The sequence below is a fragment of the Urocampus carinirostris genome, chromosome 18, assembly GCF_059441175.1.
Source record: "Urocampus carinirostris isolate Australia breed hairy pipefish chromosome 18, RoL_Ucar_1.0, whole genome shotgun sequence".
NCBI lineage: Eukaryota > Metazoa > Chordata > Actinopteri > Syngnathiformes > Syngnathidae > Urocampus > Urocampus carinirostris.
In genome coordinates this window covers 30,379,491-30,523,669 of record NC_142366.1, presented here as the reverse complement: position 1 = coordinate 30,523,669, position 144,179 = coordinate 30,379,491, and the positions used below count along the sequence as shown (strand labels likewise).

The 144,179-nt window shown below is 41.8% G+C and overlaps 2 protein-coding genes across 4 annotated transcripts; one reads left to right on the top strand and one right to left on the bottom strand.

Annotated features, from left to right (window-relative positions):
* Positions 1-48,286: 48,286 nt before the first annotated feature.
* On the bottom strand, positions 48,287-59,487 carry klf6a (Kruppel like factor 6a). Its single transcript, XM_088322224.1, has 4 exons — positions 59,163-59,487; positions 55,300-55,882; positions 53,253-53,376; positions 48,287-50,601 (listed from the first exon to the last, which is right to left on the bottom strand). The coding sequence occupies exons 1-4, from the start codon at positions 59,262-59,264 to the stop codon at positions 50,550-50,552; spliced, it is 861 nt and encodes a 286-aa protein (XP_088178350.1). The 5' UTR covers positions 59,265-59,487; the 3' UTR covers positions 48,287-50,549.
* Positions 59,488-59,763: 276 nt separating this feature from the next.
* On the top strand, positions 59,764-143,073 carry LOC148348805 (uncharacterized). Of its 3 annotated transcripts, XR_015847578.1 has the most exons (4): positions 59,764-59,901; positions 97,091-97,257; positions 107,245-107,388; positions 142,154-143,073. XR_015847578.1 is itself a non-coding variant. In XM_088322225.1 (3 exons), the coding sequence occupies exons 1-3, from the start codon at positions 59,824-59,826 to the stop codon at positions 142,329-142,331; spliced, it is 423 nt and encodes a 140-aa protein (XP_088178351.1). In that variant the 5' UTR covers positions 59,764-59,823; the 3' UTR covers positions 142,332-143,073. The 3 variants fall into 3 exon arrangements, 2 of the variants coding, with proteins under 2 accessions (XP_088178351.1, XP_088178352.1); XM_088322225.1 differs by lacking the exon at positions 107,245-107,388; XM_088322226.1 differs by lacking the exons at positions 107,245-107,388; positions 142,154-143,073 and adding an exon at positions 98,318-98,402.
* The last annotated feature ends 1,106 nt before the right edge of the window (positions 143,074-144,179 follow it).

Genomic DNA, 144,179 nt, shown 5'->3' with positions numbered 1-144,179 from the left:
AGCGCCCGCGATCCGGTGCTCGCTGGACACGGGAAGCAAGTCGCTCTCGCAATCGGATCGTGATCCGAATACGGAAGTGGCGCTTCCGTAGCGGGAGATGGCGGTGTCATGGACGGAAAAACAGGTCGGTAGCCGGGACAGGAGAGCAAAAACGTGGCTTAGGGAAGGGCCTTCAAAAGAGAATGACATTTCTTATCAGAGGTTCAGGATTTTCTTCTCCTTGCAAGTTCAGAATCTATTAATGTCTTCTCTCCTTATGTCAAGTGTGTACTATGCTAACCTTTGTTTTACTGTAACCTTTAGCACAGTATAAAACTATTTTTACTGGTATTATTGTCACGACCAGAACGGAATCAGGACCCAAATGCGTAGCGTTAACCACAAGTTTATTGATGGAAAGAGGAAGGGCAGCGCCCGCGATCCGGTGCTCGCTGGACACAGGAAGCAAGCCGCTCACAGAATCGGATCGTGATCCAAATGGGGAAGTGGATCTTCCGGGGCGGGTGATCGTGGTGTTGAAGACGGGAAAAAAGGTCAAGACAGGAGAGTAAAACGTTGTCAGGATCAAAAAATCAGGTCGTAAGCCGGGACGGGAGAGCAAAAAAAAAAGCATTGCACTAATATATGCCCAAAGTGTCACGACCCGCACAAAGGGTAGACCCAATCGCGTAACATTTCTCACAAGTTTATTGAGATATAGAGGAAGGGCAGCGCCAGTGGATCTTCTGGATCAGATTATCATGGTGTCGAAGACGGGAAAAACAGGTCGATTGCCGGGACAAGAGAGTAAAAATGTGGTCAGGATCAAAAACGGGTCGCAAACCGGGACGGGAGAGCAAAACGTGGTGGGGGTCAAAAAACAGGTCGTAGCTGGAGACACTCGGGGAAATAAAAAACGAACGGGTGGAAAACGGGTGCAAAAAGCTGGACAGGCGGGAGTCAGGGTCAAAATGCTTGCCTTGTAAAAACAGAGGTTCGCTGACGGACTGACAACCGGAGAGTGACAGGACTGAGCTTAAACAAGGACAGGGAACCAATCAGGTAGCCCGCCATGGCCGGCGCCAAATAAGCGGGCACAGGTCATACTAATCGGTAATCACGACAGTTTCAATAAAATCATAATTTTACTTAAATATACTTGTAAGAGCAATAACAAGGATGTATGTATCTCAATAGTTTGATAAACAAAAAAAATAGTTTGGTCTGAAAGGGGAAATAAAGCAATCCCGGAAAACCAAGTGTGTTCTTTATTTACGTTTAATTGTTACCACACTCACACTGAGAGTCTCCGCAAATGAATTGACCAGATAATGCTAGGCTGGAGTACGTTTCTGTCAGACTAAATGCTACTTCGGTTGTGTACACTAATTAGCATTAGCTAAAGGTTTTAGCATCAGAGTAGTTTCACATATTAAGAAGGTTCATCAAATGAACAAAGAAAGACTGTCGTGATTACTGATGTGACTCAGCTGTGCTGCGGGTTCTGATTGGCTCCCTGTCACTATTTGAACCCTGTCCGGTTAATCCCCTGTTGTCAGTCCGTCTGCGAACCTCAGTGAATACTAGGCAAGCCTTTTTTTCGACCCTGACTCCCACCTGTCCCGTTTTTGCTCCCGTCTGTCTCCGGCTTCGACCCGTTTTGATCCCGACCGCGTCTGCTCTCCCGTCCCGGCTTACGACCCGTTTCTCACCCTGATCACGTGTTTGCTGTCCTGTCCTGGCTATCGACCTGTTTTTCCGTCCTTTGCGGATCACAATCCATGTATGAGAGCGACTTACTTCCCGCACCCAGCGAACACCGGATCGTGGACGCAGCCCTTCTTCTTTCCTTTGATGAAACTTGTGAGATACGTAATGCAATTGGGTCCTGTTTCCGTTTTGGACCCGACAAAACACAATTCTGATGCTTTCCAATTTAACTGATCCCCAACGTATACATCGTCTTACACGATAGAAGAAAATCTTGATAAAAGTATTCCTATTTTGCAATTTTTTTCACAATTACTAGTAAAGACTCTTAGCTACTTTGCCCTTCGGTGTTCGCAGATTTTGAATTGAAATGTCTTTATTGTAATTGATATCAATGTCGTGTGCATTGCGTTTAGAGCAGACAGCCACAGCAAATGCTATCACAGGGACAGGTTAGGAGGGGTTTGTGTGTTGGATGAGTGTGACTGTGATTGGCTGGTGTATGCTGTCAGTCGAAAAGCTGGGCGGGCGCACAAGTCAACATGTCCACCACCTGAATCAGACTGCGAGGCATGCCGAAAGCTAGTTTTTAGCGGCTCGTTACAAAGAAAATGAATTCATCAATTAAATTGGAGTAAGGTAAGAAGAGCGCAAAGAAATGGTGCTGCGAGGATTTTTTTCGGGGTATGGGAAGCAATTGAGGCGGCGTCGGGAGCGAAGGCAATAGCGTGGTCAGCTACAATGGCTAGGCTAACATCTCTTTTAAGCCACCGCTGCCGAACGTTGTATCTCTCCAATGCCAGATCCATTACCCATGCACCGGATGACCTGGAGCTACAACTTGTGGTAAATGTCACAAACCAGGAACGGAGACGGGACCCAATTGCGTTCGTTTTACTCAGTTTTTATTAAGAAGGAGAACAAAACTTGCATCCACGATCCGATGATCGTCGGTCACGGGTGGCAGATAGCAGGAACGCGGAAGTGGCACTTCCGTGTCGTGCGAAGGTTGTCGTTGACAGCGAGAACAAAAAGGTCGATGGCAAAAACATAAACGGGTCCAGAAAAGAGGTCGGCAACAGGTATCAGGCAGGAAACGGGGAAGGATAGAGTCAAGAGTCATAAAAGTTTGCCTAGCGTGTAGCGTAGGTTCACAGACGATCCGACAAATGATGACAGGAAAGAGGAAGCAGCCAATCAGCATCCACGGCTGTTGGCGCCAACGAAGCAGACTCAGGTGCCCCGCATCAGTAATCATGACAGGAAACTGCTACCTTTGGAACGTTTGTATCATCGCGGACACCTAGCTCAACCTGAGGATACCAGCCATTTTTTAAATAGCTTTCTTGCGCTGAAAGGAGAATCCCTCTGATTTTGTTGTACTTTTGTATCATTACAATAAAGAGCATTCAATCCACTACAATTTGTGAGGACCAGAACGGAAACAGGACCCACTTGCGTGCGTTTCTCTTAGTTTTATTGGGAAGAGGGGAAAGGGTAGTACACACGATCCGGAGATCGCTGGTCGCAATGGCGATGGCGGTGTCAAGAGCAGAAAAAACAGGTCAGTAGCCAGGACAGGGGAGCAAAAATCGTGGTCGAGATCACAAAATGGGTCGAAGCCGGGAAACAGATGGGAGCCAGAACAGGAGAGAGCCAGGGTCAAAAAGCTTGCCTAGCGTAATCTGAGGTTTGCAGACGGACTGACAAACGGTGACAGAAAGACGGGGGTTTACATAGTGACGGGGAGCCAATCAGAGGCCGAGGCAGTTGGCGCCAAAGGAGCGGGCACAGGTGCCTCGCATCAGTAATCATGACACAATTCTATGTTATTCATTTGTAGATCTAGAGTTATTTTGTCACACTCTTATACTCTCAGTTGGTGAGGACATCAATATTATGAGCTTTTATGAAGGTGTGCTGCAAGTTCCCGGATTTAACCGCGATTAACCAAGGGGTTACTGTAGGCTTTTGCGAACGTTTGTATTTTCACACAACTAAGCGTCATAAAAACACACAGACTTGTTTTTGTGTTTGAGACGACTGCTATAATACATAACAAAGTACTAATCAACCCATATAGAAAACATTGTGCTAAACAAATAAACAGATAGAGGAAGTAGGTAACAGTACTGCCTCCCTCCCAAATCATGAGAAAAGCATTGGCTAATTTCAATGTATGTACAATAAAAGGATTCCTTTTGTCTATGGAGGGCTTTTTGTCTTTTTGCCCATTAGCGCTTAGCTGACAGAGTTCCCGACTAAGCTGAAGAAGAATGTGAGTACTGTCCCAACCATGGCACGGTCCCAAAAAAGAAGGGGGGTGCAAATGGGGTACACAAGAGGGCACACATTCAACGCTTCAAACTCCCCCTTCCATCGGGTTTTCTCAGCAATCCTAAAAAGTGCACCAAAGCGAATTTTGTACCGTATATTCTGGACTGTAATGCGCAATGCGGGTTATATGGTTTCCCCCTCAAAACAGTTTTTGTTGTCTATCATCTACCTGATTGGTTCCCTGTCCTTTTTAACCCATGTCCTTTCACTCACCTGTTGTCAGTCCGTCAGCGAACCTGTTTCTACAAGGCAAGCACTTTGACTCTGACTCCCGTCGGTCCCGCTTTTTGCACCCGTTTTCCACCCGTCCGTTCTTGATTTCCCTGTTTGTCTCCGGCTACGACCTATTTTTTGACCCTGACCACGTTCTGCTCTCCCGTCCCTGCTTATGACCCGTTTTTGATCCCGACCACGTCTGCTCTCCCGTCCCAGCTTGCGACTCGTTTCCGACCCCTACCACGACTTGCTCTCCTGTCCTGGCTACCGACCTGTTTTTCCGTCCTTGACAACCCCATCGCTTCGCACGGAAGATCCACTTGCGTGTTCCGGTGACAATCCGAGTACGAGAGCGACTTGCTTCCCGCGCCTAGCGAACACCGGAACGTGGGCGCAGCCCGTCCTCTTTCCTTTAAAAAAACTTGTGAGAAACGTAACGCAATTGGGTCCTTATTCTGGTCCTGACAAACAGTAAACAAAACATAAGGATTCCGTCTACCTTATAGTCCGGAAAAAACGGTAATCTTTTCAACGAGGAAACCGTTTCGCCGCTCTCCCCCTCCGCTCGACCCATTGATAAATCATCGTTTCATTCCCCCGACAGCTTGTTCACTTACTTTGTGTTTGACGTTCATTTGTAACAACTTCAAAACACACTGGCACGGAATACACAGATGTCGGTCATGAAATATTTATCCGCCGGATCGTAAGCCGAATCCGTCGGCTTGTCTCGCTCGCTTAGCCGAGCCGTGTATTATTGATGACGGATGACGATATATTTTCTTTTTGTCAGCGTTGATTCGTAAAATGGCCGTACGAGTGCTTTTTATTTTTCGTCTCGGCGTCGATGACAAACGATCAGAAACAGCAAGCTCAGGTCTCCTTTGGCTAGCGCTTCATCTGAAATCCATCTTTATCTGCTCTCCGATGCTGATGACCGACCGTTTAAAGATACTATGGCTGTCTGCTGAGACACAGCCAGAAGCGTTTGAGACCGGACCCGGATCCTTATTCTCTTTGACACCTAAATAAAAGAGAGTAATCATGCTCGGTGGCTGCCTGAGCGGCATGCTAATTTGCTTTAAAGTGCCCTTTAACAGACGTTACGGATAAAAGGGACAAACATTTGGCACCTAGCAATTTGTTGCCGTCCGTAACTTGGGTCGTCTGGTTTGATTTTGTTTTAAGGAACAGAAAACCGATAATGACTGAGGTTGACGCGTAAAACCTGCTAGCAGGCTTTGTTGTGATTTGTTTTCAACCAGATTTTGTTCTTTCCTATCAATTAAACTCATTCAATGCCAGACGTTACCCTGAAATGAGAAGTGCCGGTGCTAACCGAGTTTTGCCATTTTACAGTATATAGGGATTGGATCAGCTGTCGCAAGCCAGAAACAGAGGAAGGACCCGATAGTGTTTGTTTTACTCAGTTTTATTGAGAAAGAGAGCAGTGCTTGCTTCCACGATCCGATGATCGTCGGTCACAGGTAGCTGATGGCACTTTCGTGTCGAGCGAGGGTAGTCGTAGGCAGCGGGAAAACAGGTCGATGGCCAGGACGGAGGAGCAAGGGCATCCACGAGTCCAGAAAAGAGGTCGGCAACAGGTATCAGGCAGGAAACAGGGCAAAACCGGTCGATGGCCAGGACAGAGGAGCAAGGCAGAAACGGGTCCAGAAACGGGTCCAGAAACGGGTCCAGAAACGGGTGCAGAAACAGGTCGGCAACAGGTATCAGGCAGGAGAAAACAGGGCAGAAGAATGTCAGATAGTACAGAGCTTGCCTAGCTGAAAGCATAGGTTCGCGGACGGTCTGACAACTTCCTCCTTTGGCCAGGACAGAGGAGCAAGGCAGAAAAGGGTCCAGAAACAGGTCCAGAAACGGGTCCAGAAACAGGTCCAGAAACAGCTGAAAGTATAAGTTCGCAGACGGTCTGACAGCTTCCTCTTGGAAAACGAGGGTTTAAAAAGAGTCCGCTTGTTAGCAGGCTTTGTTAGAGCTTGATAACAATCCAGGTGATTGGAATCACCTGTATTGGAGCAGAGAAACCTCCAAAACATGGAAGACACGCGGCTCTCCAGGACCGGTTTAGCCACCCATGTGTTGTATGTTCAAAGGCCAGCTCCCTTGCCAAGTTCTGAAACTCTGCTCTGGCAAAATGTGTTTTTTATCGCTAACGTCCTGGTCCATGACCTCAAATCTAGCACAGTTTTCAGTTTCTGAATTAAGTGTTGGTGTTTAAAGACAGGAGCAGTATTTTCAGGAATCTGGAGTAGTAGTCGGATATAATCAGATAGTTGTGGTGGTCCAATGAGATTCTTTGCCAAGGTTGATTAGGTAGTAGTGTGGAGATAAGAGATTCCTTTTAGAATAGAATAGAATAGAATAGAATAGAATATACCTTTATTGTCATTGTTACAACATGGTATATATTGTGACAACGAAATTGGACGTGGCACTCCAGGCCCACATTTTACAGTGAGGATATAAGGAAAACAAAGAGATAAAGGAACAAAGACGATGTTTGTACCGTCCTTGTTGTATAGGCTTTGTTTTCCTCCGGAGGGGGGGGTGTATGAGGGGGTGAGGGACAGACAGAGATGGGCGGATCCAACTAGATGTTTGATCTTACTGTACACATGGTCCAGTGTTTTTTTCCCTAATTGCTCAGTCCACGTATTGAATGGATCTGGGAAGTACAGTCCTTAAACATGCCCGATAAAAGCTCCGTCGGGGTGTGCAAGCTGCTGTTTATTGCTAGCAGCGGGCAGGAGATTTAGCGCTATGCTAATATTAGCATCCGGTGGAACGTAAACAGCAAGCACAATGACCACAGTTAGCTCTCTCGGTAGATAGAAGGGTCTACACGATACTTGTTGTGTTCTGCTCATTTCCAGACGAACTTGGGATGATATCACTGTGTTCTTCAACTGCTTGGACAGCTCTGGCCACCACACTGATGTTTTGGCTCTCTCACTACGTTTGATCTGGACTTGGTGCCCGTGGTGTGGTTTCTCCAGTGTTTAGGCTCTCAAAGAACGTGACACCACAATCTTGCACCCTCTAAAGACTAGGCCGCCTTCAACTGAAAGCTCGGACTCCCTGTAGTCGGAAAAACAGATCGATAGCCGGGACAAGAGAGCAAAACGTGGTCGGGGTACTCCATGGCATCCTGGTTTATTTTGTTTTCAGAAACACAGAACCGATAACGACCGAGGTCGACGCGAGAAACCGGCTAGCATGCTTTGTTGTGATTTGTTTTAAATCAGATTTTATTTCATTTCCTATTAAGCAGGGGGGAGAACAGCAGTGGTGAGGAATTCTGAAGGCGAGATTAATTGGCATGCAAGCGAAGTAACAGAGCACAGTCTGCCGATCACAGGGCTAGCCAAGCATGACAAGCATAGCCTATCTTCTACTTTTCATTAGGCCGAGGATGGGGCCAGCCACAAGCTTTATGCTAAACAGGCTTGATATGGCTGTCTCGCTCTCCCAGAGACCTTTACACCCTCAAAACAATACGACAGGATATAGACGGACAAAACCAAACAATGTCCCCCCAAAAAAACCAATGGCTCTTATTCAAAGCGGACAAAAACAGTCTGGTCCGTCCTCGGAAACAAGGAGGAAGTGCGGATTCGGAAGTCCAGACATTGATGTGGAGAGGATCAATGAATAACTGTCTGCGAATGATTAACTAGGCTTTATTCTGGAAGCTACTTGCTCTATGTTTGAAATGTACATTTCATTTATTGGGATCTATTAACTGGTGGGAGCAGTGAGTTATGCACTGATCTCCCCAGGCATTGAAAAATGAAGTCCTTTGTTTGAGCTAGACACTAACATAGATTTGAAAAAAATGAATTAATCATCTGATAAGTGTAGTATTTTAGAGTTAAAAGGAAACAATATGCAGTGTTCATTTTACCTGTGAAAAGTGATGGGTCCCGGGGACTCGCATGCTCAAAAATCTATGGGTCCCAACAGAGATCTATGGGTCCCCAAAATTTAGTGTTATCGAGGTTGAAATTGTAAATCGGCGTCAAATATATAAAGAAATATATAAATTTATATATTCATTCAGTTTTAAGCATCACACTTTATTGATAATACAAAGCAGTTATCACTTCAGAGTTTTCAGTTCATATATTCTTGGTGGTTTGCTGTCCCGACACAGTTGTAATGCCTTCTCAAGGTCCAATTGCAGCAACGGAATTTCCATAGCTAATTTGTGGTTTTCATTGTCGTTGTGCCGATCCAATGTGCTTTTTTGAAAGTTCGTATTGCGAAATGATTTATGCAAACCAGTTTTTTTGTCACGCTGGGTGCACGCATCACAGAATATGTAGCCTCCATTATCATCCTCCTCATAGCGTAACCAGGAATATATTTGAGTCCATTTTGGCAGAAAAGTCCTTTTCTTGCTAGGAGTATTCTTTTGTTTATTATCTTCCGTCGAATCGCTCGCTTCAACACACGTGTTTTCCTTGCCTTTGCGGTCTTCCGAAGAATTTCCCCGCCGTTTTTTCGTGCTGGAACTATTGCCGTTGTTACCACTTTCTGTATTATGTTTTGAATTATTACTGACACTGAAGAAATTACCAATTTTTTGTTGATTTGCACCTAGTACCAACTGTTTTTTCGGAGGCATAATTCTCTTTCACTCGACAACCACGAAAACAATGACGTCATCTCGAAGCAACGAGATCTCGTTTGCCGAGTTCGGCGCGAGACCAAAACAACAATGGCGGATCTGCCTGACGAAAAGTTTGGAGTGCGGTAAATCTTTGTTAAAAAAAAGGAATCGGGTAATAATGACAATCTGGTGTCAAAAAAGTTGCGTCCCGGGGACGCAATGCGTCCCCAGCAAAAATGATGCGTCTAGGACGCACGATTGCGGGCAAACCAGAACACTGAATATGTGATACGTTTAATCTGTTAAGAAAATCGGACACTGCAAAGGAGATGGCAGAGAATGCCAGTTTGTTTTCTCATTTGTTTTGACTATTATGCACTTTTTACATGATAGTTACTATCAGCCAATCGTGTTGCTGTTATTTGAGTCTCACCATATTTAGTGCAGATCCGCTTTTGTAACTTTAGAATAATGGACTAAGGGAAGGGCCTTGAAAACATAATTACATTTCTTATCAGAGGTTAAGGATTTTCTTCTCCTTGCAAGTTCAGAATCTATTGATGTCTTCTCTCCTTATGTCAAGTGTCTACTATGCTAACCGAAAACCTATTTTGTTTTTACTGAATATAACAGTAGGTAAAACAGTGCATGATTGTCATTATGCTAACCTTAAGCACAGTATAAAACTATTTTTACTGGTATTATTGTCACGACCAATGACGATTATTTTTGGTTTGAATTGAATCGACTTCGGATAGGATACACCTAAACTTGAAATTGTCATGATTACTGATGCGAGGCACCTGAGTCTGCTCCTTTGGCGCCAACTGCCTCGGACGCTGATTGGCTGCCTGTCTCTTTTTAAACTACCATCTTCCTGTTACCGTTTGTCAGTCCCTCTGCAAACCTCAGCTCCCGCTAGGCAAGCCCTTTCGACCCTGACATTCTCCTGTCCTGATTCCTGTTTGATTCCCGGCTCCGACCCTTTTTCTGAACTTGACTACGTTTTTGCTCGCCAGTCCCGACCATCGATCTGTTTTTCCCCGCTCTCGACACTGCCTTCGCTCGCCACGGAAATACCACTTCCGCGTCTGAGTAACCTATTCCCCATGATCAACGATTTACAGATCCTGTGTACTACCCTTTCCTTTCTTCCTAATAAAACTAAAAGAAACGCATACAAGTAGGTCCTGTCTTTGTCCCGGTCCTGACAGAAATCTAGTATAAAATGGACCAGACCTGATTTAGGCCAAAATTCAATGTTCAAAAGATGTATAGTGCTTCCATTTTCTTCCATGTACTATACAGTAAAGAAAATTCAGCTTTTCACTTTTCTTTAACACTTGATAAGGATTGTGCATCATTTGTATCAGATAAAAAACACATTAGATCATAATTAGCAAACATGATACCCCTTGTCTTTTAATTTCAACACAGGAGAGAAAACTAACCTCGAGGTTGCCACTGCCATTATGTTTATTTAATTTCATAATTACTTAAAGCTAAGTAAAGATAATTGAGCTTTATATTATCATCATGCTAAACTAATTCGAGAAATATGCTGTTGTATATATAATTAAATCAACAGAAGAGCTTGTAACTTGAGGAGTATAGTATTTCATTACTGTCAAAAAACAGCACTTGTTCTTTATATGCTAACCTGATATTTGTGCAGTAGTCTTTACTTACAGAACATTAAGAAAGTAAATACTTCTTCTAGTTAATAGAATTCCATACCAGTCAACCTCCACGGCTCCATGTCTTTACAAACTGTCGTATTTTCCCTTACAAAATACAAAATAAACTTTTTTTTCTGTTTATTTCTGTAGTTGAACATGTTATATTTAACATGTGTTTTTTTATATCATATATATTGTTAATTAACATTTTCTAGTTATATACTGAGTTGCTCGACATGAATGAAGTTTATTATAAAAAAAAAGTTCAAAAATGAAGTAGCTTGGACCTTCACTGTAGAAGGAAAAAATACATGTAAACATAATTAAGTAGAATAATACATGAATTCATTTTCTGCATTCAAACATTGTTGGTAATATACTGATTAAAGGGATAACCACAAACCTGTCTTATTTCGTTTTCTCCTTTTATACTTCCTTTTTTTCTTAACTTCTTTATACGACATAAGGATTTTTAATATAATGCATCAAAGCAAGTGAGCCATTTGAGAGCCGGCTCTTTAATGAGTTGAGCCGAAATAACCGGTTCTCTAAAAAGAGACGGACTTCCTTTCACTACACAACTCGAACTCGTTTGCAACGAAAAAAAAAACGATAGCGAGATAGAGGCTACCGCGGAAAACTCGTTTGACTCGATTGATTTGCCGTTTCGTCGTAGTCATTGTTTACCGAATGGTACCAATATTTGACAACATTGCGTTTTTCCGTACAGATGTTCTTGTACGTCGTACACGTCTTAAAATGCATAGTAAACGTACTTTGTATGGCAAAAACGTACAGGTTGACAGGTAGGGAATTCTGTCGAGTCTATAAAGATATAAACCCATGGCTGACCAAAGATCAGAGGCAAGGATTGAGGTTTAAAAAGACTACTGCAGTAGAGCAACGTGGCCCGTTCGGCTTCCGGTTCAGTAGCGCGTATTGGGTAGGGTAGGGTTACATTAACTGGATTACTTCCAATTACTTTTGGATTACTCCAATACCAAACATGCTAATAAAAGACAAAAGAAAGTAAATATGAATAAAATGATGCCTCACAACACGGGGTAAGCTTTCTCTCCTGGCTTTGATCTCTTTGATCTCCGGCAAAACGAACATAAAATGCGACAGAAACAAAATGAAAATAAATCCAAACAGCTTGCCAACAGGGCAGCACGGCGGCGCAGTGGTTAGCGCATGTGCGGCACAGTTCATGTCATGGGAACCTCCTGCGTGGGTTCAAATCCAGCTCCAGACTTCCTGTGCGGAGTTTGTATGTTCTCCCCGTGCTTGTGTGGGTTTCCTCCGGGCACTCCGGGCACTCCTCCCACATTCCAAAAACATGCATTTCAGGTGAATTGGCCGGTCCAAATTGTCCCTAGGTGTGAATGAGCGAGTGAGTTGTCTGTCCCCGTGTGCCCTGCGATTGGCTGGCAACCAGTTCAGGGTGTCCCCTGCCCACTGCCCGATGATTGCTGGGATGGGCTCCAGCACCCCCGCGACCCTACTGAGGATAAGCGGTGCAGCTAATAAGATGAGATGAGCTTGCCAACATCATTTTTGCCGTTCCATGTATTCCGTTACTCCCCAAGCCTGCACAAAATTGAGTAATTGTATTAATATTTAGTTTCTTTTGTTTTTTTCTTAGCATATTTGGTATTGGAGTGATCCAAAAGTAATTGAAAGTAATCCAGTTAAAGTAACCCTACCCAACCCTGATTACATACAATAGAAAAAGACTAAAAAACGTGGATCTTTCAATGTGACTATGTGTGTGTGTGTGTGTGAATGATTACTTGTGTATTAAATATAGTTAAACAAGTTAATTTCATAGCAAATTAATTTCTAACATAGGAGTCTGAGAAATAGACAGAAACCAAAAGTAGCTTACTTTACAAATTCATGATTTGAAAACTATCATTTCACCATTCCGAGATTGAAAAACCGCATTACACTGCACGGTTATAGTTCCCTAGTTCAGAAGACTGATGCGCAGATATTACGAGCACTCAATGACACATGCTCTTCATTTCACAGCAGGCAGTTCTGGAATATGCATTCCAGACATCTCGAGGCTGTGTAAATATATGTGACACCGTTGGCAGGCAGAAGACCGCATACTTAGGCTTAAACAGGAGACGGCAGCAGTCCCAAGTATGTAGTGTCTGTTTGCTCAGACCATCTCCGAATGCGATCGGCAAGATGGAATCTCCACTCGTCCTGATGGAGTTTACGCCTTTGCGTCTTAATATATGTTTGGCTAAGAGCTTTTTGGCTTGAAGCGATATCTTCTTTCCCCTCTTACTTCTGGGCCCACAAAAGACCTATGATATTAAAATAATCTCCAAGAGTCTACTTATGTTCTTGTTTTTTCTGTTACTGCACAGTGGGTAGTTTGAATTACCGAAGGACAGTATTCCACCTGTTATAAGTCAATGTACGCAAAATAGGAACCAGAAACTCTGGCACGTTTATAAATACATGAACCTACTGGCTTCCTGATTGGTTCCCCGTCCTACTTAAGCTCAGTCCTTTCACCCGCCTGTTGTCAGTCCGTCAGCGAACCTCTGTTTCTACAAGACAAGCATTTTGACTCTGACTCCTGTCACTCCCGCTTTTTTTCACTCGTTTTCCACCCTGATTTCTCCGCTTGTTTCCGGCAACGACCGGTTTTTGGACCCCGACCACGTTCTGATCTCCCGACCAGGCTTACGACTCGTTTTTTGACCCTGACCACGTCCTGCTTTCCCGTCCCGGCTAACGACCTGTTTTTCAGTCTACTACACTACGATCACACTACTTCCGCATTCGGAACACGTTCTGATTCTGTAAGCGGAAAATTTAGAAAAAATGGAAAATAAAATCCAGAAATGGTGAATCAAATGAAAAAAAACACAACACTGAATAAATACTGCGTAAAGATTTGATGTATTTTAATTTCCATTATAACACGTGAAGCACATGTGCTAACCTGGCTGAACGTCACTATAACCAGGATATATTTCATGTGTAGTGACACACAAGGGAAATTAATACTTGTGCACATCACTACAAAATACTACATTCCATGAATAGTAGGTGCAACAGTTGTATCCATCCATGTGTAATGTAAATCTCAGCTTTTTAGCTAGCTTTGAACAGACACATCTTTTTTGTGTATGTCTACGTGTGTTATTTGTCATGATTGTTCCAATGCTAGGAAGCTGAAACTGTCATCATTACTGATGTGATTCACCTGTGCCCGCTTATTTGGCGCCAACCGCCTCAGGTTCTGATTGGCTCCCTATCAGTATTTGAACCCAGTCCTGTCTGTCGCCTGTTGTCAGTCTATCTGCAAACCTCAGTGTATACTAGGCAAGCCTTTTTTCGACCCTGACTCCCACCTGTCAGGTTTTTGCTCCCGTCTGTGTCCGGCTACGACCTGTTTTGCTCCTGACCACGTCTGTCCTCCCTTCCAGGCTTACGACCTATTTTTGTCCCCGACTACGTCAACTCTCCCGTCCTGGTTTACGACTCATTCTGATTCCGACCACGTTTCTGCTCTCCTGTCCCAGCTATCGACCTGTTTTTCCGTCCCTGACACCGCAAATCTGATTGCGAGAGCGACTTGCTTCCCGCGTCTAACGAGCAGGGTTGGGTAAGGTTACTTTAACTGGATTACTCTCTATTACTTTTGGATTACTCCAATACCAAATATGCTAATAAAAGACAAAAGAAACTAAATATGAATAAAATTACTAAATTTTGTGCAGGCTTGGGGAGTAACGGAATACATGGAACGGCAAAAATGATGTTGACAAGCTGTTTGGATTTATTTTCATTTTGTTTCTGTCGCATTTTATGTTAGTTTTGCCGGAGATCAAAGAGATCAAAGCCAGGAGAGAAAGCTTACCACGTGTTGTGAGTCATAATTTTATTCATATTTATTTTATTTTGTCTTTTATTAGCATATTTGGAATTGGAGTAATCCAAAAGTAATTGAAAGTAATCCAGTTAAAGTAACCCTACCCAACCCTGCTAACGAGCACCGGATCGTGGGCGCTGCCCTTCCTCTCTATCTCAACAAACTTGAGAGAAACGCGATGGGGGTCCTGTTTCCGTTCTGGTTCCCGACAGAAACCATTACTCAATTTTTTTTGCGTGCACCAGCGCTCTTAAAGTGACGCCAATTTACGCAATGTATGCAAAATCCAGCAGAAATCATTATTAACAATCCGCGATGCACCGTGTACACGGAAGCCAGACCACAAATTGACGAGGAAAGACCGTATGACCAACACATCTCTTTAGTATTTATTACAGAGTAAAACTGCTTCCATAAGTACTATTCAATAAACGCAAAAACACCAGTTCTTTAACGCTGCAATGAAATTGATAGCCCCTTTTTTTTTCACGCTGGTAGAAGGTAAGTAGCTGAGAAAATGTGCAAAAAGAGTCGTCTCTTCTCCTAGTGGCTACGAATGATCTCAGCTCTACAGCTATCAGCATAGGGACTTGCTTTATGGATATGGTCTCTCCACTGAGAAGACACCTCCAGTTCATCATAGGATGCTTTTTCATTGGCTCTTAATGGCCAAGAGGCACATAAAGAGAGAAGAGGGAAGACAGGGATCTTGTCTCCCCCTCTATTCTCTTCTCCCCAAGTGTCTCTTCAAAATGACTAAAGATTGCTGAGGGTTTGAATTTAAAGTCCGTGCGGTGTGTGATTTCTAAAGTCAAGATTAAAACCGTCATTACGCTGCCAATGGCTGAGCTGGTTTAGCCTTAAAAGACCAAAAAAACACAATCCGCACATCAGTCCCGAAAGGCTATTTGCGAGAACGATATATAAATGGATGAATGAAAACTTTATTTTGAACATTAAAATAAAAACAGTACAAAAACAACAACTCAACAACAAAATAATGTTACATAATATGTTCGAAAAGGGGTAATAAAAAGCAAATTCTCATATTACCTACCCCTTCATCTTCCTTATCAAATACACCAATGATAATAACAACAATAGTCATAATATTAATAACAGTTATGTTATAACAACAGCAACAATAACAACAACGTTAACCATCGTTCTAGACACAATCTTCCCAATATCTCGTATCACTCATAACCCATTTTCTTCATCTCTGTATTCCGCTAGTATTGCTTTTTTGTATTTAAATTTGAACAAGTGAATAGTGGGACATTATTTGATCTTGTCTTGTAATTTGTTCCAAAGTTTGACTCCACACACAGACACACACATACTTTTCCTGGTGGTTCTCACCTTTGGGATTATGTGTGTTTTCCATCTTAATTTATTGTCTATTATGACCCCTTAAATCCTAATTTCTGATAGTCTATTGCAGCACCATCCATTTTTACTTCTAAATCTTGATTTACATTGAGACTACCAAAGAATATTTTATTTTAATTTAAAGAGAATGTATTTATAACCATCCATACTTTTAAATTTGAACAAGTGAATAGTTGGACATTGTTTGATCTCGTCTTGTAAATTGTTCCAAAAGTTTGACTCCACACACAGACACACTTTTCCTGGTGGTTCTCACTTTTTTGATTAGGAATTTACTAAAGCCCCTTAAATTATAATTTCCCTCTTTCCGAATGTAAAGTTGGCCCTTTTGGATATGTGCATTTCTCAGAATTCAATGCAATGAAAATAACTTGTTTTTATATTCCTAAATATAAAAACAATCTTTCTCACACACACATAAAGTCACGTTTCAAACATCAGTCTAATTATATCTTTTATACGTTTATCAATCTTATATTCTTTTATTGTGAAGTCGCGCTCATGTGTGTTCCTTTTCCTGTTTGTGTCAATAAAACCACACCTGACCGGAAGTCCCCAGTTCTGTCGGAGACACGTTTTAGGCAACATGCCATCCCGACAGGGCTGGGTCATCCTCGAGGGAGATTTTAAAACATAATACTTGCTTTTTACTTGGGTAATACTGCCACCAAAGAGTTTAAAGTCAAGTCAAGTCAAGTCATTTTTATTTGTATAGCCCTAAATCACGAAGAGTCTCAAAGGGCTTCACAGATTATTACACTAAAGATAAGAGGGAGCAAGTCCATGTATGATTTTGTGTAATACTAAGAGAACCTTGAAATCACATCTAAGGCTAACTGGGAGCCAATGCAGGTTAGCCAAAATGGGTGTGATGTGATCGTACTTTTTTTGTCCTAGTTAAAAGCCTCGCTGCGGCATTTTGTACCAGCTGAAGAGACTTGATTCGAGACTTCGGGAGACCAGAGAGTAGTGCATTACAGTAATCGAGACGGGAGGTAACAAACGCATGAATTATAATTTCCGCATCAGACTGAGACAGTATTGAACGGATTTTAGCAATGTTACGAAGATGGAAGAAAGCGGTTCTAGTAATTTTCTTTACATGCGTTTCAAAGGATAGATCAGGGTCCAATATGACACCTACATTTTTAACTGAGTCACTCTGTGCGATGTGACATTTGTCAATGTTCACAGCAGTTTTTGAGATTAAGTCGCGGCATTTAGATGGACCAATGACTAACATTTCGGTCTTTTCAGAGTTAAGACGCAAGAAATTGAGTGACATCCACACTTTTATCTCAATGAGGCAGGCCTCCAAATTTCCACAGTTTAGTGTGGGAGATTCCTCCAACGGAAGATAGAGTTGACTTTAACACCGAATGAATAATTTATGGATGTTGTCTGTTTTTGTTGACATTAAACAGCAGTTCTACAGTGAAAAATTTTACAAAATCATCCAATTTTAATCATTTGGACCGCAGGAATAATATATAAGTATGATCTCGATATACCGACGAAGGACCGAGCGCTCGATTCCTGCCAGATTGTGTTTTTCAGTCAAGCATGCCGGCTATGTATTCACAGTCAGTGAGTGTTAATAATGTGCCAAACAATTATGTCACAGTCTTTGGTCTCCCATGTGAGAAAGTTAGCCCTCGATCCCCCGCTGCGTTACAGTATGCTAATAGGAAACGTCTGAACCGAGAACTCGGGGAGACAACTGTTTTTTGCAGAGACTAGATGGCATCTGGAGGCGTCGGGAGCAAATGCGCGGGGGTAAAAATAGATGGAAATTAGTGCGCTATTCCCTGGGAAATGGATTGTGAATAAAGGGGGCGGGATTTTTGTTCAAGGGTGAAAACAACGAGAGGGGGGGGTAGAAAATCCCTTTCAGTTTGGACTCAACTGATGATCAAAATTCAGCAAAAAATGGATATATCGTATTTTCCGCACTATAAGGCGCACCTAAAAGTCTTAAGTTTTTCAAAAGCTCACCATGCGCCTTATAATACAGTGCGCCTTATATAATGCTCAATATTAAGTCGCAAGGTCTCGCAATTTACGCAACAGCCGCCGACTCGATTTCCCCCCGAACGTGGAGTAGTCCGCGGTGTATGCTGGGATTTATATACCAGGGTTTCATTGGCTAACCAATGTGTCAATCATCATTTAAATCGATTGCTATTGGCTGAAGTTATTCGGAGCCTCGGATAGGCTGGAGGGCCAGAACAAACCCTGCAATTGGCCGAAAAAGATGTGTCAATCATCAGTTAAATCGATCACTATTGGCCGAAGTTATTCGGAGCCTCGGATAGGCTAGAGGGCCAAAACAAACCCTGCAATTGGCCGAAAAAGATGTGTCAATCATCAGTTACATCGATCGCTATTGGCTGAAGTTATTCGGAGCCTCGGATAGGCTAGAGGGCCAAAACAAACCCTGCAATTGGCCGAAAAAGATGACTGAATAGCAAGCTCGCTAAACGACGCCATAAAGAAACATGTTTCATTAGTCTGTATTTGTAAATAGTTTACTCTCCTGGATTTACTTCACTCACGGTTGTAAGAAGACCATGGTTGCGTATCATTATTGAACGTGAGAACTTAGGTGAGCTATGCGGCTTTCTATTTTCCCGGTATCTTGTTTTAGAACGATATTGATGTTGCTGTGATGAATTGAGTGAATTCAACTCAATTCCAAGTGTTTCTTGTCATATGCACAGTAAAGTTGCGAGCGAAAAAGAAAATAGAAACTAAGGAATGGTTGGCATTTCTTGAATCCCAAGACTTTAACCTTCCGAATGATATTTGAAACGATGCATTTGAGTGACATCGTACGGACACTGTTTCCGTATATGTCTGAGACACGTATTTGTTTCTTTGCAATGTTAAGGGGGTAATAAATTTGACTGAATCATCTGACTGTTTTGTCGACGTTCCCATTGTAGCGCCTTATAATCCGGTGCGCCTTATGTATGGAAAATATAGGACCAAAAACTATTTTTTGGGGGTGCGCCCTATAACCCGGTGCGCCCTATAGTGCGGAAAATACGGTACTTGATTTATCAGTTTTACTGAAAATGTTTGTTGTTTTTTTCATTCCTGACGTCTTCTTACGATTGCATGCCAACCGCATCGATAAATTTTGACCTCACAAAAAGGTTCTTCTACATGAATAGCCAAAAATCTCCCCAGACGCACTGAAAACCGAAAGTCTTTCCAGTAGAGTGCTAGATGTAATGGCTCACACCTCAATGAGCTTTCCATTTTCACCTTGTTTTTATCTCCCGATACTTGTGTAGATACTGGTTTTAAGAGCAACTCGTGAGATGTGTTCTGCTCGGTATATAGGTTACCTATTTTGTTAAGCTGATTTTGCAAATTATAGAGATCTTGGAATTACTCTTAGCACTATGCTATCCCTCTTTTATTCTTCTTCTTCGTCTATTATATTATTTTTTTACAGCAAAAATGCCATGATTGACATGTTTTTGCACTCAGTTCCTGTGTTTCTCTCTCTTTCTCTCCTCTCTATCTTTTTTACCTTTGCCTTATTCGTTCAGTTCTGACTTCAAGTTTCTTACATACAGTTGGGGTCGTTTGTCCTGATTTCCCTCCTATCACAACTCTCCCTCGTCACTATTTAATCATCCTTTCCCTTTGGCTCTGTGCTAGTATCTTGCCTTACTTGTCACGTCCCAAGTACTCTTGTTTCAGCCTTTTTGTTATCCCAGTGTACCAAACCCTTGCCTACCCTACAGATTGCAACTACCGCCTCATGAACTCTTGGACTGTTGCCTTTGCTAATTGAGTTTACTGGACTCTTTGGACTATGAATTTTGCCTCACTAGTATTAGGGCTTAGGGTTGCTATCATATTCAGCTTATTTCAAATTGGACTTTAGAGCTACTGTTTTCCTGAAGTCTTGGAAAAATATAAGAATGACACTGGTCATATTTTTGTTCTAAAATTGTTTTTACAAGAATCTCATTCATTAGAATTGTACTTCATAAGAAAACAGTGGACATTGTTTACAATTAAATTTGATGTGATACTCCCGGATAAATATGTATGAAAGACTGAAAGGACTAATGGGGTCATCCATTTCCATAGTCTTATAATATTATCAATTGTCGGAACCCAAACAGGCCACGGAAATACTACTTCCGCGTCTGAGCTACCTGCTCCCTGCAACCAGAAATCTACGAATCGTGTGTACTATCCTTTCCCTTCTTCCCAATAAAACCAAGAAAAATGCACGCAAGTGGGTCCTGTTTCTGCTCTGGTCCTGACATATTGTCACATTTATCACCAGGGTTGGGTAGGGTTACTTTAACTTGATTACTTTCAATTACTTTTGGATTACTCCAATACCAAATATGCTAATAAAAGACAAAAGAAACTAAATAGGAATAAAATGACTACATTTTGTGCAGGCTTGGGGAGTAACGGAGATCAAAGCCAGGAGAGAAAGCTTACCACGTGTTGTGAGTCATCATTTTATTCATATTTAGTTTCTTTTGTCTTTTATTAGCATATTTGGTATTGGAGTAATCCAAAAGTAGTTGAAAGTTAAAGTAACCCTACCCAACCCTGTTAATATCTCATGCATCCATTTAATTGCTGCAATTGGTGGAAAGTGTAAAGAAGAGGCGAGCCGTTTTTTTTAAATGAAAGTGGAATAAGAAAGCTTGATGCGGTTGAGAAAATCGTCGGATCGCTTTTTTCCGGGCACTCTATAACACGGAGGAGGACCTCTCGAGGCCCATCTTCTAAAAGTAGGTTAAACTTCAGTTATTTATCTTTATGGAGCATATTATTTTATGAAATGTTTATTTTTTTAGGACAAAACAATACAGGTTACTTATATAAGCCTTAAACATACAAAATATAGCACTGAAGCAACTTATGAACAAATTCAACTTACGATCGTCCGGAACCTATCCTGTCCTTAAGTAGGGCAGCGTCTGTACTGGCTATTTGGCCCAATCCGCCTACCCTTACTCCAAATTTCCCGCTTCTAAACGCAGGCAAATTGTATTCATATTTAGTTTCTTTTGTCTTTTATTAGCATATTTGGTATTGGAGTAATTCAAAAGTAATTGAAAGTAATCAAGTCAAAGTAACCCTACCCAACCCTGGTCCTCACATTTTTAAATTTGTTCTCTAACACCGCAGCACGTAGCAGCCCGGCACCTTGTACACCAATTATGCCAGCCAGCCGGCACAGTAATTCACCACTACACTCAGTAACTAGATCCCGCTCGGCAGCAGATGGTATTGTCACATTTATCATCAAATATCTTGTCAACACAGGACTGTTTGTGATCTTAGTGAAAGTTGTTTTTGGGAAGAAAAACAGACGGTGGACCGAGACGTGTAACGTTTTCACACAAGCTTTATTTTACGGAAACGGGGCAGTCATGCGCAGGAACACAAACGCCAGCGATTCGGCGATCGCTGGGCAGAAGACGTCAGGTGCGGGAAAACAGGAAGCCAGGGGCAGAAGAGATCAAAATCGGACTGACGGGATTGATACCGGATACAGGATGCACAAGCAAGATACCGGACAGGACGGGACAGACGGGATCGATACTGGATAATGAATACAACAGCAAAATACCGGACAGGACGGGACAGACTGGATCGATACCTGATACAGGATGCACGAGCAAGATACCGGACAGGACGGAATCGATATTGGATACTGGAGCAAGATACCGGATATCTGGCGATATCTAGCGCTTAGCAGCCCGGCAACGTGGATGACAATTTTGACATCCGTCCGGCACAGTGATATTCCAAATCACTCAGACCCCGTTTATCAGATTTTTAAATTTGTTCTCTAACACCGTAGCACGTAGCAGCCTGGCACCTCGTACACCAATTATGCCAGCCAGCCGGCACAGCAATCCACCATCACACTCAGTAACTATATACCGTCTGGTATTGTCACGTTTATCGTCAAATCTCTTGTCAACGCAGGACTGCTTGCGATCTTAATGAAAGTTGTTTTTAGGAAGAAAAACAGTACGCGATCTTGTCTCGTAAAAGCCCAGGTTGCCATGACAACAATCCATACTCGGCACACCTTCGGCACCGCTGACTCTATCGCATTCCGAAAAGCCGGTTGGAGGTATTCGGAGGGTTTTGTTGACGCCGGTAAAGTTCTTTAAAAGGACAGAACGTAATTCATGTCAGCCGGGTATATTTTCACCCGGTGTATTTTGTCGCCGACATTTGTGGAAAACGCGGCGGCGGTGAGAAACGAGAGCGCAGTCAATCCTGCCGGGCGACAGAAGCTGATCATAAACGTCGACGGGGATTAAACTTGTTCTCTTTGTTTCCACTCTTCCTTTTTTCCACTTTTAAAAAGCCATAAGCCGGCGTGATGAAGAAAACAGCTCGGAGCGGCGAGAGATTTACGAGAAACAGACAGTTCATAAAATTGCCTAAACATGTATTATTGATTGTTTTTTCTACCCTCTCTCTCTTTAGTCGCGGTGAATAACCGTCTGTCATAAATTACCGGCTTCATTTACATTGCACCAAGATTCGCTGGTGTGAGATTGTAAAAATTGTGATGGGGTCAAAGCGACCTCCGTGCTCTATAAATTATGCGTCCGCTGCGTGTTTAATCACATGCTGGTGAACAAACCCAGGCTTGACCTTCTCATAATTAAAATGCAAAGTAACCTGTTGGCTGTCTGTGGCTGCCATTGGACGCGATATGGCAAAAACTCGGGGTGGGTGGATCCACCCGAGTATTGGTATTATCGATACTGGCTGTGTAATTGGATAATTGGATAAGATCCATTCTATTGTTTTAAGATCCTAACTATCACTTTAATTTTATATATCTCCTCATCTCATCTCATTAGCTGTACCGCTTATCCTTATCAGGGTCGCGGCGGGGGCTGGAGCCCATCCCAGCCATCTCCGGGCAGTGGGCAGGGGACACCCTGAAGTGGTTGCCAGCCAATCGCAGGGCACACGGGGACAGACAACTCACTCGCTCATTCACACCTAGGGACAATTTGGACCGCCCAATTCACCTGAAATGCATGTTTTTGGAACGTGGGAGGAAACCGGAGTGCCCGGAGGAAACCCACGCAAGCACGGGGAGAACATACAAACTCCACACAGGAAGTCCGGTAGCTGGATTTGAACCCACACAGGCATGTGCGGCACAGTTCAAGTCATGGGAACCTCCTGCGTGCGTTCAAATCCAGCTCCAGACATCCTGTGCGGAGTTTGTATGTTCTCCCCGTGCTTGCGTGGGTTTCCTCCGGGCAGTCCGGTTTCCTCCCACATTCCAAAAACATGCATTTCAGGTGAATTGGCCGGTCAAAATTGTCCCTAGGTGTGAATGAGAGAGTGAGTTGTCTGTCCCCGTGTGCCCTGCGATTGGCTGGTAACCAATTCAGGGTGTCCCCTGCCCACTGCCCGATGATTGCTGGGATGGGCTCCAGCACCCCCGCGACCCTAATGAGGATAAGCGGTGCAGCTAATGAGATGAGATGAGATATATATATATATATATATACAGTGGAACCTCGGTTTTTGAACGCCTCTCAGTTCGGACGAATCGGTGTTCGACCAAAAATTTCGAGAAATTCTTCGCTGTTCGGTCCAAAAATCGGAGTTCGAACGCCGGTACGCTAGGGTGCGATGCTGAGCGGCGTACGGGTGTTTTAGCTCCTAATTATGCCTCCGAAGAAGGTCGGTGCAAGCAGGACAGGTGAAAAAAGACAAGTTGTTTGTACAACTATTGCCTTTAAGAAAGACATAATAGCTAAATATGAAAGAGGTTTACGGATTTCTTATCTTGCTAGTGAATACAGCATGGCTAAATCTACACAATTTAGTCATTGTATTCCTATTTAGTTTATTTTGTCTTTTATTAGCATATTTGGTATTGTAGTAATCCAAAAAAACTTGAAAGTAATCCAGTTAGAGTAACAGTCGTAAGAATGTGCAAGGAGTCGACCCCTTCAGGCATAAGGCGAAGAAAGAGAAGATGAAATTTCAAAGCAAAATGTATCAGATTGGTATCAATCGATGCTACTCTGTACTTACTTGGATCTGATTGATACCAAAAATCCCCGTATCCCCACCCCCAGGCAATAACAGTTCGGCTTCCGCCAAACCTCATTGCTTGTGTATTTCAGGTCTATTCAGGCAAATCGTTCATCTTGATTCAGAACAAAAAGGAATCCAAAAGTTAGCCTGACCTTTCTGTTGGATTAAAGGCCAAACACGTTTCATCATTTGAATGTAATTTTCACCTAGGCGATTGATTTTAGGTAAAATTTGACACTGGGAGGGTTTTTTTCACCATTTTTTCACCATTTCGTTCTGAAGATTGCTGTTTTAAAAGGCGACATGCTTCCGTTTGGTCGATTCAGGGTCATGAATCCTTTAAGCATTCTGAAGTTTTGTGACATTCGCTTTTGTGTATTTTACTATAGTTTCTTTTGACCTGCGGGCTTAGTTAGCCGGAAATATCGAACTTAAGATACCCTAGGTCAGGAGTAACAGAATTCGCGTAACGGCATTTCGTAATTGGGATATAAAACAATGGAATTGTACACGTCCACAATACTTTGGAGCAGGGGTCAGCAAACTTTTTGGTGTGCCACTTTTAAATTTCCTTGTAAATCAGTGTTCCAGTGTGTTTTTTCAGTGTGTTTTGTCTCCAACAGAGCTGTAATTTTACACCAGTCCAAATATACAACATGGATATAGAGTGGAACCCATAACTTTTTGCGGGTTCAGAGCTTCGCGGGTCTAAAAAATTTACCTTCTCAATAAAAGCATTTATTAACTTGAGGAAGCGCGAGCTTATGTCAACTGAGGACACGGTGTGGACACTCTTATTGTGAAGGGGAGGGGGAGGCCCAGACACAATGCTTAGTCATGGTGAGTTACCGCTTCACTCCCCCCACCCCTTCCTTCAACTCCTCCCACCTCACCCCCTTCTTATGTGGCGCTGTTTATCATGGAGGAACTCGGCGACGCGACGTCAGTATATTCTCTTCCGTCACATTTCATCTCAAGTTTGACTTTATTATATCAAAAGCGAGGGGTTGTTTGTACTACCTAAACACGGCAAATTGTGTGTGGTTTCGTGTATTTGTTGTAAAAGCCGTTCGATGCCGCTCGCTAAAGTATGTTGTTATTGTCAGAAGGTAGCTCTTTCACTTTCATTAAAATGAACACAGACCATTTTTTGAACTGTTGTTTCCCAAAACGCTTCACAAACACTCATCAAATATCACATTTTCACTGTTTTTATTTTCAATATGTAACCGGTACTGTTAACAAGCGAAATAAGCTGCGATGGCTGCATGTGGTTGAGAGCGGTTAATACAATCATACTGAATGGTTCGTAGTGGTTTCGCCGCAGTCCTATTCCGTGTAAATTGATTATGTAAGACATAGCTACACTTGTGGGTCATTAACCGCGATAACCGAGGGATTACTGTACATTGTAATCGTATAACTCACAATTTATCTTCCACCATTCTTGTTCATCAATCATCTAAAAAATAAATGTGAAAAACAAGTGGAAAGGCCTGTAGCTATCCATGACTTCAACCCATTACCAGAAAAATTAATCAGAATCAACCATTCTTCATTACCAATGAACTACTATCAAAAAAACAAATTCCATGGACAGCTACCATATCATTCATCAATGATATCTTGTTGCAGAAAATATTAAAACTACCGTAAAGCCTCTAAATAACACAGTGCGCAAAATGTCTAAATTTTCGGTAAAAATCCGATTAGTACTTGTACCCACTCCTGTCCGTCCCCTTTTGTCAGTCCGTCAGCAAACCTCAGTTAACACTAGGCAAGCCTTTTTCGACACTGACTCCCACCTGTCCCGTTTTTTGCCCCCGTCTGTCCCCCGTCTCCGACCTGTTTTTGATCCTGACCACGTCTACTCTCCCGTCCCGGCTTTCAACCTCTTTTTGTGCCCGACCACATCTACTCTCCTTTCCTGGCTTACGACTCGCTTACGACCCCGATTTTGCTCTCCTGTCTACTGACCCGTTTTTCCATTCCCGACACCGCCATCGCTCGCCACGGAAGATCCACTTCCGCGTTCAGAGCGACCTGCTTTCCGCGTCCAGCAATCTCCGGATTTTGGGCGCAACCCTCGTCCAATAAAACTTGCAACGCAAGTGGGTCCTGTCTCCGTTCTGGTCCTGACATTTTAGTGTTTTTTTGATTGTTTTTTAGTGCTTTAAACCATTGCCGGGCAATATGGCCAGAAGACAGATTTGTTTGAATGATGGTTATGATTATTGTTATTACATATGTCTATTAATAAGCATTATATTCAGTCAACACTTATTCATCTCATCTCATCTCATCAGCCGTACCGCTTATCCTCATTAGGGTCGCGGGGGGGCTGGAGCCCATCCCAGCCATCTCCGGGCAGTGGGCAGGGGACACCCTGAACTGGTTGCCAGCCAATCGCAGGGCACACAGGGACAGACAACTCATTCGCTCATTCACACCTAGGGACAATTTGGACCGGCCAATTCACCTGAAATGCATGTTTTTGGAATGTGGGAGGAAACCGGAGTGCCCGGAGGAAACCCACGCAAGCACGGGGAGAACATACAAACTCCGCACAGGAAGTCTGGAGCTGGATTTGAACCCACGACAGGTTCCCATGACATGAACTGTGCCGCACAAGCGCTAACCACTGCGCCGCCGTGCTGCCACTTATTCATTTTAATGCAAATTTAACTTTGATAGTGTAGCATGCAAAAATTATTCGCGAAAATCCCAATTCTACTCTAAAATGATTACGCTTGAATTCCCGATGTAACTCTTTCTGTCATGATTACTGAATAGCCCTGGTCGCTGATTGGCTCCCTGCCACTTTTTAAACCCCCCGGCTCCCTGTTACCAGCGTCAGACCGTCTGCGAACCTATGCTTTCAGCTAGGCAAGCTCTGCACTATCCAACATGCTCCTGCCCTGTTTTCTCCTATCTGATACCTGTTGCCGACCTGTTTTGGACCAGTTTCTGCCTTGCTCTTCCGTCCCGGCCATCGACCTGTTTTGCCCTGTTTCCTGCCTGATACCTGTTACCGACCTCTTTTCTGGACTCGTTACTGCCCTTGCTCCTCCCTCCCTGCCATCGACCTGTTTTCCTGCTGCCTACAACTAAGCTCGCTCGACACGGAAGTGCCAATCCCCTGTTCCTGCCACCAGCTACCCGTGTCCGACGATCATTGGATCGTGGAAGCAAGCACTGACCTCTTTTTTTAAAACGACCGCTATTGGGTCCTGTCTCTGTTTCTGGCTTGTGACACTTTCAATTTCTTTACTTTTCAAAAGACAAATTGAATGGATAATTAAAAGTATTGCCCAGCTCTGCTTTAGACAACATTAATCCTAGATTTGATGTCAGATTTGTTTCCTTACATTACATTGAACTCGAATACTGTCCCACTATGCAGTACGCGGATCAATTCCTCAACACCAGCTGCAACTGTGCCTTTATCTTCCATATGTTCTTCCCTTTTTCATTTGATAAATAATTAGTGTGACCAAAAATTAATTAGGGTCTTGTCCAAAGAATTCTGTAGTGCATTGCTAAATTAATTTCCGGGGATGGAGGTAGAGTGAGAGAATGACGAAGAATTGATATAGACTGAGTGTTAAAGTTCCTTTGTTGCCTCGGGCTTTTAATGGGAGATGATGGAGTCAAATGTAAATATTAAACCAGGAATTGCAACGATTAACCTAACGTGGTTACGTTTATGGTCCTGTAAAGCAAAAATACAGAGTGTTGGGAAGTAATTATCATTTTGTACCGTTTACCAAATTGTTCGAATGAGTTATCTGACTCCATTAACCAAACACAACCAATAGTCACCCAACAGTTTATGCGCGCTCGTTTCTTAAGGGAAAAATGTACAGGAAAGCCGATATTTTCACACAGGGACAGATTTATTTTCCCTAACAATTTAACAAAGTGTACTCCTTCGAAAACAGACAAATTAGTGACGTTGGAGTCTCTGGGAAGCCCTCTTCTGAAGTCCTTTAGCTTTTTCCTATTGGCCATCTTCTCCCCGCATAATGGTGTGCCGGCTCCTCCCATGGGCGTGCCAAGGAAGCCCCCTGGGCTTCACCATCTCGTACACGAGCGTCCCGATGTCTGGGGTACTCAAAACAACGCCTGCGTCAACAACGTCTGGATGTGCTGATTATCTTATCAGCAGTATGTTCTTGCTTCCCCGTTCCGAGGATTGTCAGGCACGAGTAGCTGATGGCAGGAATGCGGAAGTGGCACTTCCGTGTCAAGCGAGGATAGTTTTAGGCAGCGAGACAACTGGTCGATAGCCGGGAAGGGGGAGCAAGGGCGGTAACGGGTCCAGAAAAGAGGTCGGCAACAGGTATCAGGCAGGAAACAGGGCAAAACAGGTCAATGCCCTGAACGGAAGAGCAAGACAGAAACGGGTCCAAAAACAGGTCGGCAACAGGTATCAGGCTGGAGAAAACAGGGCATGAGAATATCGGAAGGTACAGAGCTTGCCTAGCTGGAAGCATCGGTTCGCAGACGGTCTGACAGCTCTTGGAAGCCGGGGGTTTAAAAGGAGTCAAGGAACCAATCAGCGCTCAGGGCTGTAATCATGACACTTGCTCTTCTGAGTTTATGGAGAAAGTACAGGCATTGATGGACTTTTTGGGCCAGGGACGTGATGTTATGTCCCCAGCACAGGTGGACAAATTGACAATTACTGTATGTCCCTAAACACCCCGCAGATGATATTTTAAATCACGGAAATGACTCAGCCCCTTTCATCCCCAGTCCAACTTGATTTTTCTTATAAAACGGTATCTCATCCCAGCCTCGGACCATTTCAAGCGTTTATTACTCGATTACTCGTCGGAAAAGGAAATAATTCACCGGGAAGTGTACGTGGCAGCGATAATTGTGACGCGTTGTAAAGCAATCGGGAGTTCATAACTTATCGAGGCTGAGAATGACAATTAGATGCGGCGCTGTCCGCGGATTGTGACTGTGATTAAATTGGATGTAAATCAGGATGGAAATGAATCACCTCCCCAAAACCTTGTTACATACTGCAGACAACAACTAGCATCATTGTAAAGGTCAAGTCTCGCCATTCGCTTTTAAATGCGCTACACCTAGCCGCGATGAATTCTTCATGAGCAATTCATCCGGCAGGACGGCGTGTGAATTTAGATGCGTAATGGGTTTGTTGTATAGGGTTCTTGCCTTAAAAGACAATTTTCGATAGCGCTGCCGGCCGTAAATCTGGCTAGGCTATGCTAACAGTCGCGGTTCGTTTGTTATTACTTTAGAAGTGAAATTCTATAAATCACAGTTCAAACTCAAGTCGTTACGTTGCTTTCAAGGAAAGTAAGAAGTGGGAGTTTTGAGTTTTCATGCAAAAAAAGAACACAGGAGGAAAAGAAAACACACGTAGCAGATTAACCCATTTTGTAACAATGACAATAAAGGTATATTCTATTTAGATTTGAATTTGATTTATTAGTACCTTAAGGAATTTTTTTCAGGACCAGAGACAGGTCCACTCCCCAAAAACACACACATCACCCACGATCCGGTAGTTTCTGGACGCGGAAAGCAGGTCGCTCTGAACGCGGAAGTGGATCTTCCGTGACGAGCGATGGCAGAGTCTGGAACCGAAAAACGGGTGGGTAGCCGGGACAGGAGAGCAAAAACGTGGTCAGGGTCGTAAGCGAGTCGTAAGCTAGGAAAGGCGAGTAGACGTGGTCAGGGACAAATAGAGGTAAAAAGCCAGGACGGGAGAGTAGATGTGGTGGGGATCAAAAACGGGTTGAAGCCGAAGGACGGACGGGAGCAGAAAACAGGTGGGAGTCAGGGTCGAAAAAGGCTTGCCTAGTGTAAACTGAGGTTCGCAGACGGACTGGCAACAGGAGATTTACAGGACCGGGATAAAATAGTGACAGGGAGCCAATCAGAGTCTGAGGCAGTAATCATGACATATTTATCTCCAAAAATGTTTATTGTATTCATATTTACATATGTTCTATATGATTACTAAAATTGCATACAATGGAAATTGATTTTCTAATTCTATTTGGTGCTTAGGTGTGGGGCAAATCAAAATCCTTGGTCTCACTAACTGTGTCACAGGCCAGAAACGGAGACAGGACCCAGTAGCGTTTGTTTACTCAGTTTTATTGATAAAGAGGTAGAGCACTGCTTGCTTCCACAATCTGATGATCGACAGACACGGGTAGCAGATGGCTGGAACGCGGAAGTGGCACTTCCGTGTCGAGCGAGGATAGTCGTTGGCAGCGGGAAAACTGGTCACTAGCCGGGATGGGAGAGTAAGGGCGGTCTCGAGTTCAGAAAAGAGGTCGGCAACAGGTATCAGGCAGAAAACGGGGCAAAACAGGTCGGAGGTCGGGATGGCAGATCAGGGCAGAAAGGGGTCCAGAAACGGGTCGGCAACAGGTATCAGGTAGGAAACGGGGCAAAACAGGTCGGAGGTCGAGATGGCAGATCAGGGCAGAAACGGGTCCAGAAACGGGTCAGCAACAGGTATCAGGCAGGAGATAACAGGGCAGGAAAATGTCGGAAGGTGCGGAGCTTGCCTAGCTGGGAGCATAAGTTCGCAAACGGTCTGACGGCTCCCTCTTGAAAGCCGGGGGTTTAACAGGAGTCTCTTAACCAATCAGCTCTCAGGGCTGTCACAGGTGCCCTGAATCAGCAATCATGACAATCCGTGACACCTGAATTTTCTCATCTCATCTCATTAGCTGCACAGCTTATCCTCAGTAGGGTCACGGGGGGGCTGGAGCCCATCCCAGAAATCATCGGGCAGTGGGCAGGGGACACCCTGAACTGGTTGCCAGCCAATCGCAGGGCACACAGGGACAGACAACTCGCTCGCTCATTCACACCTAGGGACAATTTGGACCGGCCAATCCACCTGAAATGCATGTCTTTGGAATGTGGGGGTAAACCGGAGTGCCCGGAGGAAACCCACGCAAGCACGGGGAGAACATACAAACTCCCCACAGTAAGTCCAGTAGCTGGATTTGAACCCACACAGGAGGTTCCCAAGACCTTAGAAACCTGAATTTTCTATAAAGCGGAATTAGAAATGTTAAAAATAACTAAAAGGTCCGATCTCAAATTTCACAGATGTTTTCCATTTTTCTTCTTTTCATTTTCTAACGAAATCAAACCGCATCAAAGCCCGATGTCATCTCACATATGATAAACGGCCGCATACTAAAACTCTATTTTCCATTTCCACCGCGAACAGATCAATCGCTGAAGAAGAACTCATAATCCGGCGATCTCGCCTATTCTCACTGTAATTGTGATCCCGGCGTAGCCGAACGCATCGTATTACAGGTGAAAATGATCAGATTGCGCGAAAATGAAACGAGCCGGCTCGGTGGAGCTCTCCTCCATCCGTCCGCTGTTTTTCCGCTTTTTTATTCTGGGCGCGAGGTTTTCACGGTGATTAATGCAAACGCCGGCGACGTGCGGCAAAGGAAAGGCAGCTTTTCAGACCTTCGCTTCAACAAGTACAGTACGTGTCTCCGCCTGCTACCTCCGGTGTATAATGGCAGCAGAAATTGAAAATCATAGCAGCTTTAACACAGTTTGACATCCCGCACGAGTCTTGTAAATGAAATCCCTTCACTACCGATTGTGGAGGGGGGGTGTGGATTTGAGGAGAAATAATAGCTCGGTCCAAAGTATGGTTTTTGAGAGACAAGGAAAGGGCGGAGAAGGCGATTCCTGAAAAGGCAAGGATGTGAGCATGCAGAAATCCTGTCACTGGGGCCAAAAGGCCCAGGATTGAAATGTATTTTATACCGGTTCATAAATCACATGATTGCATTGTCACTAACCAGGAACAGAGACAGGACCCAATAGCGTTCGTTTTACTCTGTTTTTATTAAGAAAGAGAGCAGTACTTGCATCCATGATCAATGATCATCGGCCACGGGTAGCAGATAGCAGGAACGCGGAAGTGGCACTTCCGTGTCGAGCAATGGTAGTCGTGGGCAGCGAGAAAAACAGGTCGATGGCCGGGGTGGAAGAGCAAAGACAGAAACAGGTCCAGAAAAGAGGTCGGCAACAGGTATCAGGCAGGAAACAGGGCAAAAATAGGTCGATGGCCCGGGACGGAGGAGCAAAAATAGAAACAGGTCCAGAAAAGACGTCGGCAACAGGTATCAGGCAGGAAACAGGGCAAAAACAGGTCGATGGCCGGGACGGAGGAGCAAAAATAGAAACAGGTCCAGAAAAGAGGTCGGCAACAGGTATCAGGCGGAAACAGGGCAAAAACAGGTCGATGGCCGGGACGGAGGAGCAAAAACAGAAACAGGTCCAGAAAAGAGGTCGGCAACAGGTATCAGGCAGGAAAAAGGTCAAAAACAGGTCGATGGCCGGGGACGGAGGAGCAAAAACAGAAACAGGTCCAGAAAAGAGGTCGGCAACAGGTATCAGGCAGGAAAAAGGTCAAAAGCAGGTCGATGGCCGGGACGGAGGAGCAAAAACAGAAACAGGTCCAGAAAAGAGGTCGGCAACAGGTATCAGGCAGGAAAAAGGTCAAAAACAGGTCGATGGCCGGGACGGAGGAGCAAAAACAGAAACTGGTCCAGAAAAGAGGTCGGCAACAGGTATCAGGCAGGAAAAAGGTCAAAAACAGGTCGATGGCCGGGGACGGAGGAGCAAAAGCAGAAACAGGTCCAGAAAAGAGGTCGGCAACAGGTATCAGGCAGGAAAAAGGTCAAAAACAGGTCGATGGCCGGGACGGAGGAGCAAAAACAGAAACTGGTCCAGAAAAGAGGTCGGCAACAGGTATCAGGCAGGAAACAGGGCAAAAAAGGGTCGATGGCCGGGGACGGAGGAGCAAAGCAGAAACAGGTCCAGAAAAGAGGTCGGTAACAGGTATCAGGCAGGAAACAGGGCAGGATAGTGTCGGAGAGTACAAAAGCTTGCCTAGCTGAGAGCATAAGTTCGCAGACTGTCTGACGGGTTCCTTTCGGAAGACGGGAGTTTAAAAAGAGTCCAACAGCCAATCAGGTGCCCCGAATCGGCAATCATGACAAATACGGCGGAAACCTATAAGTTGACAATCTGATTTAACACTTTAAAAAGTGAAAATAGCAATCGGTTAGAGCAATTGATTGGTCTCTATAAACCTTCAATGTCCAAACTCACCCTGCTCAAATAATTAACGCCGTCTCCAAAAAATGTGACGAAAAGTCAAACAGTCCGATATTTTTGAGTCTCTTTTGGACAGGGAAATCTGTATGCCACGTTATTGCTTTCCCGTCAAACCGTCTCTCCGTTTCGGGATCAATAATTGGACTGAAAAACCCCGAATCAGCCTGCAGTCTCTCCACCCCCAGTGCATGCAAATGCGCGTTTATACAAAAAGTGACGGCGCATTTATTTTACGGAGTAACGTAACAACAACTCATTCGGCTGCGGGGGGGAAAAAAACGATAATAAGACAGCTTTGTGACCTAGCACGTCTTCTAATGAGCGAAAGAAAGGGCAGAGCGGGAAGCAGGGTGCCACCTGGGACTATTACCAAAAAAAACCTGAAGGAACCCGTCCTCACGTCTTCTCCAGCTTTTGACCCCCGGCCGTGTTTGCCTGCGTCTTCCTGAGCTGCTGTCATTGTCCCTTCGAGTGACACAAGCCAGAAACGTAGACAGCCGTGAATCTAATTAGGGCCGCCATTACCATCGAATGGACTCGTTTACCCCGGTGGATGAGCCCAACATGTACAGCGGAACCTCGGTTTTCGAACGCCTCTCAGTCCGACCAAAAATTTCGAGAAATTCTTGCTTCGCTGTTCGGTCAAAAAATCGGAGTTTGAACGCCGGTAATGCGTGAGTGCGTATGCTAAGGTGCGATGCTACAGGTGAAAAAAGAAAAGTAGAGCGTACAACTATTGCATTTAAGAAAGAAATAATTGCCAAATTTGAATGAGGTGTGCGAGCGCCTTCTGCTGACCACCACAAAGGTAAGAAATCCTACTCATAAGATTACGAGAACGCGAACTTCAGCCTGGGTTAGCTTTAAGTTTACGTTAAACATTCAGGGTGTTGGAATGGAGCCTAACATTGAGGGTGTTGGAACGGAGCCCCCTTTCCGATGAACCGCTCACCACTTGTTGTGGAAACCCGGGTTCTAAATAACTTGTAAACGACCGGATTTTTTTATTTTTACACGTTCATGTTACGGGAATCTTTCGTACGGAAGATTACGATAACGCTAGCCTGGGTTTATGTTTACGTTAAACATTCAAGGTAAACATTCAGGGTGTTGGAACGGATTAAACCGATTTACATTATTTTTAATGGAAAAAATGATTTCGGTAAACGAACAAATCGGTTTTCGAACAGGGTTCTGGAATGGATTATGGTCGAGAACCGAGGTTCCACTGTACCTCTGTCCCTGTGTATGCAGTGGAAACCTTGCGTTTCACACCTAGGCCTTCAGTACTGCTACATGTGAATCCAAGCAACCCTCAATGACTATGTTGTGGCTATGAACCTTTAATGCAACTCCAGCAGAGACAGATTTAAGTCAACTCATGCTTACATAATCATGTCTCAAAGGGCTGCACAGAGTAAGGACTACCATGACACGAACAGGGTTGGGTAGGGTTACTTTAACTTGATTACTTTCAATTACTTTTGGATTACTCCAATACCAAATATGCTAATAAAAGAAAAAAGAAACTAAATATGAATAAAATTATTAAATTTTACAAAGGCGTTTCAGGATACAAAGTCCAAGGTACCCTGTCCGGTATTTTACTCGTGTATCCTGTATCCAGTATCGATCCCTTCTGTCCCGTCCAGTCCGGTAGCTTGCTCCAGTATCCGGTATCGATCGCGTCTGTCCCGTCCTATCCTTATCTTGCTCGTGTGACCAGTATCCGGTATCGATCCCGTCTGTCCCGCCCTATCCGGTATCTGCTCGTGTATCCTTTATCTGGTATCGATCTCGTCTGTGCCGTCCTATCCGGTATCTGCTCGTGTATCCTTTATCTGGTATCGATCTCGTCTGTGCTGTCCGGTTTCGCTCTCTTCTGCCCAGCGATCGCCAAATCGCTGGCCTTTGTGTTCCCGCGCATGACTGCCGCAAAATATTGTGTGAAAATTTTACGCGTCTGGGTCCACTGTCTGTTCGGGTTCTGACACAGAGGAGACTATAACGAACGCCCTGGATCTATAAAGTAGCAGAGTAACGTAGTAACACACCATTTATAATCAGGGTTGGGCAGGGTTACTTTAACTTGATTACTTTTAATTACTTTTGGATTACTCCAATACCAAATATGCTAATAAAAGACAAAAGAAACTAAATACGAATAAAATTATTACATTTTGTGCTGGCTTGGGGAGTAACGGAACACATGGAACGGCAAAAATGATGTTGGCAAGCTGTTTGGATTTATTTTCATTTTGTTTCTGTCACATTTTATGTTAGTTTTGCCGGAGATCAAAGAGATCAAAGCCAGGAGAGAAAGCTTACCACGTGTTGTGAGGCCGGATTCAATCCCTTAGCGGGCTGCCTGTTTGACACCTGTGGCATAAGCCGTACATCATAATGTAACGGAACTTTTACAATATTTTTTCCCTATTTAGTCGTATATCTTCAGAAAAATTGACCTGCCCGAGGAAGCAAAACCTCGGCCGGAGATTTGTCATTGACATAGTGCACGGGCTCACCGAGGGGGCGTCTGCAGAGAACCCCTGACAGCTGTTTTTGCTAGCGTGACCTTGTTAAACTGTAAAAATGACGGCGGCCCCCGCAGAGGACGGCGCACCTTCACTCCTCCTCGAAACGGCTGGAAAGGATTACCATTGAACGAAATCACGTGGGAAAGATAACACCAGATGTGGCAGATTTGTCTGACATGATGACAATTTCACACAAAATGTCCGACGTGTGTGTTTACTAGGAGTGGGCGGATCGATTCAAATGTGAGTATCATCTATAATGTTCCCTGTGATTTTTCACGTGTCTGAGCGTTCACACAAAGTCGGTGAGCAGCGCTTGAAACAACGGTGAGCAACAGCAACAGCAGAAACAGTGTCTGTACGAAGTCACCAATCACTCAAATGCATCGTTCCAAATATCATTCGGAAGGTTAAAGTCTTGGGATTCAAGAAATGCCAAACATTTCTTTGTTTCCATTTTACTTTTTGCTAGCAACTGTGTGGACAGCAAAGTAAGAATTTTATTGTGCAGGGAAACGGGGTTCTTTATTGTGCATATAACAAAAAACATTTTGCATTGAATTTTGTTTAAAAATAGACTCATCACAGAAACATCAAGATCGTTCTAAAACAAGATACCGGGAAAATATGAAGCCGCATAGCTGACCTAAGTTCTCTTGCAGCCATCACGATCAATAATGATACGTAACCATGGTCTTCTTACAAACCTGAGTGCAGTAAATCCAGGAGAGTAAAATATTTACAAATACAGAATAGTAAAACATGTTTTCTCTATGCCGTAGTGCAACCCAACCTGTGATTCACATTCATCTTTTTCGGCCAATTGCGGGCTTTGTTTCGCCCCTTTAGCCTATGCGAGCCTGTAAATGATCAAAAGGATCCGCCCCCTTTACCTCTGAATAACAATAGTGATTGATTCAAATGATGATTGACACATTGGTTAGGAAATGAAACGCCGGTATAGAAATCCCAGCATACACCGCGGACTACTCCGCCTTCGGGGAAAATCTAGTCGGCGGCTGCTTGCCTTAGTTGCGAGACTTTGCGACTTAACATTGATCCATATATAAGGCGCACTGTATTATAAGGCGCATGGTCAGCTTTTGAAAAAAATAAAGGCTTTTAGGTGCGCCTTATAGTGCGGAAAATACGGTATTTACATTTACGAGGTTTGAATTATTCAATGATCATGACATTTCCAAGCAAAAATTGTCGGTATCAGATCAGTACCAATAGAGACTACCACCTGTTCGCTTGGATCTGAAAGATACCAAAATCCTGGTATCGCCCTAGTGTTTATCCCAGGCCCTAATTTTTGAAATGTGATGACCGTAATACGCGCAGGAAAAGAAGAAATATCAGCTCCGATGAAACAGTGGGGGAGCGACAGCAGTTCCCTATTCAGCCTCGTGTAGTTATTTGGTTCCGCTGGGATTCAATTACACAAATAAAATTAGTGGAAGCCGTTAACTAATAAGCGCAATGTATCATATTATTCTCCGAAAGACAATTTGTGTGAATGGAGCTCGGCTGTGTTCTCTAACATCTGGACGAGCTACGCCAGCTAAATGTGAGCAGAAATAATCAGAAGCAACACGTTTTATTGTGGAAATCAGTAGATAATCGACAGGGTTGGGTACGGTTACTTCAACTTGATTACTTTCAATTACTTTTGGATTACTCCAACGCCAAATATGCTAATAAAAGACAAAAGAAACTAAATATGAATAAAATGATGACTCACAACACGTGGTAAGCTTTCTCTCCTGGCTTTGATCTCTTTGATCTCCGGCAAAACGAACATAAAATGCGACAGAAGCAGAATGAAAATAAATCCAAACAGCTCGCCAACATTATTTTTGCTGTTCCATGTGTTCCGTTACTCCCCAAGCCTCCACAAAATTTAGTAATTTTATTCGTATTTAGTTCTTTTTGTCTTTTATTAGCATATTTGGTATTGGAGTAATCCAAAAGTAATTGAAAGTAATCCAGTTAAAGTACCCCTACCCAACCCTGATTATAAATGGTGTGTTACTACGTTACTCCGCTACTTTATAGATCTAGGGCGTTCATTACCGTCTCCTCTGTGTCAGAACCCGAACAGACAGTGGACCCAGACGCGTAACATTTTCACACAATATTTTGCAGCACACAAACGCCAGCGATTCGGCGATCGCTGGGCAGAAGAGAGCGAAACGGGACAGCACAGACGAGATCGATACCAGATAAAGGATACACGAGCAGATACAGGATAGGACGGCACAGACGGGATCGATACTGGATACTGGATACACGAGCAAGATACCAGACAGGAAGGGACAGACGGGATCGATACTGAATACTGGTTACACGAACAAGATACCGGACAGGACGGGACAGACAGGATCGATACTGGATACTGGAGAAAGGTACCGGACTGGACGGGACAGACGGGATCGATACTGGATACTGGATACACGAGCAAGATACCAGACAGGAAGGGACAGACGGGATCGATAGCGAATACTGTTTACACGAGCAAGATACCGGACAGGACGGGACAGACAGGTTCAATACTGGATACTGGATACACGAGTAAGATACCAGACAGGGTATCTTAAGGTTGGGATCATGAGGTGAAATTGTCCTATAGCGGAGGATAAAAAAACCTACTATGAATAGCTAAATCCCGTTCCCCCAAGTAAAACATTATACTAGTAGACACTCAAAATAAGGAAAGAAGAATCAATAGATTCTAATCTGAGGTTTGGGTTCTCTCCTGTTCTCCTTGCAAGATCTGTCATGATTACTGATGTGTCTAAACTGTGCCCGCTCCTTCGCTGCCAACTGCCGCGGGTTCCGATCAGTATTTGTACCCAGTCCAGTCAGTCCCATTTCGTCAGTCCGTCTGCGAACCTCAGTTAACACTAGGCAAGCCTTTTTCGACCATGACTCCCACCTGTTTTGGCTCCCGTCTGACCTCATCTGCTCTACCGTCCCGGCGTTCAAACTCTTTTGTCCCCGACTAAGTCTTCTCTCCTATTTTGGCTTACGACTCACTTCCGACCCCGACCACTTTTTGCTCTCCTGTCCCGGCTACTGACCCGTTTTCCGTCCCCGACACTGCCTTCCTCGCCCTTTCTGCGTTCGGAGCACAATCCAAGTATTAGAGCGACCTGCTTCCCGCGTCCAGCAGACACCTTATCGTGGGTGCAACCCTTTCTCTTTCTTCCAATGAAACTTGTGAGAAACGCAACGCATGTGGGTCCTGTCTTCGTTCTGGTCCTGACAATATAAGTATGTTTAAAGCTTGTAAAGGTAACATGTATTGTTTTGTGCCAAAAAATAAACATTTCCAAAAACAATACGCTCTACAAAAATAAATTAAGTTGATCTTACTTTTGGAATATGAGCTTCAAAAGTGAGGCGAATCCATTCACGTCTTCCCTCCATATTTCAAGGGTCTACTAAACTATAAACCTATCAATTATTTTCATGTTAAACAGATTTTTCCTTCGAGCTACGCTTACTCAGGGTTGGGTAGGGTTACTTGAACTTGATTACTTTCAATTACTTTTTGATTACTCCAATACCAAATAAGCTAATAAAAGACAAAAGAAACTAAATAAGAATAAAATGAGTAATTTTTGTGCGGGCTTGGGGAGTAACGGAACACACGGAACGGCAAAAATGATGTTGGCAAGCTGTTTGGAATTCTTTTCATTTTGTTTCTGTCGCATTTTATGTTCGTTTTGCCGGAGATCAAAGCCAGAAGAGAAAGCTTACCACGTGTTGTGAGTCATCATTTTATTCATATTTAGTTTCGTTTGTCTTTCATTAGCATATTTGGTAATGGAGTAGTCCAAAAGTAATTGAAAGTAATCCAGTTAAAGTAACCCTACCCAACCCTGCGCTTACTCACACTTTTTCCGAGAATTACCCTCGATTGCAAATGACCAATAAGTAGGCAGTAGGCGCATATAACGCAAAGGGAAGGTTGCTGACCTCCGATTTGCGTTCTCCCCCCCACACAATAATCCAAGTCCTAATTGACTCCATTAACAGAAAGAGCCGGAGGGGGCCGGCCCCACACATCGGCTTTCACACTGAAATCGGCATATGTGATGACTCGCAGTCTGGCTGGCTGAATGGACCAGACTCCGAAGCCTGATAAGCTCCTCTTCCCTTATTATTTCCCCTCATTTAACTCGCTTAGAGAAGAGCGGGAGGGGGCTTTCATCACAGTCCATTTTCTCGCGTGTGTCTCTTGAAGCGAGGATTCACTCTTGCCCTTTCCCTGTTTTTCGTAGTTTGTATCACTCTAGTATTTGTCCAAGGGAGACCTTTTTTGTAGCAAAGTGGAACTCATTTTGAACCCATTTTCGAAAAAAAAACAAATGAAACATGCTGTGAAGCAATGTTCTGTAACAAACTCATTGTTAAGCGTGTTACTGAAAAAACGTAGCCTATTTTCCACGCTATAAGGCCCACCGGGTTATAAGTCGTGAAACAATCCTCTTTTGTAATATATTTTTCATATACAGTGGTACCTTTACTTACAAGTGTTTCAGGTCACTAAGTACCTGAACGGGAAAATATTGCCTCTACATACAAAGGTGTTTCAGGATACAAAGTCCAAAATACAGTACGCGCTGCTATTAGCTCCTCCCAGAATTTCATGAACGTAAACAAACAGGCTTTGTGTATACCAGCATCATACCTGTCAACCTGTACGGTTTTGCCGTACAAAGTACGTTTATTATGCATTTTAAGACGTGTACGACGTACAAGAAAATCTGTGCGGAAAAACGCAAAATTGTCAATGATGGGTACCATCCGGTATACACCGACTATCACCAAACGGTAAATCAATCAAGTCAAACGAGTTAGCCGCGGTAGCCGCTATCTTGGTGTAGGTTTTTTTTTGTTGCAAACAAAGCGAGCGGTTTGATTCTACTGTTCGCATGGGGGCGGCAGTAGCTCAGAGGTAGAGCGCTCGTCTTGGGATCAAGGGATCCCAGTTTGAATCCCGGCTTGTCCGTGTTACATGTCGAAGTGTCCTTGGGTAAGACACTGAACCCCTAATACCCCGAATAGCATGTTAGCATCTTACATGGCTGCAATACGAGGCCGGTATTGGGAAATGTGAAGCACATTGTAAAGCGCTTTGGGAAGTCATTGACTTGAAAAGCGCTATATAAATGCAGATCATTTTATTTCATGCGTCTGCCGCTGTAGTGCCTAATTTCGACTCCCCTGCAAAATCCTCCCTCCCTCACTTGAACACGCCTTCTGCTGCGCTTCTGATGATAGCAATCGTATTCTATATAATACGCTTATTAAAACAATAAAGCTAGTGTCGGAAGCGCAGCAGAATGCGCGTTCACCTCATGGGGGAGGATTTTGCAGGGGAGTCAAAATTAGGCACTACACATCAATGGTTGATATTGTAGTTTGGTTTATAAAATGGAAACGCCAACTCATTTTTTCCTCCAAAAATATCTTTATTTACAAATTTAAATTTAAAGTGTTATTAATGGATATTTTAGTTACGCTGATAACAATTGTTCTTGATTTTTTTATCTTTTTATTTTTTTGTGTACAGAATGATATGACGAAACATGTGTACAATATAACATGTTAAACTATATTAATAAACACGTTTGAAAAAAGATATGGTGTAGGATTATTTTGTATTTTCTATGGGAAAATACGACAGTTTGTAAGGTCATGGAGCCGTTGAGGTTAACGGGTATGCAAAGTGCAAGTTGTTTTGAACCCATTTTCGAAATAAAAACAAATGAAACATGCTGTGAAGCGATGTTCTGTATCAAACTCATTGTTAAGCGCATTACTGAAAAAACATACCCTATTTTCCGCACTATAAGTCCAACCGGGTTATAAGTCCCATCCTGAAACAATTCTCTTCTGTAATATATTTTTCATATACAGTGGTACAGTTTCAGGTCACAAAGTACCTGAATGGGAAAATATTGCCTCTACAAAAAAAGGCGTTTCAGGATACAAAGTCCAAGGTACCCTGCCCAGTATCTTACTCGTGTATCCAGTATCGATCCCGTCTGTCCCGTCCAGTATCTTGCTCCAGTATCCAGTATCGATCCTGTCCGTCCCGTCCTGTCCGGTATCTTGCTCGTGTAACCAGTATTCTGTATCAATCCCGTCTGTCCCTTCCTGTCTGGTATCTTGCTCGTGTATCCAGTATCCAGTATCGTATTCAGGATACAAAGTCCAAGATACCCTGTCTGGTATCTTACTGTGTATCCAGTATCAATCCCGTCTGTCCCGTCCAGTCCGGTATCTTGCTCCAGTATCCAGTATTGATCCTGTCTGTCCCGTCCTGTCCGGTATCTTGCTCGTGTAACCAGTATTCGGTATTGATCCCGTCTGTCCCGCCCTATCCGGTATCTGCTTGTGTATCCTTTATATGTGCTGTCCCGTTTCGCTCGCTTCTGCACAGCGATTGCCGAATCGGTGGCGTTTGTGTTCCCGCGCAGGACTCCCGCAAAATATTGTGTGAAAATGTTACGCGTCTGTTCGGGTTCTGACACAGATGAGACTATAATGAACGCCCTAGATTTATAAAGTAGCGGAGTAACGTAGTACATTGGAAACTCGGATTTCGAACGCCTCTCAGTTCGAACAAATCGGTGTTCGACCAAAAATTTCGAGAAATTCTTGCTTCGCTGTTCGGTCAAAAAATCGGAGTTCGAACGCCGGTAATGCCTGAGTGCGTACGCTAGGGTGAGATGCTGAGCGGCGTACGGGTGTAGATCGCGCACTTGCCTCATTTTGCTTTCGCTTTTAATATCGGTGAACGGAGTGTTTTAGCCCCTAACTATGTCTCCGAAGAAGGTCGGTGCAAGCAGGACAGGTGAAAAAAGAAAAGTTGTTCGTACAACTATTGCCTTTAAGAAAGACATAATAGTTACAAAAGTCAATTCCATTGAAGTTGGGAAAAAGTTTAAAATGTCAGTAAAATTAGAATAGAATGACTTGCAAACCTTTTCTAACCCATATTTAAATGAATACACCACAAAGACAAGATTATCCATGTTCAAACTCATAAACTTTATTTCCATAAGCAAATAATGATAAACTTAGAATTTTATAATTGCAACAAGTGCCAAAGTAGTTGGGAAAGGGGCTTCTTCACCATTGTGTTACATCACCTTTCCTTTTAATAACACTCAATAAACGTTTAGGAAGTGAGGAGACTAGTTGTTGAATCGTTGATAGTGGAATCCTTTCCCATTCTTGCTTTATGTACAGCTTCAGCTGTTCAACAGTCCGGGGTCTCCTTTGTCTTATTCTGCGCTTTATAATGCGCCACACATTTTCAATGGGAGACAGGTCAGGACTGCAGGCAGGCCAGTCAAGCACCCGCACCCTCTTACTACGAAGCCACGCTGTCGTGAGACGTGCAGTGTGTGGCTTGGCATTATCCTGCTGGAAGAAGCAAGGGCGCCCATGGTAAAGATTCTGTTTGGATGGCAACATACTTTGTTCCAAAACCTGAATGTACTTTTCTGCATTAATGGTGCCTTCACAGATGTGCAGGTTACCCATTCCTTGGCCACTCATGCACCCCCATACCATCACAGATGCTGGCTTTTGCACTTTGCGTGCATAACAGTCTGGGTGGTTCTGTTCTTCTTTGGACCGGAGGACACGACGTCCACAATTTCCAAACACAATTTGGAAAACTGACTCATCAGACCACAGAACACTTTTCCACTTTGTATCAGTCCATTTTAGATGGGCTCGGGCCCAGAGAACCCTGCGGCGTTTCTGGATGTTGTTGATGAATGGCTTACGCTTTGCAACATAAAGTTTTAACCCACACTTACGGATATAGCGTCGAACTGTATTGACTGACAGTGGTTTTCCAAAGTGTTCCTGAGCCCATGTGGTGATGTCCTTTACACATTGATGTCGGTTCTTAATGCAGTACCGCTTGAGGGCTCGGAGGTCACGGGCATTCAATAATGGTTTACGGCCATGCCGTTTACGCACAGTGATTTCTCCAGATTCCCTGAACCTTTTCACAATATTATGGACTGTAGATGATGATATCCCTAAATTCCTTGCAATTGTACTTTGAGGAATGTTGTTTTTAAACTGTTCAACAATTTGCTCACGCAGTTGTTCACAAAGAGGTGAACCTCGCCCCATCCTTGCATGTGAATGACTTAGCTTGTTCGGGTCTCCCTTTTTTATACCCAGTAACAACTCTCACCTGTTGCTAATTCATCTGTTCACCTGCAAATAGTTGGTTGATTTCCATTCATCCACTTTCTGAGTAGTTATTGACACCTGTCCCAACTATTTTGGCACGTGTTGCTGTCATCAAATTACAGAGTTGATGATTTTCTCCCAAAACAATAAAGTTTATGAGTGAAGACAATAAATATGTTGTCTTTGCTGTGCATTCATTTAAATATGGGTTGAAAAGAATTTGCAATTTACTTGGATCAATTTTTATTTGCAATTAACACACTTTCCCAACTTCATTGGAATTGAGTTTTGTAAATATGAAAGAGGTGAGCTAGGGAATACAGCATGCGCCTTCTGCTGACCACCACAAAGGTAAGAAATCCTATTCATAATTCTTTTCTTTATCTTTTTTTTTTAACACGTTGTGTTAGCGTAATCTTTCGTACGGAAGATTACAATAACGCGAACGTACGATTAGCCTGGGTTAGCTTCATGTTTACGTTAAACATTCATGGTAAACATTCAGGGTGTTGGAACGGATTAAAACGATTTACATTATTTTAACTGGGAAAAATGATCTCTGTGATTGAACAAATCGGTTCTCGAACAGAGTTCTGGTACGGATTATGGTCGAGAACCGAGGTTCCATTGTAACACACCATTTATAATCAGGTTTGGGTAGGGTTACTTTAGGTTACGTTTGTCCTGATTTCCCTCCTATCACAACTCTCCCTCGTCACTATTTAAACATCCTTTCCCTTTGGCTCTGTGCTAGTTTCTTGCCTTACTTGTCACGTCCCAAGTACTCTTGTTTCAGCCTTTTTGTTATCCCAGTGTACCAAACCCTTGCCTACCCTACAGATTGCAGCTACCGCCTCATGAACTCTTGGACTGTTGCCTTTGCTAATTGAGTTTACTGGACTCTTTGGACTATGATTTTTGCCTCACTAGTATTAGGGCTTAGGGTTGCTATCATATTCAGCTTATTTAAAATTGGACTTTAGAGCTACTGTTTTCCTGAAGTCTTGGAAAAATATAAGAATGACACTGGTCATATTTTTGTTCTAAAATTGTTTTTGCAAGAATCTCATTCATTAGAATTGTACTTCATAAGAAAACAGTGGACATTGTTTACAATTAAATTTGATGTGATACTCCCGGATAAATATGTATGAAAGACTGAAAGGACTAATGGGGTCATCCATTTCCATAGTCTTATAATATTATCAATTGTCGGAACCCAAACAGGCCACGGAAATACTACTTCCGCGTCTGAGCTACCTGCTCCCTGAAACCAGAAATCTACGAATCGTGTGTACTATCCTTTCCCTTCTTCCCAATAAAACCAAGAAAAATGCACGCAAGTGGGTCCTGTTTCTGCTCTGGTCCTGACATATTGTCACATTTATCACCAGGGTTGGGTAGGGTTACTTTAACTTGATTACTTTCAATTACTTTTGGATTACTCCAATACCAAATATGCTAATAAAAGACAAAAGAAACTAAATATGAGTAAAATGACTACATTTTGTGCAGGCTTGGGGAGTAACGGAATACACGGAACGGCAAAAATGATGTTGGCAAGCTGTTTGGATTTATTTTCATTTTGTTTCTGTCGCATTTTATGTTAGTTTTGCCAGAGATCATAGAGATCAAAGCCAGGAGAGAAAGCTTACCACGTGTTGTGAGTCATCATTTTATTCATATTTAGTTTCTTTTGTCTTTCATTAGCATATCTGGTATTGGAGTAGTCCAAAAGTCATGGAAAGTAATCCAGTTAAAGTAACCCTACCAACCCTGTTTATAATGCGTTACAGTACTCATTACGTCAGTCCCAACACTGATAAAACGTAGAAACTTTAAGCTAGCAAATCGAGCGGGGCAGATCAAGGAGCCGCAGCAAAAAAAACAAACATCCCTCGCCAAATCTGGGAGGTTCTTCAAAAACGGGCTAATCACCGCCAACTGCTCGCAAACCTCATTTAAAAAACGCAAAGGGCTTTTTACGAGAAATCAGAGGCGCTAATAAGTTGCCTGCCCATTCTGGGTCATCAGCGTGAGCAGGGGAGCATGTTATTCCTCGTTAGTTTGTAACTTAAAACTCGGCTCTTTGGTTTATCCACTGCTGTGTTTTTCTGTATCATTATCTACGTTGAAGAAAGTAATCATCAAACAAATGTAAGAAAGCGGCTCTATAATTAAACGCCACGGGCTATAAGAAGCGGAGATAAATTATTTATGCGGCTTTGATGAGCACAAGCTTGCTGTAAGAAATGGGGGGTGGCGGTTGTGGAATTTTAACTAAATCGTAGCGTTTTGGAGAAAACTTTTCGGGGCGTTTATTTGTGTTGAGAGTTTAGCAAAAATGATTCAATTATTTACTAGTCAGAAGTATGTAAGGACTAACAATCCTGTCATGATTACTCATTACACTCACCTGTTCCCGCTGCTGCTGGTTACCTGATTGGTTCCCCGTCCTACTTAAGCTCAATCCTTTCACTTGCCTGTTGTCGGTCCGTCTGTGAATCTCTGTTTCTACAAGGCAAGCACTTTGACTCTGACTCTCGTCAATCCTGTTTTTTGGACCCGTTTTCCACCCGTCCGTTCCTGATCTCCCCATTTGTCTCCGGCTACGACCTGTTTTTAGACCCAGACCACGTTTTGCTCTACCGTCCCGGCTTCTGACCCGTTTTTGATCCCGACCATGTTTTGCCCTCCTGTGCTGGCTATCGACCGGTTTTACGTCCTCGACACCACGATCTCCCGCTCCGGAAGATTCACTCGCGCATTCGGAACACGCTCCGATCCCGTGAGCGGCTTGTAAACAAATCGAAGCCAAACCTAAATAAGAAACTTCACTCGCCTGTGTCAGTCCGTCCGCCAGTGAACCTGTTTTCACAAGGCAAACATTTTTGACTCTGACTCTCGTCAGTTCCTTTCTGTCACCCGCTTTCCACTCGTCTGTTCCTGATTTCCCCGTTTGTCTCCTGCTCCGACGTGTTTTTTGGCCCCGCCCACGTTTTGATCCCCTGTCCCAGCTTAACACCCGTTTTTGACCCCGAACACGTTCTGATCTCCCCGTCACGGCTAACGACCTGTTTTTCCGTCTAACTACGCTACGATCTCCCGCTCCGGAAGATCCACTTCCCCATTCGGAACACGCTCCGATCCCGTGAGCGGCTTGTAAATAAATCGAAGCCAAACCTATATAAGAAACTTCACTCGCCTGCTGTCAGTCCGTCAGCGAACCTGTTTTCACAAGGCAAGCATTTTTGACTCGGACTCCCGTCGGTCCCATTTTGTCACCCGTTTTCCACTCGTCCGTTCCTGATTTCCCTGTTTGTCTCCTGCTTCAACCCGTTTTTTGACCCGTTGACTGAAAACGTGCGACAAAATCAGAATGGCAAATAATATCTTCGTTTGAAAATAGGATTGTGTCACGACCAGAGCAGAAGTAGAACCCAGATGCGTAACGTTGTTCACAAGTTTATTGAAACAGCAGATCAGCGTTTGCTATTAGTTTGATCAGAAGGAGCAGTAAGGATTATTTAGCGCCTCCTAATGGTAAAGAAAATAATAATAAAAAAAAAAATTGATTTCACTCTTGGGGTTAGAAATACTTTTTAATACATTCGAGGTATTTCAACCATGGAATTTGCAGTCTTTTAACTTTGTCATTTACATTTTTTTTTAACTTCCAACCACTCAAAATGTTTTTTTTTATGTGTCTTTACTTTAATTATAACTCATCATAAAGACAACTATGTAAAATTACACCCCGAGGATTAAAATATCAAAAATATATGAACTATAATATAAAAATATTCATAGGTCGAGAAATCTTGCTGCTAAGGGTACCCCAAAAACTCAAAGAGGCTGCCCCAAAACTGATGAAAATGGTGCAGATTGGTTAGTTAAAGTCTCCATAGTTTTTATTCTTCAATGTGCTTTTTAGTACTCCTTTTTATCATTCCACTAAACATAACAGCGACAACTAGTGGCCAAAGAATGCACATTGCACTTGCAATGATCGTGGTCTACATGTTAAGTTTTAATAGAAATAGCAAGGGAAAGTAGTTACTATTTTGCCTTCAACGTCATTTTATGGTCCACATCCATCCATTTTCTGCACCACTTATCCTCAGTAGGGTCCCGGGGGTGCTGGAGCCCATGTCAGCTATCTTCGGGCACCTAGGGACATTCACACTTAGGAACAATTTGGAGCGGCCAATTAACCTGACATGCATGTTTTTGGAATGTGGAAGGAAACCAGAGTGCCCGGAGGAAACCCACGCTAGCACAGGAGAGAACATGCAAACTCCACACAAAAGGTTCAATCTCCTGACCTCAGAACTGTGCCGCACACGCTCTAACCACTGCCCCGGTCCACGAGACAGCTTGTAAAACCTCAATAAGAGAGACTCAACAAATAAGACCAAAGCAGGCGAAGTCAGATAAGAATTTCTTATTATTCCAATAAAAAATACATTCATACAGAAATATAACAATTTTGCAAAACAATTCCAAATAAAAATTTCATAAAGCATAAACATAACAATTTTACAAAAGTTTCTTTTTTTTCCTTTTATACAAAGAGTCAATTGAGAACAAAGCTGTGTGTGTAGGACAGAATAGTGGCATGACGGATCAGGTGAGGGTGTTTCGAGGATGTGATTGTTTCGAGGCTCAATTACAAGTTGAACCAAAATATTGGGCCGGGGCGTTTTTTTTATTTGGGGTGGGGGGGGTTTTCATAATACCACCTTTAAAACAACGCTCCCCAGACAGGTCAATATCGGGAGCTCCGAAGTCAGCAGTCTGTGACAGATTCTGTGCCAACGGAGCCTTTAGCAATTCATTACTGCGAGGCGGTACAAGGCGAGGCCTGTCCGACTGCAGCCTGTTAATTACAATAAATCTTTAGCTGTTTCTTCAGTCCCGCTAGCAAGGGACTCGAAGTGTGTGTGTGTGTGTAAAGGTGGCGTGGAAACCATCAACTTAAAAATAACCGGTGTACCTTTTGAGCTGTGTTTGATGGACATCAGTACATACTACACAGTAGTTGACATAGTTAATAACAGAACACAAAATAAGTGCTTTAAACAAGTCTTTTACCTATTTACACAAACAGAATGAAATCTAGAGGGGGGTACGTCTTAGACGTTTTTCCCGTCACTGGGAGCGAAAAGGTGAGAACCGGACGCCATTTTTTTTTTTGTAATTGAGCCTTGATTGAGCTGTGGAACCACTCACAAACCGTGCACCGCCTCCGAGGGGGGGTCAATTGCATAAGGCACCATTCAGGTCAACAGTGCATTACTAGAACCGAAAAAAGTAGAAAAAAAAATTCCGAAATTGTCACCCTCCCCTAGGCAGATGAATGGAACGAGCAAGCAGTGAAATGGGAATGAGGGTTCTTTTCCAGGGGAGAAAACAAAAAGGGAATCATCAAGGCTTTATGTACAATATTGTAACATGGATCCACCCCCCCTTACCATTTGCATTTTTAGCTGCACTTCAAAATGGAAACTATTTGCAGTCCTGATTTACAGTGGAAACAGGAGAAATGAAAAGAAAACTCTAGAACCATGCAACACCTGTCTATGATACTGAAGTTATAGTCGTGGTATACCTCGAAGCACACAGCTTATACAATTGGACTACAAAGGACGCTTTGTAGCTCGTAAAAAAATAAGAAAATCGGGCTACGGAAACACATTGCACATTTAGTAGCTGCACCAAAAAACACCGAAACAAAAAGGAACCAAAAAAATAAAAATAATAAAGTCATCTCATACAGCGAACGCAGGGGAAGGGGGGTGAGAGATTCGGTCCTGGACCGAGAAAGGCGGGCTAACACTCTCTAGAGCAGGGATGTTTTACACCTGGACCGACTTACTACGCTATACAATCGCACCACTGCCTTCTAGCGGCCAGAGCGAGGATTTAGTTGGTATTTATTAAAAGAATTATAACTTTTGACGCGGAAATGAATGCCAGTTTATATGTTTAGCATGCCTGCTCCAGAGTCTAGGTGCCAGACAGGGGAAACCAAAAGTGGAATGTTCCCCCACCAGAAAGCCGGTCGGTCCGGAACAACCCCGGTGGCCCCTGCCCGCCTCCTCCCTCACCCCCCCTTTTTTTTCAAGCCATCCATCCTCAGTTTTTATGGATTTTGTTAGGCATCCGATGCCGCTCATTCACAGTACATTCACCTCAAAAAGACAGTTTTTGCAAAGTACCAGTGTATCGGCTGTCTGGTGGACAGAGAGCGGGGACGAAGCCCTGCCCACTGCCCCAAAAAAACATGCACCATTCAGACAAAAAAATCATTCACTCTCTTCTTTACATTTTTTTTTTCATTTTTTCCCCCCTGACCCTTTTACTCCCTCCCCACCCGCGGAAAAAAAGAGCTATCAGCACTTTTCTCGATGATTTTTGTCCGTTCGTCGCCACCTTCGGGCCCCCCTTCCCGATCCCAAAAAAATAAAAATTCGAAGAAAGGTCCCGGAGGCACTGGTTTTCGGTACGGTGCAAAACAGCATGCTTTGGCTGGAACGCGCTCCCGCCGCTCTGCTCTCGAGGATAAGTTCAACCAAGAGACTGGTCGGGAGACGGGTGTGTTTTTTTTTTTTTTCCCCGTTTGAAAAAAAAAAAGAAAAAGAAAAATTTGCCCTCCGCTGTGTTGCTTGGTTTGGTGCTAGCCCCCCTTTTCAGACGTGCCGCTTCATGTGAAGGGCCAGATGGTCGGACCTGGAGAAACATCTGGGGAAAAGAAAAAGTCAAATATTAGTAACCATGTATAGAAATTTTCATCATAGCATTTATTTTCTAGCTCAGGGGTCTCTGATGTGGTGCACCCTAAGGACAGCTAAGGGGGCCGCAGACTTCTGAAAACAGCTCACCAGTGCTGAGTCATTATTTTCGAGTAACATGATTTTTAGTGGTTGGTTGAGTCTCTTTAACCCTACTTCCAATAATGAGCCTAGTAACAATCTACTAATAAAGATGATAAATGGTTATTATATAAATGGATATCCAACAGGGTGCCCTTTATATTTATAAGTAACAAAAACAAGCTTTCAGCTTGGAAACCCTTGTTCAAAATATGATACTTTCCATAAATAGGTAATGTGAAATTTTCATTCCAATACCAGTACAGGTATACCGATATCGAGAACCGATACCACAGGTGCTTTTGATATGAACAAAAACAGGGAATTCCATTATTGTTCAGGCTGATACCAGTACAAATGAGTCATCACAGACACTGTTAATACTCAAGGTACAAATGATATTTTTGAGATCCTCAACTCATATCTCAAATCTTGAGAAGGAACATACACAAATTAAGAATACCGCTGGCGATTCCAACATATACCATAACTGACATACAAATAGCTTAACCAGCAGACACAGATACCAACTACCAATACTATTAATACATATTTATAAAATGAGAGCTAGTTGAAATGATATTGTTTTTGAGAACAAGACTCAAATCTCAGTCACGGATAATAAGACCGACACAATTTGACGAAAACTATCAATACTTTTTTAAAGTTACTCTTTTCAGACCAATAGATGAAAATATTGAGCAGTCAGAAACAAGCACCATTACTAGTAGTACTTTTGATTTACAGTACATTATGAATGAGGAGACATTTAACACCGGAGCACTCACAGTACCCGAAACCGATTACTAATACCACTAGTCCAGTACATTAGATATATATCATAAACCTGGGATAGTCTAAACTCATCGTTTTCAGGCAGATACCCGTACAAGAACCCAATTTTGGAGTACTCACCGACACCAATACCACCAGCAATTTTGAAACATAGACTTAAAATGTCCAATCAGTGTTTTTCCAAGGAGTCATTGATTCTGATACATAGTACTGACAACACGAAAGCTTTGTTTTGTAGCATTCTTGCCAAAACATAATCAATACTTCCAAAGCCATGAGAAAACAGAATTCTCTTACAAATGCATGAAATCAATCACAAATTTCTGCCAAGTCTTGAGGATGTTGCCGACTTGCGATATCGCAGTAGAGCAGTAAACATATTAAGGGACTCTTTAACTGCAGCCACCACCTCTTGGACCTGTTTACTTCTGGTAGGCATTACAGGTCCCTTAAAAAAAGGATCAAGAGGCTCAGATACAGCTTCTTCCCCAGGGCTGTCACCTTCTTAGACAAGCACGCAAAACTGAAAATGTATATCTATAGATTAAATCTTGTTGCTGCAAATATAATTGCAATAATCTAAAGATTTTTGCCGAATCATTCTAAAAAAAAAAAAAAGAAAAAAAATCGTAATTTTCTCTTTAAAGTCTTTATTACATGGAGTGCCATGTCTAATCTTGTTACACCACATTGATATCAATGACAATGAAGATAATTCTATTCTAAATTACATTATTTTTAATTCCTGATGGTTTTATAGTATCTACAACTGTCAATGTTACAGCATGATATCGATCCTATGTCAATAGGTATCCATGTGAGCCTACCCGTGCTGGGCTGTCACCACCCTAAACAAGTACGCAAAACTGAAAATGTATATCTATTTTATTTCTTGTTGCTGCAAATATAATTGCAATAATCTAAAGATTTTTGGCGAATCATTCTAAAAAAATATCTTTATTTTATCTTTAGATTCTTTATTACATGGAGTGCCATGTCTAATCTCGTTACACCACATTGATATCAATGACAATGAAGATAATTCTATTCTATATTACATTATCTTTAATTCCTGATAATTTTATGGTATTTACAACTGTCATTGCTGTTACAGCATCGTATCGATCCTATATCAATCGGTATCCATGTGGGCCTACCCGTGCTAGGCTGTGTAAGAGACAGCTTCTTCCCCAGGGCCGTCACCACCCTAAACAAGCACGCAAAACTGAAAATGTATGGTTATTATTTTCTTGTTGCTGCAAATATATGACAATTAAGATAATTCTATTCTATATTACATTATCTTTAATTCCTGATAATTTTATGGTATCTAAAACAGTCATCAATGTTACAGCACGATATCGATCCTATATCAACCGGTATCAATGTGAGCCTACCCGTGCAGGGTTGTGTTTCGGGGACAATGAACCTCTATAAACAAAAGACTTGTCCTTGGGCAAGACACTGAATCCCTAATGCCCCCAATAAGCAGGTAGGCGCCTTGCATGGCTGACTCCCTATTGGTGTGTGAGCGTGTGTGTGAATGGGTAAGTGTGAAGCACATTGTAAAGCGCTTTGGGGAGTCTTTGACTTGAAAAGCGCTATAAAAATGCACACCATATACCATTTACTTAGTTTTTTCCACTTTAAGATAGCAAAAGTATCAGACGTTGGTATCACCGCTCATGAATTCCAATAGCTAACGATAGCATCGGGCGCTATTACCTGTCACAGTGACTGCATTTGAATGGCTTTGCCCCGGTGTGCTTCCTGAAGTGTCTGGTCAATTCGTCACTCCTCGCGAAGCGCCACTCGCATCCCTCCCACGAACACCTGTAGGGCTTCTCACCTGGGTGGGCGTGGAAAAAAACACTAGCCTTAGACACACCTCCTCATTTGCATAACATTCAAAACACTCAGCAGATACCACCCAACCCGTCGGATGACTCGTTTGTTTTTTTTCCGGAGCGCTCGGAATGCAGAACCGGAAAACCCAGCCGGCCTCTTTCTCACCAGAGTGGGGTCCCGAATTCACAGCGGATGCCCCCCCACAATCCCCTCAACTCCCCACTACCGCCCCCGCTGCCTTTTCCCATGGCGAAACTGGATCTGTTTTGAAGCCCTTTTATCTCCCATGTGCGGACCCTCCCCCTTTTTTACTCCCGCTCGCTCGGCCTCTCTCACTGGGCCGCATTCCACATAGATGAGGTCATGGTTTAGGTATCCAGTCATGCGGGGGCTAACGCTGCTGCGCACCAGCTGGGGGCATCTTTTGACGGCGGGGCTTTAAAACGTAGGTTGCTTTAAAAAAGTTGGAATTTAAACTATTTCTCTATGAAGTACGCGCTCACAATGCCCAACTGAGTACAAAAAAACCTTTATATTTTTTTAACCACATCTAGCTGCTTTTAGTTTGTTTTAGCAAAGCTGTTTGGGGAGGCACACATGAGGTAGGAGGAATGGATGTTGCTGCATTTTTCTTTTATTTTGTTAGTGTAGCATGAAAGTAAGTAAAGTCCTGTTTCAAGTAGAGACCCAACGTCAACCCAATCCCTAAGAAAGATTAACGATTATCCAATCAGATCTAAGAAATGCACGTACTTGCAGGAGCAATATGAATGAGCTGAGGCTACAATGATGACTAAAGCCGTGAGATAATGGCAGCAAGTATAAAAGTTCCAAATTCAGTTTAACTCCGTTTAAAACAAACAAGTCTTAATAGTTCTTAATAGTCTGTCTCTCTCTTAAAGTCCAAAGCTTAATTCTTGCTACTGTAGTTTACGGCCCAATTTTCAACTCGTCAAAATGTTGGACAGCCCAAAATGTCCCCGTCAAATAGTTAAAAAAATCCATCAATGATGGAAAATGATTCTAAATGAAACATTTTATACAGTCTTATTTAAAGGAAAGATACAGAATTTAAAACCTGGTAACGCTCTGCCGAGATCTCCTGGCTTAAAGTCATGATCGCAGGTTAGCTTATTCATGATGGACGTTTATGTGCATTTCTTTGACGCGCTAAAAACAACCCTTTTTCAACTTTTTGGGGGTTTGATTTGGTGTTGAGACTTTACTGTACTATCACTATTTTCATGCTACACTGACAAGATGAGGTAACTCTACGGCACTTTTCCCACCCCCATTCATCAAACATAATGTGTTCTGCCCCGAACAGCTCTGATGAAGGTGAAATCAGATGCACGGAGTGGAAATAAAAAACAAGGGCTCTTTGAATCCAGTTGGTGATTGTTAACATATACTTTAAAGAGAAAATATTCAACTTTTTAAGGACACCTCAAGTGACGCACCCCACCTTTAAGAACGAACTGCTGATGTAGTTTATGACCCAGTTTCTAATCTGTCAAAATGATGAACGGCCGTAAAATGTTCTCGTTATCTCTTAAGAAAAATCTATCAATAATTGAAAATTGTTGATAATGCAACCACTGCAGACGTATCAATATGAAACATGTAAATGCTTATCACGATTTACTGATCTACCACTGAGAACAAACTCTGATCAGCTTACTCGATTGTTGATGGTTTCTGTCTTGCGTTTGGGTCCTGCCAAATGTTTTAACATTTTATTTAACTCGTATTTGTTACAAAAGACAGGCTTTGATTTGTTATCAAAAACGTCCTCTCCTCCTCCCGAGTCCTCACACATAAAATATGAAATATCTGGGGTTTTTTCGGGCTCGGTGCTGAAAATCGGGTTTGTCGGGCGGGTTTGGGCTTTAATACCTGCGATTTGACCCCTCGTCGTGCTCACCTGTATGAGTGCGCTGGTGTGCTTTGAGGTGCGAGCTCTTGGTGTAGACCTTGCGACAACCGTTGAACTGACACCTGTGTATTCTCCTCCTGCCGTCCGGCGAGACGTCCCCGCAGGAGAGTCCCGACTTTTCCGATCCCTTGACCGCACCGCCGCCGTTCCGGATTTTGACCGGCAAGTGCAATTCGCCGTGGGCCGCCACCCAGCCGCTGACGGCGCCGCCGGCCTCGGGAAGGGTCTCCGGCGAGGAAGGCGGGGTGCTGATCACCGACGGGCTAAAAGGTCCGGAGCCTACCAGGGCCGAGCCCAGCGGGTTGGAGGTAAAGCTGTGCGTGGGAGAGAGCTCCTCGGAACTGTCCGAGGCTTCGCTGCTGGCGTCCGAATTGACGCTGTTGGTGTCGAAAACCGGACAGTCGTGGACGTCCTCCTCGATGGGGGCCGGGGGCAATTTGGGGTCGCTTTTGGACTTGTCCCCGCAGGCCAGGATCAGTTTGCTCCAGAGGTCCTCCTGCCCGTCAAACTTCAGGTCCGGAGTCGAGACGTACGGCTCGCTCTGCAGGTAGCGCTCTAGTTCCAAGCAGGTCTGGAGGAACGACAGGAAAATGGAGCACGTGGTGAGGAAACAGGAAGTAGGGGATTCCTTCATGAGAGGTGGCCACTATTATTATTATTATAACTTGTACCTGTCTAAGCATTACGTCGTGAACATTTTCTCCCATAAATCTACTTGTTGCTGCCATCTTCTGGCTTAAGTCATCATTGCAGCCTCTGTCAAGCTCATGTGGCGCGTGCAAGTACGTGCATTACTCATCACACTTCTCTTTTCATATTGGTGTTTGGAGTGTACTTCAACAACACACATACATTTTGGCTCTTACAACACAATGAAGATAATAAATAAATTCTAATTCATCCTTTAAGAATATAAATAAATAGAATATATTTTCCTCATGTTGAGGTTTTTGAGTTTTTCTTGCCCCATGTAGGTTTTAGATGAGGGGATGGTGTCATAATAGTCTGTAGTTTGCAATAGTCTTTGATCTGTGCAGCCCTTTGAGACTCTTTGTGATTAAAGGGCGTCACAAATAAACATGGCGTGACTACTTGAAACAGATGTTTTCTTACACTCACCATTTTTAATGCTACACTAACAAAAAACACAGGGACGAGCATTAAATCAATCTCCATTATTTTTTCTATTTACTTTACTTTTTAAACAATGATTTTTGGGGGTAGTGTTTTCCTTATTATATTAAAAATATTTCAGTACAAAAAAAAAAAACATCAGTATTATTATTCCTAATGTACTTTATTTTTTAATCTATTCCTCTACTAATCAAAAAATATGTAATCGCTATTTTTGATGATATTTTCTACAAAATATTTAAGTGAAAAACCCAAGAAAAAACGGCCAGTATTAAAATGATTTCTATAATTCAACTTTCTGCTAAAGGACAGTTTTTCTTAAATTATTATTTAATTCTTAAGCACACCATCATTTTTAGCCATATTCTATTTATGCACACCAAATAATTTTGAAGAGTTCTTAACAGCTGAAAATCGAAAAATAAAATACATTTTGTCACGTTTTTTCACTCACTGCCCCTTTAAGTTTTGACTAAACTTGGCTGTTTTCAACGGTTCTGCGGCCTGAAATTAAAAACGCTTTGGGTCAATTTAAGTAAAAAGCCTTTTTTTAATTTACACATTGTCCCTTTATGTCCGAGGCACCCAATACAAGAACCACTTTATAAACAGATTACTCAAGATTTATTTACGTGGCATATTTACAATTACCGCCGTGGCACACTGAAAAAAGCGGGTGAAAACCATTAAAAACAAAAAGTTGACTGACATTTGAAAATAGTTTTATTGTACTTTAGCTTATTTTTCTCATAAAAAGGACTTTATTGGCACATAGTGGCAAATTGTGGGAAATATTTCTTAAAATTGAAACAAAAATGTGCAAAACAATCTGTTCGATGAGACAATGATGCTTGTTTTAGTCGTACACGTTGTTTATATTTTACTGCGGAAAGGAAAAATATTGATTTAGATCATTTGCACCTTTAAAAAAAGCAGAAATATTTGTTAGGCTTTGCATAGCATACTCATAAAAACGAAAGTCTTTAAATTCCATGTCATGGATCGCTCGACCGCAGCCGCCGTGCCGCAGAAAGCCCCCGGGCCCTAGCTTTACACGACGCGTGTACTCACAAGCCCGAATACTTGCATGCACAAGCATTTTTATTCAAGCTGCAAGCCATGAGCTGGCAATACTCTTGCACAAGAATCGCATTTGACCATCTTCCTCATTGGGCGCTCTCCACATTGTCATTTCAGCGAGCCAGTGACTCACTGTGCAAATTTAGATACCTTTTAAGGAAGCTGCTCACCCCCTCCATCTCAAATGTAGGGGGGGGGGGGCTTACATGCTTTTCCTCACTCGTACCTCTGACATGCAATCACATCCTTCCTCCGAGCTCCAATTTACTCCGGCGGCCATTCAAGTTGAAAGACAAGAAGGTGGCCGCCGTCGACTACAGAAAAATGTGTGCAATCGCTGCGCGTCGTTCGCGAAAATATTGGCTCTCCAAGCCAACTCTTTGCAGCGATCGAGTGTTTGTTCGGAGCCGGTTCCTTTGACGTTATTTTCCCTCTTGAAGTTGCACGTGATTGGTCAATCTGCGTCATCTCGGTCTCAAAGGGAGCGAGAGTTCAATAAGGAGTACACAAAGGAATGAGTCAAAACAGGAAAAGGAGCCGAATCAGTTCCTTTAGAGAAGAGTCACTTTTTGAATCTTTAATAGACTGCCGATTTATTTCAATGACTTTTTGCACATTTTAATCTCGAGTTTAGTGTGTGGTTTTTTTAGGGGTTCTGTGTTTTTTTTTCTTCATTTTATTGACGTTTTGCACATTTTAATCTCAAGTTTAGTGCGTGTTTTTTCAGGGGTTGTGTTTTTTTTTATCATTTTGTTGATGTTTTGCACATTTGAATCTCAAGTTTAGTGTGCGTTTTTTTCAGGAGTTACGTGTTGTGTCAGTCAAAATTGATTAAAAATTGAATTCTTCAAAGTTCCTTTCCTGTATAGGTTATTTATAGCACAGAAGAGTAGATGGTAAACCTGCATTTATGATTTTAATTTATGATTTTTCATTTTTTGGGAGGGAGGGATTCTGTTATACAATAGATTTGTCTAGCGTATAAAAACTAAAATTGTTTTGCATTTGATCTTTTTGTAAATAATTTAAATTTGGGTATTAACAAGTTTGACGTTCATCCATACTTGATAGTTTTTTCATGTTGTGGCACTGAAAAGTAAATATTAGTAAATATTGTGCATTTTCCTGGACTGTAAAGTTTTGTTCGTGTACATATTTTAAACTTTCACTATACAGAGACAACAGAAATTCCATTTAAATATAGCAGTGCATATCATTAATTCATTTTGTACACGATGTCACATTTTTATAGGCAATATTTGGATTAAAACCACAAAAGAGCCGTTTGGGAGCTCAGAGAGTTAGTGAGCCGAGCCGAAAGAGCCGCTTCTCGACAAAGAGCCGGAATTCCCATTACGAGTGTGCAACGACGCCCCCCTCCAGCTGGGTTCGCTTCTTCGCGTAGGGGAATTTTCAATCTTGCAATTCGATATTCTCTCGTGCAACGTCAGTTACGCTAGTCAAGAAATCCACGGTGCAGCGCACACCCACCATAGTCATCCATTTTATCGTCAATTCGCGGAGTTTGGAGCACAAAAACGCGCGCTTGTGTTTTGGACTTGCAGCTGTCAAAACGTGACGCCGCTTCTCGATCGACTTCGATCGCATGCACGCGACTAAAAGACGAGAATATTCACCTGCTGCCAGTACTCCTCCAGTGACGGTAAAGCGGAGAAATAGCCCGTGTCGTGAACTATTTGAAGTTCTTGAAAGATGCCGCACATGGGTAGAACATCCATTTTTTTCGAAACCTCCTGCAAGCTTCTTCTCAAAGTGTTTGGAAAAAAAGCAACGAAGAAGACGAAAAAAAAGAGACGCCAAAGATGCGGAAAAGGAGCGAAGGTCGTCCCCCCTTGTTTTCAAAGCAAAGGCTCTCCGTTCTCCCTCCTCGCTCGGCGGTGAAGATATTTGCAAACACTGCGCCGAACTGGATGGAGAGCAACTGGCTCCGCAAACTTCCCTATTCAAACCTCAAGCCCCGCCCCCTTGTCTCCCCCTCCTTCCTCGCGGGGGCGATGACGTCGCCTTCACTCCAACCAATCACCATGGTTCACCTTCCCGCATGCCAAATGAGCTCACTCGCGTCCAATAGCTGCGATGCTTCGTATTCATGAGCCTCGCTCTCCACTCCGATTGGGAGAGCTGACTCGGAGGGCTGGTCGCTGATTGGGTGGTTATTTTTAGCTTGTATAAAAGCTCGTCGAGCGTAGGGCTGCCCGCTCCATTCCGTGTGTTGCTAGCTTGGCGTTTGACCACAGACAGCGCTTGTGAGCCGAAACCGCTCGACTTTTTCAAAACATGTCCTCCTGCCGGTTTCTGTTCTCAAATAGCACTTTGACAGCGGCGTTTAAAGGCTGTGAGCTCACCAAAACTCTGGTGAGTCTGTCGGGTCTAGCTATTACATAAGCAAATACGTTTTACGAGTTTAAAGGGGCAGTGTGTTGGGTAGACGTGGGCGATACAGGGAATGTTGGTATTGATCCAATACAAGTAAATACAGGATGGTATCAAAATACCGGAAATAAGAATGTTCTATTTGATTCCATAACTACAATCAGGGTTGGGTAGGGTTACTTTAACTGTATTACTTTCAATTACTTTTGGATTACTCCAATACCAAATATGCTAATAAAAGACAAAATAAACTAAATATGAATAAAATGATGACTCACAACACGTGGTAAGCTTTCTCTCCTGGCTTTGATCTCTTTGATCTCCGGCAAAACTAACATAAAATGCGACAGAAACAAAATGAAAATAAATCCAAACAGCTTGCCAACACAATTTTTGCCATTCCATGTGTTCCGTTACTCCCCAAGCCTGCACACAATTTTGTAATTTTATTCATATTTAGTTTCTTTTGTCTTTTATTAGCATATTTGGTTTTGGAGTAATCCAAAAGTAATTGAAATTAATCAAGTCAAAGTAACCCTACCCAACCCTGACTACAATACATCTTTTTCAAATGTGTCAAGAGACTTTTAACAAAATAAAGCAGCAATATAATGAGAATACAAATACTACTTGTTTGTTCCACTGTGCAGTATTTTGAAAATAAGGTCAACGTGCAAATTGTATAAACAAAACGATTTAAAAACCTTTTAATAGTATAAAAAACTACAACACCACAACGACAACAATTTGACAAGTACTGTAAAACAATGTCAACAAGACAACTAAAATCAAGGCAAGTCATGTTTATTTGTATAGCCCTTAATCACAAAGAGTCTCAAAGGGCTGCAGAGATAAAAGACTATTGCAAACTATTGTTACAGACTGCTATGTCACCATCCCTTCATCTAAAACCTACATGAGGGCAAGGAAAAACTCAAAAACTTCAATTCGAGTCATGATTATTTGTGACGCCCTTAATCACAAAGAGTCTGATCAAAGACCATTGCAAACTACAGACTATTATGACACCATCCCCTGATCTAAAACCTACATGAGGGTAAATAATACACAGATATTGTCAACATAGAATATAGGTTATTCATATGCCATATAATAGAAGTGTGTTTTAAGCTTAGATTTAAACATTTCCATTGAGGTTGCAGATCATAGCACCGGGGCCCGAATGGAGAACGCTCTAAAACCTGCGGATCTCTTCTTGGCTCTTGGGATCACTAGTAGACCAGCTTTTTCAGAGCGAAGGCTCCGGATCAGAACACATTCTATTGCAGAATATTTTTTAAATGAAGTCATAGTGCAAATAGTATTAAGAGTATAATTTAAAACCATTTAAACGTATAAAACCGAAAATAGCTCGATTTGGGACTGTCAAGTTGCAGGTTTGAGTCCTGGCTCCTCCAAGGTAAACGTCATAATGCCCTTGGTCATGACACTAAACCCATAATGCCCCCGATATGCGGGTAGTGACTTGAATGGCTGTCACCTTTGTCGGTGTGTGTGTGTGTGTGTGTGTGTGTGTGTTAATGGGTAATTGTGAAGCACATGGTAAAGCTCTTTGGGAGGTCTTAAAAGTGCCATATAAATGCTGACCAATTACCATTTTACCATTCATTTCTACTAAAACTATTTTAGAATAAAAGTCAAGAGTAAAACAAAAAAAGCATTGATGTAACAAATATCGTATAATAATGTCTACAGGACGACTAAAATACAGTTCCATTGCACAATATTTTGTAAATAACATCAGTCGTACACATAAAACGTGAACACAATTGGATCAAGTATGAAAGTTATAGGTTGATTACAAACTTACGACCTACTAACAACACTATCATGATAGTTAACATGGGAATACAGTATCTATCCCAAGTCAATAGTATCGATTCGATCAAAGTGCTTGCTCAGTATTGATAATATTGATATTTGGGTCGAACAGCCCGCCCTTACCACAAATAGCGCTTGTGAGACAAAACCAGGGGAAAAAGGAAATCAGCATATCCTTGGGACTTGCTAGTGTCCAGCTATGACATAACAGCATGCATATTATGGGTTTAAAGGGACAGTGTGTTGTTTTGCGCCTGTTGCTGAAAAATTCATTGATATAAATAATAAGGAAAATACACTGATTATCATCAAACTTGCGTTTTTTCAAGATACACATTGGTCTTGAAATTTGATTTTTCACATCACAGTAAAATAACCAGTGTTATTTCAACACTCATTGATAAGGACCCTATGTTCTTTTGGGTCATGTTATAAGTTTACTCTTAAAGTGTTAAATTAACACTAAAGTAATCGCTCTTTTTCGCTGGGTAGCGTTCCAAAAACCTTTAAACTCTCGGGATTCAAGATATGATGACCATTTCAAAATGTACTCGTCTCTGAAACAAGATACCCGGAAACGACAAAAAGCATAGCTCACCTATAACGTCGCCTGAGAGTCAGCTTATCGTACGATTCGCCGCAAATATGATTTGGTTATATTCACGAAAGTCCGTGTAAAATTGACTCCAAAACACACGATAATGCCGACAGATTAAAAAAAAAATCTGCCAAAAAGCATCTCTGCATCAATGGATGTTCCTCTTTGCTAGCTGTCTGTTTAGCCCCATAAATCCCACTAACAAATAAATAGACTAGTGAAATTATTTTATATCAGCCGTTAGCTTTTGAACTTTTGATTGACATATTTTCCGGATAATTGCAGTTTTTGTTTCACAATTCAAAACCCTCATTCACCTATACGGGCCTGTATTGCTAAAAAGGACAACTAATCCTTTACCTCCGAATAACTTTAGCCGATAGTGACCGAATTCAAATGATGATTGACACATTAGTTAGCCAATACAATTCTGAATAGATCGATATGAAGCTCAACTTTACTTCAGATGATATTTTGTCGCCATTATGTGCATGTTATCAGGAAAACAAAAACGTGACATGAAAATAACATTCCAAACAACAAATAAAAATACTCAATTTTTGTTGTTGTTGTCATTTTACAAATAACTTATGTACTGTTAAATTACAATTTTAAAATAATTTTGATACTGTATTGCACTATTGCTTGGTTATCGAAAATATGCTTCGTTGACTGACTTACCCACTCTTATAGATGAAGCAGCTTTCTTTAAAAACCCGATTTTAGGCAAAAATGCTTGAAACTGTGATTATATATACTTCTATACATACGTTGTGATTTATACTGTTAATAGTATTACTGTTATTCAATGTTATTGCACTTCTTTTTTATTGCGCCATTGTTACAATGCACTATTCTTTTTCATTGCATGATTATTAAAACTTTGGCCATGTCCTTTGAACACTACATTGTAATTATTATTTTCCCCATTTATCTCTATAGCCTTTTATATTTTTTCTCTTCCAAGTCTTTATTACATGTTTCAAAACTATCAACATCATGTGGGCGTTATTGGGAAAACAAACATGAGGCAAAAAAATGCTTTAACCTCCTTAAGCATGTGGAGAGGTCCAACTTTGTAGGCGATAGAAAGCATCTCTCTATGGCCTTTTCGAAGGCTTGAAAAAGGAAAAGAAAATAAATAAATGTGAAAGCCCTGACAACAATGCTTGAAACTTTGATCTATACATACATACATACATGAATAGTGAATTATACTGCTTTTAATACTACTGTTACTCAATGTTATTGCACTTCTTTTTATTGCACCATTGTTACAATGCACTTTTCTTTTACATTGCATGGTTATTATAACTTTGCCCATGTCCTTTGAACACTACGCTGTAATTATTTTTTTTTCTCCATTTATCTCTATACCCTTTTATATTTTTTCTCTTCCAAGTCTTTATTACATGTTTCAAAACTATCAACATCATGTGGGCGCTATTGGGAAAACAAACATGAGGCAAAAAAATGCTTTAACCTCCTTAAGCATGTGGAGAGGTCCAAGTTTGTAGGCGATAGAAAGCGTCTCTCTATTGCGTTTTCGAAGGCTTGTAAAAGGAAAATGAAAATAAAAAAAATGTGAAAGCCCTGACAACAATAACATCAATGCTATTTTGTTCATTTCCATAAGAAGAAAGTACAGAGTGAATAGTTGAGACCAATTCCTGATAGCAGAGAGTAAAGCCAGTGTGTGTCAGCGTTCTTCTCCCAAAATTCCATCTCTTATAAACCTGCCTGAGATTAGTTTTGGATGAGGATGAGCCTAGAAAATCTCCTAACCTTGCAATTTAGGTTAGAAGTCATGCTTCCCTCTTCTGTGAGCAGAAGTAACCCAGAAGTTTTTTTTTTTTTTTTTTGCTTTAAATCCCCTTTGGCACACTGTGTTTGACACAAGCACCTATTTGCTCTTTTGCGATGTCAACATCATTATGTGTTGTGAATGATGCATCCGCTTGTAACATTCCATGACATACTTGGTGTAGTGGCTCTACGTCACCCTGCAACATCGTATCTATTTTTTTTTTTTTTCGGCTACTGTGCCAAGCCTAATTTCCTGCATGTATTGCATAAGTCCAGAGTGTTAAGTTAAACCTCGGCAAAGTGCGCCAACTCCCGATGAGATAAACAACATTTGTAACACAAGAAGCGCGTTGTCTTCCAAGTGGTGGTATTTTCTGACACTGGCTGAAGAGACAACTGAGCGTCCTTTGTGTTCTCTCAGCTGTGAGGCCGCATTTGTCACCCGCGGCATCTGATTTAGTCATATGGTGGCGGGACGCCTCGTCCGACTCGGTGGCCCGGCAAAGGAATTCCACTTTCTTTTATGCTTCAAAAGAGGCTATTCATCGTGTTTTTGTTCAACTCGGACAGAATGTCCGATTTGAGAAGTGTCTGTTAAGCGGAACTGCTAAAACTTCTTTTGTCGCTAGAATTGCAGAAGACTGCGAGGCTCCTCGTTGCACAATAAACTAGGGGTTGGCACGTCGATCCAAATATTGATAGTATTGATACCAAGCAACTACTTGGATCGATTGTCCTGGGATTGGTACTTCACTCCTCCACCAATTTCTTCAAAGCTCCGCTTATTCTATGTAGACCAGCGCCCTCGGCCACTCTTTAAAATTTAAGGTCTCCTTAAAAAGTTTAAAATAATTTACATTATATATATATCTCTAAGTATGTGTAAACAATGCCCAACTGAGTTCAAAGAGCCTTTTTTACTGTATCTGTATTCATCTTACCTTTATCAATGCAGGATTCGCAACCCATTAGGTAGGAGAAAAGGGGAGACGAGGGAGTATTTATGAGTGTGACGTTTTGCTTGTTATCTCAGTTTTTTGTTAGTGTCTCGAGAAAACGATAAAAGTAAAAAAGGCCCGTTGCAAATACCATTCAAAAGCCAACTCAACCCCCCCTGAAAAGGATGAAGAAAAGAAGAGTTTATTCATGCGTCCCCAAGATATGCAGGTTCCCCTGAATGATCTTATTGAGACTGCGATCATGACTTTAAGCTGTGAAATGGCGGCAGAGAGTAACATTTTCAATTTCTGGACAGCACCTTTGAGTTTATGGATAGGCGTGTGACTGACAAGACACTTATAGCACCTCTCCCTACCTGGCCTGCTACTGCATATGGCCTGCCTGGCAGAAGACACGGCCGAAATATTCATGCACCCATACTAGAAGCGAAAATTGATACTACCAAGTATTTGAATTGAAGTTCCTTTGTTGACATTAATATCAAAATTGTTAAAAAAGATGTATGAGATTATACATGGGACTCCAGAATAAACATGTAATGAAGACTTCAAAGAGGAAAAATAACACTGTCAGGATGGACAAAAAATATCTACGACTGGTAAAGAAGTTGTCGCTGAGATGGTTTTGTCAAGACCAGAACGGAGACAGGACCCACTTGCGTTATGTTTCCCACAAGTTTTATTGGAAGTAAGAGAAAGGGTTACGCTCACGATCTGGTGATTACTGGACGTGGGAAGCAGGTCACTCTGATACTCGGATTGAGCTCCAAACGCGGAAGTGGATTTTCCGTGGCGAGTCGGGGACAGAAAATGACGGGTCAGTAGCCGGGACGGGAGAGCAAAAACGTGGTCGGAGTCGGAAGCGAGTTGGAAGCCGGAATAGGAGAGAAGACTTGGTCGGGGACAAAAAGAAGTCGAAAGCCGGGACGGGAGAGTAGATGTGGTCAGGATCAAAAACGGGTCGAAGCCGGGGAACAGAGTGGAGAAAAAAACGGGACAGGTAGGACTCATGGTCGAAAAGGGCTTGCCTAGTGTTAACTGATGTTCGCAGACGGACTGACAAAAGGGGACAGACAGGACTGGGTACAAGTACTGATCGGGAGCCATTTAAAGTCCGAGGCAGTTAGCGCCAAATGAGCTGCTGCGGTATCACAAACCGGCATTGTCCTCTATACTGGGCAGAAAGCAGGTGATGATCTTCTGGGCTAAACTATCGGTATGTTTTACATGTCCTGTATCGATATCAAAATTCCCAGTATCACTCACCCCGATAACAAAAAGCTCATCGTTCCGCCTGTTTTTTCCGAGTCGCAGAGGCTTCCGCTGTTTGTATTAGATGAATATTGTCGGGGGTCCGGCCGGTGCATTAGCGGCCCTGCCCGACGGTAATCACTTCCTTCACAAGCGTCTTTAAATGAAGCATTTGGAGAATGCGCTGGGTCCTTGCATGGCAGTTTTATCTCAGAAGGCCAGGTCTGCAGCTTTATCATCGTTATGTAATTCCAGGCCCCTGCAAGTAGCCGCAAGGAAAGAGCAATTATGGGGTGACCCATTTAATGCATCACTGTCAAGCCAATCAGTGAGTCGTTCCATGGAGATTTTTTTTTTTTTCTCCAATTCACAGACGAGAGACCCCTTTCGTCTCGAAACAGTCTGCAAAGTAAAAAGTCAATAGCCACAATGTTACGCCAAGTTTTCAGCTACACAAGCTCATTTCTCAAATTAGTCTTGGCGTTGAATTGTCTGGAGCTCTGGGAGTTGAGTTGGAGTGATGCAGATGTAAATAATTTAATTATTTGGCGCAATTCACGTGATGCTTTCAACATAAATAAGGCTGGGCGATATGGAAAATCAGGGACGTTAAAGTCAAATGGACAGAGGACCAGATAAAAACTTGTTATTTGGTTTCAATGTGTTTTTAAAGTATTACACTTGTCATGTCCTGCATGGTTGTCATGGCGCCCAGCTGGCCCCGCCCCTTGACACCGGCTGACCTGCATTTCCTGATTACTCCTATGGGTACCTAAACGTGCCTTTTGGAACTGCCCTTTGCCAGATCGTTGTTTACCCTTGTTGAAAACCTGTTCATGCCTGTTTGATACCTGTTTATTCTTGTTGGACTTTGTTGCACTTCGGTGTAACATTCTGAGAGATTCCTGCAAGTTCTGTTTAATCCAGTTAAATGCCTAGTCTGTAGTTTTGCCTGCATTGGAGCCTGCTTTGTTTTGTTTTTAGTCCATTAGTGTGTTGGACAACTTTTCTTTCTCAATTAAAGTGACAGATCGTCCACGCAAATGAGTTCCAACTTCCTGCTTCCCGACCCGCTTCGTGACAACACTCAATCAATGCTAGACATTTTTCTCGAATGGGAAGAGCCAATTTCTGCCATTTTAACTCTTTTTGTAAAGGCCTACCTATTATTTTTAGCTTTATAGGCATAGGACATGGCAAAGGTAAGCTTGAAACCTCATCTTTCATTTGAAAAATTGTATGCATCTAGCTTTTACCATTGTTTAATAAATAACAGTTGAACATTGCTAAGTTTCTTGAAAATACCTGTTTCTGAGAACTACAGAGAAAAAACGACTTTTTATGAAGGGATGCATTTCAAGCAGAATGCTGTTTTTTTGCAATTGTGATACCCCAATAGCTAATCAAAGCTTTAGATAAACACAAGGTCATTTTGCCTGCAAAATAATATTTTATTGCAAGAACACTGAACATATTCATGAACAATGCAGGAATGATGCTGGATGATGAACTTTGCAAGAACCTTTCAGCGCCCGATTTTTCTGGTGCAGTGAGTATATGATTTTCGGTCACAATGGCAATTGCCTACACAAAACGTCATCCCTCTCTGACTAGATGATTTGACTTTATCATATTTTTATGAAAGGAATATGCTCTGTTCTATCATCACACTGCTCGCCACATGGTCCACCCACACTCTCATTTGGCTAATACAGGAAGCAACACTAGAAAGTGAGGGGCTCCCTAGATCTGATCAAAGCTAATGGTGATTTTTCACAGTGAAATCATTCTCAGAGGCTTGATCCATAATTATAACTTTATAATACTTTTTTTAAACAAAACAAAAATAACTATTTTCTTTATGTTTTGGGACTCCAGGACATTGCATCTCACAACTTATTTATACTTTATGGCACTGAATGACTTAATGACCTGTTTCTCCAAGTTTAGATGTTCAGGTCTCCAACATTAAACTACCCATGAAAGTTAATGTACAGAAGTTGGTACTGCATGTTGGCTTAGTCATCAATTATCAACTCCTTTCATTGAAAAGCAGTAGTGAATCTGAATAGAATCAAGGCTAGAGGAAATGAATGCATCTTTGTGTTCAATCGCAAAAGACTTCACTTTGTATGCAAAGAAAAAAAGAAAATCACAATGTAACGGATGATCTTTAAGAGTTCAAAACAATTCCCACGTGACGAACTGTAAGGCAACCATGTGATAAAGCATTTCTTTAAAGAACAGAGACAAGTGACCTCAATGGAAAGTGTTTGAATTACGATTCAAAGGCCAAGTTCTAGCTTTATGACAGAAAAAGTATAGCAAAGAAAGAAAGTAAACCTCAGTAGATAATTACTGTATAGAGACATTACATTTGTTGTTATGAATAAGATGGATTACTCAGCAACAAAAAAACGGAATATAAGGATGCATTCAAATTAATTGAGAGAAACTAAATCCTGCAACAAGAAAACTATGGAGGACCAAATAAGCCAAAATAAGAAATACACTTGAGAGCAGTGCTTTGATTTACTGTCCAATTAAATCTTTCACATATTTTGAAATATATCCATGTCTTGTTTGATATTTTAAAATGTTTTTTTCATTTAATCATGCATTCATTTGGTAGTTTTATCTATTTTTTTTTGATTTGTTAAATACCATTGTTTAGGGACAGTGTGCAACCTTACTAAAAAGCACAAGGAAGAATACAAACTCCGGAGATTCAATGTGACCAAACAACACCATTATTGCTCTCATTCTTCTGCCCAGGCTTTCACGGGTTTTCAATTTTTTTCGGGTACCCTTAACTGTAAGATGGTAGACATTACTGTCAGCTCCCTTTAGGTAGGGCTCATGTTATGTAAATTAAATGCAAATTTCTCAGCCTACACGGTTAAAAAAAAAAACGTGTTCCTGTGATAGTTCACGTATTTTGCCTATTATTGAATTATTGTTTGTTCTTGTAAACAAATTAAGTTTTGTTTATTATGATTTTTTTTAACCACTAGGAGGAACTCAATACTACACCATGTCCCTCTAATGTATTCGACAATTTAGACCTACACAAAATGATGTCAATGACAAATTACTTCCTCAGAGGAAAACGCCAGAAGTCTTCAAAGTACCTAGTCAGTCGCCCGACTCAAACCTAAAAGAGTATGCATTTTACCATCTTCCTGAAGGAAAGAATGGAAAAATAGTGAAGCTGAACCGAATCTTTCACGACAGTTAATTTTATATTTCACTTTCAATACAAACAATCATACATGAATACTAACCAACACTACCGCCTTACGCATTGGACTTCCTCGACTGGTAATTCTGGACCCAAAAGTGGGTCGCAGACCAATTTTTACTGGGTCGTGGGCCTTTGCCTTGCAGACGAAAGTCGATTACACTCCTTAATACTAGATAACGATAATGGCCTGCTAAATCTTTTCTTCCTGTTCAGTCAATTTGTGCATTTGAGAGGGACCACGTCTCCTTTTTATTGTGATTTTGTTGGTTTGGTTTCTTTTTCTGCCCATATATGGAGTCCCAAGATAGTTCGTGATAAGAGGAAAAACAAGGGGGAAAAAAGTGAAAACAATGAGTTTGTTGAAGGAAACAATTGCGTGGTTCGAAAAATGATGGACAAGTGCCTTCCATTGAAGCTTGATGGTACTTTAAATGGTTAAAAATATCAGATTTTTTCCTTTTACCATAATACAGTGGAACCTCGGTTTTCGAACGCCTCTCAGTTCGAACAAATCGGAGTCCGACCAAAAATTTCGAGAAATTCTTGCTTCGCTGTTCGGTCAAAAAATCGGAGTTTGAATGCCGGGGTGGATGTTTCACGTCACCTTTTTTTACTCCTTTTAATTTTCTCAGGTGCAATTGCACCTCCAATACACTAGGGGACGTCCGAGATTAAACAAATGTGTAGCAAATGGGCCGAGTTACAGAATTTCACCACACCGATGAAGCTGCAGCCACCATAGTCTTCATGACTAATGACACTTAAAAGTGTCATTGGATATATATTTTAAGAGAAAAGAACATCCTGTAGCCAGTCATCCGTAGCAAAGAGATTTGAACGTGTGAGCACCCCTCAGACAGAAGAGCTCCCCGAAGTTTTTATGGAAGAGGACTCTCCTTCCAAACAATCATTTTCCTTCCTCCTTCATCCCTCTAACTGTCCATCTGCGCCTTCTGCTGACCACCACAAAGGTCAAAAATCCTATTCATAATTATTTTCTTTATCCTTTTTTTATTTTTACACGTTCACGTTAGCGTAATCTTTCGTACGGAAGATTACGTTAACGCGAACGTACGATTAGCCTGGGTTACATTTATGTTATTTGTGTCTTAAAGGTAAACAAAAGTAAACATTCAGGGTATTGGAACGGATTAAAGCGATTTATTATTTGTAATGGGAAAAATGATTTCTGTGTTCGAACAAATCGCTTTTCGAACAGGGTTCTGGAACGGATTATGGTTGAGAACTGAGGTTCCACTGTACTTCTCTAACTACATAATTACATTTTGAGGTTGTTTTTAGTATGTGGCTCTCTTAGGCAGTTTTACGGGGTCACTTAGATGGCTTATATGCGAGTATATATGGTACTTGAAGTTGTTTTGGTTCTCCTGGTCATTTTGTTTTTGAAGAAAAAATGGTGAATACTGTATATGATACTCTCCTCTAAACTCCACAATCCTTTGATTGGATGCATTTAAGAAGTAAAAATGGTGTTCTTGTTTGGCTTGCAGATTGTCATTAGGGGAGAATGCTGGGTCTTGATGTCAGACCAGTTGAGGGCCACTGATTTAAATCTACTAAAACATGTCGACCCGGTAAACGATTAACGAAAAAGACAAGGGATGACGAAAATTATTCACAAGTCAAAGCATCGTGTAATGTAGTTCAATAACGGTCAAACATTTGAAAGAATGCCCTTTCAAGGGTTAAAGAGCAAGATTCGTTTGAAAACGAGCTGACGCGTTCATTTAGCACGTTTGTTTATGACTGTCACGTAAAGGCTGCAGCCGACAAATTTATCGCCCGACAATGTTTATGCTGGCGTGACGGATTCCGAAATAAACCTTTGCTCATTATTTCCCCGCCAGCTATCAGAAGGCCAGTTAGTAATGAGGTACATCGCTATTGATAGAGATGCATTGCCCTCCGTGGGGGCCCTCTGGAATTTGTCTTGGCTTAAATAAAATGAAAATAAAAATAATTGATTGGAAATCAATGGACGTATATCATTCAGTCTTTTGTTAAAAAGGGGGAATGGATGGAGAGCGGGTGAGGATGGGGTTGGAAGCAAAAAAAAAGGGAAATCAATATTCATCCAAATCATAAATCAAAATTGAGTTGGCGCTTGCAGGGAGGGGAGATGATCATTGGCCTGGTTTTGGATTACATATTTTGCAAGGCTGAATCCTTTTTTTCACTAGGGCTGCTACTAACAACTATTTTTATAGTTGACTAGTCACCAACTATTGCAACTGTTAGTCGAATAATCTGACTTTTTTTTTCTTCTTCTTAAATTCAGCTTAACGTTGAATTAATAATGTGTACATTTAGAATGAGCACAAAAATGGGTAGAAGGAAAAATAAATGTTTTATTGAACATACAGTGGAACCTCTGTTCTCGACCATAATCCGTTCCAGAACCCTGTTTGAAAACCGATTTGTTCGATCACCGAAATCATTTTTCCCATTAAAAATAATGTAAATCGTTTTAATCTGTTCCAACACCCTGAATGTTTACCTTGAATGTTTAACGTAAACTTAAAGCTAACCCAGGCTAATCGTACGTTCGCGTTATCGTAATCTCCCGTACGAAAAATTACGCTAACATGAACGTGTAAAAATAAAAAGATCAGGTCGTTTACAAGTCATTTAGCACCCGGGTCTCCACAACAAGTGGTGAGCGGTTCATTGGAAAGGGGGCTCTGTTCCAACACCCTCAATGTTGGGCTCCGTTTCAACACCCTGAATGTTTACTGAATGTTCAACGTAAACTTAAAGCTAACCCATAAAGAAAATAAAACCTTTGTGTTGGTCAGCAGAAGGCGCAGATGGACGGTGGTGCTATTATTTCTTTCTTAAATGCAATAGTTGTACGCACTACTTTTCTTTTTTCACCTGTAGCAACTTTGCTGCTTGCACTGACTTTTTTCGGAGGCTAAAACACCCGTACGCCGCTTAGCATCGCACCCTAGCGTACGCACTCACGCGTTATTGGCGTTCGAACTCCGATTTTTTGACTGAACAGCGAAGCAAGAATTTCTCAATTTTTGGTCGGACTCCGATTTGTTCGAACTGAGAGGGGTTCGAAAACTGAGGTTCCACTGTACTACAGATTCGTATAAAAATCTTAGGCACAGTGCTCAGCTAGTAGGGACATCAAACCATTAATAAATCTCTGACAATGTCTTAGGGGAAATACAAGTAAATAATTAATAAAAATAAACATTTTTTATTAATGTAAACTAAGAACAAGCTCATTGCCAGCAGTAGAAAAGTAAATGAAATAAATATTACGTGCATTTTGTGAATACATTCAGTGGTCACCTGCAAAGTCTGCAACAAAAGAAGTTTTTTAACAGTTGGAAATCAAATGGTTCTAACAACTTAAGTTTGTTGTTTTTAACTCTTCAACAACTGATGTTTATTCTTTGGACCGCATGTGCACGTGGGCTATGTAGCTCATGCCTAGAAATTTGCTGTAGCATCGCATCTCCATGGCCTGGATTTTCCTTTCCAGCTTTGCAATGAGAGTCCAAGTCTCACAGCCAGCTGAAGATGGAAGTACCCAGCACTTGCATGAGTCTGATTTTTTATTTTTTTATTTCACTGTTATGTTGTTGTCTCTCCAGATGGATTTAAGTCTAACAAGTCCGACTGTGATTTCAACTATCATGGCCATGATTTAAATAATATTTAAATTGGGTGACAGGATCAAGCTTTTGGTGGTTGACGATGGTGTTTGTGGTCATACATTGGTGGTTGTTGGGCATTGGTATTTTGTTTTTCTGTTCTGATATTCATCCCATACTGGGTTGACGCTTTGTCCTGGTAATTGACCAGATGTCTGAGTTCCTGTTCTTCTCCTGCCAATATGGCAATTTTACCAGCATGACAGAAATTACTGATGTTATGTCCCCTACTTCTGACTGCACTTTCAAGATGGTCCAAGTCTTCGGTCATGACCAATGTTCCCTCTAATTTTCCTTACGGGTCTGAGCGTTCACACAAAGTCGGTGAGCAACGCTTGAAACAACAGTGAGCAAACATAATCCCAAGTGTGGCAAGATAATTCATTATCAAACATGTCCAAAACTTGACATCAAGTTACATTTTGCTGAGTTTCCGGCAATGCAAAATTGTTTTTCTCTTTTGAATGAATTGACTCATGTACTATTGCAAAGGTTGTACGGCCTACAAAAGTCGTTTGTTCTTACAATTCTTTCACAAGATATCCATTACTGATATTGTTTGTCGCATTTTATTAACATTTTTGGGGGCTTATTTAGTCGGTTGTAAGATACAGAACTGTACTTAATCACATTTTTGAGTGGAAGTACAATGTTGGCAACAAGATTCACTTGATATAATTGGAAATTATTTGAATGCAACACAAACTTTTTCTTCTTTTTTCCGTGTTTTTTTCAACTTTTTTTTTAAATTCCTTTGGAAAAAAATCTCATTGTGTTTTTTTTTCCGAGCTGTTACTTTTTTCTTTTTGTTTTCTATTTATCTCATCTCATTAGCCGTACCGCTTATCCTCAGTAGGGTCGCGGGGTTTTCTATTTATTTTTTTCCTAAATTTCTTTCTTTTCTTTTTTTCTCTGGCTTTTTTCTAAATTTTTCCTTCTTTTTTCTCTTCCTTTTGTTTCTTTTTTTCTCAGCTTTTCACTACTTTTTCATTTTGGTATTTTTTTTCTTTTTTGTTCTTTCCCCCCTTTCCTTTAAGTCATTTTGTGCATAATTTTACATACTATTTGGTCATGTTGGGATTAAAGAAGCAAAAACTACTTGAAGAGCCGTTAAGGACCCGAAAGAGCCGGTTCCTTTTAGTGAGCCGGGCCGAAGAAGCCGGTTCTCGACAAACTCTACTAACTTTACTCAACTTCGTTCTACTTCGACTCGACTTCAAAATACCGCATTTAGAACACAGCATCAGGGGAACCCGTGTATTTTTACCTTCATGCACTGTAACTTTGACTTAAGTCGCTTCTTAATTAGTAATTTTGAGTCCTCATTTTTGTGCGCTGGCTAGATTTTCTTGTGCGCTGAGAATGTGCGAGCAGTGCGCAATTGTGCACACGCGCAGCTTAGAGGGAACACTGGTCATGACCCTTTCCAGGACGAAGCTGAATAAAGTTGTCCATATCCAGGTTAAAATGCTCCCTAACCTTTTTTGGTCTGTGTACTTCATGCCGACACCGCCGTTTCCATATGTTAATGTTACCACTCGAGACACAGGCACTATTGCGCATGAGCGACTCTCAGCATCGTTTGTATACACATAGAAATTGCTCATTCTGTTTGAAAAAAAAACTGTGTCTGGCAACAACAGTCACATCGAAGTCTGGGGAGGGATCAACATGTGTACGCTCCTGGCCGCGTGGTGTCACTTCCATCAGTCAACGACCTGCCTATTGACCTTGAAGATGGAGAGAGCTCCCCTCCCCATAAGTGTGTGTGCTTCTTAGCTGCTAAACAGACATGCATCAGACATAGCAATCAGTCAAGGGGCTCTTGTGCCATTTGGTGATGGTGCTTCATGATTCGGCGTGTGTGCTCGCATTCGGAGCGCAGGGATACACCCGTTTGCTGATACATCGAGGCGACTGGGATCGATAGTGTCCACTTCCGATATGATAAAGGATTTGGGATTCTAGCTGCACTGCTTAAATGTGTTTGTGGGTCAACACGGTTGATTGTTAGATAAGTAGAAAAAAACATTTTGTGCCAGGAGATTTTTTATCTAGCTTGAAGCAGCTCAGATTCCGTTAGATAGCTTTAGACTCTGAAGTTACATTTTCATTTCCTCAAAACTGAAAAATGTGTTTGTCTGAGATGCTGTATGTCTTCTACAGCGAAAAACACCTTCATCTTCTTTGATGAAAAATGTTGTTTTGCACCATAAACTACCAACATTTCTTATGTGCTGAAAACGAGCATCTTCTTATACTGCCTGCTAACTAGTATCACCTTCCGCCATATTTTAGCACTACGTTCATCAACATAGCAAACGAGAGTTGAGTTCTTTTGCACCCCAAACTAGCTTATATGATAAAAACTACCAAAATGTTTTTCTGTGCTGAAAACTAGCCATGTCTTTATCCCCCTCGTAACTAGCATCATGTGGCTTCAAATATTAATGCTGCTTTTGTCAATGGCGAAAACTAGCGTTGTCTTCTATGCCAAAAGCAGTCATTGTGTTCTTTTGTGCTGTACACTGGCTTTTTCTTTGTCTACCTGATTACTACAATCATCCTGAGCCACATATTAGTGTTGTATTTGTCAAAGGTAAAAACTAACGTTTGCTTTAATGCCAAAAATAGCTTGGTTTTTGTTTCGTGCTAAAAATCAGGTTTTCCTCTTCTGAAACTTTGTGGTCTTCTGTGCTCAAAAACCTCCGTCGCCTTCCTGTGCGAACAACTTCTTATGCACCAAGAACTGGCATTGTTTACTACTGTGGCAAAAACTAGTACCGTCCTCCTCTGCTTAAGATAAGCATTATCTTGAATACTAGCTACCTTTACTTGAAGATGGGAAATGTTAGCATATTCTCCATTAGCTTAAAAAGGAAGCATGCATTTGTCTGCATAAAAAAAACAACTAGGATATCATTTTTGAGTATTACCGCTGTTATTCTTTTTGTTTTTTTTTCCAAAACAAGACTTCAAAACATGTGTAAAAGGTAGCAACTAACATGTCGTAAAACCCTTTCACATGCATTTGTTACCTCTCGTCTCGATTACCGTAATGCACTACTCTCCGGTCTCCCAAAGTCCAAAATCAAGAGCCTTAAGCTGGTACAAAATGCTGGAGGGAGGCTTTTAACTAAGACAAGAAAGTTTGATCACATGACCCCGATTTTACGATTTTAGCTAACCTGCATTTGCTCCCTGTTAGCTTAAGATGTGATTTTAAGGTTCTGTTGGTAGTATACAAAATCATGCATGGACTTGCTCCCTCATATTTTTCAGATGTAATTTCTCTTTATGTTATGGTCTGGAGCCTTCGCTCTGAAAATTCTAGTCTACTAGTGATCCCAAGAGCCAAGAAGAGATCCGCAGGTTCGAGAGCCCTAGTACTGTGAAATGTTCGTCCCCCTGAGATTCGATCTGCAACCTCAGTGGAACTGTTTAAATCCAGGCTTAAAACACACTTCTATTCCTATTGCATATGAATAACCTATATTTCAAGTTGACAATATCTTTGTATTATTTGTTATTGCAACATCCATTGCAGCCTGGTCATCCTGGAAGGGGGATTACCTCATGTGCAGTCCCTTGTCAAGGTTTCTTCATTTTCCTCATGTTGAGGTTTTTGAGTTTTTCCTTGCCCACATGTAGGTTTTAGATCAGGGGATTGTGTAATAATAGTCCGTTGTTTGCAATAATCTGTGGTCTGTGCAGCCCTTTGAGACTCTTTGTGATTAAGAGTGTCACAAATAAACATGACTTGACTTGACTAACACAATTAACACTGTGATTATAAGCATGTTATTGGAATAAAACAGACCCTTCAATGTGAGTATAAATGAAGACTACAAAGAACAGTTTTTTTCCTGTATTTTAACCTGACTTTGCATGAACAACAATTCAGCTTTAGGACTGTGTTTTCATGTTGGTTTGACTGTGCAAGTTTAACTTGCCGCTTAGCGATCTTATGCGTGCATGCTCATCCCTCCACAGCATGTTGATACACAAACATCCCCTTATTAGTGCAATGGAATGTAAGCTTTCATGCAGGTATGTCGCCATAAATCCAAGTACTACATAGCATGTCATCATTATTAACCCCAAGCATGAGTTATGTAACTTATTTTTTAAAAACATTAAAAAACCCAATTAGGAAAAACACAAAAAAGCTAACAGAAATAACCCTAAAAGTTGTTGGTGGATGTTTTCCAACAGTACTGAATGGAAATGTTCATAAAACTTTAATTAACTTTCAGAGTGATTACATGGTTAAAGCTTTTCAGTGCATTTTAAAAATGTAAATCTCATTAGTAATGGTCCTAAATAGTGCAACGGCCCCGCATTAAATTTCCCAGAGACCGAAATGGCTCGTAGCCACCGGTTAGGAAGCATAAATATTCGGCCCGACTTGTCAGCAAAAACAACGCTGGATTTAGATCTAATAATGAGTTCCAGTATTTAATTTGGATGGTGAACAACAATGCGCAGTTACACATGAGCTTAAACAACGTAAAGGTTAACATCACAATTGAGCACACTTTCTACATCTTGGAGGACATTGTTTGGATTTATGGCCTCCAGGGTTTGATTGTACAGAAACATCTCGAGCATCACTATTTTAGCATACATCGCCACTGCATTGATCGATAAAATAAATCAGAATTCCTTTGGAGTCTTGTTTAAAAAAGAAAACCACTAAAATTCCCATAACAGTAGATACAGGTAACATCCAACTTACGACCGAGGATCGGTTCTGACCAAGCTGTTGTAAATCTTCAGCTGAAAATAAATCTAGATACTTAGAGGAGTGGTAGATTGCTGTGTCGGCTTGCTGCCATAATTGTTTTATGGGTTACCGGGCTGCTACGTGCTGTGGCACCAGACATTGGAATACAAAAATGAGCGTCTTCTGTCCACGGTCATATGAACAGTGGACATACATAAGTCAAGCAGTTCGTAAGTCTGCTATGAGCTTTTATCGACTACGCACACTGCAAAATCAACCCAAAAACTTTAACAAATAAACAAATACAATTGTGTTGTTGGACACATGTGTCTACTTATTTTATAGTTGTTTTCAACATAATTTTCTGGTAAAAGATTTTTTTTTTTTTTATGGTAAAATGAACAAATTGAATGTTTTGGCGTTTATAATAAAACATCTACCTATCTACCTAGGTCATATCCCTCAAGAGGGGTGAATGACAGCAAGACAAACACAAAGAAACACAGAAAATAACAAACGCAAAAAATAGCAAAAAAGCTCACACACAATTTTTAGACCATTGCCAACCCAAATTCCCAATTACTCAAACAAGTGAAGCACCTCGGCACCCAAGTTGGTTATGCTTTCGTCCTTCCAGATGAAACGGGACACAAGAAAGCGGCCATGTCACTCGGGTCAGGGTGACACACTCTTCTGTTCAACAGCAGGGCCCGACAGCTCTCACTGGTTTACCCCTGCCGCATCATACAGGTGCCCTGCCCATCTCTTAGAAGGCGTCCAAACATCCCACTATCCTTTTACAACACCTCTCCACCCATTCCTATCACCAACAAGAGCTCTAGCTTCGACTGCATTTAGACCTCTTTCCTGCAGTGCACTCATAACACCATCCATCTACATCAATCGCGGCCTTCCTCCTGGTCCCCTTCCATTTAATAAAAATTAAAATGATCAAAAAATGAATTTAATAATGTATTTTTTATTTCAATTGACATTTGAGAAATTAAAAATAACAACGCTTAAATGTGGTGTCGGGCAGCACGGCGGCGCAGTGGTTAGCGCGTGTGCGGCACAGTTCTGAGGTCATGAGATCGAAGCCCCTGTGTGGAGTTTGCATGTTCTCCCCGTGCTGCGTGGGTTTCCTCCAGGCACGCCGGTTTCCTTTCACATTCCAAAAACATGCATGTTAGGTGAATTGGCCAGTCCAAATTGTTCTTAGGTGTGAATGAGTGAGTGAGTTGTCTGTCTCTATGTGCCCTGCGACTGGGTGGCAACCAGTTCAGGGTGTCCCCTGCCCACTGCCCGAGGATGGCTGGGATGCGCTCCAGCACCCCAGCGACCCTACTGAGGATAGGCGGTGCAGATAATGGATGGATGGATAGATGGAAACGTGGTGTCTATAAGTTCTAAATTTTCTACTAGCTGACACCATTTTTCTGGCGGAAATTATTCTGTCATGTGTGCGCACGCGTCTCTTAGTCACGCTCAAATAAACTCTTCTTTTTTCATCGGTTTTGGACTGTATTTGAAACAGTCCTCTTTCAAGTTATTATTCAATATACCGTATGATGTTTTTGCTCATTTAGGTTTCAACACAACAGTAAAATAATCTAAAATGTGTTTTTTAAAATGTATTATTATCATCAGTATTTTTACAAATTACCGGTACATCTGAAAAACAAAAAAATTGAAATTAATACTCAGTTTTGCCTACAAAAGTACTCTTTGTGTTTATCTTTTTGTTTATTTACTTTGGTTAGCAGTCTCATTTCAGTGAAGCCAATTTAATTGATCAAAATGAAATAAATTGATTAAAAATGATGAGAAATAATAATATTGAGTCGCCTTGAAAAAATATTACCTCAGATTTGTACATCAGTATCCTGGAAAGCAGTATTCTGCCAAAACGTACAATTCTGCACACACGAGTGCCTTGACGACAGGAAATTACGCGTAACCATGCAGCCTTTGTGGTGTAGCCTTGAGGTTATCATGCGAGTGAATGGAGACAGTGTCCGCCTCCTATCTTGGGCTCGCCTCGAGCGCTTTCTATCATCAAATGAAACTGATGAACAAACACTCAATTGCTATACTCAACACGTGCTCTCCCTCAAAAACAGCAGTCGGCAAACACCGAAGCGTCACATGCACCGGGAGCATTGGTTGAGCATTGCAGTCACGTACCGAGAGATTTTAGTGGCACGTCTTTAAGGTGCTGGAAAATCAGCAGGACAGTTCAATAGTTATTGTTTCGCACTGTGCGGTGCATTCAGAGGATACATGTTGTTTTCCCTTCCATTAAATGCCAACAACTCGGACTTATCACATTATACTTGGTGAAGGAATGCTGGGTATTTCATTCTTTTCTGCCAACTTCTGTGGGAACTGGCGCTCTCGAGGGTGGTATTTATTGAGACGCTGACGTGGGTGCAAAGAGTGAGGGGGTACGTCTGGTTGAGGGGTTATAATCAGGGTAGCCGTCTTGTTGACGTGCTTTGGTCAAACAAAGTAGCGCATATCACCCAGTTAAAGACAGCCCGCAACAGCATTCCTTGTACGTGAGTGCCGGCTCATAGTTTAAATACTATTTTGCAAGAACCATACCGGACATAGTGTAGTCATCGGTTATCGCTCATGCCAGTCGGGTGATTGTTGTCTCACCTGGCCTGGATTGTGTTTGGAATTTTACTGTTATTAAAGAGAGATTCGGGTCAAAAAAGGAAATAGTTTCACTTTGTTGACTGGAAAAGTACTGGTTAGCATGTCAATTTTCTTACCTTTATCAATTAAAAGGGTACATTACTCTGTGTTTGTTTTGGTCTAATTATGCTTTTAGTCTGAACACCAGGGTAATTTGGCTAATACGCAAGTATATATGGTAACTATACAGGACGCACGCTACACCGGCATGACCGAGATGGGTGGGGGAATATGCGCTGCAATAACAGCAGAATCATTGACACACACTGCTGACCCGATATAGAGTTTCTAGCAGTATCGGGTAGACCCGTCTATCTACCGAGAGAGCTAACTGTGGTCATTGTGATTGCTGTTTACGTTCCACCGGATGCTAACGTTAGCATAGCGCTAAATTTCCTGCTCGCTGCTATCAATAAACAGCAGCCTGCACACCCCGATGGAGCTTTTATCGTCACCGGCGAATTTAATGCTTAAGGACTGTACTTCCCAAATTCATTCAATACGTGGACTGTGCAACCAGGGGGGAAAAAACATGGACCGTGTGTAGAGAAGCATCAAACATGCGTACAGAGCTTCCCCCTACCGCCACCTAGCTGGATCTGACCATCTCTGTCCGTCCCTCATCCCCTCATACACCCCCCTCCTTAGAAAACAAAGCCTGCAACAAGGACAATACAAACATCTTCTTTGTTCCTTTATCTTTGTTCTCTTCTATCCTCACTGTAAAATGTGAATGGAGTGCCACGTCCAATTTCGTTGTCACAATATGTTCAACCCATTTTGTAACAATGATAATAAAAGTATATTCTATTCTATTCTATTATAACTATACATTTTGGAGTCAAGTGTGATAATGAATTCAGTGATTCATGGTCACGGAAATACTGAAGGTATTCATCGGGTGGGCTTTTCCGTCACAGACTCAGTAAAGACAGAATTGATTTTGTTTTGGTGTAAGTTGGTGGACACCTATTTTGGGGGCCCAAGTAATGACTGAAAATATGTTTATTTGTTTTGCTAAGATGAGGTAGTGATGATGATATAAGAGCACTCTTGACTCTGGGGATATTTGCACGTGAGCTAGTTCAGTATATTTAGTAACTTATTGTGTTTGATTAAGCTGTTTTGAGATTGCTCTGCAAAAGAATTAATAAATCAACTAAACATTTTGGACAAGATTTTGCTGATTTTATTCCATTTTCTTGGTAGACCCTAGGGAAACATTATCCTTTGCAGCCTGGTCATCTTGGAAGGGGGATTACCTCATTTGCGGTCCCTTTTCAAACTTCTCAATTTTTTTTTTTGAGGTTTTCCTTGCCCTCATGTAAGTTTTAGATCAGGGGATGTTGTAACAATAGTGTTGTTCGCAATAATCTGTGGTCTGTACAGCCCTTTGAGACTCCATGTGATGCTATACAAATGAACATGACTTGATGAAGGAAACGTAGTGACAGAAATATTGCATTATAAAATGTTCAGAGTTCTGATTGTTGTCCAAGCTGATTCTTAAAAGGCCACAATCTAACTTGCAGTTCAGATTTGGAATAATAAAGGAATTAGTGGCACACATTGTTGATTTTACTCTTTGGTAGATTCCAAACGACCTTTGATATCAATTGCAATTTGGAGTTGGTAAAATGGCGGCGCCCTCTATTGGCTGCGGCTGCATCGGCTCGCTACAACGGGTCAGGTGTATCGACATTTCGTTCTTACAAAGAATGACAATACAAAGGAAATTATTATTATTATTAGTTAACATTTGTTATCTGTTTTTTTTCATATTAGCTATCTAGCATTAAACTGCTAAGGTTCAAACAGTCGCTGCTCATCCTTTATTCCTTCTTTTTCTGTTTCGTCCTGCCATCAAGGGTATAACTTATTTGCAGAAAACCCCTTTTATCTGTGGAACTTCTCTGACATTTTAGCTCTTTATAACCGGGATTTTATGTGTTTTATTGTGGAAATAATCTTTCAACATTTGACCTGTTCGTCCCTTGCGCCTCTCTTTCATCTGTTGAAGTCTATCTGTGCATTAAGAGAAGGAAGGCCTTTGCCCACAGTGCGATTTGCCCTCACGCAACAGCAAACTACGTGACTCCACCCCTCGCTTATCACGCTTATCCAAACTGGATCTATCGTTTATTGCCACAGATCTGTGTCACGGATCGCCTCGCCGATTCCTTTGCTGCACTGATGATTGGTTTGATGAGAGTCACAATGGCAATTTCGGAGAGGAAGAGCGCTTTTATACTCTTTAAAGCAGACAAAGTGGGACATTTTTACACTTGGTTAAGTTTGTAATGAATGACAATCTGTTTTGAAAGGGAAACTTTAACCAGCAAAGGCAATACGAGCAAGCCTTTATGATTCCAGTTTTTTCTTAAAGGCAATTCTACATTCTTAAACATGCAAAGCGTGAGGAAATCATTCATGTTTTTGCATAAGATCTAGATGTATAGAAATATATATCATGGGTATATTTTCCAATTAATTTTTCAGAGATTATGCATTTTATATGTCTTGTCTTTGTCATCCTGAACCGTGATGTCATCAGAGGAACAGCATTATTCGAGCAAGCCAGTCGTCCTAGTGTTTTACCTGTTTATCAGAAACCAACAATGGAACAGCTATGGCATCAGATGCAAACCTGGTCGGGAATAAACAAAATAAACACGCCAAAACTTCGGACCCTGTACCGGTCTGTCGTGGTGAAGAGGGAGCTGAGCCGAAAGGCAAAGCTCTCGATCTACCAGTCGATCTACGTTCCTACCCTCACCTATGGTCATGAACTTTGGGTCATGACCGAAAGAACTCGATCCCGGATACAAGCGGCCGAAATGAGTTTCCTCCGCAGGGTGGCTGGGTTCTCCCTTAGAGATAGGGTGAGAAGCTCAGTCATCCGGGAGGGACTCGGAGTAGAGCCACTGCTCCTCCGCGTTGAGAGGAGCCAGTTGAGGTGGCTCGGGCATCTAATAAGGATGCCTCCTGGACGCCTCCCTCGGGAGGTGTTCCGGGCATGTCCCACCGGCAGGAGGCCCCGGGGGCGGCCCAGGACACGTTGGAGAGACTATGTCTCTCGGCTGGCTTGGGAACGCCTCGGGGTCCCGTCGGATGAGCTGGAGGAAGTGGCTGGGGATAGGGACGTCTGGGCTTCCCTTTTAACGCTGCTGCCCCCGCGACCCAACCTCGGATAAACGGAAGACAATGGATGGATGGATGGAACACGCCAAAACAGGCGTTAATGCCATGCTGGCTGATCAAAAAACATAAGGTGAGCAGCCAGGCTAACCGCGAACCAGCAACGAAAAGCAGCAACGGTTAGGACCAAAACTGGAAGGGATAAAACAAAGGGACATAGCAAAACCCGCACCAACGCCAGGCTTGCCGGCCAGATAAGACACGGTGGGCTGCAGATAGGTGACAACCGGGAGCAAACAAAACAGGAAAGTACTGCCCAGCCCCGGCGGTCACGGCGATCTAGCCTGACAAAATTATACAAATAGGAATACACTCCGCGCAAAACGTAAAAGAAAATCCACAATTGCCTACCTCCAAGAAATTAGCGGTTTGCAATCACTGTTCTGGCAGCACGGCGGCGCAGTGGTTAGCGCTTGTGCGGCACAGTTCATGTCGTGGGAACCTGTCGTGGGTTCAAATCCAGCTCCAGACTTGCTGTGCGGAGTTTGTATGTTCTCCCCGTGCTTGCGTGGGTTTTCTCCGGGCACTCCGGTTTCCTCCCACGTTCCAAAAACATGCATTTCAGGTGAATTGGCCGGTCCAAAATTGTCCCTAGGTGTGATTGAGCGAATGAGTTGTCTGTCCCTGTGTGCCCTGCGATTGGCTGGCAACCAGTTCAGGGTGTCCCCTGCCCACTGCCCGGAGATGGCTGGGATGGGCTCCAGCCCCCCCGCGACCCCAATGAGGATAAGCGGTACGGCTAATGAGATGAGATGAGATGAGAATCACTGTTCTCGAAAATCTGTTTCAAAGCTGGCCTCACATGTTGCGGTAATGGGATTCGTCATTTTGACAGTGTTGTGTTCCTTCAAGGACGTCCCAGTTCTACAGCCATATGGGTCAACTTTAAGACATCATTTCTTAATTTACTATACCCGTGGAATATTTTGCAGCATATTTGCATAGTTCTGAGGAGGAACACTACACGTTTTCTGCCGAATTGAAAAAACAACTCTTTTTCGAAATGCCTTTACGTAGCGAAAACACAGCAATTTTCGTTCAAGGATAATCCAGGCAATGGTTCTGTGCATAGCTACATGGGTAAATATTGTCCAGATCAGTTTATTAAATACGTGTTATTGCCAGTTAAGCGGATGACCAGCAGTTAATGTGAACCTAAGGCAGCTTTGGTTTATAGAAAACACATTAGCTCCCTCTGCACCTTTCGTCAAGGTCATGACTTTTAAAGGTTGACTCCAAACAGACTTTGTTGACTCAGCGGCTGTCTGTACATTAGGACACCCTTAGTGGGCAACCTAACAGCCCACCGTTGCCAAAGTAACAAATCCCGTCAGTTATGACCTCACCGGCCACTGAAGGTTGTTGAACTTTGAACGGTTATGTCATCTATTTGATCTGTGTGTCATTGGCACTTCCTGTTGGATGCTCCTCCCTTCTCGAAGCCCTTCCCTCTCGTGCACCTGACTTATCTCACCGTTGGAAGGAAATCTGACACCAAAAGCACTTTATTACCCGCTCTTAAATTGTTTTAAGGCTTTTTGTTTCAGGGTTTGTTGCATACAGTGGTCACTCTTTCAGGATCAGGCTCGTAGTGGAAATTTCTCGAGGAACAAGCACTTTTTACTGTTATGAAAATGGAATTGGTTCACTCCTGTCACCCTAAAAGCATAAAAGTGAACCCTAAATAGCTATAAGACGCATCTTCATGATCACTAAAACACATTAAATTAATAATTAAACCTACAAAATACATGAATAAGATAATATTAATAAAATAAAATGTGAGTTTTTATTCAGCATCATAACGACTCTGTGTGCATGGTGCAGAGCAGGGGTGTCAAACTCATTTGAACTCGGGGGCCACACGATAGAACAAACATTCTCTCGGGGGCCGGACTAGTAGATTAAAGAGAAAGAAAAAGAGATAAAGAAATAAGAGAAAGAGGGAGGGATAAGGGGAGAGGGCGGGACACAGAAAGAAAAAAAGGGAGAGAGGGAGAGAAACAAAAGTGATAAAAAGAGAAGTCGTGAGAGAGGGGGAAAGAAAGGGAGAGGAAGAAAGAAATCCAAAGAGAAATAGACAGAAGGAGAGAAAAGAGAAAAGAAAGCGCGAAGGGTAGGAAGAGAGAAAGAGAAAAGAGAGAAAAGGAAAAGAGGAAGTTAGAGTAAAAGAAGTTAAAAAGGCACAGGGGGAAGGAGACAAGGAGCAAAAAAGAAAGAGAAAAAGAGAGAAATAGAGAGTGAAAGAGACAGAGAGTGGGAGAAAAATGGTGGAAAAGAGAGAGAGTGAGAGAGAGAGAGAAAGAAATACAAGTACAGTGTCTTTGTTTGAGGCACCTGGCTTTGGCAACATCAAGTTGACATATTTCAACCTGCAGCTTATTTTTCTCTTGTGCTTCTCTCAGTGTTGTCTCGCGGGCCGGATTCAATCCCTTAGCGGGCCTGATCTGGCCCGCGGGCCGCCTGTTTGACACCTGTGGTGCAGAGGAAGGGGAGGTTGCAAAGAGTCATGGAGATCTCATACCAGTCAACTTTTACGTTTTTCCAGTATCTTATTCGGTTTTGATCATATTTAGTTGGGAAATGTTTATATAGTGAAATCTCCTGATCTCATCTTCCCCATTTTGCCTCTAATCCAGATTGTCTTGGTCACTGGTAGACAGAAAATTGCTATTTTGACGCGGTATTCTACATAATCCGTCTTGCTGTGCGTTGTGTTTGTAATCATTAATTAGGGGGACGAGTGTGGTCGACAGATTGAGAGACTGTTGATACGTAAGCAATTACTCTACACTTAAGTTTAAAGGTACAGTGTTTGATATTTAGCGCCCCTTAGTGGTACAAAAACTTTTCATCTACTAATAATTCGCAAAAATACATGAAGTATCATACCAATGTTAAATTCTTGAAATCCCCACTTGGATTGGCGCCATGTTTGTCCACCAAGCTTTGCCGTGTATCACTGGCTCTTCTTCATACCAGACAACAGAGTGCCATCATGTGGTCAAATATGACACATTGGGGCTTTAGAGTTTCTGAATCTTAAAATGTACATACACACACAAAAAAAGTTAACTGCACAAGGTTTTTTTTTTTTGTAGTAGGCCCAAACTGGACACACTGATGCTGGTGATAGATAGATAAATAGATAGATACTTTATTCATCCCCGTAGGGAAATTCACACTTCCAGCAGTATCCTTGTGTTAAAAAAATAGAATAATAAAGATATAGAATACAAAAATACCCAATATAATGTGTTTATATAGAGTATTTAAATAGTGCTACATAAAATGTACACTGTAATAAAAAAGGGTAATGTGGGGTTGGGGTTTATTGTGGGCTTTTACTCTCCTGGGTGGAGTTAAAGAGCCTCATGGCATGAGGAAGAAATGATCGTCTCAGTCTGTCCGTGGAACAAGACTGTGACAGCAGTCTGTCGCTGAAGCTGCTCTTCTGTTTGGAGATGATGCTGTGTAGTGGATGTGATGAATTGTCCATGATTGACCGCAGCTAGTGGTAAGCAGTTACGAGCAGTGAGCGTTCTAGTGGTAGCCTCTGGGACTGCTTTTGAACTGGATTTTCTTTTGTATAGCGATCACATTTTTAATGCTAAAATGACTTGTATACTGACATTTTTGAGTTTAGAAGTCCTCGTATGAAGAGCTACCACTGTAGTTTGTACTCGGTTAGTGCAAAGTTCATTGATCTCAAGCAGCTTTTCTTCAAAAATAAAACAAAATGTTCTTTTTCATTTGTTGTCTTCCTCATTTAAGAGGATTAACCAACCTGACATCAAGATCCTCATTCAAACAAGATCTGGCCTAGTATGTACATGATCCCCATGGTGGTTGCAGCAGCAATCAGGTGATAATCACTCATGATAGAGAATGTCCTTCTCTCTTTCCCCTCAGCAGATACCTTCGCCCTGCTGAGAATGACTCATTCATATCTCATGACTGCTTCCCAGTGAAACATGTTGTTCCTCGTGGCACTTAACTGGAAACTGGGGATGAGTGGTGAATTATGCCATGGCGCTACCTCCAGGGAAAGATAGCAAATATGCAGAGAACTGTATTTACTGATCCTATTACTTTTTATGAGCTGGATTAACGTGTCTAAATAATGATTGCTTTTATGCTGCTATCTCTGCGACTGTTGTTGAGTAAGGACATATTTACTTTCTCATACAGCTACAACCTATGCAAGTTATTTATTACCTGTATATATGTTTTGTACAGTTGGCAAAACTAAAGCCTGGCTATTCTGTTCAACGTTTGCTCATTAAAGTGAGAGCAGCCTTAGAAGTTTAAAATACACTTTTGCTTGGTAAAATAAATACCTTTCATATGATTGAACTTAATTATGTATGTTTTTATCATTTTATATAATAATAAAGCACACTTATCATTTTTTTCAGTTCATTTATTACAAACATATGATATCCATGCTCAACGATATCATCCAATACAAGCACTGAATATTCCATATTTTGCTTTATCATGTAAAAAGGCCATTGATTTGCAATAGATTGTCATCTTATATGGTGCGTTTTAGTGCAGGTATAGCTAACATAGAATGTTTATGAAGCGTGTTACTCACATTCTAAAGTATAGTCAGCATTATGATAAGTGGATCAGATCGGTGCTTGAACTTAACTTGAACTCTCTTATATGAACGTCAACAGTATTTTGCAAATGGATTAGCATTTTTCTTTGGTTTTGCTTGTTACACGCTCGTACACATTGAACTAAAGACATGGCGCTGCAGCTCCAAAGTCCAGCTACTGGTTCTTTTGATGTTTTCTTGCTTAGGATTTAAAGGATATTAGGTTATTTTTATGACAACACACAATTATCCATTCATCAATCCATCCCTTATCTGCACGGCCTATCCTCTCTAAGGTCGTGAAGGGTGCTGGAGCCCATCCTAGCCTTGTTCGAACAGTGGGCCGAGGACACCCTGAACCGGTTGCCAGCCTGTCAGTCGCAGGGCATACAGAGACAACCATTCATATGATCACTCATACCTAAAGAAGAATAGAATAGAATAGAATATACCTTTATTGTCATTGTTACAAAATGGGTTAACATATTGTGACAACAAAATTGGGCATGACACTCCAGTGTCACACAGTCACAGTGAGGTAAAAAGCGAAGAAGATAAAGGAACAGAGAAGATAAGGTTATAAAACAAGGAGGATACAGGAGGCATATAGTTATAATTTACACAATATTTACACAACAAATGTCGGCATGTTGGATGTTACATACAGTTTGGTAAGTACAATGGACTAAGACAATTAGTCCATTATGGTAAAGACAATTTGGACTCCGCAATTAACCAGCCATGCATGTTTTTCGAATGTGAGAAAACCCATGCAGGCACAGGGAGAACATGCAAACTCTGCATAAAGGCTGGTAGCTGGAATTCAAACCTATGACCTCATAACTGTGACGCAGATGCGCTAACCACTCAGCTGCAGTGCCGCGGCCACACACAACTAGACTTCTTTTAACTTCTATCGTTCAGTTAACTACTTAGCTATGTAGCTAGTTATCAATCCCTATGCTATCTTACTAGTTAAATCTACCCTTCTGTCGAGGTAGCTATCTCAATATCTTGCTAGCTTTATGGGTAGTCACCTAGCTAGGTATCCAGTAAGCAGTGACGTGCAGTCAGGGAAGGCAAGCCTCACTTATTATGGGAAAATACATTTTAATGTTGTGTTAGTTCTCATTTAACTCTTTTACTATGTTGTTTAAAAAAACACTTTTGACACGATATCATGACAATAATACATATCATTATTATATAATATATTAAATTGCCATGCATCTGCAGATGCAGAGTGAGGCACGCAGTTCTCTTGCCTCATGGATGAGGGTGATAGCGAGACCAATAATTCAGATTTGCACACACATCAGCCCAAACAGTCCAATAAGTGATAGTAGTAGCAAGCTCACAGCAAGTCAAGACAATCCGTATTTTTTTTTTTAATTGTTGCATGGACTTTTTTTCATGATGGAAGATTAATTACCTTTCAATTGATACTTTTATTCAAAAGGAGCAAAGTATTTAAAGGTATAGATTATGCTAAGCTACAGCTAATATATTTCTGTCATGCAGTGACAATAAATCAACGAATAAGGTGTACGTTCATTTTTTTATTGATATGACTGTGTCTTACCAGACACGAACTCTACTGCATGTCACTGCTCGTAAGCCATCCAGGAAACAATATAATTAACCTTTCAGCTAGTGATCCAGACGGGTTACTTTAGCCCAAACAATCGTAATTGAATAACCCACCACACTAGTTTCTATCAAAAGTGTGACAGAAAAAAATGAATACTATCAAAGAGTTTGTCATGTCTTTTTGAGGCTGAGAAAATTGACACACACCATAAGGTCCACTACAATGGTGCTGCAAGGTGACATATAGAGACGGACAGACAAGCCAGCAGACTGCAGCGGACAGGTAAACACACAAGCAAACTGGGGGAAACGAATACCCCAGAGAGCAATGACACTAGCCGCCGCTTCCATCCTGCAACACACAAACCGAGCAGGGGGACGGCTTGCCAGTGACTGAAACACACGGCAGGCTGCTCGCCCAAATCAAACACACATCTTCTAATGACAGGAGACATGGCTGGCCTCCCTCGGCAACAATACGAGGGGGGTTGACATGGCACATGACGAAAACCAGCTCTTTCCCGAAACGGCCTGTCTTCAGTAAATAACAAGAATGACGGCAGCAAGCCAAACAAGCCGTGACAGCGTGCGGGGCACCCGCACCGGTGCCTAATTGATCAGTCTCCGCCGGTGACTTGCACACCGGATCACACTCGGAGCTCTCGCTTCAGCATGCGGCTATTCTTAACTCAGGTGTGCTGCTTTCCTGGATTTCTCATTTTGAGCTACAGAGCTCAAAGTGTGCCGGAGTTTCCTTCCGTGACACGGAAGAGTTCTTTATTCCCGATTAGGGGCCTGAATCCGCAACCTGCGGAAATTGTATTTGACATCAACCCTCAGCAGGCTGACCCATTGTGAGAATTCATTAGCGGCAGAGGCAGATTCTAGCACCGTTATGTGGAACTTTCGCTACGTAGGTGCTATATGTGGGTCAGTGTGGAGTGGCACGACGTCATGACCAGACGCCGTGTCATTTGTGTGCTATCAGTCCCTGGCAGACACGCTGACCAATCTCAAAAATAAAGCACGCTTATCCCAACTGGGCCCAGCTGACTGGCACATTTTGGCATTTCCTTCCTTTTACAGCGCTCTAATCTGGAAATTTCACAATGTGTCTGATCTTCCAAACCACGGCTCAAATCCTCTACCGCTTGTCTCTGTATTAGTCCAGTTAGCACATGTGCCCACCCACGAAGCCGACCAGTCCAACTTCACACTTTCACACCCTGTGAGAATTCAGAAACCCCAACCACATGCAACACTGAGTCACACAAGGATGCTAATAGGCGCTGCAGATTTCTCCTCGCCGTCCTCTCGTTTTTTGCCCAGACCTTATGTAAGTAACCCTCAAACTAATAAACCTACACCGGAGGATTGCAAGGTATTTAACTTGCGTTACACCGTGTGACATTGACAACGCCGAAAGGAGTGTTTGCGCAGTCGAATCCACAGAGAAATCTATTTCCTTGAGAAGCCAAACAGAAACTCGGGAATAAGCAGGCACATCCTGACATGCAATTAGACTACAACCGCACTTTGGGAGAGTGGCAATTAGCGTCTGTCATTTTTTTTTTTCGGTCAAGCGCAAGCTTCCAGTGTTCCGGCATGGGCCATTGCAAGGGCAGATGGACAAGATAGTCAAGGCCGGTGTCGGAACCTCTCAGCTGTATGCGGTAATTACTAGTGTCCTTGATATTTGATGTGAAATGGGGATGGTAACCTTTAGTGTTTGCCTGTTAGCTGGCCCCTCCCCTGGCTGCCCCTGCCCTCGATTGCCCTACCTCCCTCGCCATATCACTCCCCTCCTAGAGAATAGATGGGAAACAAGAGGCTCACTTTGGAGGGAAGTGTGAAGTGTGTTTGCGTGCCAGCTGGTGCCTGAAAACAGGGTTGAACATCCACTGGCTCAACAGCGCGAGTGTCATTGCTTTGATGCGGGATGGAACAGTAGATGGTCCCAGGGGTTAAAGGGTAAAACGCTCAAGGTGGAGACTCTGCTTCTATTTACTGTACACTCTGTGTTTTTGTTGAGGTTTGCTGTATTTTAAGAGGTGGACAAACATGTATCCTGATTGATTGTTTACTTAAGGATCTATATATCAATGTGTATGCCTTTCTTATGGTTAGGTTTTCAAACGTGCTTGAGAAAGGTCAGGAAGGCATGGCTCAGAACCTTGTTTTTGGCTGGAAGGACAACAAAAACCCTGTTTGAGATGGCTTAATGCGTTAAGTAAGATTGGACATATAATAAGAACCACAGTCATGGAAGAATTGGAATAGGAAATCTTGACGTTAGAAAATAAACCACAGCGAAGAGACCGCAAACGTACGGCCAGAGACGGGACGAGCAGACTCCAGCATTTCCAGACTGTCAGCACAACAGACACGGTTAACTCCTGGGGAGATTATGGAATATATATAGAACCTTTCCACTAGTATAAACCCAATGACTGACCAAGGCAAGATCCAATGTATTTTATTTCCGTTGTGCTGTTATTACTTTTTTACATAAAGATTTATTGTCCCAGCTACTGAGTCTTGCCTTAAGTTGCTTTCCTCACTTCACTTTCCCATAGAAGATCCAAATAAAAAACATTACATTTGTCCTCTGGTTGGAAAAGACCACATGAAACAATCTAAGAACTTTCAGGCAGTGCTGGTTGGATTGATGCCTGCGCCTCAGGCAGTACATCAGGTGGCCAAACTGAACAATGTAAACAATTCATATTTTCACAGGTGCTTTGTTGTTATCTAATACCAGAGAGCTTCACCAGTTATGGTCTGAAACACAAGGATATGCTTAGAATGTAAAATTCAGATGCACCTAATTCACTGTGACTATTTAAATCTCAAAGCTAGATTTACCTGAGCCCACACATTTAAATCAACCACGCTTCAAAAAAGTCTAAATAGAGTTTCATAGTGTTTAAAATCTGAAACCAACACTTACAAAGAAGACAAATTACAGGTATATTTGGTAAAAAAATGTGGATTACTTTGCAGGATTACCAGTTTATTTAAAAGTATCATTCATTCATTATCTGCACTGCTTATCCTCAGTAGGGTCACGGGGGTGCTGGAGCCCATCCCAGTGGGCAGGTGACACCCTGAACTGGTTGCCAGCCAGTCGCAGGGCACACAGAGACAGACAACTCACTTGTTCAGTCACACCTTGGGGCAATTTGGACCAGCCAATTAGGAGGAAACCAGAGTGCCTGGAGAAAACCTATGCAAGCACAGGGAGAACATGCAACCTCCACACAGGAAGTTTCGATCTCATGACCTCAGATCTGTGCCGCACACACGCTAACCACTGTGCCGCTGTGTATATTTACATATAAATAATGTGCTGATGGATAAATTGTCTCATACTTCAGAAAGAGTTAGCTCATAAAGAAGCATAGATATATGTCGTGGCTACAGGTATGTAAATTTCGCGTATCATAATGCTGACCACCATCTTCCTCATGGGACGGTCGTTCTGGCATACGCTCGGGGATATATGCATAGTAAATCTGATTATTGTCAAGAGGTTTGGCATCTCTACTTCAAACAAGTACAACTTGAACTTAGACACAAGAAATCTCAGTGTTTGTTGTAAATTAAGAAAGTAAACAGTGTATTTTCAACAATATTGAGTTCCAAAAGTGCATATCTTGTCTGCCAGGTGAAAGAGAAAGTTTTATTTTTGCTTAATAAACTATACTTGATGGTTAAAATTTGAGCACTTTTTTGATGGACTACAAGTCCCTACCTGACTTTGCTTTCCTTCAATTCTTTTCAAGGTTACCTTGTTCATTTATCTGAAACAAAATTTAGTAACTTTATTTAGATCATGTTTATTTCGTCTTTTATTAAATTCTTTAGTATTGGAGTATCTGCAACCAGTTCAGGGTGTCCCCTACCCACTGCCCACAGACAGTAACCCTTCCAACCCTGAATCCCAGCTAACTTGCCACAAACTAGCATGATGAACTTTTTACAATTCCCTGAAATCAACTCCTGATTTCCCGCACCACCCAGAACACTGATATGGGATAACAACAGAAGAAGCGCCTGCCTGCTGTATATGCAGGTGTTTCAAACATAGTCATCATGATTGTGTTATGACAGGAGTATGCACTCTTATTCCTCTGGGAAGTTTTAACCCTGACAATGGAACTGAACACATACATCTTGTTTTCTTGGAAGTTTCATAGAAAATGTACTGTATATCTTTTAATAATTTGTGCTGTTAGTGTGAGTAGGGTTTTCTCAGTTTTTTCTACCGGTTCAATCCCATCCAGGGTTGGGTAGGGTTACTTTAACTGGATTACTTTCAATTACTTTTGGATTACTCCAATACCAAATATGCTAATAAAAGACAAAAACTAAATATGAATCAAATGATGACTCACAACACATGGTAAGCTTTCTCTCCTGGCTTTGATCTCTTTGATCTCCGGCAAAACTAACAAAATGCGACAGAAACAAAATGAAAATAAATCCTAACAGCTTGCCAACATCATTTTTGCCGTTCCATGTATTCCGTTACTCCCCAAGCCTGCACAAAATTTAGTCATTTTATTCATATTTAGTTCATTTTGTCTTTTATTAACATACTTGGTATTGGAGTAATCCAAAAGTAATTGAAAGTAATCAAGTTAAAGTAACCCTACCCAACCCTGATCCCATCACACCTTACTAGAAGACGAATAAACCTACAATAACTGTTTCAAGGGTTTAAGTCCCATGTGAGTATTATTTCACAAAACATAATTATAAAGAGCAAATGTTGCCGCCCACAGAATACCAAACTTGCCCTGTAGTCAAATTTAGTAACACACATTCAAAAATCAGACTTGTGACGACTTGCTCTCACAGAAGCTTTAGAGAGTTTGGAGACTCCGACATGGCCTGTGGCTACTAATTACGCTAACTATGTTATTGGTCTCTGATGAGCTGTTTTAATTGGCGGCGTAACAATTGAAGTAAACCTTGCAGTCGGTTGTGAAACCTAAACATTGGGCTGGAGACAACCCTTTTCTCTGTGAACGCATATTGATTGGTGGACGTTGTAAACTTGCTGCAGGAGAGACGACGCATCGTGGAGTTTCACTAGTCTATTGTGCTCAGTTACACAAATTCAACGGTAGAATGTGGATGTATAGCGCAGTCTGAGCGTCCATTTAAGGTTCTTCAGGAACACTTAGTTGTTTAGACAGCCCAACCCCAAATATAGCAAATCTGATGGAAGTTTAACACAATTTTTCCATTTGCTGTTTCAAGCATCATGGGGATCCTAGTCACAGCCATAAAGTACTGTCGCAGTGCAGGAGAAGGCTAGGAATTTATGTGAGGCCATAGAAGTCACTTCTCTGCAGGGTTGGGTAGGGTTACTTTAACTGGATTACTTTCAGTTACTTTTGGATTACTCCAATACCAAATCTGCAAATAAAAGACAAATGAAACTAAATATGAATAAAATGACTAAATTGTGTGCAGGCTTGGGGAGTAACGGAACACATGGAACGGCAAAAATGATGTTCGCAAGCTGTTTGGATTGATTTTCATTTTGTTTCTGTCGCATTTTATGTTAGTTTTGCTGGAGATCAAAGAAATCAAAGCCAGGAAAGAAAGCTTACCACGTGTTGTGAGTCATCATTTTATTCATATTTAGTTTATTTTGTCTTTTATTAGTATATTTGGTGTTGGAGTAATCCAAAAGTAATTGAAAGTAATCCAGTTAAAGTAACCCTACCCAACCCTGCTTCTCTGGGTATAATCCACTGTTCTAAAGAAAGCTTAAAATCACTCATGTAATGTGTGAAGATGCTAGCATCCTAAAATGATCCATACCGAGGTTTTGGCAAGATAGTTTGTCATGAAATGAAATGATCTGCATATATATAGCGCTTTTCAAGTCAAAGCGCTTTACAGTGTGCTTCACATTTCCCAATAGCAGCCTTGTATTGCAGCCATGTAAGACGCTAACCTGCTTATTGGGGGTATTAGGGGTTCAGTGTCTTACCCAAGGACACTTCGACATGTAACACGGACAAGCCGGGATTCGAACTGGGATCCCTTGATCCCAAGACGAGCGCTCTACCTCCTGAGCTACTGCCGCCCCGTCATGGAAGATTTTGTTATATGTGTGAGCTAATGCTCAGGTTTTTCCCTAGGTACAGTGGGTACGAAACGTATCCAAACTTCTTGAAACTTTCCCCACTATGTGTCATTTAGATTGTTGCAACATGAAAAAGTGAATTTCCAGTCTCAGCACATCATCTTGACAGAAAAAAACCCGTAAACTGAAACGTTTTTTGCTAATAGGTTCCAAAAATAAAACTATGTAGGGCATAGGTTGGGCATAAGATTTCACTCCAAATTAATTTATCTGGAAAGTGCTGAGGGTGTTGAATCTGATACCTTTAATACTAAAAATACAAAAGATGTTGATTTGAGTTGTCTATTGGCATTGATACCAGGGTAAACATTTCATCAAGACTTTAAAGAGAAAAACATAACAGACTGTCAGGATAAATAGGCAATGATATTTACAATTTGCATTTTGAAATGTCCAAATTGTACGTAAACATGTAGTTAGCTAGCGTTGCAAGACAATGCACATGCAGGTTAGTTTAGAAAAACAGTGTCAGGTGTCATGATTACCCATTGAAAGCACCTGCGACGGCTTAATTGGCGCCAACAGCTTGGACAGCTGATTGGCTGAGGCTCTTCTTTTAAACCCCCGGCTTCCAAGAGGAAGCCGTCAGATCGTTATGCACACCAGCTCAGTAAGTCTTTTCGTCCGACTCTGTTCCTGCACTGTTTTTTTCTGCCTGATCTTTGTTGCCAACCTATTTCCGGACCTAACTTCGCCCCTTTCTGTCTGCCTGTTACCTGACCTGTTTTGCCCCGTTACCTGCCTGCCTCCTGCTACCGACCTCGTTTACGAACTCGACACCGTCTTTGCTCTCCAGTCCCGGCCAACGACTTGCTATTCCTGCCTGTCTCCGATCCTCCTCGCCAGACACGGAAGTGCCACTTCAGCACCGCCTGCTCCTCTTGTCCGTCAGCCATCGGATCGTGGAAGCAAGCCCTGCGAGGGCTATTGGGTCCGTCTCTGTTCCTGGTTTGTGACAGTCAGGTAGGTATTGCAGTAGATTAGGAAAAGATTGTAATGGACTTTGTTTAGACAGCTGCATTTGGGTATTGCACAAATAATTGTTTTCTTTTTTATTTGATACGGTTTGATACGAAGATATGATCTCTTGTACCCTGGCAATGTTAACAAATACACCATCTTTCTCCAAGTTCAGGCTTGCCAAGACTCTGGAGAGGAATCGTAGCCCACAATAGTCATAATACTCTCCTGCAGAGAGGCCTTCGCGGCACATTCTTCGCAAAAGTGGCAAGCTGCAGCACGTCCGGTGTTTTGACAGTCGGCTTGCGTTAAACATCTCTTGGAGGCACCTACGTCAAAGTCTGTTCTCAGGCCCGCCCCAAACAGCTCCGGCTTATATAACACTGCTTGGCATTCATCAGCTCTATACATATCAATGTTTACTTTAGCCCCTCGCTATTTTCCTCGGTGTTCCCGTTGCGTGGAAACATAAGTGGACACCTGCATTTTTGAGATGCCGTGCAGGATGCATCATCACGGAGCACTGTAAACATTCTCCGCGCACGTGCCTAGCAAAAGCTTCGGGAGCTCGTGCAAACATAATGTGACAGTTAGAGAAACATCGAAATCGGCGAATTACACCGGAGCCTCGGTTTCAACTTGCAACTGTTAAAGGAAAATAGATTTCCCCAAAAAAATGAAAATATTTGAGGCTCGTGTTGGGACACGTTAGGTAAAAAAACATACCTGTCAAGCTCCAGGGCTCCATGCCCTTGCAAACTGTCGTATTTTCCCTTACAAAATACAAAAAAAATCTTACACCATTTTTTTTCCCGACGTGTTTATTTATGTAGTTTAACATGTTATATTGTACACGTGTTTCGTTGTATCATTCTGTACATATTTTATCTTATCTACCTTGGTCATATCCCTCAAGAGGGGTGACCGACAGCAAGACAAACACATACAATAACAAAAAAAATAAAAGGCAAAAAACACACATAAACATTTTTGGACCATGGCCAAACACCCAAACAAGTTAAGCACCTCGGCACCTAAGTTGGTCATGCTTTTGTCCTTCCAGATGAAACGGGACACAAGAAAGCGGCCATATCACTCAGGTCAGGGTGACACAACACGCTCTTCTGTTCGACAGCTTTCACTGGTTTACCCCTGCCGCATCATACAGGTGCCCTGCCCATCCCTTAGAACGCGCCCAAACATCCCTCTATCCTTTTAAAACACCTCTCCACTCATTCGCGACTAAAGTGGAGGTAGCGAGGGGACTGGGGATCCTCTCTCTATCTACACTCCCTAAGAGACACCAAGGCAAATAAATGGGGGCGCGAGACCGTAAGGTCTCGCAAACCTTAGATATTGGGTCACTGAATGTGAGAGGATGTGGAAGTAAAGCGACTGAGTGGAAGAAAGAGGAGATCGGAAGGATGATGACTAAAAGGAAGGCTGATGTGTTAGCCTTGAGTGAAACAAAGATGAAAGGAAAGGGTGAATTACAACTTGGAGGTACATATTCTTAGTAACGAAATAAAAAATAAAATAAGAAAAAAATCATGAAGAATTGTTATGAGCGTAACTAAAATATCCGTTAATAACACTATAATTTAAATTTGTAAATAAAGATATTTTCTGGAGGAAAAAATGAGTTGGCATTTCTATTTTGTAAACCAAACCACAATATCAACCATTGATGCTTGTATTTTTTTTTTGATATTTAATAGTATTTGATATTATTTAATATTTTTTAATATTTTGAATTTCAAATTTCCCGCTCATTTGGCACCAGCCGCTGCGGGCTATCTGATTGGCTCCCTGTCGCTTTTTAAGCCCCGTCCTGTCACTCTGTGTTTGTCAGTCCGTCTGCAAACCTCTGTTGTTACAAGGCAAGCCTTTCCTGTCCCATTTTTGCACCTGTTTCTCCACCTGCCCGTTCCTGATCTCCCCATTTGTATCCGGCTACGACCTGTTTTTTTAACAGGGACAGAAAATACAAACCTTTGCCGCCTTGTGACTGGGAAACATGTTTTTCATAAGCCTTGTGAAGTGATCGGCAACTGTTGGAGGTATGTTGTGCTCTGCGACGAAATGGCAAAACATCACTTCTGCAGCTGTTGAGGAGTCTTCCGGTGTAGTGCCTAATTTCGATCCCCTGCAAATTCCTCCCCCCCAATAGCTTGATTGTTTTAATAAGCTTATTATATAGAATACGATTGCTATCGTCGGAAGCGCAGCAGAATGCGCCTTCACGCAAGGGGGTGAGGATTTTGCAGGGGAGTCGAAATTAAGCACTACAGCGGCAGACGCATGGGTTCAGTAGCATCAAACGCTCGCTTCGTTTGCAACAAAAAAAACGATACCGATATAGAGGCTACCGCGGCGAACTCGTTTGACTTGATTGATTTGCCGTTTCATGATAGTCGGTGCATACTGGATTGACAAATTAGCGTTTTTCCGTACAGATTTTCTTGTACATCGTACACGTCTTAAAATGCATAATAAACGTACTTTGTACAGCAAAAACGTACAGGTTGACAGGTATGCAAAAAGTAGCTGGTGTGCTTTTACAAACATGGAGAGTCTGGAGTATCTTACTGTTTATTAATGTTTGGCTCATTCCACCGAGAGGAAATATAGATGTGCATCAATAAAAATATCACAACTGCTCCGTAATAGGCTATAATATTGCAATTACAACTGGTTAGGGAATTCGGCAGTAAAACAGTAATGGCTTTCCATTACAGCCACAGCAATAAAGACGTTTGGAGTCACATTATCTACACTTATTGATATTTTTTGTCATTACTTTTCCCGGCTAATTTCAAGTCAGCCATTCTATACGGGTCGTATCGATTGGCCGGAGAAAAAGAAAAACACACCACGAAGCGGGTGGAAAGATATGAAGGTGAAAGCAGGAGTGAATGTTGTAGAGCTACTGAGGTCAACTCCATTGTGCCGTGGTGATCTCCATCTCCATCCATTGTCCATGGCTGGATGCCGGGCCTGAATGGAGCTTTTCTTTGCAGAGATAAACTTATGACCTGTACATCTCTTCTCCTTGGGCAAACATGTTGACCTTGACTCATTATGAAGTGACCAGATGGACTGTGGCTTGACAAGTTGACATGTTCGGATGTGCTTTTTCTGTGAACTACCAATCAGAAAAGTTGGAGTAACAGAGGTTATTGTATATTCACAACAGTTGTTTCCCCATTTTTGGACCCTTTCTCTCTGTCACAAGCCAGGAACGGAGACAGGACCAAACAGTGTTTGTTTTACTCAGTTTTTAGTAAGAAAGAGGGCAATGCTTGCATCCACGTTCGGATGCTCGTCGGTCACGGGTAGCTGATGGCATGAACGCGGAAGTGGCACTTCCGTGTCGAGCGAGGGTAGTCGTAGTGGCGGGAAAACGGGTCGATGGCTGGGACTGAGGAGCAAGGGCAGTCACGAGTCCAGAAAAGAGGTCGGCAACAGGTATCAGGCAGGAAACGGGGAAAAACGGGTCGATGGCCGGGACGGAGGAGCAAAAGCAGAAACGGGTCCGGAAACACGTCGGCAACAGGTATCAGGCAGGGAAAAAACAGGACCAGATAATGTCGGATAGTACAAAGCTTGCCTAGCTGAGAGCATAGGTTGGCAGACGGTCTGACAGCTTCCTCTTGGAAGACGGGGGGTTTAAAAAGAGTCAGGGAGCCAATCAGTGACCAGGGCTGATGACGCCAACGGGAAAGTCGCAGGTGCCCCGAATCAGCAATCATGACACTCTCATCATCGCCTAAGCAGAAGTGGGCAGTTGGATTCTGTCATGAAAATCAATCAGGGGTGGACTCGGGTTGGCTGATTCGTCACCAAAGAAGGGGTTCCATTTAGAAACAAGTAGTACTTTTTTATGCCGTGATTTTCGGACTATAAATCGCAATTTTTGTCACACTATTTCGATGCTGCAGATCTTATACGCATTTTTTGTAATGGCCACCAGGGGCACTCAAACAGATAAGGAAAGAGTGAGATGGTTAGAGTGAGGAAGATGGTAAATGGTCTGCATTTCTATAGCGCTTTTCAAGTCAATGAAAACCTCCCGAAGCGCTTTACAATGTGCTTCACACTTACCTATTCACACACACACTCACACACCAATAGGGAGTCAGCCATGCAAGGCGCCTACCTGCTTATTGGGGCATTAGGGATTCAGTGTCTTGCCCAAGGACACGTCGACATATAACACGGAGGAGCCGGGAATCGAACCTGCGACCTCTTGATCCCAAGATGAGCGCTCTACCTCCTGAGCTAATGCCAAAGACTGCCATTAAACAAAATAGACAAAGTTTAACGTACGGGGACACGTTTTGTACAGGAATACATTTTGCATAAACTGACACCACATGCGAAAAATGCAAAAAACAAAAGTTAAAAGCAATTGAGCAAGCCGTTAACGCTGCTGCACGTAAACTTCACATCAGTGAATCGATGTTGAGACGCTGAAAAAACAGCGGCAAGAACTGGAACTATGTAAAAAGTCAAAGAATGTCACGAGATGTAGGAAAGACCCAAATGCAGAACACACACCTAAAACGGGGATGTGATCAAACCTCAATAAGGGGCAATTATTCCAGAAAGTACAGAAAAGAGCACTTCAATAATGATAAAGGAGAGTTGAACTGGGACTGCTGAGGAGGAAAGACTTGAGCGAGAAACTTGAGAGCGGATGGTGGGGTGGCAAGAATCTTGGAATGGAGACTTGGGAATACCTTTAGGAAGACTGTTGGAGTGTAAGGTCTTGGGATGATGAGTGAAAATCTGAAAGGGAAACTTGAGAGGGGATCTTGGGGTGCTGTAAATTTTGAAAAGGAGACTGGGATTACGTTTAAGAAGATGGTTGAAGTAGCAGGTCCTGGAGTGAAAGATCTTGGAAAGAGGAGATAACTGAGAAGCTTGACGTTTTGGCGAGTGAATTATCTTGAGTAGTAATTAAAACATATCGGCAATGTGAGGTGGGAGACTGGAGTATTTATGGTAGAGGTCTGATTAAGGGCAATTTGGGTAATGCTGCCATCTCTTGGAGAATATGAGGAACTGCAGGCACCAAACCAGGACAAAGAAGGGGGTAACAAAAGCGGCTGGCTTGAAGTGGTACACATTCTCGTAGTGCAGCTACCACAGCCTCCCCGTGTGGAGTTTGCATTTTCTCCCCGTGGGTTTCTCCCGTGCACTCTGGTTTCCTCCCACATTCCAAAAACAGGTTAATTCGCCGGTCCAAATTGTCCCTTTGTGTGAATGAGCGAGTGAGTTGTCTCTGTGTGCCCTGCAACTGGCTGGCAAGCAGTTCAGGGTGTCCCCTGCCCAAAGATGACTGGACTGGGCTCCAGCACCCCCGCAACCCTACCGAGGATAAGCGGTGCAGCTATTGGATGGATGGATAATTTTAATGTGTTCATATGGCTGGCTGAGGTGAAACCCCTAGGGGCCCTAAGTTTCCTACCCCGTTCTTAATAAAACCATGAATTTGGCTTCCGTTTGAACTCGTATTACTCCAACAACTCCTGTTCCTTTTTCATGTAAAGAAACCCGGAATCCAATCACAGGTCCCTTCACCTCGTTAGCATCCCCACCCCAAACGAATCGCCGGCGAGATGCGCTCCGGGCTTTTTATCAAAAATTGCTCGTCCCTGCTCGGGAATGATGGACGGTCCCCTCGCTCCCGCACGCATTTTCATCACATATGCTCATCTCTCGACTTTTCATCAGAGGTCATTAGCATCAGGTCTCGGATCTTGCCGCACTAAAAGACATCTACTATGTTTTTCTGTGAAAAAAGAGCGAGGGGTAGGAGGGGCAGCAGGGGCCGCGAGGGCGTGATTGCCACCTGTCACTTTACCCCGCCGCATTCTAATCCGAAGCGTCCGACGAGATCTTAGCGGCGGATACCCCGGTAACAAATCACCGGATACGAACTATCCGCTTTCTAATGGGAATCCATATTCATCTTGCTCTCCAGCGAGGATGCAGATGTGCTTTTATATATCTTCCCCTTATCAACTTTCCCATCCGTGTCCCCTAATCAAAAAACTCCCCCTGGCACGCGCCTCTTTTGGCCATTCGCAGACTCGTATCGAATTTCCACAGCTCCGCCGTCGGTTTTTATGGACCATCTTTGGGATTATTAATGACACGGCGCAGAGTTCTACATATGAATATGGAGATCAGCCGCATTGTGAGCGCGCTCGCCTATAAAACCGAACTGATGTAAATCTCCAACGTCTTCTGATGGATGGCGCCACCCAACAACTCGACCAGCTTTCCTTAATAATACGCCATTATCTGTGTATTTTCGAATCCCCCCCTCCCCCGTACCATAAGCGGCCCCGGACAATAACTGTCCTTAACGCAAACACTGTTTCAATTGAGTGGGCTGCGTTGATACCGGGGGTCAACTTCATGCTAAGAGGGATAGCATTGAAATCATAAACAGGTTTAGTTCGAGTGCTCCATTGTAATGGAAGACATTTGATTCAGGCACCCGGAAGGGCACCTTCATGCTTGTTTTTCGTTTCCTTTTTTGGTAATACTCATGTGATGCATGGAGAAGATATATAAGATGAATTATTACAGTCAAGACTTTGTATTTATTATCCCCGCCCACCAAAGTTCGGACAGCTCCTGCTTGAATGCAGAAACCATTTCTTTGTTAGTTTGGAACTCGTTCGTTGCCGCTGGCAACTTGATCCTGTTTCGGAAATAACGATGGAAAAGTTTTTGTGTAGAAATGGACGGATAGATAAATGAATACCCAACGATGTTTGCCATGTAAATCAATACACAAATATATCGCGTGATACCTAAATATACCATCCTTAATTCAGATAGTTTTGGGATGTCACAATTATACGATTACAGATACTGATATCGGTGCTCGCCAAATCCTAATTCGGACAGTTCTGGATTGTCAAACAGCCACCATTACAAGTACCGTATTTTCCGCACTATAAGGCGCACTGGGTTATAGGGCGCACCCCGAAAAAATAGTTTTTAGTCCTATTTTTGACATACATAAGACGCACCGGATTATAAGGCGCTACAATGGGAACGTCGACAAAACAGTCAGATGATTCAGTCCAACTTATTACCCCCTTAACATTCCCAAAGCTTGCAAAGACGCAAATACGTGTCGAGAACACGTGCGGATGCGGTGTCTGTACGATGTCACTCAAATGCATCGTTCCATCATTCGGAAGGTTAAAGTCTTGGGATTCAAGAAATGCCAACCTTTCCTTGGTTTCTATTTTCTTTTTCGCTCGCAACTTTACTGTGCATATGACAATAAACACTTGGAATTGAGTTTAATTTAAAAATAGACACCCCATTCCATCCATTATCTGCACCGCTTATCACAGAAACATCAAGTTCAGTCTGAAACAAGATACAGGGATAATATATAGCCGGAGTAGCTCACCGAAGTCGTTGTGTTCATAATAATGTGCAGCCAATGTCCTCTGATATCCGTGAGTGTAGTAAATCCAGGAGAATAAAATATTTACAAATACAGAATAGTAAAAAATGCTTTCTGTATGCCGTCAACCACGTGCTATACGCATTCATCTTTTTCGGCCAATTGCAGGCTTTGTTTTGCCGTTTAAGCCTATGCCAGCCTGTAAATGATTAAAAAGGATCCGCCCCTTGACCTCCGAATAACTTTAACCAATAGTGATCGATTCAAATGATGATTGACACATTGGTTAGCCAATGAAACGCCGATAAATAAATCCCAGCATACACCGCGGACTATTTGACCTTCGGGGGAAAATCGAGTCGGCGGCTGCAAGTTAGTTGGAAGACTTTGCGACTTAATATTGATCCATAAATAAGGCGCACTGTATTATAAGGCGCATGGTCAGCTTTTGAAAAAAATAAAGGCTTTTAGGTGCGCCTTATAGTGCGGAAAATACGGTACTCACTCAGATATCGGCGAGGACAGATACTGATATCGGAACCTATATCCGGTATAGATGCTTACCTATCACTAATTCAGAGAGTTCAGGATTGCTGAATAGCCGTCGTTACAAGTACATATACTGATATGGGTATTGTTTATCCCTAATTCAGACAGTTATGGATTGTTAAAGGGCCACTATTATAAATATGTATACTGATATCAGCACCCGTATCACGTATTGGTGCTCGCCTATCCCTGATTCAGTTATAGATTGTGAAATGGCCATCGTTACGAGTACAGGTATCGGTACTCGCTCATCCCTAATTCAGATAGTTTTGATTGTCAAACAGCCATCATAACAAGTACGCATACTGATATCAGGGAGGACAGATACTGATATCTGCACCAATATTAGGAATTGGTCCTGGCCTATCCCTAATTCAGACCTTTATGGATCGTCAAATGGCCACCATTACGAGTACGGATACTGATATAGGCTCCGATATCAGGTATCGGTACTCGCTCATTCCTAATTCAGACAGTTTTGGCTTGTTGAATAACCATCGTTACGACTACAGAGACTGATACCAGCTCTGATATTAGATGTTCGTACCAGCCGTTCCTAATTTAGACAATTCTGGTTTGTCAAACTGTCATGACTACAGAAACTGATATCGGCACTGGTATCAGGTATTGGTGCTTGCCCATCCCTAATTCAGACAGTTTGGATTGTCAAATAGCCATCGTTACAAGTACAGAGACTGATATCGGCACCAATATTAGGTATCAGTTTTCACCTATCCCTAATTCAGTTATGGATTGTCAGATGGCCACCATTACGAGTACGGATACTGATATCGGCTCCGATATCAGCTGTCGGTACTCGCATGTTCCCTAATTAGACAATTCTGTACTGTTAAAAAGCCATTGTTATGAGTAGAGAACCTGATATCATCACAGATACCGCGTATCAGTACACGCCTATCCCTAACTTAGACAGTTATGAATTGTCCAATGGCCACCATTATGAGTACAGATACTGATATTGGCTCCGATATCAGGTGTCGGTACTCGCTCATCCCCGATTCAGACGGTTCTGGATTGTCAAATAGCTATTGTTACAAGTACAGATACTGATATCGGTATTGGTACCGATATTAGTATCGGTACACGCCTATCCCAGACTTAAACAGTTTCTGAGTGTAATGGAGATTCAATCCATTTGGTGGCACTAGTTTAAATCCGCCTTACCCATTTCATGGCGCATTTTGATATTATTCATGGTTTGAAGTCATGGTGCATGCCACCAACTCGGGGACCCCTTGTCTAGTGTACCCCATAGACAAGAAAATCTATAGGTAAAATGCATGACTACACAATGTTTCTTCATACACTAACCATTAATTAATCAATTATCCTTCATTATATATCATTAAAGTTGTGAAACCAGATTTCTTAATATAGGTCTTACTGTAGTTTTAATTGTTCGCACCTTATAGTCCAGTGCGCCTTATACTATGTTGAACATTATTTTCACTTTATTTTCGAAAGTGTGCCTCATAAATCGGAAATGATAAAAATGATGGACCAACAGTCATTTCTTTCTGTGTGATGGGTAAATAAGGTGTGTTTTCCTTTCTTTTTTGAGAAAATGGCCAACAATTCATTTCCTTTCTGACGCAAAACCCCATTCACCGATCATGCAGTCCAAATTATTAAAATTGGATGTTTGAGTCAAATTTTTCACTGCACAACTGCTATTTAAGGTCAACAAATACATAGTGCCAGAAAACATCCGAAAATTATTCATTCAGAAAGAGGGAAATTATAATTTAAGGGGCTGTGGTGAAATTATGATCCCAAAGGTGAGAACCACCAGTAAAAGTATGTGTGTGTCTGTGTGTGGAGTCAAACTTTGGAACAATTTACAAGGCGAGATCAAACAATGTCTAACAATTCACTTGTTCAAATTTAAATACAAAAAAACATTCCTGGCGGAATACAGAGATTTTATTCCGCACGTTTCAGCACCTAGGCCTTGCAAACAGCGCTGCTTGTATTTATAGGAGAAGGACATCACCATAGGAACTGTTGCGACTGTCGCCCGTGGAGAAATAACTGATTTATCACGGCCTTGGCCCAGATGTCGTCCGTCAGCTCGATGACAAACGCAGTCGGAACAAGAAGACGGCGGAAACGTCCGACTTCGGGTGGGTAATATCGGGCGTCGAGGTAAATATGACGGAAGTGGTTTTTATTTGTGTTTGTTTTTTGCGGCGGGGACGGAATTCTGCCCTGGCTGTTTTGACCCGCCGAGGTAATGGATATCATACGCACATGTCTGCGGAGTCCTTCGCAAATCAGCTGACGGTCATGTTTGTTGTCAGGAAGCAGGGCAGGATTCCGTCTCTTTTGCTTCCAAACAGCTCTTTGGATTGTTTTGTTTTGCTTTCATGGATATAGTGCCCAATATTAAATAATATTGTGCACAAAATGATTTGAAGATGAATAAATACTTGAAGCAGAACTATGAAAACGATGAAAAGAGAAAGGGGAAGCAAAATAAAAGGAAAAAGGGAGGAAAGTACAAAGAGGATAAATGCAAGGAAAATGAAGTAAAACTTGGGGGGGGGGCAAAACAAAAGGAAGGAAAAGTGGAAGGCAAAAGAAAAAGCTAAGAACCTAGGGAAACAAAACATACGGAAAAAAGACAAAAACAAGCAAAAAAATAAGTAGAAAGCTAGGGTATAAAGACTCAAAATAAGAAAAACATTAAAAAAGGATAAAAAGAAAAAAACAATTAAAAGAGAGAAAAAAGAGGAAAAATTAAGAAAAGGAAGGAAAAAGCTAGGGGCAAAAGGAAGGAAAAAGATAGAGGGAAAAGGAAGTAAAAAGCTAGGGAAAAAAAAGTAAAAAAACTATGAAAAAAGAAAAAGGAAAACAGCGAATAAAACACAAAAAACAGCAAGTAAAAGAAGTTTAAAGCTAGTAAAAGAGAAAGAAACAAAAGAAAAAATAACAAAACCAAGGACATGAGAAGAAAAACAATAGAAAAAAGGAAAATAAGAAAAATAAAGAAAAAGGCATTGGAAATACAGATTTTTTTTGGGGGGGGGCTCCCTTGACAATACCAATAATTTTGCAACATTGTGCACAAAATGAATTAATAATATTTAAAAAAATAATTAGACTAAACTACAATAGCAATTTTTTTATTTCCTTACACTAAATTTGTAAACTTTTGAACCTTTTAATAATTCAAAGCAGAGCTGTCAAACTCATTTGAACTCGGGGGCCACACGATAGAACAAACGTTCTCTCGGGGGCCGGACTAGTAGATTAGAGAGAAAGAAAAAGAGAGAGAAAGAAATAAGAGAAAAAGAGAGTGGGTGGACAAAGAAAGAGAGAGAGACAGAGAGAGTGCAAAAGCAGGTGAGAAACGAGAGATAAAAAGAGAAATAGTGAGAGAAGGGGAAAGAGATAGAAAGAAAAATCCACAGAAATAGTAAATGGTCTTTATTTATATAATGCTCAATTCAAGTCAATGAAGAGGAGAGAAAGAGAAAAGGAGAAAGAGAGAAGGAGAAAAGCAAGAGAGAGAGAGAGAGAAAAGAGATTAAAAAAGGGAAGATGGAGCAAAAGAAGGTAAAAAGACAGAGAGAGAGGGACAAAAAGGAACAGAGAGAGAGAGAAAAAGAAAAATACAAGTTCAGCGTCTTTGTGAGAGGCACCTGGCCTCGGCAACATCAAGTGTACATATTTCAACCTGCAGCTCATTTTTCTCTTGCGCTTCTCTGAGTGTTTCTCGCGATCTAGATTCAATCGCTTAGCGAGCTCGGGGCCGCCTGTTTGACACCCCTGGTTTAACATCAAATAACTCCAAATCGAATAAAAAATAAGCATATTTGCTTCTTAGTGCAACATGGAAATGAACTATAGAATAGGCTACAAAAATAAACTTGACATTTTGAAAAAACAATCTTGCAAGCCATTATCACTGAAAAGCAAATATTGACAGATCGACAAAGAAAAAGATCAAGTCAAAGACAATTTTAACTGTTTATATACCCACCGTGTTACACGGAATCGACGGGAAGAAATTGTATATTGACCAATCACCTCAAAGGAGAACTATATTCTCGATGAGAACCGGCTCCTGATTGGCCGGCTCCTGTCGTTTCATCCTAGAACTACACACAAAATCTGTCTCTCTCGATCCGATCGCGATATTTTTTGGTGGTAGCCGTAAATCCTGTCACTCCGGGGAAGAGTCAACTAGGTTTTGATTCGGGAGCAGCAATTTCATCCGCCGGTCTTCGCATCCGTCTCCGAAATCCAATAAAGATGACTGACTCGGTTTTATCGAGGCAGGATTCGTCTTTTAAAGATTTGCATTCGCCGCGATAACACCGGTACAACAATTTTTTTCCATTTTTCTTTTCTTTTACTCGCTTTGACTTATGTACTCAGAGGAGCTATTAAAACATTTTACCGAACAGAAAGATGGATGGATGGATGGATAGACAGATAGAAAGACAGACAGACAGATAGATAAATGAAAGGATAGATGGATGGGCGGATGGACAGATGGACAGACAGATAGATGGATGGATGGATGGACCGATGGATAGATGGATGGATGGATGAACCGATACATAAATGGATGGATAGATAGATATATAAATGGACCTATAGACAAATAGATATATAGATACATAGATGGACAGATAGATAGATAGTTAGATGAATGGACATATAGATAGATGGACGGATAGACAGATAGATAGATGAATGGACTGATGGACAGATATACTGATGGATGGACAGACGGACGGATGGATAGACAGATGGTTGGATGGATGGAGAGATAGATGGTTGGATGGACGGATAGATAGATGGATTGACAGATAGATAGATGGATGGATGGATGGATGGACCGATACATAGATGGATGGACAGATGGATGGATGGATAGATTGATGGACATATAGATAGATGATGGATCGACTGATGGGCGAATGGATATATGGTTGGATGGATGGATGGATGGACAGACAGATAGATGGACGGATAGATGGATGGATGGATGGATGGATTAACTGATATATAGATGGATGGATGGATGGACAGATAGATGGGTGGATGGACGGATAGATAGATAGTTAGATGGACGGATAGATGGACATATAGACATATAGATAGATAGATGAATGGACATATAGATAGATGGACGGATAGACAGCTAGATAGATGAATGGATGGACGGATAGATGAATGGATGGATTAACTGATATATAGATGGATGGATGGATGGATGGACAGATAGATGGGTGGATGGACGGATAGATAGATAGTTAGATGGACAGATAGATGGACATATAGACAAATAGATAGATAGATGAATGGACATATAGATAGATGGACGGATAGACAGATAGATAGATGAATGGACTGATGGACAGATATACTGATGGATGGACAGACGGACGGATGGATAGACGGATGGTTGGATGGACGGATAGATAGATGGATTGACAGATAGATAGATGGATGGATGGACGGATGGATAGATAGACAGATAGATAGCTGGATGGATGGATGGACCGATACATAGATGGATGGACAGATGGATAGATTGATGGACATATAGATAGATGATGGATCGACTGATGGGCGAATGGATAGATGGTTGGATGGATGGATGGATGGACAGACAGATAGATGGACGGATAGATGGATGGATGGATGGATGGAGAGATAGATGGATGGATGGACGGATAGATGAATGGATGGATTAACTGATATATAGATGGATGGATGGATGGACAGATAGATGGGTGGATGGACGAATAGATAGATAGTTAGATGGACGGATAGATGGACATATAGACAAATAAATAGATAGATGAATGGACATATAGATAGATGGACGGATAGACAGCTAGATAGATGAATGGATGGACGGATAGATAGATGGATGGATGTACGAATAGATAGATGCACTGATGGACGGATAGACAGATGGATGGATGGATGGACAGACAGATGGATAGATGGATGGTTGGACGGACGGATAGATCTGCAAGTGTCGCCTAGCTTTGGCGACATCCAGCAAACATATTTCACACTGCAAATCATTTTCCTCTTGTACTTCTCTCAGGCTGCAAAAAAACCCTTTCCCCCCTTGCTTTGACTTCCGTACTCAGACGATCTCATAAAAGCTTCCACAGCACATTTAACGGCAAAATAGCACGATCAAACAACCGATCGGTCGTCCTGCCGATCCTGCTTCGTACCGTTCCCCGATTGGTCACGTCGCCATAGGCCTTATCTGATGCCGGTTTTGGCGCTATGGCCACGCGACTCAGGAAGGGCCCGTTTCACCCTCGACCTTTGTCATTATCCGCCCGACAACGCGGCGAGGTAGACAATCGGGGGATCAAGGCCGGCCCGGGAGAAATCCTGTCCCCCCCTCCCCGACATAAAGAAAAGGATGCCCCCGGCCGCCCCCCTCTCATTGCCAGGAATTCAATTTGGCTCCGCTAACATCTGCCACAGATAAGTGAAACATAAACAATGTCGGAAGCTAGTAAGTGGGATAGGGCAGGGAAAGCTCTATTTCCATTCCCCTTGAGAGTCGGGAGGGGGACGTCTTTCAAATTCGAATTTACGCCGCTAACCGCTTTTTCTTAAATCACCGATATCGTTTGGCGTCGAAAACGAAATATTTTCGATACAAAATCGAATTGATATCGCCATTGTGCAATCGCAAGACACTGCGGTTATTTCCAGGGTTTTTCGTTCCAGGTTGTTATTTCTGTGATATAGTGTTCGGGTTTTAACAGCGCCGGCCAATCAGAGGTGAGTATTAACACGAGCCGATGGAGGCGGGTTTTCACAGCGTCGGCCAATCAGGGGCGAGTATTAACACGAGCTGATGAAGGTGGGTTTTCACAGTGCCAGCCAATCAGGGGTAAATATTACACAGGCCAATAAAGAAGGGTTTTCACAGCGCCGGCCAATCAGGGGCGAGTATTAACACGAGCCGATCCAGGCGGGTTTTCACAGCGCCGGCCAATCAGAGGCGAGTATTATCACCAGCCGATAAAGGCGGGTTTTTACAGCGCCGGCCAATCAGAGGCGAGTATTAACACGAGCCGATGAAGGCCGGTTCTCACAGCGCCGGCCAATCAGAGGCGAGTATTAACACGAGCCAATGACGGCGGGTTTTCACAGTGTCGGCCAATCAGAGGCGAGTATTAACACAGGCCGATGAAGGCGGGTTTTCACAGCGCCGGCCAATCGGAGGCGAGTATTAACATGAGCCGATGGAGGCGGGTTTTCACAGCGCCGGCCAATCAGGGGCGAGTATTAACACGAGCCGATGAAGGCGGGTTTTCACAGCCCTGCCCAATCAGAGGCGAGTATTAACACAAGCCGATGAAGGCGGGTTTTCACAGCGCCGGCCAATCAGAGGCGAGTATTAACACGAGCCGATGAAGGCGGGTTTTCACAGCGCCGGCCAATCAGAGGCGAGTATTAACACGAGCCGATGAAGGTGGGGAATGGGACTCTGAAGAAAGCCAAGCTAGTGCTCCATGGATTGTTAAGGGAAAGCTAACAGCTAGGCTACCAACACTTAAGCCACTGTAAATGTATAGCGCGCTTTTCAAGTCACTGGCTTTACAATGTGCTTCACACTTACCCATTTACACACACACACACTCACACACCGCGTCAGCCATGCGAGGCAACGACCTGCTACCGGCATGAGGGTTTCAGTGTTGCCCAAGGACACTTCGACATATAACACGGAGGAGCCGGGAATCGAACCTTTTTCCCAAGATGAGCACTTAACCTCCTGAGCTAGCCACCAACGCCAGAACCATTATCCCTCAAATGGATAACTTGCAGCTACTACTTTCTGACTTGTATCGTAATCATCAGAAGTCGCCATGACCCGATGCTAGCTCGCCGGCCGCTCTCTAAATCGCTTTCTTCCACTGAAAGAAGACGCCCTCCAATTGCGTTGTACTATACTTTTGTATAGTACTTAATTCGGTTTTGATTGTACTTATTTACTTTTTATTTTGTTACAGTCTTCTATAGTCAGTTGGTAACGAGGTTAGTTTCATGTCAGAAAAAGCACTTTTTTATTTTAAAATGTTTCCGAAATTGTGAATCGCTATTTCCAGCATAAGCTTATGAATACGCTCTAGGTTAGCATAATTTTGCGTTTCCTTTGGGTTACCTACGTATTTACAAGGGTGGAGAGCACCACGTTATCTCAAGGAATTTTCTTCTTTTTCATATCTGGGTAATGGATAAGATAAGCTCCAATTCTTACCTTTCATAAAGCCTACCAGGTGGAAACAAATGTTGGTCTGGAGAGGGATGGGCGCCACCAGGCTGTACTTGCCCAGGACACATCGCAGGAAATGGTGCCCTTACGGCACTACTGGTTGAGGCAGGGGTGTCAAACATGTGGCCTGCAAGCCGGATCTGGCCCGGCAGGGGTTCGAATTTGGCTGCAGGACAATGCCGAGAGAAGCGCAAGAGAAAAATGAGCTGCAGTTTTCTCCCAAAGCAACCCTAGATGCGTTTATTTCTCCCTCTTTTTCTCTTTTTCACTCTGTCTTGCTTTCGCTTTCCTATTTCTATTTTTCTCTCTCCCATCTACTTCTCTCTATCTCCTTTTCCCCCTCTCTTTTGATTTTCTCTTCTCTATCTTAATACTCCCTTTATCTTTCTTTCTTTCTATCAGGTCTCTCGTTATCTCACACTTTTTTCATCTATATTTTCCTTTTTTTTCTCTCCATTTCTCTTTCTCTTGGTCTCTTTTGCTCTATATCTTTGTCCTTGTAATTTTTCTCTCTTTCTCTTTATTTCACTCTTTTCGTGTCTCTTTTTCTCCATCCCTCTCCTTTCACTTTCACTTTGTTCATTTTCTCCCTCTGTCTTCTCTCTCTCCGTCTTCTTTCTCTCATTTCCCCCCCTTCTCTCTTGTTTTTCTCCCCTTCTCTCTCTCATTTTCTCTTTGTTTTTTTTTCCATTACCCTTTATTTCTCTGTTTCTGTCCATCTCTTTAATTCTCTTTTCTTTCTCACTTTCTCTTCAATTTCATTTTTTTCTTGATTTTTCTGTCTCCCTTCTGCTTTTTTCTCTTTCCTTTTTCCCCTCTCTTTCGATTTTCTCTTCTCTCTCTTAATTCTCTCATCTTTCTTTCTTTCTTTCTTTCATTGTATCAGTTCTCTTTATCTCACACTTTTTTCATCTCTATTTTATTCTATTTTTCTCTCCTATTTTTCACTCTTTTTGTCTCTCTTTCTCCATCCCCCTCCTTTCTCTCTCGTTTTTTTTCATTTTTTCTCTGTCTTCTCTCTCGCTCTCTCTTTTCTCTCATTTTACCCCCTTCTCTCTTGTTTTTCTCCCTTTCTCTCATTTTCTCTCGATCTTTTTTCTCCATTACCCTTTCTTTAATAAACCTATAAAATGTACAGTGTGTGTCATCAAAACCTGGAATGTTACTTGAATCTTACAGAGGCGTGTCAGACTCCGATTGGTTCTTTAAATGTTGGTGCATGACTGAGCTCCCAAACTTGAGAAGTATTTGATGATGACGCCAATATTTCTGTAAGCTATTGCTCAAAACAGAGATGCAATCCTCAGCAGAGATCATATTCACGAAGAGATGCCTCACTCTGTCGTAAAAACGATTTTTTCTTCGACAATGACGAAGAATCATTGCAGTCCTGCGCGATACTACCAAAGACTTTGTGATCGAAACCAGATTTCAGTCAGTACGTCTCGTCTATTCTACTTCTCCCTCCATTTGGAAATTCCGTAATGGTGTCGGCGACACGAGCAGCAACCACTTGGTGTGACCTCATTGAACAGCATCTCAAAACTATGCGGTTTACACAATGTCAGCAAAAGACTACAGTGCCAGTATACACGTGAGGTCATGCTTTAAGCATACCTTTAAAGGACTGATTTGAGACAATGGTGGAATGTAAGCAAATAATACGTTACTGTACCTTTAAATGTAGCTGTATGTGTCGAAGAATACCTTCTAATAATGACTACATTTTGAATTTTGTTTCCACTGTTTTCGTCATTTTTTGTCACGATACAACAAGGAAATGGCAAGAAGACGCAGGTTAAAAACTGCTTAGCAACAAGCAACCAATCACAACTGACCTTACGGTCTCTCCAGCAATCAGGACCCACCTATTGATCGACAACGTTGAGGTTGTATTCAGGAAACGTCCAATGTCTTAGGTGGACTGTATGGTTACCACTATGAGTATTTATACAAATTCGCGTTTTTGTGATTTTGTACCTTTAAATATGATTATTTAACAGTATATTGCATAATATTTGACCACTAGGTGTTGCCGTAGTCAGTAGTGCAACCGAAAACGGTACGCAAAGAAGAATACAAACTACGGAGACTCAAAGTGACCAAACTGCGCCATGTATTATGTAAAATTGAATTTATATTTCTTGGACCTACAACTTTAAAAAAAAAAAAAAAAAAATACACGAGCAAGATACTGGACAGACGGGATCGATACCAGATATTGGAGCAAGATACCGGACAGGACGGGACAGACGGATCGATACCGGATACTGGATACAACAGCAAGATACCAGACAGAGCGGGACAGACAGGATCGATACTGGATACTGGAGCAAGATACCGGACATGGCAGGACAGACTGAATTGATACCGAATACTGGACACTTGAGCAAGATACTGGACAGGACAGACGGGATTGATACCCAATACAGGACACTGGAGCAAGATACTGGACAGGATGAGGCAGACGGGATCGAGACCAGATACTGGAGACTGGAGCAAGATACCAAACAGGAGAAGACAGACTGGATTGATACTGGATACTAGAGCAAGATACTGGACAGGACGAGACAGATGGGATCGATACAGGATACTGGAGAGTAGATCAAGATACCGGAAAGGACGAGTCAGACAGGATCGATACCGGATACTGGAGACTGGAGCAAGATACCAAACAGGAGGAGACAGACGGGATTGATACTGGATACTAGAGCAAGATACTGGACAGGACGAGACAGGTGGGTTCGATTCTGGAGACTCGAACAAGATACAGAACAGGACAGACAGGATCGATACTGGATACTGGAGCAAGATACTGGACACGGCAGGACAGATGGAATCGATACCGGATACTGGATACACAAGCAAGACAGGACAGGACGGGACAGACGGGATTGATGCCAGATACTAGAGACTGGAGCAAGATACCGGACAGGACGAGACAGGCGAGATCGATACCGGATACTGGATAAACGAGCAGGATACCTAGATGTATACCAAATATGGCCCCATGGACTTCGCTTCGTGGAACAAATTTGTCCAAAAGTTATTGGCACGTTTCAGGGGGAACTAATGGGCCTCAGCCGGCTCCTGATTAATTTATTGATTATGAGCCTTTTGCAACCTTAACTAAGCAACCTGACACATAATCCAAAAATTGGTAGCGCTCCAACCTGAGAGAAGTACAAGAGGAAAACTGCTACTACCGCGTCGTCATCTTGTAATCGCATACCTGTCGCGCTCCAGGGCTCCATGCCCTTACAAACTAAAGTATTTTCCCTTACAAAATACCAAAAAAAATCTTACACCCTATTTTTTTTTTCATACGTGTTTATTTATGTAGTTTAACATGTTAAATTGTACGTGTGTTTCGTTATATCATTTACAGCGGGACCGCGCTACTTCGCGGTTCCACCTTCGCGGGTTCAGAGCTTCGCGGGTCTAGAAAATAATAATAATAAAACAAAATCATTTAATATATATATTTTTTTTTTCAAGCATTTTTGAAGGGGCGTCGTTACTTAGCGGATTTTCACTTTTCGCGGGTGGTTTTGCTCCCCATTAACCGGTTCTAAAAAATAATAATGATAAAATAAAATAATTTACCAAAAAATATATATATTATTATTATAATTATTTATTTTTTTAAGCATTTTTGAAGGGGTTTCGCTACTTCGCGGATTTTCACTTTTTGCGGGTGGTTTTGGTCCCCATTAACCGCGATAACCGAGGGATTACTGTATATTGTTATTAAATATTTTGTTGTGAGATACCGAGTTGCTCGACATGAATGAGGTTTATTATCAAAAAAGTTCAAAAATGAAGTCGCTTGGACGTTCACTGTAGAAGGAAAAAATACATGCAAGTATAATTAAGTAGAATAATACATTTTCTTATTCAAATTATGATTTTTTTTCTACATTAAATTATTGTTGGTAATAGACTGATTAAAGGGATAACCATAAACCTGTCTTTTTTCATTTTCTCCTTTTATACTTCCTTTTTTTCTTAACTTCTTTATACGACATCATCATTCGTAATATAATGCATCAAAGCAAGTGAGCCGAAAAAGACGGTCCTCTAAAAAGAGACGGACTTCCTTTCACTACACAACTACCACATAAAATCCGGTGTTTTTTAAGACCACGCGTAATTCAAATGTACTCAATCAACCCCGCCTGTTGTTTTCAGATCAGAAAGACTTACGGCGTTTTAATTCAGGTTCGGCCATTGCGACTTCCTACTGCTCTGCTTTCACTTTGTTCACGAGTGATCGAGATGATGCATGATGGGAAATCCCCGGGCGGCAGACGCATACGCACAGTAGCATCAAACCGAAAAATACGATACCGAGATAGAGGCTACCGCGGCGAACTCGTTTGACTCGATTGATTTGCCGTTTGGTCATAGTCTGTGTATACCGGATGGTACCCATAATTGCCAAATTTGCTTTTTTCCGTACAGATTTTCTCGTACAAAATGCATAATAAACGTACTTCGTACGGCAAAAACGTACAGGTTGACAGGTATGTACCGTATTTTCCGCACTATAAGGCGCACATAAAATCTGATTTTTTTTTAGAAAGCTGACTTTGCGCCTTATAATCCAGTGCGCCTTATATATGGATCAATATTGAATTGCAAGGTCTCGCAACTAAGAGAGGCAGCCACCGACTCCATTTTTCACGTAGAAGAAGAAGTGCGCTGTGCATACTGGGAAATATTAAACAACGATTCTCTTTTATTTGTGCGTTTGTATAAAGACCCTGAAATGGCTCCTATTAAGAGACACGCTTACAAAGCAGAGTTTAAACTCAAGGCGATCAGTCACGCAGTAGAACACGGAAATAGAGCAGCAGCAAGATGAATCGATGGTGCGGAAGTGGAGGAAGCATGAGCATGAGCTGTTTACGTTTTACATTTTACAGTTATTATGTTATTGCTTTATTGTTATTGTTTCACACTTGTTATTGTTTTTGCACATTACGAGTGTCACTATATTGCAATATATTGCGTTTAATTTACCATAACAGTATCAGACGATTTTTTGCGTGTTGACTAAATGGAGGAAAAGTAAAATGTTATGCCTTGCTGTTGTTCAAAGATGTCAAAGATGGGTCACGAAAAAGTTTTACCTCAGAGAAAATAATAAAACGGCTGTTTATTCATTTTGGGAGTGAATGGAGTTGTGGAAAGCTTGTTTGTTATCTATTCATAAAGTTTGACTGACCTATCTGACTGTTTTGTTGACATTCCCTTTAGCGCGGCACCATCTAATGGTTGCACAACGTAACTACATCCTCTACTGTAGCCAAGTCACATTTATTAATATGGCCCTTAATCACAAAAATGTCTCGAAGGACTGCACAGGATTACAATTACAAAATTGCACAATTACCTGATCTTAAACCAGCATGCACTTATAGCACCTTATAATGCGGTGCGCCTTATGTATGGAATTTTTTTAAAAATATATAATTCATTAAAAGTGCGCCTTATAACACGGTGCGCCTTATAGTGCGGAAAATACGGTAATCATAATATTCTCACGCGGTAATATTTGCTGAGTACGGAGGAAAAGAGACATCCTTTTCTCAAATGAGGCTTTTTAAAGGAGATTTATTGAGGTTTAAATTTAGATTATCTAGCGCTAGATTGGGTGCCTTGATCGTTTCACAAATGTCATCAGTAAAAGCGGTTTTCGCCACTGCGATTGATGGTTTTATGGGTGTACATAAGGAAAAGCTAACGCAATCATCTTATACTGATGGAATAATACAATTTGCTCTTTCAAAGTGAAATATCGCCCGCTATTATCGCTAACAACACTCATGAGAGGAAACTAGAAACCCTAAAAGCGGCAGAGTATCGGCATTCGTGCAGATTTCGTCTCTTTGGCGAGCCGACCTTGTTATATTAGCATACGGAGGGGGGGTAAACTACAAATAAATGCAGCGCTCATCACCCTTTCCATTTCTGCTCGACAACGCCGTGCCGCATGAATGCGTATCGATGCGGGACGTAACCTTTACGATGTGTTTCTGACTTGAGGACCCACCGTCCCACCCTAATTACGAGTGAAGGATTTTATACATTCGACTATAAAGGATTTTGTACGATCAAATACAAATTACATTTAAATGCAAAAGATATTCACTGGCTGAGCTGTGGGGCGAGGTGAATTCAGCCGAGTGAAGAATGATGTTTACAGGAACAGCGGGGAACCGGGGCAAAGGGCTGATAAGATCATCAGCACTTCTCGACGCAGACAGCCCTGGTGACGTAGAAACGCTAGGGGATGTTTTGACCATTTCAGACATCGAGGCGAGGGGGCTTCCCTGGCACGCCCATGGGAGGAGCCGGCACACCAGCTTCCGGAAAAACATGTGGGCTGGGAGAAGGAAGCGAGAAGATTGAGAGAGAATGCTAGACAGAGACTCGAGCGACACTAATTCGGCTAATTTGGACATATATTCGACGGAGTTCACGTAGCTAAATTATTTAAGTAATTAAATCTGCCCCCGTGTGAAAATGTCGGCTATTGTTGTCCATCTTTTCCCATCAAGAAACGAGCGTGCATTGTTAGGAGAATGCAGAGTGTGTTTGGTTAATGGAGTCAGATAACTAATTCAAACAATTTTGTAAACGATACATATTTTAATATTTAATTCCTAACACAAGCTACAGCCCGAAATCAAGAACAAAAATCACTTCTCACAGGGTTCGTACGGTCGCTTGAAATCTTCGAAAATGATTGCAGTTCGATGTTGTGTTTTTAGAGATTGAAAAGTGCTTGTAAATGCTTGAAATAGTTACCGTGTTTTACAACTCTGCTCTCTGGTGGCTTCGCTTTGACATTGCGTTCCATTTCCTTCGTGAATAACGGCAGCTGGCATTAGTTTGTATGGCGTGGACTCCTACAGGTCGCGCCAAAGAGGACCAGGCACTATAGAATGTGTTTACTTTCAAGGATTATGTATCAATTATAGGCCATGCCAAAAAAAAGTAATGTTTTACAGTGCTAACTTGCTGCAACTGAAAATGTTAGCTACGTATTACTGTCATTTTTACCCAACACCTATACGGGGAAAGATTTGTTTTTAAAAAAAAATATACAGAGATCCCTCGGTTTTCGCGGTTAATGTGGACCAGAACCACCCGCGAAAAGTACCGGGATAACATGGGGGGTCTGGGAACCATGAAACAGGATAAAGGGATTATAGCATCTGGGTTTCGCCATACTCTGTCAGAACCAGAACTGAGACAGGACCCACTCGCGTAACGTTTCTCTCAGTTTTATTGGGAAGAAGGGAAAGGATTGCACACACGATCTGGAGATCGTTGGTCGCAGGGAGCAGGTTGCCCAGCCGCCGAAGCGGTATTACCGTGGCGAGCGATGGCGGGGTCGGGAGCGGGAGAAAACAGATCAGAAGCCGAGACAGAGGGAACAAAATTCGTTGTCGAGATCAGAAAATGGGTCGGTAAACAGACGGGAGCCAGAACAGGAGTGAGTCAGGGTCGAAAAGCTTGCCTAGCGGGAACTGAGGTTTGCTGACGGACTGACAACAGGTGACAGAAAGACGGGGGTTTAAATAGTGACAGGGAGCCAATCAGAGTCCGGGGCAGTTGGCGCCAAAGGAGCGGGCACAGGTGCATCACATCGGTCTTTCTGTGTTGTGAATTATCACCATCTACTGTTAAAGAGTGTAATTGACCTTCATTTTTTTCTTCCTCTTAGCATTAGTTTGTCAAGGCAAACGCCTGCAACCGACTAAAAAAGGATCCGCGACCCACTTCCGGGTCCCGACCCAGCAATAGCGAAACACTGTTTACGAGACATACCAGCTCAGTAGCCTAGATGGTAGTGTGCCCGCTTTGAGACTGGGAGGTCGCTGGTTTGCGCCTCGGCCGAGTCATACCTAATTGGTAAAATGGCGGCGCCCTCTGTTGGCTGCGGCTGCATCGGCTCGCTACAACGGGTCAGGTGTATCGACATTTCGTTCTGTGTACATTGTTACAAAGAATGACAATACAAAGGAAATTATTATTATTATTATTATTATTATTTTTACCATGTTTGCTTTTTCAGGTTTTTGGGATAGAATAAATTGGATAAAAAGGGGGCGGGGCATATTGAGGAGAGTGGAAAGTAGCAGACATTGTTAGCACTGGGAGCGCTTCCTGCTGCTCGTCAATAAACAGGATGCTCTCTTGTTGTGTCATCGCAGACGTTTGAAGACAGATGCCGTACGGCAAAGAGAACAGCTTGCCGTCTGCATTTTCCGAAAGTCCCGCCAAAACTATATCGGGGATTCATATTTAGAATAGAATAGAATAGAATAGAATATACCTTTATTGTCATTGCTACAAATGGGCTAACATATTGTGACAACGAGATTGGGCATGACACTCCAGTTTTACACATTCATAGTGAGGTATGAGCAAGAAGATAAAGGAACAGAGAAGATAATGTTATAAGACAAGGGGGATAAGGCTATAGTTATAATTTACATGGTATTTACACAAGAAATGTCGGCATGTGGGATGTTACATACAGGGTTGTCGTGATAACGTTGGTATCGTAACGGTTGTGCAATATTGCATTTGGTGCAAAGTCATCATAGTGCAAAAATAGTCAGCATATGCATTGGTGCAAACATAGACATCATAGTGCAGAAACAGGAAATGGTCAGACATTTATCTCCCGAAGTAAGGTAGAGGAGAGGGGTAAAGATGACAATGAATGAAAACAGACGTTCCCAAAAGCTAGTCGTCACTTCTTTTCAGGACAGAACCAAAAACTTCGGTAATCGCCAGAACACGGAATAACAAAGGACTGATCTTGCCATATGCAAAAATAAATCTAGACCTAAATACCTCAAAATTCAGACTATAAGGCGCACCTGATATCAAGCCCTACCTGGTACATTTTTAAACAAAAAAACCATGCTGTACATGCATAAGCCGCACCTGACTATAAGCTGCATGTGCTCACGTTGGATGAATGAATGAAAACTTTATTTCGAACATTAAAATAAAAACAATAACTCGACAACAAAATAATGTTGCATAACATGTTGAAAAGGGGTAGTAAGAAGCAGATGCTTGTTTTCCCTACCCCTTCATCTTCCCTATTAAATACACCAATGATAATAACAACAATAGTAATAATATGAATAATAACAGTTATGATATAACAATAGCAACAATAACAACAATATTCCCAATCTTTAGTATCACTCATACCCCATTTACTTCATCTCTGTATTCTCTGTATGTTTTTTTTGTATTTATATTTGAACATGTGAATAGTTGGATATTGTTTGATCTCGCCTTGTAAATTGTTACAAAGTTTGACTCCACACACAGACACACACATACTTTTCCTGGTGGTTCTCACCTTTGGGATTACGAATTTACTACAGCGCCTTAAGTCATAGTTTCCCTGTTTCCGAATGAATCATTTTTGGATGTTTTCTGGCACTATGTTTTTGTTGACCTTAAATAGTTATGCAGTGAAACATTCTACTAGATCATCTGAATTTGAATAATTTGGACTGCAGGGATAGAACATTAGTATGATCTTGATATCCTACCCTGTGTATGGTTATAAATCACAGGTGTCAAACAGGCGGCCTGCAGGCCGGATCGGGCCCGCTAAGGGATTGAATCCGGCCCACGAGACAACACTCGGAGAAGCGCAAGAGAAAAACAAGTTGCAGGTTGAAATTTGTCAATTTGATGTTGCCAAAGCCAGGTGCCTCGAACAAAGACACTCTACTTGGATCTCTCTCTCTCTCTCTCTCTCTCTCTCTCTCTCTCTCTCTCTCTCTCTCTCTCTCTCTCTCTCTCCTGTCTTTCTTGTCGTCTATTGTTCTATTTGTCTCTCTCTATTTTTTGCCTCCCCACCATCTATTTCTCTCTCTCTTTCTCTCTTTTCCTTGTTCTCTTTCCATTTGCTTCTCTCTCTCTCTCTCTAACTCTCTCTCTCTCCTGTCTTTCTTGTCGTCTATTGTTCTATTTGTTTCTCTCTATTTTTTGCCTCCCCACCATCTATTTCTCTCTCTCTTTCTCTCTTTTTCTTGTTCTCTTTTCCATTTGCTTCTCTCTCTCTCTCTCCTTCTCTCCCTCTCTACCACCCCTTTTCTCCCACTCTCTGTCTCCGTCTCTTTCACTCTCCGTGTCTCTCTTTTTCTCTTCCTTTGTTGCTCTTTGTCTCTGTCTCTTATTTTGCTCTATTGTCTTTTTTTCCTTTTTTCTTTTGTCTTTCTTTCTTCCTACCCTTTGCGCTTTCTTTTCTCTTTTGTCTTTCTTTCTTCCTACCCTTTGCGCTTTCTTTTCTCTTTTCTCTCCTTCTGTCTTTCTATTTCACTTTGGATTTCTTTTTTCCTTTCCCTTTCTTTTCCGCCTCTCTCAGGACTTTTTATCCTTTGTTTCTCACGCTCTCTCCCTTTTTCTTTCTTTGTCCTGCCCTCTCTCCTTTTCCTTCCCTCTTTCTCTTATTTCTTTCTTTCTCTTTTTCTTTCTCTTGAATCTACTCGTCCGGCCCCCGAGAGAACGTTTGTTCTATCGTGTGGCCCCCGAGTTCAAATGACTTTGACACCCCTGTTCTAAATGCATGTTTTTGGTTAGAGAAAAAGGGGCTGTAGTGAACTTTTGTAATTATTGCCCCAGAGTTCTGCACAATATATTAAGTATGGCAGAAAAAGAGAACAATATAATAAATACAATGCATTATAGTTTAAAATGAATTTGGCTTCATTAATTATTGAAATGCTTTTAGATACTTTAGTATGTATGTGTCTGATGTGTGTTTTCCAGCTTAATTTATTGTCTAAAAACTCAATTTCTGATTCAGTGTATATCGCAGCGCCATCCATTTTTACTTCTAAATCTTGATTTGCCTTGCGATTACCAAAGAATATGACTTTGGTTTTATTTGTTTTTACATTTTAATGCGTACTTTGGGTATCCATTTGGTCTTGTATTTCGTCTTGTGTTTTTTCATGTATTGTGTCTTTTATTTTGTCATGTATTTTGTCCTGGATTTGTCATGCAATTTGTCACGTGTTTTATCATGTATTTGTTCATGTTTTTCTGTCATATATTTGTTTTGAATTTTGATTCTTATTTTGGGTATTTACTTGGTCTTGTATTATGTCATGTCTTTCGTTGTGTATTTTGTCTTGTATATTGTCGTGTATTTTGTCATATTTTTTGTCCTGAATTTGTCTTGGATTTCGTCCTGTATTTTGTCATGTACGTTGTCCTGTATTTTGTCACAACATGTTTTTCAAAAGAGGGGGCCCCAACCCTAACCCTAACCCGGCTCACCTTTTCACCTATAGATGGTAAGGCGCCCGCTTTGAGACTGGGAGGTCGCTGGTTCGCGCCTCGGCCGAGTCATACCTAAGACTTATAACATTGGTAAAATGGCGGCGCCCTCTGTTGGCTGCGGCTGCATCGGCTCGCTACAACGGGTCAGGTGTATCGACATTTCGTTCTGTGTACATTGTTACACAGAATGACAATACAAAGGAAATTATTATTATTATTATTATTATTCGTTGATCAACGAGTGAACCAATCAACGACGATTCCTTTCCTCATTGATCAACCAATAGGTGAAAAGCTAAGGCAACTGGGTCTCCTCATTTGATTACAACTTTGTTGTGACAAAAATCGCAACAAAATACATTGCATTTATGTAATACACATAGATTTGATGTGATTTACAGTATATATATATGAGTTCATTTATTTATTTGTCATACATTTGTAGGCATTTATCTATTTTTACATTCATCTCTACATTGGTCCTCCATACGCAATATTTCACTCTTTGTCGGTAAACGACGGGTAACACAAGTTTTCGGCCGGCGCTCAAATTTGGTGATGACTGAAACGCAGTTGAAATAACGACAGCCGAATGATGGATTCATTTCATCGACTTGGAAGAATGACGGACGGGGACGGCTAATGACAGACTGTCAGAGTTTGCCAAAGTACTTAAGTCTGCAAATCGATGCCTTAGTAGCAAGTTTATACAAGTCTGTGCTTTAGCTGAAATGCTAACAGATGAAACTAGCCAAACATATACTGTACGTAGCACTAGTTGTCAACAGGCCAATCTTGGATATGAGGTTCAAATCAGGGTTGGGTAGGGTTACTTTAACTTGATTACTTTCAATTACTTTTGGATTACTCCAATACCAAATATGCTAATAAAAGACAAAAGAAACTAAATATGAATAAAATGACTACATTTTGTGCAGGCTTGGGGAGTAACGGAATACATGGAATGGCAAAAATGATGTTGGCAAGCTGTTTGGATTTATTTTCATTTTGTTTCTGTCGCATTTTATGTTAGTTCTGCCGGAGATCAAAGAGATCAAAGCCAGGAGAGAAATCTTACCACGTGTTGTGAGTCAGTAGCTCAGGAGGTAGAGCGCTCGTCTTGGGATCAAGGGATCCCAGTTCGAATCCCGGCTCGTCCGTGTTACATGTCGAAGTGTCCTTGGGTAAGACACTGAACCCCTAATACCCCCAATAAGCAGGTTAGCGCCTTACATGGCTGCAAGGCCGCTATTGGGAAATGTGGAGCACATTGTAAAGCGCTTTGAGAAGTCATTGACTTGAAATAAAATGCAGATCATTTCATTTCATAACTCAAACTGTGTTCATGTAATTTTATTTACCTTATCAAAGGGCTGCTTTATTTTCATAAATGCATGCTGTTTTTTTTTGCTCTCTTTTTGTTGCCCAGGTAAAGGGCACGTCCCATTTTTGTTGTTTTTCGAATCCTCAAAATGAAAAGGACATCAAAAATTAGCTTTCTTTATTGCATTTCTTTCATTTTATCAAAACAATGAAGCATACTGTAAGTCAGTAATATTGTAAGGACGTTAAACTTGAGGAGGTATCTGAAAATAGGGAAGTCACTTGGTGCATTATTCTCCACAGGATGTCATTTTGATAGTATGCTAATATATACACACACAGCATCCATTGTAAGGCTTATATAAAGACGATTTGCCTCTTTCAACATTTTGGGGCGCCTACCCCACCTCTAAACTATTATTTTTGTTTCAGCCCACCCTCCTAGCATAAAAGTAATTGTCAGTCATTTTGATTAACCACTTGTGATTTATTTCGTACCTAATTTGTGCCCAGAATATTCTGTAACTTTAATTGATCTTCTCAGCTCCGGCGCTTCTTTTACCTATCTCCCAACCTGGATTTTGGAAGAAAAGGCATTCCTCTTCAATGGCCAGAGCATCTTCAAAAGAGAAGAAAAAACACTACCAGACACAAGCTATTATTAAAACAATGTTCTGTTTAGAAATTCATAAAATAGGCCTCCTCAATCCCAGTTCATTAATACCACCCAGACTTTATGAATATGTAAATGATTAGCGTCTCCAAACAAGTCTTGGTCGGCACACTGGAGCTTTCAACTTTACGCGATTGTGTCATTTACATATTCAGAGATGCGTTTTGTCGGAGTCGTCACGGATAAAAATATTTGAAAGTGGGATTGGGACACTTTCTTGTTACGTCATCTGATCTCGGTACGATATTTAGCTCCTTAAAACTTTTTATAACAGGGGTGTTGGACTCATTTTAACTCGGGGGGGGGGCACACGATAGTAGTATTCTTTCGGGGGCTGGACTACTAGATTTGAGAAAAAGAAAAAGAGAGAGGGTTGGACAAAGAAAGAGAGAAAATGAGAAAGAGAGTGAGAAAAGAGAATGTGAGAAACAAAAGAGATAAAAAAGAAAACCAGGCTGGGCCCACCAGAGATGAGAGTATCTCATCCAAGATCCAGGATGGCGGTACGTGCGAGTGCAGCGGCTTCAGGCTCTCCAGTTCGTCTGTTCTTTTATCCCTCACATTTTCCCTTTGACTACTCTCACGACTACGACAACATCCACAACATCCCGAGGGATATACAGAGACCACCAGGATCTCCCTGGGTGATCTGCCTGCCGACAAACGACTAAGACGGCGGAGGGAGCAAAAGCAAAAGCGAGGCTGCCGGTCGGGCCTAGCTGCTAGGCTAAGAAGGCTACCACACAGACCAGCGCTTCCGAGCATGTTCCTGACCAATGCCGGATCCATCGTTCACAAAATTAGTAAATTTGAGCTGCGGTAAAAACAGGGGGTGGGGGGCTATGTGCTGCAATAACAGCAGAATCATTGACATACACTGCTCACCCGATATAGTTTCTAGCAGTTTCGGGTAGAGCAGCAAGGTGGCGCAGTGGTTAGCGCATGTGCGGCACAGTTCATGTCTTGGGAACCTCCTGCGTGGGTTCAAATTCAGCTCCAGACTTCCTGTGCGGAGTTTGTATGTTCTCCCTGTGCTTGCGTGGGTTTCCTCCGGGTACTCCGGTTTCCTCCCACATTCCAAAAACATTCATTTCAGGTTCATTGGCCGGTCCAAATTGTCCCTATGTGTGAATGAGCGAGCGAGTTGTCTGTCCCTGTGTGCCCTGCGATTGGCTGGCAACCAGTTCAGGGTGTCCCCTGCCCACTGCCCGATGATTGCTGGGATGGGCTCCAGCACCCCCGCGACCCTACTGAGGATAAGCGGTGCAGCTAATGAGATGAGACAATAAAGGTATATTCTATTCTATTCTATTTTATCTCTTTTGTTGCCAGAGGTAATATATGGCCAGCCGGATTAAATCATCTAAGGGCCCAAATTTGGCTTGTGAGCTGTATGTTTGAAATGATTTGTGTACACAATTTAAAATGATGAAGAAATGTACGAAATATGGGTAAAACGTATAAGTTGACAGGTATGCTTTTATGAGAGCGCCACTGCCCCCTACTGTACTGGAGGAGTACTTCTATTTGATCCTGTTCTGAGAAGGACTTTGGCTCTTGTTTTTCCTTCCCCCCCTGAAGATCTTAAAGCCCCCTTGACCCGCATACTCAACCCCAGCCTGAACCGCCCAGCCGGTGGGTAACCCCTGAGTTCACCCCCCCTTTGGGATGCGATTCACATCCTTCCTTTTCAGTTGGAGCTGTGTTACGGTTTTCCTTGTATCTTTTTGATCGCCATCTGCTCAGCCGAATCCTTAACCCACCAAAAGTGTCTCAACTCACAGACAGGAAGCATCACCTGCAGTTTTACCTCATTTCCTGCTGTTCCATTTATTATCTTTGTTGTACAAAACTGTGAAAACATATACCTTGTACTTCTTTGGGGGTTTTATTGCTGCTAAATGTAATTGAACTGATTTTCGTTACAGTACGATACAGTATTATCTGTCATTTTTGAATAGTGCACTATTACAGGGGTTCTCATGACGTAGATCGCGATCTACCGGTGGATCACTGAAGTAGTATTGGTAGATTCAATGCTCTGCCTTCAGAGATTTCGTCTTCAACCTCAGTGGAAGTCTGTAACTCTAGGCTTAAAACACACTTCTATTCTATAGCTTATGAATGACCTATGTTTCATATTGACGATGTGCAGCCCCTTCTCAAGGTTTATTCATTTTACTGACTTCTTCCTTGACCTCATGTAGGTTTTAGATCAGGGGATGCTGTCATCATAGTCTGTAGTTTGCAATAATCTATGGTCTGTGCAGCCCTTTCAGACTCCTTGTGAGTAAGGGTGTCACAAATAAACATGACTTGACTATTTAGTACTTTGTATTTGTTGGGACAGGCTAGTGCAGGTTGTCAGCATAGACATCAGTGTTTCTTTGAAGAAGTAACAAATTAGAGAATTCCAAATTTTGTTGACGTAAATTGTAATCTATTACAATTGTTTGTTTTTAATATTTTCCCTATGATGTAATAACTATTGAGTGATAAACAAACGGAATGAAATGTAATACTTGCATTTAAATTTATGTATTGTATGCTGCACGCCGGATGAGTAATTAGCGCGTCCGCAGCATATTTCTGAGGTCTTGGGATCAAATCCAGCTACCGACCTGCTTGTGCGGAGTTTGCATGTTATTCCTGTTCTTGCGTGGGTTTTCTCCGATCACATGAGTGATGTGAAGCCCATAGGCATGATGGATATGGAGTGTCTCAGCAAAGTGTTGCTTTGCAAGCTCTAAAGATATGAACGGTTCATTGCTTCCACACGTTGGTGTACACGTTTCCTTCTATTTTTTTTTTGTATATATTCAGAGTAACATGCTGTCAGTAGCATGGCAGCGCAGTAGTTAGCGCATGTGCGGCACAGTTTTTAGGTCATGAGATCGAACATCCTGTGTGGAGTTTGCATATTCTCCCCGTGCTTGCGTGGGTTTTTTGTGGGCACTCCGGTTTCCTCTCACATTCCAAAAACATGCATGTCAGGTTAAATGGCCGATCCAAATTGTCTCTAGATGTGAATGAGCCAGTGAATTGTCTGTCTCTGTGTGGTGGCCTGCGAATGGCTGGCAACCGGTTCAGGGTGTCCCCTGCCCACTGCCTGAAGACAGGTTGGATGGGCTCCAGCGGGCCCCGCGACCCTATTGAGGATAAGCAGTGCAGATGATGGATGGATGGATGATATATGATGTTGGACTTTATCAATATATTGTACAAATAGATATAGAAAACAAATCTTAAATTAATGACTAATTAGGTATATGTCTGAATTTTGATTATTAACCACAAATGTAAGTATGTGCCTGGTTTGAGTACAGTCCATTTAAGTATTTCCGATTCATCGAACTGCACTACAGCAGAGCAGTAATGCTTGTTTCTTGTAAGAACATCATGGGACAAAAGACGTTGGCAATTAAAAAAAGACTGACTTGAATTGAGTCATGGGGCTTGGATATTTTTATTTGTTAAAGCGTGCATTGATAAATACTGTGAGCATTTAATTCCATTATGAAGGACGTTGTTGGTGAATCTCTTTGACTTGATCATTTCTAAGTAGCTGAAAAGGTATCAGCACCACTATACTCATCTCATTAGCCACACCGCTTATCCTCAGTAGGGTCGCGGGGGGTGCTGGAGCCCATCCCAGCAATCATCGGGCAGTGGGCAGGGGACACCCTGAACTGGTTGCCAGACAATCGCAGGGCCACCACTGTACTATTACTATAATTTAGACCAGTCTCTATGTAGTATGTTGTAAATATGTTTTCCTGTTTACTGAAACTCTTTATTACATGTTTACCCTGGAGTGTCATGTTTCACAGCATTCATATCAATGACCATCCATCCATTATCTGCACTGCTTATCCTAAGTAGGGTTACGGGAGTGCTGGAGCTCAGCTATTTTGGGGCAATGGGCAGGGGACACCTTGAACTCCTTGCCAGCCAATTGCAGGGCACATGGAGACGGACAACTCAGTCCCACCCAGGGACAATTTGGACCAGCCTATTAACCTGGATTGTATGTTTTTGGAATGTGGGAGGAAACAGGTGACACAAGCTAGAAACGGAGACAGGACCCAATGGCGTTTGTTTTACTCAGTTTTATTGAGAAAGAAAGCAGTGGTTGCTTCCACGAGCCGATTGTTATCAATCACTGGTAGCTAATGGTGGCACTTCCGTGTCGAGAGAGGGTAGTCGTAGTCAGCGGGAAACAGGTCGATGGCCGGGACGGAGGAGCAAGGCAGAAATGGGTCCAGAAACAGGTCGGTAACAGGTATCAGACAGGAAACAGGGAAAAACGAGTCGATGGCCGGAACGGAGGAGCAAGGCAGAAACGAGTCCAGAAACAGGTCGGCAACAGGTATCAGGCAGGAGAAAACAGGGCAGGAGTATGTCGGATAGTACAGCGCTTGCCTAGCTGAAAGCTTAGGTTCGCAGACCGTCTGACAGCTTCCTCCTGGAAGACAGGGGTTTAAAAGGAGTCAGGGAGCCAATCAGCGACCAGGGCTGTTGGCGGCATCTGTAATCATGACAACAGGAGTGCCCGGAGGAAACCCCTGCAAGCACGGGAGAGAATGCAAACTCTGCACAGGGAGGCAGGATTTGAACCCATGACCTCAAAATTACCGCCCTGACATCAATGACAATAAAGATAATTCAATTAAAAAAAAAAAAAAGATTTTTTTTCTGCTTCCGACTCATCGGATCGTTCTTTTACCACAATTGAGTCCGTATTTTATGTGTAGACACTTAATTCTCTGGCGCAGACAACCTTGGCTACCATTTTCTCCCTGACCCAGACCTCCGCATGACAAAGATCCCAGCATAAATCACAACACCTTTGTTGGTATCTTATCAGATCTTTCATAATGTCCTTTTGTAGGAGGTCTGTCATCTTTACAGCAACATAAAAGCGACATTGTGCCAGCTTGACCTTATACTTACTGTAGGCTCAAAAGCAAGACTATAAAAGACGTTCGACTACATTAACTCTCTTAGCCGAGTTTTTCCGTCACAAGCCATTTCCCTGCGATTTTTGTCATTACACAGCTTAGGAAATATTCTTATTGTTTTTTTTTTACTTCCCTTTTTTTTTGCTGCAGCAGACTCTATTGAGTTAGGTAACTCAAAACAGGATGTTTCGCTGTGCAATTACCGCTCACGAGGAATGATGGAGGAACAAACAGAAGCTGAAGTCATAAGGAGAAGTGATTTCAGTTTGGCTCTGGGGTGGATGTCTATTGTTTTACGTACTCTGGTTACTCTTTGTTTGCTCTGCTTCCTGTACGGTCGCATGGCCAAGTGACTCGGATGACCTTTGCTGGATATTCCTGTTTGTTTATTTCGGGAAAAGTCGTTTCTTTCCTATTTCAAGTCATGTCGTTTTAATCAGGGATGCACCATAACTGTTTTTTTTCCTGATGATACCTCTAATTAGAAATCCTGCTTCTGGAAACTGATACAGATTAAATAGATACACACACACATATATATATATATATATATATATATAATGTATAAATGTAACCGCGGTGTACCTGTCCCACCAAAGATCCACAATCACGCTGGACTGGATGATGAGGTTTTTATTACAGTTTCTGCAAATGAAATGAGTCACAACATTAGCATCTCTGCTGGCTTTGATCTTTTTGATCTCGTTGGCAGCTCTCTCTGTAGACTGCCCAAAGCATATCAAAGAGCTTTCTTTTCAATTTACATAAAATACATTTCAGAATATCACAATACATTTTTACATCCATTTTAACAAGATACTTTTAACAAGAGATCGTATAGTGGTTTTTTTTAACGTTTACAATGAATTCAATATATTTTTCTTTTGTCTGAATTTTAACCAACATCATCCTTTTTATAAATATGGGAAAATAGAAATAATAACAATGATGAGTATAAAAACGGATACAATTTACCTGCAGATGAAATGAGGCACAACATTAGCTACTCTGCTGGCTTTGATCTCTATAAGGGGAATTAACATTTTAGTACAACAGAAACAAAACGAAAATAAATCCAAACAGCTTGACAACATCAATCAAATTACTGTGCATATTGAGAGATTTGTCAGCTGTGGTTGTAATGTTTTTTGGGGCGGCAGTAGCTCAGGAGGTAGAGCGATCGTCTTAGGATTAAGGGATCCCAGTTCGAATCCCGGCTTCTCCGTGTTATATGTCGAAGTGTCCTTGGGTAAGACACTGAACCCCCAATACCCCCAATAAGCAGGTTAGCGCCTACATGGCTGCACAGATCACGGCTGCTATTGGGAAATGTGAAGCACAATGTAAAGCGCTTTGGGAAGTCATTGACTTGAAAAGCGCTATATAAATGCAGATCATTTCATTTAAAATTTACTTTTTTTGTGAAGCACCAAAAGATGTGTCTTACCGTTGGCAGCTCTCTCTGTAGACTGCCAACAAACCCCGCCTCCCGGTCACATGTCAGAAGCCAAAACCAAACCCTACCCCATACCAGCAGGCACTATTGGACTCATCATTGCAGGACACTTACCAAAAACTATACACATATTTCAGCAGGAATCTCAATAAAACAAAAGTTATTATTGCACCCGTTACTCATATGTGTGTATATATATATATATATATATATATATATATATATATATATATATATATCTAGCTTTTTTTTTTTTTTTTTTTTCACTGTAAGCAATACGTAGAACAATTAAACATGTGCACATTCATATTAATTTGAAGTGTGTCTTAACATTGTACAGCTTTGTCTATTATTTGCCCGCATGTAGGTTTTAGATCAGGGGGTGGTGTCATAGTAGTCTGTGGTTTGCAATAATTTGTGGTCTGTGCAGCCCTTTGAGACTCTTTGTGATTAAGGGCGTCACAAATAAACATAACTGGACTTCGATAAAAAAGTATAGTTAGAGAAACTTAAGCTTGACTTTATCATGAATCTATCAATAAAGGGCTATCAAATACTACACATCTTCCGTAGTTGCCTAAGCCAGTTCCAAGCAAATCACAAAATATGTATTTTCTTTGAAAACTAGAAAAATCGGAAGAAAAATAATACAACAAATACTCATTTTTATCTGGACAATAGCAATTGTTCCTCAAAGAGCTGTACAGACTGCAGACTATTATGACACCATCCCCTGATCCAAAACCTACATGAGGGCAAGGAAAAACTCAAAACCTCAGCATGAGGGAAATCGAGAAATCTCGAGAAGGGACCACACATGAGGTCATCCCCCTTCCGGGATAACCAGGCTGCAAGGAAATATTCCAACAGATATACTACAAAAATACTACTACACTTTCAACTTAAAAATAGTACTCTTAAATGCTACTACGGAGAAAAAAAAGGGGAAATTCTTCCATTTTGAATTAGGATTTTCAATGTCAGTACTTACTTTGTTTGTCAATAATAACTCTAATTAGCACAATAATAATGAAATATGGTAATGGGTGTGCTCATTAGGTTAAAATATGTCACATCTATGCATTATACGTATTTAGTTTTTCCGGAAGTTCAAGGTATTTTCCCAGAATCTTATCATTTGCCACTACTTTAATACCCCTTTATTTCCAATGGAATAAATAACAATTTGCTCGTTATTGAAATGATCCCTCTTCAGATCATTTTTTTTTTACTTAGACAAATATTTTTCAACACTACCCATACTCTTAACCCATACTCTTCATAAATATAAATTAGCATAATTCCTCATCATTCAATGCAGGTATTTTCAAAACCAAAAAAATTGCTCCCTAATTGGTTTATATTCGATTTAGTCTAATAATTAAATCCAAAATTCAAGTAAATTGTTACATTTATACAAGATATCTCCATTTTTTTAAATGTGGTCATCAATAAAAATACTCTTGGAAATAGTAAAAAAAAATGATATAAAAAGTGAATATCTAGTCTTAATACATATTTACATCTGATATTTTCTAAGGGCGGCAGTAGCTCAGGAGGTAGAGCGCGCGTCTTGGGATCAAGGGGTCCCAGTTCAAATCCCAGCTCGTCCGTGTTATATGTCGAAGTGTCCTTAGGTAAGACATTGAACCCCTATTACCCCCAATAAGCAGGTTAGCGCCTTACATGGCTGCAAGGCCGCTATTGGGAAATGTGGAGCACATTGTAAAGCGCTTTGGGAAGTCATTGACTTGAAAAGCGCTATATAAATGCACATCATTTCATTTTAAAATTTCTAAGCATGAATACATGCTTACATTGTATTCATATAGGCAGACGTTTATCCTCAACTCGATTACTTTAAAAATCGATTCTCCGCCAACAGATTTACATGGGTGCATCAAGCTACTAAGTGTACATGGCAGAGCTTCAGGCTAAACCAATTGATCCTATACATTTTGTTTGCTTGGCCCAAATGGAGAGTATTGATATAGTGAATATGGATTTACACTATTAGAGTTGGCAAAGATTTTCAACATTCGTAAAATTGAACACGTATCGGCTCACGGGCAACAACGTGCATGAGAAAACATTAGTCTTTACGGCACTTTGTAGAAAAAATCTTTGCTGTTCAGGCGCTACAAAGGCTTACAGATGCGAATACGATCATAAGAAAATCAGCCGATATTGGATATTCATGATTAATGAGCCCCGAGACTGATTGATCTGTCTGGGACGGTCATGACAGGCAAAATGTTTCATTACGGGAATCGATGATTGTGTGTCTTGACAGCAAATTTTCGAGTGCGTAAAGAGCTAATCTAACGTTTGATCAGCGGCGTATGATGGGGCTCATTAGGATAGAAAGGTTCAAAGATCGGAAAAGATATTGACGATATCAAAGCTGCGTTGTATGAGATCCGAACAGCTCGGTGATAGCAGGACATGATGTCTTTCTCTTTTCCTCAAGGTTCAGCATAAAAGTGAATTTAATCTAAAGGTGTACCATGTGCAGGGTTGGGTAGGGTTACTTTAACTGGATTACTTTTAATTACTTTTGGATTACTCCAATACCTCATCTCATCAGCTGTACCGCTTATCCTCATTAGGGTCGCGGGGAGGCTGGAGCCCATCCCAGCCATCTCCGGGCAGTGGGCAGGGGACACCCTGAACTGGTTGCCAGCCAATCGCAGCACACAGGGACAGACAACTCACTCGCTCATTCACACATAGGGACAATTTGGACCGGCCAATTCACCTGAAATGCATTTTTGGAATGTGGGAGGAGTGCCTGGAGGAAACCCACGCAAGCACGGGGAGAACATACAAACTCCGCACAGGAAGTCTGGAGCTGGATTTGAACCCACGCAGGAGGTTCCCATGACATGAACCGTGCCGCACATGCGCTAACCACTGCGCTGCCGTGCTGCCCCCTACTCCAATACCAAATATGCTAATAGAAGACAAAAGAAACTAAATATGAATAAAATGATGACTCACAACACATGGTAAGCTTTCTCTCCTGGCTTTGATCTCTTTGATCTCTGGCAAAACTAACATAGAATGCCACAGAAACAAAATGAAAATAAATCCAAACAGCTTTTTGCCGTTCCATGTATTCCGTTACTCCCCAAGCCTGCACAAAATTTAGTCATTTTATTCATATTTAGTTTCTTTTGTCTTTTTTTAGCATATTTGGTATTGGAGTAATCCAAAAGTAATTGAAAGTAATCAAGTTAAAGTAACCCTACCTAACCCTGACCATGTGCATGGGAACAAGCTAACCTACCTAGCCAAGTGACGCTGCCCTACAACGAACGAGATTCCGTACGATCTTTCGTAAGTTGAATTTGTTCGTAAGTTGCTTTAGTGCTATATTTTGTAAGTTTATGAAATGAAATGAAATGATCTGCATTTATATAGCGCTTTTCAAGTCAATGACTTCCCAAAGCGCTTTACAATGTGCTCCACATTTCCCAATAGAGGTCTTGCAGCCATGCAAGGCACAAACCTGCTTATTGGGGGTATTAGGGGTTCAATGTCTTACCCAAGGACACTTCGACATCTAACACGGACAAGCCGGGATTCGAACTGGGATCCCTTGATCCCAAGACGAGCTCTCTACTTCCTGAGCTACTGCCGCCTGGTTTACAGAAGTATGTTTAAGGCTCGTATAATTGACCTGTATTGTTTTGTACTAACAAATAAACATTTCATAAAATGCTATGCTCTATAAAGATAAATAAAGTTGAGTTTAACTTACTTTTGGGATATGCGCTTCAAAAGGACCTCCGTGGTGAAAAAGTGGCCGAAAAAAAGCGTTTTGACCATTTTCTCAACCGCATCAAGCTTTCTTATTCGCCTTTCATTTCAAAAGAAACGGCTCACCTTGTCTTTGCACTTTACACCAACTATGTCAAATGGATGAATGAGAGATTAAACAATAAAAATGTAAAAATACAGAGACACCGAATAGAATGTTGACACACGAACTAGGAAGAGGAAGCAGATTTCTTCAGGGTGGATGCTGGGTGACCTCTCACAGCGCCACCACACACCGGTAGTGGCGGAAAAAAGCATTACAGTAATGTGTACACAATACAAAATCTAACATACAGCGTATCTACCATTTTTCGCCAACTATATCGAATGGATGCACAGGATATTAAACAATAAAAAAGTTCTTAGCGCGCTGGAGATGCAGTATACAATGTTTACACACGATCTAGATAGAGAACGCGCATTTTTCTACTTCTGGGTGGATGCTTTGTGAGCTCTCTCAGCGCCACACGCCAGTAGCAGCGGGAAGTAGCACTACAGTAGCATCCTGTACTCGGAAAAATCTAACTTACAGCAATGTCCAGATATTTTCCGACATCCTGAAAAAGAAAATCGAATCTACGATCATACGTAAGTTGAATGGTCATAAGTATATTGGACACCTGCAAAGGAGGTTGCATAGGATACCAGAGTTCTTATTTTGACTATTATTCCACACTGTTGTTTGTTTTTTTGAGGTCTTCAGTGATTGAAAAGTGCTATATAAATGCAGACCATTTACCATTACCAAATACCTCATGTGCGGTCCCTTGTCAAGTTTTTTTCAAGGTTTTGAGTTTTCCCTTGCCCTCGTGTAGGTTTTAGATCAGGGGATGGTGTAATAATAGTCCGTTGTCTGTAGTAGTCTGTGGTATGTGCAGCCCTTTGAGACTTCTTGTGATTAAGTGCTAAAGAAATAAACATGACTTGACTATTATGCTCTCGGCCAACAATGTGTCTGTTCTTTGATCGACACACCCTTTAGGTCGAATTTGCTTTTTCTAACCTAGGATATTTAATAAAAAGAAAGGGCTCAGAGGCTGACCTTTAAAACACATTGGAAAATTATTACTTGAGGGTTTTTGTACAGTCCTTCCCTGTTCTCTCTGTGAGTTCAAAATTGGTTGATTTATTCTCTCTTTATTATTAGTGTCTACTAAACTATAAACCTAGCTAGCCTGCTTTTCCTTTTAAAGCAGAAAAAAAAGTTTGAGATAGGGAATGTTCCCCAGGCGCTGACAATGTCCTACTACAAAGCCTTTGAAACAGAGCTGAAATTCATGAATGATGGACAGCTGCTATCGTATCGGATACGGCCTTTGGAACCACATCGCAGTAGGGTGCCCTTACTCTTTGAGACTGCGGAAGCGTTTGGTGCAATTGAGGGCTAGCATCAACCTTAAAAAGGATAAAGGTTTTATGTGATGTTATATTGTCACTAGGATCTAAATTTAACCTGATTTGTCCTTGTTTGGATATCTTGAATACCAAAACTAGAGCAAACAGCACAACTTGGACACTAACTTCAAACTTGAAGCAAGTGGTTTTGCAGATAAATACTGGAGATTGGCTTGAAACTGTCATGATTACTGATGTGAGGCACGTGTGCCGGCTCCTTTGGTGCTAACTGCCTTGGATTCTGATTGGCTCCCTGTCACTATTTAAACCCACTCCTATCTGTCCCCTGTTGTCAGTCCGTCTGCGAACCTCAGTTTACTCTAGGCAAGCTTTTCGACCCTGACTCATTCCTGTTTTTGCTCCCGTCTGTTTCCCAACCTGTTTTTTGATCTTGACCCCGTCTGCTCTCCCGTCCCGGCTTATGACCCATTTTTGATCCCGACATCTACTCTTCCGTCCTGGCCTACGACTCGTTTCCAACCCTGACCACGTTTATTTTCTCCTTGTCCGAGCTGTTTTCCGCCCCTTGTCCCACCGCCATCACTCGCTACGGAAGATCTACTTCCGTACTCGGATCACAATTTGAGTGCAAGGGCAACTTGACTAGAGTACTGCCAGAAGAAGCTGTCCTTGAGCCTGCTGGTTCTGTCTCTGAAGCTCTGCATCTTGCTGACTTTGCGAGTCCTAGAGAAATCAATAATTAAATAATAAAACAATAATCAAAATCAGCAAAATAATGTGCAAAATGTCTCTTTATTTAATTGTTTTTTCGTAGAGCAATATTAAACAGCTGTGTTGAAAAATAAGCGATAAAATATAAAATAAAAGATATAGAATACAAAAATACCCAATCTAACATGTTAATAAAGAGAATTTAAGTAGTGTTACAAAAAATAACACTTTAATAAAAATAGTGTAATATGCAAATGTGGGGGTGGGGTTTAATGTGGGCTTTTACTCCCCCGGGTGGAGTTAAAGGGCCTCATGGCATGAGGGTGAAATAATCTCAGTCTGTACGTGGAACAATATATTCTATGCATTCGCAACACAACAATTGCAATCCAAAATTGTATCTATAAAGCATAACCGTACATGATATCGGGAACAAAAACAAAACAAAATTCCTTTGTAACACCTCAGTTAATGGAAAATATGATTATATCACCCAGTTGTTATCCGCTACGTTAACCGACCGGCTTTAAAACCACTGCCGTCCATTCAAAAGCTTCGTCCTGCTCCGTCTTTCCCCGTGCTTCGGTTCTACGCTTCTTTCATTAGACGCTGTGTGCAAACCACTGGAGCGACTTGATAGTTGCCAGGTCTGTGCCAGAAGGGTTCATCTGCAGGAGATAAGACTAAAACCAGACCAGAACAGCCCCGGGCGCTCTCTCTGACATCGTCTAATGCTCGCCTGATAGAGCCGCCTGGAATGCGCTATCTCGTACCCGTCTTCCTCGGCGTAGTATTTTGACTTCACTCGTCAAAGATTCGGGGAATTGTTGAAGTTGTGGGGGTTTTTTTCAGAAGTGTCAACCCAGAAATACTCTCTTGGAGTGGTGGGCGGAATGGCAACATAGATCTGGAGTTTTTTTAAAGGAAAATTGAGTTTTGGATCTAATTTTGGGTCTATAAAGACTAGTTCATTTTTGACATTTTTTTTCCTTTGGCATTCTACTAATTAAAATATTTCTGATCATTTTCCATCCATCCATCCATTATCTGCACCGCTTATCCTCAGTAGGGCCGCGGGGATGCTGGAGCCCATCCCAGCGATCGTCGGGCAGTGGGCCAACTAACCTGACATGCATGTTTTTGGAATGTGGGAGGAAACCGGAGTGCCCGGAGGAAACCCACGCAAGCACGGGGAGAACATGCAAACTCAACACAGGAGGTTCAATCTCATGACCTCAGAACTGCGCCGCACACGCGCTAACCACTGCGTCACCGTGCTACTGACAGCATGTTACTCTAAACATATATAAAAAAATAAATAGAAGGAAACCTGTACACTAACGTGTAGAAGCGGTGAACTGTTCATATTTGTGCAATCTTTAGAGCTTGCAAAGCGACACTTAGCCGAGACACTCCATATCCATCATGCCCCTGGGCTTCACACCATTCAAAAATGTCCTTCTTTATTACTCGGTACTATCAAAGGGAATGTTCTTTCTTCTCCAGGCATGGTGCATTGCAAAAATAACAAAACTGATCATTTTCCTTTTGTGTTAAACTAAAAGAAAACAAAATTGTGACTTATTAACACATTTCTTACATTTTTCTTTCACGTTTTAAAGATCTGACATTAGCATAACCTGGTCTGACTTCAGGACCCAGCATACCACCCTCATGACAAGCCGCGACCCAAAAATAACGTGTTTGTTTTATTTGCCAGTAATTTGATTTTTTTAATGAAAAAAATAATAATTTAGTTTTTAAATTGTTGGCCATTATTTCGTGTTTAAAACAAAAAAAAAAATGAAAATGCCATACAATTTTCTTTTTCCTTTAACGAAAAGAAAAAATATTCAGTTATTTTCATTAATAACATAAATATCAATTTATTGAAATTAAATGAATAATAAATACAAAATAAATAAAAATACAATTTAGAAGTAAAGTATTTTTAAGTGTCATTTCCTTTGAATTAATGACAATAATAATAAATAAAAGTCAATAACATACAAACAAATTATTTAAAACAATTACATATAGATTGAAATATTAAGTAAAATGAATGTATTTCTTTTTATTTTTTCATTTGTTTTCAAAATACAATATAAATGTATAAAGCAGTGTATCATTGGATATTATTATATGATTAAATAAGTAAAATACATTGAGAAATAATATGTCAAAAAGAAAATACATAAATATTTAAGATAAAATCAAAAATGAAAATGAAAAAATAAATCAAAAATGAAAAAATAAATGTATACAAATAATATATATATATATATATATATATATATATATATATATATATATATATATATATATATATATATATATATGTGTGTGTGTAGTTAGCATTTTTTTTGTTCATGTGCAAACGTAAAAAAACAACATTCTACTTTCTGGACAGTTTGAATAGAAATGTGCATTTATTTAACATTAATCTTTAATGCAAAGACATTAGCGGCTAGCGGCAATGTCCTCAATGATAACATTAGCATTAAAAGTTAAGGTCTGTGATATTGGCATTAGCTGCTAAATTATTTAGCATTAACTTCCAAAGTGATGCTATCAGCTAAGGCAAAGCCAGCCACTAAAGTAAGCTGTCCGCTAATGTGGTTAGCGGTTGCGCTAACAAAACTATGCGCTAAAACCGGGCCAGGAAGTACCTGGTATGGAGCAGAACAAGCCCCACAGACGATCTGACCATATTTTAATATATCTATATCGCCCTTCACTTCCTGAATCATGGTTGGGAAGTAACAGAATGGCGTTATGTAATTAGGATATGAAAAAAATGTCTTAGTTTTATGTTACAGCAGAGGGGTCCAAACTTCAGATTTGAAAACAGCCAGTGTCTTTGCAAATTAGGCAGATGAAGTTGTTTTGGATTTGGGTAAAAATATACGCTAATTCCTGCTTGTCCTGTAAGTGGCGGCCCTCACATTCAACTTTTCTTTTTTTTTTGGTTTAGAGTCACCATGTCGGAAATGGAATGGGCTAAAATTCTCACAGAAATCCAAGGTCAAGGTGGCCAAAGAGCCGTTTTTTCCACCTGTCCATTCCTGATCTCCCTGTTTGTCTCCGGCTACGACCTGTTTTTGACCCCGACCACGTCTGCTCTTCCGTCCCAGTTCACGACCCGTTTTTGATCCCGACCACGTCTTCTCTCCCGTCCCGTCTTTCGACCAGTTTTTGATCCCGACCACGTTTTTGCTCTCCTGTCCCGGCTATCGACTGTTTTTTCCGTCCTAAACCCCGCCATCTCCCGCTACGGAATTTTGGGGGAGACAGTAGCTCAGGAGGTAGAGCGCTCGTCTTGGGATCAAGGGATCCCAGTTCGAATCCCGGCTCGTCCGCGTTACATGTCGAAGTGTCCTTGGGTAAGACACTGAACCCCTGATACCCCCAATAAGGCTGGCTGCAAGGCCGCTATTGGGAAATGTGGAGCACATTGTAAAGCGCTTTGGGAAGTCATTGACTTGAAAAGCGCTATATAAATGCAGATCAATTGCAAGAGCAGCTTCCTTCCCGCATCCAGCAAGCACCAGATTGCGGTGCTGCCTTTCCTGTTTCTATCAATAACCTTGTGGTTAACGCTACGCATTTGGGTCCTGATTCCGTTCTGGTCGTGACAATGGTGATAAAATAAAATCCATGCGTTTATCACTTTTCAGCTTGATCACTGTAATAAATTGCTCTCTGGTCTCCTGATGTCTAGCATCAACAGTCCTGATTCCGTTCCGGTCGTGACACCAACGTCTCTTACTTTCGTCAATGCTGTTGTGTTTATACATGGTCCCTTTAAGAAAGGACATGTCCTTAGTGGTTAAGGGATCCAACCAACCAAGTCGTAACTGTATCAGATTCCATTTTCAAAGTAAGTCTCCCAACCCTGCCCGTCATGAATATTGAACAATGCTTTTTGAAGACGGAGCCTAACTGATGAAACCAGACCCGTTCTTCCTGAAGACCTCCAGGTCCGAAACCCCCGCAATCCCGTCTCCTGCATTAACATCTTTATAACGTATCAGCAGTACCTGTCAAAGGTTTAAACAAAGCTTTTGTTGCTCTGCCTTTCAAATAATTTGTAGCGATTCCGCCCCGGTGAGGATGGGCGGGGGCCTGTCACGATAGGCACTCTAAAGTCTGCCTGTCTGAAAACACGGATGGAATTCGGCTGCGGGGCAGATGGGTATCATTTTGACACAAGGAGGTGGAATGTGTTTTCTGCAAGGGGGTTGCCAGGAGTATATGTGTTGAAGGAAAGGGGCGGAGAAGGCCCTCGTATACAGCGTAAGGAATACATGTTATGGCATTACGTAATTAGGACACTTCTTTCCAATAAAACTGTGAGTAACGTTACGCAAGTGGGTCCTGTTTCTGTTCTGGTCCTGACACATTGTATTTAAATTATCAGTCTTTTATGATTACATTTGGTATTGGAATAATCCGAAAGTAATTGAAAGTAATCAAGTTATCTTAACACTATACGATGGTATTCGGACAACGTGACTGATTACATTTTTCAACATGTATTTAGTAAACAGGGTTGGGTAGGGTTACTTTAACTTGATAAAATAAAATAAACTAAATATAAACAAAATGACTAAATTTTGTGCAGGCTTGGGGAGTAACGGAACACACGGAACGGCAAAAATGATGTTGGCAAGCTGTTTGGATTTCTTTTCATTTTGTTTCTGTCGCATTTTATGTTCGTTTTGCCGGAGATCAAAGAGATCAAAGCCAGGAGAGAAAGCTTACCACGTGTTGTGAGTCATCATTTTATTCATATTTAGTTTCTTTTGTCTTTTATTAGCATATTTGGTATTGGAGTCATCCAAAAGTAATTGAAAGTAATCCAGTTAAAGTAACCCTACCCAACCCTGCTAGTAACTGCATCGGATTAGATTTTTAAAGTAAGCTAGCAACCCTTCTCATATAAGTCAAAGGCTTTGAGGACTTACGTGATGTAAACTTCTGCGGAGGTGATGAAAACC

Bases quoted from the DNA above. Each gene is read 5' to 3' on its own strand.
- klf6a (XM_088322224.1), bottom strand. From the start codon at position 59,264: ATGGATGTTCTACCCATGTGCGGCATCTTTCAAGAACTTCAAATAGTT. The intron at 55,883-59,162 runs GTGAATATTCTC...TCGTTCCTCCAG, and splicing joins TGGAGGAGTACTGGCAGCAG to ACCTGCTTGGAACTAGAGCG. The intron at 50,602-53,252 runs GTAATAGCGCCC...TCTTTTCCCCAG, and splicing joins AAATGCAGTCACTGTGACAG to ATGTTTCTCCAGGTCCGACC.
- LOC148348805 (XM_088322225.1), top strand. From the start codon at position 59,824: ATGTCCTCCTGCCGGTTTCTGTTCTCAAATAGCACTTTGACAGCGGCG. The intron at 59,902-97,090 runs GTGAGTCTGTCG...TTTGCTCTCCAG, and splicing joins GTGAGCTCACCAAAACTCTG to TCCCGGCCAACGACTTGCTA. The intron at 97,258-142,153 runs GTAGGTATTGCA...TTTTTGGTTTAG, and splicing joins TCCTGGTTTGTGACAGTCAG to AGTCACCATGTCGGAAATGG.